Source organism: Ochlerotatus camptorhynchus, unplaced genomic scaffold, assembly GCF_037179485.1.
Source record: "Ochlerotatus camptorhynchus isolate MF236.1 unplaced genomic scaffold, CSIRO-AGI_Acam_v1.1 ptg000353l, whole genome shotgun sequence".
NCBI classification, from domain to species: Eukaryota; Metazoa; Arthropoda; class Insecta; order Diptera; family Culicidae; genus Ochlerotatus; species Ochlerotatus camptorhynchus.
The window spans coordinates 898,637-1,042,815 of record NW_027040841.1 but is presented as its reverse complement, the minus strand read 5'-3'; the positions used below and the strand labels follow the sequence as shown (position 1 = coordinate 1,042,815).

Genomic DNA, 144,179 nt, shown 5'->3' with positions numbered 1-144,179 from the left:
TTGTAAATTATGACAATTTTCTCCTGTGTATGGGATATTCACTAGGAGGCTGAGCAAGTGCTTATTTAAACTGATGTTTTGATTTTTGATTGTATCAAAATTTATATCTACAGTGTTACTCAGGGCCACAAAGTATCTGTACATTTCAATCGAAATAAAAGTTGATTCAGTGCTTATGGCATAAAGTAGAATATTTAGCAAATGATGTTGAAGGTGGCTTTTTCACTAAACATGAATTTAGGCAAGTAGAACAGACTGTACAGTTACGCTTTATTTGGCCTAGAATATGGCATCCAATATGATAGATCATATTCCTTTGTGCGTTTGTCAGGTTATCATCTGAATCATGTTCTGGAGTCAAAGGTACAGTTAGAGTTGAACTTACAGGTCTAACCTTCTTTGGGACATGTTCACATAGCCCAGACACTTGCGATCGTTCATCTTTTTCGTATGCTGACCCACGAATATGTATCACGAACGCCGAAAGAGTTAATGAACGCAAAGCGTCTCGAAACTGTACTGCATTCGGTCGTGGCTGTTTTGCTCTAACCTGTGAAGATAATTATGGTTTATATTTAAATCACAGTGAAAAATCAGATCGTACTTGTGAAAACAAATTTTCTAAGCAGTCCTGGGAAAATCGAGAAGTTGGAAGGATCTGTAAATGAAATAATGTGAAATCGTTTTGATCAGATTGTCCCAAAAACTTGATACCTGGTGAGCTTGAGGATCAGAAAGCAGATATTCTTGCAAACGTAAAACTGCATGTGTAGCCATGATTATAGAAGACTGCCAAGGTTTCCAAGTACCTTTCTCGCCAACTTTCAAGGAGTATGTGCAGCCAACATAACGACGAAGAAACTCGAGGTCGCTATTATATTTTTGTGCGAAGCCCAAATTCAGCTCATCTCCACTGCCGTCACGAGAATTCATAGTGACATACCACTGTGCGAGGTCACGAATAAACCTGGCGGTTCCCAAAAGCTCATTTCTTCCTGTTTCCTGGGCCATAAATTCCAATGAACTTGCAACATCCGTATTCACATATTTCCATGAGTTGATAACCTTCATTTTCTCAACACTAGACACATTCAGCGTAAAATTGACGTCGTCCAATGTCAATCCATGCATGGGTTTCATTTTCTGGGAGTTCTCCCAATTGACGAGCTCGGTTAAATGGTCTATATTTGCAACATTTGCTTCCAGCAAGGGTTTGTTTTCAACGGTTGGGCCAAGAAGAATAACACGATTGTTTATCCAGCCTCGCACTGCCGATTTGTACACGTGTATGTGTACGGGGATTAGGCCGCAGAGGCTCTCTACCCTATTTTGTTGTTGATTTCAAATTCAATTTAAAAAATGTCTCACCTTTGCTTTGCAATATTTTCCAGTTCCGGCGATTGCCACTCTTCATCGTTAACAACTTTATCACTTTCGTCAATTGTTTCACTGATAAATGGACCATCATCATATGTTCGCAGTGTAGGGATTGCATTTTTATCACGATAAGCAACTGAATTCAGATGTTTTACACAATTTTTATCAAAATGAATACTGCACAACCGGTCACTGGGTTTGATTTGAAAATTGAGATCCACCTCACAGAAACTGAGCCACTCTTTTCGTACTGCTGAATCCTTGGGAAACCTGAATAGGCTTCGCTTTTCGTCGTGTCCATCTTTATAATTGCAAAAGTGAGCAAAACACTTCATTCTGAATTTTATTCCACTCCGTAAAAACTCCAGCTATGAACAATGTCAACAAACAAAGTCACGAATCGGCTCTGCACAAAAAGCCGTTTGACACTTCTCTCTACCAACCGACGGTGATGAAACGTTTATTTCAACACTACCAACATGAAGAAAATTTCACTTCGCACCACTCAGGTACATACCTACCTTGATTCCCCCTCGTTCTAACTCACTAGCAAGCTTGGGTGCACTGGTTTTAGGATTTTTCATGATTTCCCTTACAATAAATCGCTCGTCCTTGTCGGTCAACGCCCGAGGACGACCGCTCCGTGGTTTATTTTTGGAAGGTTTTTGCTGTGCAGAAGCGATCAATAATCGATTGAACGGTCGAACGGGGTCTACCTATGAGCCTGGATATCACGTACGCTAACTTGTACTCGTTATGAAGACGCAGAATAAGTCTCCGTTCGCTCTGGGTCGTCTCCTTTCCTTTCCGGCCCATGTTGCTAGCTTTTCTACTACAGTGACTATACCTTCCTCAGATAGCTTTCAAAACAACAATACGCAGTGTCCTGTCATTTAGCACTCTACGCCGAAGTACTACAAAACGCGTTAAAAGAGCTATTGACAGTTTTACATTTCAATGCAACGCATACTCTTAATGTGAACGAATACTTGTTGAGCATGCAAAACAGTAAGAATTATTCAGTAATCGTATTCTTGTCACCAAGAATAGACTTCCTCTATTAATTTTTAATAATTAAGATTTATTGGTTCATTTTCTACTATATGTCAACACTAATGTTTTTCCTTGTCCCCATAACACTGAAAACGAACCCATTTGTAAGAAATATGCAGGCTAGATGAATACTTTTTGCACCCACTGTATAATAATAATAATATAAAAAACATTTTTTTCAACCTCACTCCATATTTTTTGGAATTCGATGATTTATTCACCATCATGTTTGGGAGCGCATATTTCATTAATCTAATGACATAAAATTTCTCAGATTCATCGAGTTGCTTCAATCACGGAACAATTACCACGAACGGCTCTGTAGCAGATGGTTGGGATTTTTATCTTTGTATGTATGCATGCAGCTTCAACCTAACCCACACTGTCCAGATGCTAGAAATCTACTTGCAATTACCTTTACTTGTGGCAATTCAAGCTGAACATTGCATTAGGTCCTAAGTAACATTGATCGATTTTCTTTGTCGACTTTCTCTTTCGTTAATAACTTGAGCATCACATCGTTTCTTGTTGTGTTTGTCGTATTAGATGCTAGATAAAAGCATCATTTATTGTTCTGTGTGCTGAAAATTCCAGGGAATTTCTTAACATGGCCGTGGGGATACAAAGAGAAAAGTCGACGAAGCGAATCTGTCAATTTTACTTAGGACCTAATGTAATGTTCAGCTTGAATTGATGGCAGCAAAATATAGAAGGCGATAACTTCATTGCAGATCTTAATTCAAGCAAGCCTGCAGACTTACGTCGATTCACATTAGAATCGATTCATGTGTGACGACCTTTACCAAATGTAAACACTACAAAAAAACTAACATAATGAAAGATTTGATCAATTATAAAAAAAAATTTTGCATTTGTTGAGAATTGCAACACTACGATCAAGTTTTCTTGATATGCCAGCTGGTCACAAGCACACATTTTCACATTTTTTTTAGGTTATCATTAGCTTTCACACAGGATAAGTATACACACTGAACCAATGCTTTTGTGGCATCAGATATTAATATATGTATTTGTTTACGATATTGATGTACACGTTCATCTGAACGTCGCTCAACAGAACACACACAAACACAATTTCATCACTCAATCACTCATATGTGTTTTTATTAGCATTGGTTGTTTTTTCCAGCGTGAAGTATGTTTTGCGGAATAACCACTGTGTTACCTGCTTTATAACGGATATACTACGTATTATCCAGGAAAGCACGAGCTGGTGTGATTTTACGTTCATTATGCTATAATCCACAATATTCATCACATTATTACACAGAACTGAAGACATCACATTCAGCTAAAACGCAAGAGAAACGACATAAACATGCTGACTAATGTTGGAAAGCATCATGGCCCTCATGTGAGAATGATAAAACAGGTACTCTTACTATCACAAGACTGCAGTGGTATTATGGAACTAATCTGCTTTCAAGAATCCTTGAAGTGACTATTTAATGCAGCAACCCATTTCAGAATGCCTGGTAATTCACAAGGGGCAAGACAGCTCCTAATCATGAGCAATTTCAAAGTTGTTTTTGAAGCACCTCGAGTAACTCACATTGCTAAGAGAGCAAGCTCGATGTCATTTGCTTTCTCACTTTTTGATCACAGCAACATTTGAAGGTGCACCTTCTTGCGAAACCGAAAAGCTACTGTCAAACAAAACAACAATAAAAGCGGAACTCGCAGACATTTAAATCATATCAGTTTAATAACCTTCGTTCGACCCTTACCAACCATGAACGTGAAAGGAACCTGTTGCAACCTTACATTTACGACGGTCGAATGCTTATCTGGTTGATGTGGTAGAAAAACCCAATCTGCCTACCAAATACTCAAAATCGATACTTGTCGAAGCAACTCCGTCCCATCGCTTGAAAAACTGCCGTTGTATGGAACTGCGAACCGAGCTCTGATTACCACGGTGCCGTTCTGCTGACGGGGGACATCCAGCCCTGCTTTTGGTGCTTTTGCTGAGCCTTCCGGATGGTCGTGATTCGCTCCCGTTTTTGCTATACACCACTGAGATTTTTCCGCGGCCGTCGACCGAAGTCTCCAGGAGAAAGCTTGATTTGTGCTTCGTATTCCTGACGGGTTTTCACTTCGGTTTCGTCCGGTAGATCGTTAATGGGTTTGAAGTTCAAACGAGGATCGCACTCACCGGAAACAGCAGCTAATTCATCGTCCTCCTCCTCTTTGGCTTCGGCAGTGGCAGCGGCTGCACTGATGCCCTGGCTGAACATTCCACGGAGTAATGGTTTGTAGCGTTGCCTTCGGAGCTGGAATTGGGTGTTAATCGGTTGTTGCCCCACCAGGGAGATATTTTCTATACCGAAAACTGTGGCGGCGGGTGGCGTTGGAGGGGCCATGGTTGAAATATTACTCACTACTCTATGTTTGCCATGGTGCCAACGGGAATGTTAGTCGAAAGGGGATCGGAGTTAGTTATTACCACATTGGCTGGTGATACCTTTTCCAATAGAAATCGAGGATAATGGGATCGCTGCATTATAGGTGGAATTTCAGATGTTTAGAAGAATATTGGAGAGTTTTTTTGATCGGAGATGATCCTTTCGGAGTGACGACTGGGACTGGTTGTTGAGAAGGAAGAACAACCCTTAATGCTGGTTGGAAGTGTAGGTTGTTATTGGTAGTAAGCAGGCACCAGCACATGTTCTTCCGTAATATTCCAGTTATTCGAAAGGCTCAGAATACACTTGAGATTACTTTATTTACAAACTAAACTGACGTCTAAAATGAGTAAACGGAAGGGGCAGCAAAACTATTGAGGTACATTGAGTTACTCGCGAGTTAATCGCTGCAAAAAAGCAACTCAGAGTAAACCTGTCTCACCCCTTGGTAATTCACGTCCATCCCGATGTCACTTTCACATACAATAAACCCCGCATTTTCAAATGGTTAATGGTACTGCAAAAGCACTTCAAGATTTCGAAAGGTGAAGTTTAGAAATCCTTAACGTATTTAGTAGTACTTGTAATTAGGCACCTATAATTGATTTATAGTCAAATAGATCTCACCAAATTCCACATCAGAAATATCACAGGTTTGTTCATTCGCAGCAATCTTTTCAGCCGAGCATAGCATTTTCAGACACACGCGAAATTATTGTAAAAGTTGCAAGGAGTCCACTAGTTATAAAGTTTTAAGTTTTTCACTCTAATAGCGAATTCGATTATTATTCAGTTCCAACCTAGACCGGTTATCAAAATTGCTTGTTTTCTGACAAACGTTTGCTCGTTTGTTTTTAAAACCCAGCTCAGGCTGAGGTTCGCACTGACAAAAAGTTCGGTTTCGCACTGATAATAAACGAATTCACTATAAGATTGCACTTAACATGCAGTAAAATTCACGAAAAATAAAGCAGCAACAAAATCAATATAGGGGAAAAGTCGGCTTCGGCAATACCTTAACCTATTATCGTCAGGGGGTAAACAACGTTCTTGCGAGCTCAATTTTGGCATGTGGATACATTGTGTTTCAGAGCATCTATTGGCCAAATTTGAGGGCTCTAGCACTTTGTTTACCTCCCTGACGACATTTCCTCTACGTCAATTTCAATGCACGGCCTACTTCGATCTCCTTCGATGGTTCTACTCGTTTTTATGATCCTATAATTATTAGGATTGAAGGATTTAACAAGCTTCAGTAAAAATTTATCAAAAGTATCAAAATCGATTTTGAGAGACGACAGCGTAAATCATTTTGTCAAAATATTGAGGTTAGATTTTGCTCGAGTTGCTCTTTCTGTCCCCTTCTATGTTACTCCCAAGTAACATTGCTAGTTTTATAGTGGTTTTAAAGCATGCTCCAAGTCTAAATCATGGTCTACAGAACCCTAATAAAACCAAGATCGTTACTTGGGCTGTTATCATGAGCTAACAATTGGAGGAAAAACTAATCTTATGGAGAAAAGAACCAAAAGAAGATAAGTCAGCAATGCAGCTTTTAAACTTACTGGGCAAAAAATTCCAATCAGCACTCACAAAATACACACTCTACACGATTCCACAGCCATATTCAAGTAATTGGATTCAAAAATCCATATTGTTCGCTTTTGAACATTATCACAAGTCGAACTATACAATAAGCTCGGCATTTCAGCCGCAAGATCCTGATAGTGAAAATTTATGCAAAATGCCTCACGTGTCACGGCAAGCGAAAAATTCTTCAACCAACTGCTCGAAAGAAAAAAAAATGCAACTCCAACCTGTTCCGCAAGTATGCAATCGAAACCAAACTCTGACACATCATCCTCTCCTCCCCCCGGAAGATACACACCAGGCCAGGCCAGGCCGGGCCAGGCCTCTATCGAACCAAGTTAGTCAGTCATTCAGCGGTGATCGAGCACCGCCGATCGATTCCACCCAGTCATGCTCGATGTCATAATCGCTTTCAACCGATATGTTATTGTTATTCTTTACGCGGATTGATCGCCACCTGGGAAGGGCGCTTCCCCCCAAGTGCACGTGAGGACCGGTTATTCTCAGCCTCTGCAACAGCAACAACGGAACGAGCAACGTGACAACTTTACCGCTGCTTTTTTACCGCATAGTTTCATTGCAGCAACTGATGCTACCCGAGGGTTAATTTATTTGCTACGCCTTGTAGTCATCATGAAAATCAACTCTTGATGAGCATTCCTGTTACTCAATAAGGGATAGCGCAGCGGGCCTCTCCTCGACGGTGATGGCGATTTTATAAGTTTCTAGCTCATTAGTTTCGCTTTCATCGAAAGGTCATCAGAGCCGGAGATAAGCTTTTTGAAGTCATTCAGGAAAGCTACTCAATTAAATTGAGAAATTTTTCCATTCAGAAGTTCAGCAGCAATTCAAAGTTTTCCACCAACAACGAGCGGCTTATGATTGCGTGCTTAATATGAGATTGCCTTCATAATGAGGACCTAGTTGGGAAACCCTTATTGTACAATCAAACTAATCGGACCTACGAGTCTGGTGGCATGCGAAGCTTTTGAATCCCAATAACGCTCAAGTTCATGACCGGTCTCCGATGAATATTCATTCCCGATTTAGAATAACGACACGTGCAATGTACTTCTTTACATCGCAAACCTTAGTTTTAGAATTTACAAATGCCGCAATCCTGCGAAATCGGTACGTTGCGGGCCACGTGCACTTCACGCGACGGTGGGGCAAGCAGTTCCGCAACCAGAACCTTAAGCCTTTGTTGCTTCGTGTTAATCGACTGCACAAAATATGCTCGTTTGCTCGATGTGCGCCCCACAACTGATATGCTTCACTTGGTTCAAGTATTTAACACTCTTTAAGACACTTCAAGTACTGCGGCTTAACAAACTTGTGGCCACACGCACACACACACCGGCTCAAGATTGTAGCATTGCACCGATCGATCAATCGGATTCATGAAACAAAAGTTGGAAATGTTTAGATTTTCAATGCCAACGCGATCGTTGCGTAATCGCTTTTCCAGCAACTGTTGGTGGATGTGTGTAGGTCAGTGGCTCAATCGGTTTGGTAAAATGGTCCATTATTGCCATTACCATAGCACCTCATGAAGTGTGTTTGTCTGGCAGCTCGACTGCTTCAATCGCACACATGAATGGTAACCGACCGACAGTGATCGTTTGAGCCATTGCATTATTGGTCGTTCGGGAATCCGCGACTCATAATCGAATTATTGCAATTATTGGTAATTACATAGCACGGTTGTCTCGTGAGGAAGGTTAAATTTTACATTCCAAATGAACTCAGCTGACAGGGGCCCGATCTGTAGAGTTTCTCCAAAAATTACCTTCGCTCAGCATTACTCAATGAAGGATTTTCCGTGTCTGACGAAGAAGGTTGGAAATTTTCCGCCACAATACAATTTCCGCATGTAGGTAGCTAGCACACAAAAGGATTGTTTTGTATGGATTGATGAAACTCTCACGATTCAAATTCCGCCATAGGAAATACAATCACACACAAACAGAAGTTTAGCAACACGGAGGGTTTCCCCAGAATACACATGACGACATGAGAAAACGTGATTAATCAAATGGGGGATGCGAAATGTGTGTGCATACATATATGTATGAATGCATGTATGTTAATAATTGACGCAGTGCCGGTCAGCAACCAGTCAGTCAGCGGACGATGCATCATAGGAAAATTGATTAATGAACGAAAAAAAAAACAAACGCCTTATTGAATGAGTGTGTTGTTTGGTAATTTAAATTGGACCAATCAATGCGAGGAACGATGGACAATGACGGTTCGGATTGGTTCATTTTTTTAAAAAAAGGAATGACTGAACAGAAGTTGATTGTTTCATTATTGATCACGAGGATCAGATTTCCCGAGTGACTGCTGAATAGCTGGTGTAGGTGCTTTTTCATCTTCTTGGCAATGATATTAAGTGGTGCCGTAATCACAATGACCATTTGCATTTGCCTGTAATCATCCGGATCTTGAAGTTTGTCCATAATCAAATTTAAACCCTCTAATGCCCGAATATTGGATTTGATTGAAACTGTAGAAAATATTCAGCTCTAGATCAATTTAACGATAAATTTCCCGGGTTTCCACTAAGCTTGGCCTGTTAAAACTTCAATTCCAATTTTGGCCCAATAGTTTAGTTAGCGATGGACTTTTTTTTAATGTTAGTGTATTTAATTCAATTTGCCAAAAATTACAGATCATATAATTTAAAAATAATATTTTGCAATGACAATGTAACTCATTTATCTCAAACAAAAGGTAATATTTAAAGTGTTAATATTTCAAAAATGTTGTTGAAAATTAACAAATATAATTTTATACGCAGAAGTAGACACTGGGTGGAATTTGGTGCTTGTACGGTATCGGTATAGCTCCAACTTTAACTTTTCATCCCGTCCCTGTTTGGATGATCTGCGATATATTTGCTTAGGGTCGTGTTGATTAAATCTGATGTCGACATCAAAGCAGCCGGATATTGATGATCAGGATTTAATCCGAGGATAATACCGGTTGGAGCTTACCACCACTTGTGTCAGTTCGAGATACGCCCGTTCGTGATTCAAATTTACGGGTAGTGCCCTAAGCCAGCCAACCAATTTGCATTAATTTATTTTGTTCATCGCAAGTTTTCGAAACGAATCGCACTTCGGGGTGATCAAATGCATTGTTGCATATTATTTCGATGAGTAACAGTCGGTTAAACATTTTCCACCAAGCTCTTGAATAGCTGCGATTCATCATCAGATCGGAAAAAAAAACTTTTCCTTAACATTGAATTTCGTTATTTTTCCAAATAACAATACATTGAATTGAACAATTAAAAGCATAGAACTTACGTATTTAAAGCACTATGCCAAAATATAAACCATAATAATGTATTAAACTTTAAGTTTCAAATATTCATCTAGCCTACACTGCTACACTGTTAGGTATCGGTTGTGAAATCTAATCTGGTGTTAATTCGTTTCGGTGGTGAATAAATGAACAGTTATAGCGACGCAAAATTTGCCTTACATAGATTACTGTGTGTCGTACACGTCTCTTATTGACCTTTCTGACGTTTATAACACGCACCCTTGCGTAATCCCATTTTGAAGAGCGAAGTTTATCATCCTCACTTTCACTCTTGCCAAAAATTTCGGACCATCAATACTCGCACATATCGAATGAACAATACGGATATATCAATTTTTTCATCTGAAAATCTTATTATATGGTAGAATACTTTCTGGATGAAACAATATGACTGACACAATCGCACTTTAACTTTCTCTGCAATCTGTTGATAACAAATCCATGCTCCATATCCATATATTTTTGTACCAACTTAATACATATATTCATCCCCACACACATATTCGTGAACTCAATAGCATTAAATTGCGCACAATGCATGCAATTCTAGGCGTAACAGCTTTTGTAAACAATGACTTCTCTCGAGGATTTCTCGAAAATCATGGGTCTTCCTGGCAAATCGACATCACCATCGAGTAGGGGAAGTTGGTTTGTGTAGGCGTGTCTTGAATTCCTATAAATCATTGAGAGAAGGCATTGTTTACAAAGGCTGTTACGCCCTAATTCCAACTCTATCTAGAATTTTAGTTCACCGAGAAATGCCTTCAAACATTCGCTGCACTGTTGTTGTTTGAGACGTTGAAAACAGAATGTTCAAACATCATGTACAAACATTGGACGCGTCCACATGTGTGATACATGTGTGAACGCAAGGGTAAAAAGTTTATGTGTATGTGCAAACATGAAAGGCAACAACACAGTGAAAACCCGTTCATCTTGAACACAACGTTGTATGTTCAATACCGAAAACTGCTTGGACATAGAACATATTTCAAAATCATGATCCAAGACTTATTTTAACCCTCAACTGCTCTTTTGGCGGGGTGAATATAAATCAAAGCCAAAAAAAAGTCGAATTGTTTAACAAGTTTTGCGCCAATAGTTTGAAGCACATATGTATTTACCATTAACATGAACATTTTGAATGAATTGGTTACAAAATCATTCTGGAAAGCTATGTGGAGAAATTATGATCTCTGATATTAAGTAAAACAAATTATTGTATTGAAAAAATGCTCTTAACTTTGAAATTAGAGTTCCATCATAATGGCTGAATAAATTGTTTTGAAATTTAGGTCAGCATTTCTTCGTGAATTCTAGTTTCAGCTGGCCAATTTGGTTGAATTCATGCGAAATCTATAAATCAACTCCGTCCACGACACGCCGGAGTGGGGAACAACGAATGAGAATCTTAAGTTGCCGTTGGTAGTACTACTCGACGAATTCTACATCAATCCACAACCAACAATGGATGTTCCGGATGATCAGCCACCTGAAGGTCAATCGAATAGGCATCCAGGACAACGATCATCCATACCAGGATCGAGTCAAGAGTCAACTCTTCGAGCAGCGCCAGGAGTTCGAATTTCTGTGGCAATCACTTCTTCAGGACAAGCGGTTCGTTTCCCTGCAAGGTTTGAGCACTACGTTATGTCCTAAAGAGGGAGATGTTATAACACCACCTAAATTGGTGCTAAGCGTAGCGGGAGTATGTATCGCAGCCACACTCCGGTGGGCTGTCACTGTACAACGGAAATACGAAAACATTCATCACGTTTTTCAGACGTAGAGGATAAAAGTGATATTTTGATAAAAACGCAATAAATATTATTTCAACATACATACATACATTTATTTGTACAACATCACATTTAAGATAAGACACAATCAATAGTACGCCACAATACTCGGTTTGCGGCTGCCGCTCTCCATCCTCGGTAATTGAGAGATCGACAGTTCCACGTGCCGAGTTTCCAATCGCAAGTCCTATTTCGTCGCGGGGTAGTTGCCGTTGGTCTCGGTTCGTATTCCTCTGTTGCAGATTTTCCGTTGCAATGCTTTTTTTACGGCTGGCTCGCAGGGCCTGACACCAACCCCCTAACCTAACAAGAAATATGTTCAGCATTATTGTTCTTAAAATTAATTCCTAAATTTTTTGTATTGTAATTCGTTCTATGTGACCCATCTTTTTGTTGAGAAGTGGATGTTAATCATTTTCAATTTAATTTGCATTTCAAATGAAAATGCATATGTGTTCTAAAAGAATTTTTCAGGAAAGCTAGGCCATTTTTAAATCTTAGAAACTCATAATGTAAGGGTATTTTATTATGTTCACTAAATACTCAAAATTTATATTACCAAGAAAATAAATAACTGAAGATAAAACATTGTTTTTTTTTTTTCAAAGTGTGCAAACGATACTCCCTTTTCTCAGTCGGTTAAAGCTGCTACGGAGAAAATGCATGCTGGAGGTGGCTCAGTTGGATTCCCGGTCGATCTATTAATTTTTCGGGTTGAAAATGTCTCGTCTTTCTTGGCCATAGGATGGTACAGGCATAGAAAGCTATTAAGAAAGCTAGTGCTTAAAAGAACAAAAATCTAAAATGCTATAAGCTTGAAATGCCATGTAGAAGTGATACAAATGGTATTTTTAAGAAATGAAAAAGTTGTTTATTTGTCCCGGATTAGTATTTGAAGACGCGGTTTTCTTTTGAGAAATCGCGGATTTCACATATGGAATTTTGAAAATCTTGTAACAGCCCTGAAAAACCCGTATTTAATGCGACAGTAAATAAAATCTCTGTGAATTCGTTTATTTTCAAACTTCTGGCACATTACAAATTGCTAAGGTCCTAAGCCGGGACAAATTAAAAAAAAAATATTTATTGGAAATTTTTGTGTAATTACTTTTTGAAATTTGCATTAAATCAGAGTAATATCCAAGCTCCTCCCCAGATCCTATCCTTCGACAATGTACCTCTCTAACCTCGGCCCAACTCCTACTAGACATAGAATTAAGTGAATTTTGTTACAAGCAAAGAACAATGAACTATCGACTCCGTAAAGCTAACGCGATTGAGCCTTCCAAATAAACGAACTAGTAAAAACAAATCGAATTAGAATTATTATCATTTTTTTTTTCTTTCGAAATATTACCAGTTAATTCAATATTTTGCAGTTCTCTATTTCTAAACCTGCCCACGTGAAATGTTGCTTTGACAAATAAATATCACATGGAAAAACATAATACATTAGTAGATCTTTTTGTTAATAATACCCAGCATTTCCGTTAAAATAGAAATATTTAAAAATCTGTAGAAAATTAAGAATCATTCATTTAAACAATGATTTTTTAATTTGTGCAACATTCCTGTACAATTACAGCTGAATAATTTTTTTGTTGTTTATGAATTTATTTGATAAAGGCTCAAACGAATTAACTTTACAGAGCCGAGGATTCTTGGTCACTATACAATACATCTTAAAACTAAAGTCAAAAGGTACAACACAATAAACACTTTATCTACCGCTATCCAAAAAGCCTCCTTTATAAGAACTGGAGCCGATTTCAATGGTTTCATTGTATGGCAGTTACGCCAACGGGAGTCAGAGCGCTTCAATTGCAGCAATGGACGCAAAACGTGGTCAGCACTCACACACTCATCACGAAACGGTTGCTTTCCAAAGTTGACGACGCATCGAGCAAAAGAACTGCTGATGAAGAACAATGAGCAGGACCACACAATGGTTGCTGCCGAGAAAACAGACGATCGCGTGGCACACATCGAGAGTGGCCTGCTTTTGTCGACAGCCGAGTGTATGTAGTTTTCTAAATAATTTTGTTTGGTCTAGAATCTAGAATTAAAAGATATATCCTCACATCAATGGTTTTGTTTGTGTTTGCTAATAGTTTAAAGTATATGTCATTATATTTGTTGAACAAATGTTAAACTTTAACATTTAATAGCATTGATTAAACAACAATATTATTCAGCTATCGAAGTATTTCGTAAAATAACAAATAAATACCAAACTAACAAAACGTGATCTTTCAGTTTTAGACAATAACACCAAAAAGAGTTACAGGATTTGTATTAGAAGACCTTTTAAATTACAAATTATGCTATTCTGGTATAAAAAAAAAACATTGCCCAAGCAGGGGAAAAAAACATATGAATACCAAATTCAGGTATGATAACAGCATAACTGGCAACCTGAATGTGGTATTGATGAGCCTGACATAAGAGGTAAAATATTAAAAATAATACCTAAAGTACGTTCTACGCATAACGATTTGTTTTTAAATTTAGTTATTTTAATAATTGATAATCAACGCATTAATTATGCCAGCATATCATAATTTTTTTTTTATTTAAAAGGTCTTCTAATACCAATCCAATAACTCTTTGGCGATATTGACTAAAACTGAAAGATCACCACAGCCGCAGTCAGTTTATGAGCAAAAAGAGGGACGCACATTTTTGCCTGTGGACTTGGAGACATACTTCAAGTCCCCGCATACATCGTACGGGTTAGGCAAAAATGTGCGTCTATCTTCAAAAACTGTCGCATTAATGGCCCTTCGCTCATTTTCAACTTCTATTCAATTTTCACACTGCCGTACTCTAACGGAACTATCCACCTACCCTCTTCTAAAGATCATTCTCTAGCTAATAAATCATCACACTAAAGCTTCATGTTAGCATTTCCAACCAACTCTGAAAATCGTTAACTTCGCGTATGAAGTAACATAAAAAACACTTTGAATGAAAGATCACGTTTTGATACTCGAGCAAGAGAAAATAACTAATAAATAAATACCTTATTCTGACCTGATATCAAAATTTGGTGTTTATCAGCATTACATAAGAGGTAAAATACCAAAAAATAATACCAAAAAAATTGCATGCATAATACTTTGTAATTGGCAAAAATTGATCTAAAGATATCAAAAGAACAGCTGTGTGGTCTTGTCTTGTTAATTTGAACAAATTTCAACCTGTGACTCTTCGAAAACATCACCAATTATTGTGATTTTTTGGGACAAAGTGTGGATCTAACAGACCGGCCAAACTAGCAACTGTTGAATAAAGTATCTCTTAAGTGAGCTTGATTTTGGCTGAATAAGCTACAATCCTACTTCCTATGTTTGGTGGGAAAGTCGAAATTTTTCCAACCCGAAAAATTCCCATACCAAACCGGGCATAATGTACGAAACGGGTAATATCACTAAGTGTTGACTGCATATAAGCAAACATTGAGCTAAACTGTCTGATTTATGTACCTGTTAACGTAAAATGGTGGGGCAGATGTGGCTTTGCTAGACTTTGTTCTTAGATAAATGCCAATAAACCTGACCTGACAAACACTAGAACTGTATACAATATGCCGCTTCAATTGACTTATAACCCTCCGGACGGTTCATCTCGGTCTCAGGGCCCTTCGTATCCAGACACTTACCTTGCAAAGTTACGATCAATACAGCCGAACGATCAAACGTGACTGGCATTATTACCATACTTCTTTAATCTATTATCGTCCTGTGTGCGGTCGCTGGAAGAATGCTACATGTGAACCACCCGACGATGATTAACATTTCATCTCGAGTCAAGTTATTTACAATTCTGTCAAGGGCTCTCACGCGACATTAGGTATCGTTGGTCGGAGCTAGAACCACCAAGCATTACTCAGCTCGGTAGCAGAGATGACAGCTGTTTTCACTCTCTTTTAATTTCGAGTACTGCTACCTGTTTTGCGAATTGCATAATCATCATCATCAATCCACTCCAGTCAGTCAGCGGTGAGATTACTATATACGAATCATGTGTCTTACTGAGTTGGCGCAAAATGAAAATGTGAAGAAATAGAAACGTAAGTCAAAATAGAAACATCACGATATGGGCACGAGACTCGTTTGTGGAGTTTAGCGTCGGTAAAGCACTCTTCCTGCACTATACCTACTGTTAGATAATTGCTCGGGTAAAGTTCGGCTGTGCAGTCACATGAAGTGAAGTGAAAATGCACAACTTTGTCATGACATTTCAACGAGACAATTCTTCGAATCGACTACTCGGTCCATAATTATGAACAGAGATCCTAGTTGTTGTCAGCATCTACAGCACCCAATTAACATCCTCGTTTTGCGGTCATAATTAACAGTGAGAAATTTGCGAATCGTTAAAATTCCCACACGTGTCGGACATCGCAAAAGAATATCTCCCGCACTCGCACAGAGAAAACTATTTAAACGAAGGTCATCACAGCCTTAACCGTACATGGGCCGTTCTGAGGGCGTAAATCACCAAGTATCGTTCGACACTGGAAGAAATCAACTTGAACTTGTCTCCCATCGCCACCACCTCTGCGTCATCGATCGGTCTAAAAAGTCACTTTTCCGATCGGTTCAGGTCAGGTCTCAGTGCGCGTCGCAATTAGGTCAGATCTTGAGCTATGGCCGTAAATCAATACCCAGCTGCTGCTGCTGCTGCTGAAGAAACGCATATGCCAATTTTCGTATTAAGCAGAGGTCAGAAGACAACTTTTGCTACTACGGCCCCACCGCCCCAAGGAAGACAGCAATAAAGGAAGAAATCAACTACAACTGCAACCGCAAAAAGAAGCAACAAAACATTTCCTCTGCTTGGTAGGTACTCAAGGCGAATTTCTTCTTGACAAGCTCTCGCGGAGTTGCAATAAAACGATGATTAACTCAACTACGCATGCCATGAAACATTTTGCCCGCCACAAATCTTACTCCTTCCCTCGTTGCCGCAGTGCTCAGTAGGCTATTTTTGCGAGTTGAGCAAAGGTGGCGATGCGTCGAGAGGAACTGACTGACTCGAAAAAAAAAATGTACACCTACCCCGAACCCAAACCCCCTCCCACCCAATGGCGATGGATGGTGGTGGTGGTGGTCTTCCTTACTCACCACAATCAAAAGATCTGTCTTCTGGAGGTTGCTTTTCTTCGTCGTAGCATCTTTCGCGTGTGGAGCAGATTTTATTGTTTTTGACTCGCACACCGGTGAATTATCGTTCGCTATCTTCTAGTCAAGACCACGGCCGATGGCGCCACTGTTTGCTGTTTTGAAGTTCGGAGTAATGAGGAACTTAATTGGAAAAAAAATCAAATCGCAATATTGTACCATCCCCAAAAAATACATCCAAAACAAGCCATGCACTGCAATCGATCGTTTGTTTTCAAAATTTAAGTGGAAATCTGATAACTGCATATTTACATACCTATGTTTCTTGCAACGAAGCTTTACCTCCAAGAAGTGTGGAGTTCACCCGGCGGACGCTTTGTTCCATCTCTTCGCATATTATTGTAAATAGGGGGCCATAACAATAAATTATGATAATACGTCTTTCTCTCTGTCTTTTCCTTCACGCTTCCCATGCCGTGTCTCGTTTCTTCACGCTGTGAATGAAACTTCACCCAGTGAGCAAGTTTTATGAATCAGATCTTGTTATTACCCCCCCGTTTGCCACACACTCTCTTTCTCCTCCGACCACACCGGTTTTGGATCTTCCATGATCAGGTCAGTAGATCCCTCGTGAGGTTTGATGCTGAAGAAGAAAGATTGCGAAATCGAAAGTGGGTATTGCGTTGTGTGATAACACGTGGATGTGGCTCATTCACGGGATGTGCATCTGAAGCTCTCGACGTAAATCATCTAGTACATAATCGAAACACGATTCAGCAACAATGTCTGCTGCATTCGGTGGGAAGTTTCCGAGTTCCTCCGGAATATGAGTCGACAGCACTACCGGCCTAGTGTAAGTCGATCTTGTCTTGCAGCGAGTAACTGGCGGATGTTGACGAGTGTGTTGGATCCCCAATACACTGCATTTGTGATTTCCGTCATGCTATACGGCTGTCGGAGAAAAGTAAATTTGAACTGTCATGATCATGACCGCACCCGCCAAGCTCGGAGTAGGCCTATTAGCGTAATATGTGCGATCATCGTCTATTTTGAAATTACGTGCAACACTGTACTGTTTTTCTTCCATTCACGTGACAGGTGGCATGATCAAAACATATGTGCTGTTCGTTACCAGCAAATTTTGAATTTTTGCAAATATATTTTAAATCGAAGATTTATTTAAACAAACGCTAAGCTGTGAAATCTAATCGTACGTCGTCAATTGCAAAGCAACTGTTATCGCAAATAAAAGATAAATGCAGTTTCATAGTCCTAGCGTGAAACTAGAAATCACAGTATCTTCTATAAGAGTCGATAATAGTTGGAACTCTAGAGCTATGAGTTCAAAAAATTCCACTCTCATGCAAATATAACGATTGCGGTATTACGATAAATTGGCATGCAAAACGGATGGGTTTGAGGAAAGTGATTGCTGATTACAATCTCTAGTAGCATTGCAAGCTTTATCAAGGGTTTAAGGCATTCTTCAAGTCCAAAATTGCTACTTGGGATGATTTGTCATTCGATAATTGAAGCTACCGACATCAATCGAATGTAAACGGTTCTCGTCAAACATGTCCAGCCACCGAAGATCTGTTTCTTTTTGTTTAGTTTATACGTAGTAGTTGGAACATTCGCCTGCCCTGAACTATGTGATATTTGATAAGTCCCATCAACATGTCTTGTATCCTGTAAGATTCTGGAACAAGTTTGTTAGCTTAAAAATAGCTCAAAACAAAATTATTACAGTACCTTATTGTACCAAAATAAACAAGGGGGTTCCCATTTTTTTCGTTTACTAAATAAAATCAGGATGCATGGCATTGCTGAGTCCCACTGTTTCAATTCAGAGCAGAACGCTTATAATAAATACCTCAGACCTTCCAGATTGTTTGGATCACGGTTTCTCCAACAACACAAAAGTTACGCCTTATTCTGACAAATAGGTAACTGTTAACAGATTGATTCCAGCAACAATTTTTAAACAAGGTATAATTTTGGCGAGGCATTCATTTCGTGCATTGATTTAGGTTCATTTTTCATCAACAGAATTCTTTAAAATTGTGCATAAAACTTCTGTAGGTTTTTAATTAGCTACAACTTATGTCAATAACTGAAATATGTATCTCATATGCATTATGAACCAGAGTAAACAGAACGCACCATTGTTTTTTTTTCAGTGAATGTAAATTATATTCACTGACAAATAATAACAAGGTTGTCCACTCTAGTTCGTCATGCATAATATATTTTATTCCTCAATTTGTTTTCCATCGATCTTGTTTTCCATACTGAGTACCAATGTTACTGACGCCAGAGAGGCAGCTCCCACACACCTGGACCCTACCGATCGAACCATTCGCTCATGGACCGGGGACTTACTTCCCTTGATCAGAGATTTTATGCCTCACAAAATCCCGGTGGCGCTGATTGGACACCCAGGCCTTTTGGGGTGAGAGGCAATCACGGTTACCACTACACCACCGGTGCCACTGTGCATAACAAATACAGATTTGAATTATTCACAACAGTTGTAGCTAATATGAAAACCTGCAAAAGCTTCATACATTATTTAACGGAATTCTGTTGATGAAAAAAGTCAGTGGCAAATGAATGTAAATGAATGCACGAAATGAATTTAAATCATTTTCCATGCCTGGGGCGGGGGGAAGAGACGAAAACAATATAAACAACTCAATTAACCCATAAAGTGCCAGGACAAGATTTTTTCAAAATGCTCGTTCTCAGCAATGTAACAACCGATTTTCATAAACTTGGACTTTTATTGAAGGAGACTAGTAGATCTAACTTTTGAAGTAGGTAACGCCCTGCTAGATCCCTCCCCGCTTTTGAGTAATGCAAGTAAGTATGTCTCTGTTTTTTTCGTTTTTTTTTTTTCTAAACGTATGATTAAATGCTTTTTGTTGTCTAGCGAATTGGTTATTTGGTGTATTGAGTAGTATCAGATAGATGATCTATGGAAAGTAGAAATAATGTCTGGCCACGTTATTATCGATTCCGGGATTAATGGAACCCGGATCTATAAAACATAGTAGTGTTTCTGGAAATCGTATCATGCAACATGTAAAAGCATGTCAAATAGAAGCATGATATTTAGCAATACCAGTGCCGGCCGGGTCCGAATGCAGGGCAAATAGGGAATGAAAATGAATGTGTTGACATGATACTCGCTGTGACGGAAACCGAGAAGTCCTCTGCGCTTCCACGAGAAATCATTGGGATGTTGGATGTGGGGAAAGGTTTGCAACATCAAATGATAGATCCCTCGAAAAGAACTAAACTTATCTCTGTTTGCTTCTTCCGTCATGTTACATGGAGGATCATTTCAAATCCCCATTCTCCAGGCTTTATACGATCCTCATTGGTTGCACATTTCGGGAAACTTGCAAAACTTGTTGCTTGTATTTTGTTGTCACGCTCCCTTCTGCCACCTGCTCCTGTCGGTTTGTATACTTCTGTCCTGATAATCTTGTCTTGCATTCCGAATTTCTTCTACTGGATTAACGAACTGGACGCCTCAACACAGTCGAAACATGATTGTAGTGACTAAGACAACTGTTGGAAACAGAATGAATATTTATTTATTCCAATGATGACTAGATCCTATACTATAATCAAAGATCCTACATCTCTCCCTTCTTTTATACTTTAAAAAAGTCAATTAATTAATCATCATAATTTAACTAATTTAAGTTATAATCATTCAAGTACAAAGGCATTTTCTTCATTCGCTTCGGCCGTGGTCCAGGTTGAATTTCGGTCTTGTTCTCTGGTACTACTGGATTGGGTATTGAATCGGATGTTGGACTATCAGCAGCATTCAAGTCGAAATCAGGTGCAATAGAAAGTTCATCATTTGTCGATACAGGATTCTTACTTCTAATACGTTTCGCGTGGTTAACATGTCGGTTTGATATGGCTCCATTGATAAGATTTTCCACGATCAGCCGTGTTCCTTCTCGACGAACTACAACGTGTGGATCCAGGTGGAAGGTGCACGATAGTTTATGTTTCTACACGAAGTTCTTCACCACAACATGATCTCCGACATCAATGTTGGAAGGTTTAGCTTTCCTCTTTGCATTAGTATATTTCCTACCTTTCTCCTTTGAATTTTCGTCATTTTTCCTTGCTTGATCAACATCAATTTCGCGGTTTATGTTATCTCTAATATTCCAACCAAACATTAGTTCCGCAGGGGATAAATTTGTTATATAATGAGGAGTTGCTCGATATGCATGTAAGAAATCATGCAGGTCTGTCTCCCATTTTCTACCCATAGATGCACTTATCTTTAGAGTTTTCAATAGTGTTCGGTTTTGTCTTGTTTTATGTTTATATTGTTGGTTTTGCAGAAAGATAGAAAATCTCCCGAAGAAAATGGTTGGCCGTTGTCACATATTATTTCGTCAGGATATCCAAATCGAGCAAACATGTCTCTTAACTTTTTGATCGTTATCGGCTACTTCAACAAATCGGGAATAATAATCTGTAGCTAACAGCAAATGAACCCCTGCTGTAATTTCCGTAAAATCTATCGCGATTTTCTCCCAAGGCCTATTGGGCATGTCCGATCTCATGATAGGGTGAGTGTCCGGCTCTGATACCAGAATACAGCCATGACAGTTTTTAACGAATTTTTCAACCATATCATCCATTCTAGACCACCATACTTTCAGACGAAGTCAACGTTTCATGGAAGATATTACTAAATGTGGCTCGTGAGCTAATTCTAGAATACGGTTTTGTAGGCACCGAGGAATCACAATCCGCTGATCTTTATATACCAAAACTCCATCACTTGAAAGATGGTTGGCCAAGTTTTTGTACCTCATCAGAGTTTTGCACCAACGTCTTGAATGGTATGGTAGCAATTTAATCAGTTCTCGAAGCTCTGTATCTTCATTGGTTGCAGCAGTAATTTCATCAATTGATATGGCTACAGGGCAGGTGTCAATCGCAACCATTCTTATTATCCTTTCGCATTCTTCATCAAAACTTGAACTGAAATCTTGGCTTGACTGGCATAACCTTGAGAGTGGATCAGCAATATTGTTTTTTCCCGGACGGTACATAATTTTGAATTCTTAGGACATCAACCGCAATTTCCAGCGTTCAATGCGTGGTGATGGTTTCACTCGATCTCCAAATATAACCACTAACGGTTTATGGTCGGTGATCAGGAAGAAGAATTTACCGTATAAATAGTAGTAAAACTTTTCACAGGCCCACACTAACGCTAAGGCTTAACGAGAGTGTCTTTGTCGTTGTGTCGAGTTAACGAGAGTGTCTTTGAAGCATAGCAAATTATACGATATTGTCCGTTTTTATTTCTTTGAACAAGGACTGCTCCGAGGCCAACAGGACTTCCATCAGCAATCACGAAGGTATCTTCATTCACATCGTAGTATCCTAAAGTTTCCTTCTTTAGCAAAATACTTCTAATTTTTTCAAACGCTTGTTGGTGGTTTGTGTCCCAGCTAAACTTTGTCCCCTTTCTTGTCAATAAATTCAATGGATAGGTTATAGTTGCCATGTCTGGGATATAACGGTGAACGAAATTAACCAGACCTAGAAAACTCCTCACTTCTTCCGTAGATTTGGGTGGATTTAACTTTTTAATAGCGTCCAATTTTTCTTCATCGACAGATATCCCTTGTCTCGAAATGTGGTAACCGAGAAAATCGGTCTCCCTTACAGCTTCTTCCACTTTGGTAGTATTGGTCAAAATATTGTGTTTCCGCAGACGTTCTCGTACTAAACTGGTTCTAAGTGCAAGTTCATTTTCATCTTTGGCTGGGATGAGTATATCATCGATGAAAATGATCAGCCATGGAAAAGCGGCGAAAATCATTTCCATGACCTTTTGAAATAATTCAGGGGCAGACGATAATCCGAACATTAATCGTTTGTAACGCATCAGCCCAACTGGACTAATAAATGTAGTAATGTTGCGACATTCTTCCTTCAACACAACTTGGTGAAATGCTTGCTTGATATTGAGCTTGGTTTATATTTTACTCCCCCCAACTTTTTTCATCATTTGCTCCAAAGTTGGGAGCGGATGAACTTCTCGAACGACGGCTTTATTTGCTTCACGCAGATCGATAACAATCCTCACTTCGTTGGTACTTTTGCTTTTCACTAACATAGGGGATACCCACTCGGACGCTTCAGTAACGCGTTCGATAATATCTTGTTTTTCTAACTCTTTTAATTTCATCAGTGTGAGTTCTTCTAGAGGAAATGGAATGCGTCGTAGACTTTGTCGAACTGGTGGAATGCTTTTATCGATTTTAATATTGGCTTCTATTCCTATACATTAACCAGCATTAACGATTAGAAATTTATTAAATTACATCTATTATTTTACATATTAATCAATCACTTCTTACCGGTGATGCAAGGGAAAGGATCAGATTCAACTACGTTCAGAAACTTGATGACACCCAACTTGATAGCAGTGTTTCCAGAAAGTAACGAACATTTCCCGCCTTGGATGACGTACAACGTTGTTTCTACGCTTCTTCCTTCAAAGGCTACGTCCGTATTTACCTCGCCGAGAACCTTCAACGGAGTTTTGGATCCATAGGCATTGAATACCTTGCTACTTCCTTTCTTGATACTGTATGCCTCGAATCCAGTAGACTTCAACATCTTCCAGTCATTTTCACTGAGAATATCTTCATCAGCACCTGTATCGATAATCATCCTCAGTGAAACTCCACCCACTGCTGCTGATACGAACCGCTTTCATGATCCAAGGTGAAATAAGTCGAACAATTCGCTCTCCTCTCTCTGACTGGTATCATCTCCACTAACTTCTCGAACAACCCTCTTCTTCTGAGTACGATTTTCCTGACGATCATATTTTGGGAACTTCTTACCTCTCGAACAACACCGAGCAAAATGTCCGATCTTGTTGCAAATCTTTCATTTCCGAGACAATGCTGGGCAGATGGAATCATTCGAGTTGTGCCGTCCATCACACCGGAAACATCTGTTTGCGTGCTTCGTTTTGGTTTTATCCCAGGTTTTATCTACACGGTGATCCTTTACATCTGGAGCTGCACCTGATTGCACCGTGTTGACAATGTTCTTTTCATTGATTCCACTTTCCCAGACATTCAGTTGGAGCTGAACAGATTCATGAGCTCGACTCATTGCCAAAACCTCTTCCAGTGTATGATCTTTTTCCAGGCATTTCCGTTTCAGTTTTTCATCCTTGGTGGTTGATACGATCTGATCGACGATCATACTGTCCGTTTGGTCCTCGAATGAACAGTTTGTTGCTTGTTTCTTCAGACGGATTGCAAACCTATCTAGCTTTTCGTTTGCTTCAGGTGCCATTTGTCGGAATTTTTGTCTTTCATAGGTCTTCGACACACGTGGAATGAAATACTCATCAAGTAGTTGGAGAGCAGCTCGGTAGCGATTGTCCAACGGATGTGAATCGTCAACATTTATCTTGGACACAACCCTCCGTACATCTGACCCACCGAAGAGCATAAGCGTTTTGAATTTTTCATCATGATCAACTACATTTGTCCACTCAAGATAGGCCTCGAAGTGCTCTCGCCACTTTTCCCACCGTACAGCTGCGGGTCCTTCGTCGTTTTCAATGAACGGTGGAACGATTTGATTAACCTGTAAATCACAGTAGCCAGACAAATGATAAATTTGACAGAAACAATTTTCATGTATGAAGTCACAATTCTTTTTTTTTTTTTAGATCAACCCATTTATCGGGCCTCTACTTTTACGTACTCCATCCTACGACTCATAAATTAACGATATATCTTGTGAGATCCATCCCGATTTCTCCAGGTGGCCATCCCGATAATGTCGGGTCTCAATTCGGATTCTTCTGAACCTTGTGAGATTCATCCCGATTTCTGCGGGTCTCTCGTGATTCATTGAGGGCCATCCGGAATCTGCATCGGGCCTCAATACAGAATCTTGCAATGCTCATCCCGGACACTTCGGGTCTTGCTTATTAAATTGAGGGCCATCCCGAGACTAACGGGCCTCAGTTCAGATTACTTTGAATCCTGTAAGATTCATCCTGGTTTCACCGGTCTCAAAAAATATAGTTGAGGGGCATCCCGCCTGTTTTGGGCCTCAAATATTGTAAAATTTATGATGGTAGGTTCCGTATACTCCAAAATTTCCTCGAGAAAATTGCTTCAATCAGATTTCTTTTTATACTTTATTTTATACGTACCATGGAGAACGCCATTATTTTGATAATAATCCGTAAAAACTCCGCTCGGTTCCAAACTTTTCCGCTGCAAAAATTGCTAGATTTTCTTAAACAGTTTTTTCTCCTGTCGTCGCCAAAATGTAGTGACTAAGACAACTGTTAGACTGGCTGGTTTTGAGCCAAACGAACTGTCAAAGCCAGAGCCAATTGAGCAGCGCCTATTTTGATTGCAATGACCATAGATTGCTAAAACAGTTTGTTTTGAATCCGATCCTATCATATCCTAAACCTTCTCTAGTTAATATACGTTTACGTACATAAAAGTGTTAAAATCAATAATCATAAAAAATTCTGGTTCAATATTTTTAATTGTTTTATAAAAAAAAAACTTCTGGAAAAAAATTAATTACTTAATATTAATATATTTTTATAATTATTATTTATAAAAAGATATTTCTTTTGAGATGCTTTTAAAAGCTTAAGCAAATTATGTTAATATTAAAAATCATGGACACTTAAATATGTACAACAATTTTTGCGCAATATTTTTGATATGTTTTCCCAGAAAATGATTAAAATGGTCTCATATATTTTTCAGAGCAGATATTCCATTAAAAAAAACGCAATAACAAAGATTTAAAATATTTTACCAAAAATTGTTGATGTACAATTTTTGGAAATTTTTAATGTCCAAAGATTGCAATATTTCAAAACATTGCATTTTTCATAAGCGTTTTTGTTTAATCAAAAATCAAAATTGTTTAACAATACAATTTTTTTATAGATAAATTTTTAACACTTGTTGGATTTCTTTTCTCAAAATTAGAACGAATTTTAGAATTATTTTTATAACACATTTATGGGAATTTTAATTAAATTCGATCAAGTTTTTCAAGTTAAATATGATTTTTATACAAAAAAATCGCGTTTTTCTAAGTTTATAAGATATTAGGGTGACCAAACCATGACCCTTCCCTCTCGCCATAAAATCATTTGTTTTCTTTGCAATTATGAGGCTTTCTGCAAAATAAGAGCCAAATCGGTCAACATTTACACATTTCAAGCTAATTTTTTCGAGTTAAAGTTTAAAATGTTAAAAAAATACAATTTTAAAACTTTGGTCGCTATGTGGAGTTGCAAACGTCCCAAACATCACCAAGCTCTGCCACCATGTCTCCTAATAGGAAATTGTATGCTCAACAACTTTGTACGAAGCCGGAAGACGATCCGAGTTGATCCTGAAAAGTTATTAGCATTGTCTTGAAACAATGAAACTGACTAATTAAAAAAAATAAAACTATAAAGCAAGTATCAAAATAAACACCAGTCAGATAACGCTTTAATAAAATACAAATAACTTTTCAGGATCAACTCGGATCGTCTATTGGTCTTCGACAAAAATGTTAAGCGTTCTGCTGAATGTGGGCGTCTTAGTGGAATACCTGTATAAAGAGAGAGAGACAACCCAAGTTGCAAGTTTTAAAGCATTCTACAAGTCCAAATCATGCTCTACAGAACCCTCATAATTTCCAGTAATTTCCATTTAATTCCATAACCTTATTTGCTTATCCTTGACAGATACGTGTATTTCGTCTACAATGTGCAGACTTCTTCTTGGAGCCTCTCTTAGCTCAGTCGGTAAAGGCGCAGCTACAAAGCAAGACCATACTGGAGGCGGCTGGGTTCAATTCCCGGTCCGGTCTAGGAATTTTTCAGGTTGGAAAATTTCTCGACTTCCCTGGGCATAGAAGTATGATTGGACTTGCCACACAATTATACCAATGCAAAAATGGTACAGGCATCTCAATTAATAAGCTCTCAATTAATAACTGTGGAAGTGCATCTAGTAGAACACTAAGTTGAGAGCACGCAATAAGCTAATATGCGATATGCAATAAGCTTGAAAGGCGAATAAGAAGAAGAAGAAGAAGTGCAGACTTCTTCAGTGTATTGTACTAATACTCGAATAATAGTTCAAGACACTGAAGAAATCTGCACATTGTAGATGAAATACGCGTATCTGTCAAGGATAAGTAAATAAGGTAGGGGAATTAATTTTTTTTTTTTAATTATGGTTTTTCGGTTTGGTGACGTTTGGGATGTTTGCAACGCCACCCAGTGACAAAACTTTGAAAATTGTGCTTCTTTATACATTTTAAACTTCAACTAGGAAAACATTGCTTCAAATATACCTATGCTGACCGATTTTAATCAAATTTCGAACAAAGCTTCAGGATTGCATACATTATAAGTGGTATAATGGCGAAGGTGAAGGATTGGTTTTTTAACAATAACTTTAAATTTTGGGAGTGTTCAAACAATTGCAAGTGTGATTTCATGGTGTAATTTACTAGACAAACAACCTACTATTCATCACTTGAAAAGTTTTTTTTTTGTAACACTGTGTGATTGATGAACAAAGCGTCATTCTGCTTAAATTGATCAATTTTACATTCCCTTTGGAATATTCGCAAAATGTCCACATTGAATGGAGTGACCAAATAGTCAGTAGACCACGAGATTAGCTTCCATTTAGTATTTCCTACCCGGGTAATCCTGAGAAGATTTACTAAAAGTAACGCTTCCCGATTTCCGGGGATTTGATTCGGTTTCCCGGGAAACAGCTATTTTTTCACAAAAATAAGCATAAGGCCATTTTTTTTATGTTTAGGCTTTTTACGCATTTAAAGCGAGTGTATGTTGTGTGGCAAAGACAATAATTCTCTTTGGCCCGAAAAGTCATGAAAATTCCAAACTCGATAGAATTTCTCGAACGAGTGATATTAGGAGTGGGAGAATATAGGAAGAGGAAACTGATTAAAGTTGGAAGGAACTTTCACGGGAAGTTGAAACAAACAAACAGGATAAGCCAAAAAATAATCGATGAAAATTTTTAAATGAAGACAGAAGTTAATTCTAACAGAAAGAAAATAACTCTTTTGGAGCAATTCAAACGAAATATTCGGGAAAAGTTTAAAGAATCTTTCAAAGAAAATCTGGAAGAACTTCCGAAAACAACCAGCCAGACTCAGTCCCAGAAGAAGTTGTAAAGAAGAAAAAGGAAAGAGACGTCCGAGTTGACTACACCTTCCCAGGAAGTCAAAAGAAGAACCTCGGAAGAAACTTTTAGTATAAGTTGGAATAAACCTTTGAGCAAGTCGGGACAAACTTTCAGAAAAAGTCGAATTCCTAAAAAAAATTCCAGTGGAAGGTTAAAAAGGTTCCTGGGGAAGCCGGAAGCTGCAAGAAAGCTCCCGCCTGAGATAGTCTGAATTAAAGTTCCTTAGAAATTCGGAAGAATCTTCCTGCGTAAGCCGGAAAGGTTTTGATGCTTTTAAAAAAAAACTTCTAGGAGAAGCCAGATGAATCTTCCGGAAGGATATAAAAAAACAAACACTGTCTGGCGATACCTGAAAGAGTCTGGGAAATTCTGAAGGAAGCTTCAGGCAACAATCAGAAAAAAAATGTTGATAGTAAATTCGGAGGGAAGTTAAGTGACTACCCAAAGAAAACAGAAGGATTTTTCGGTTATAACAAAAAAACAATCGAGAAGACGATAAATATTTCCCTGGGAAACTAGAAAGGAATTATGGGAGAAAAAAAAAACTTCCGAGTGGAAATAACAGAAAGTTAAAAAAGCATTCTGATTTGAAAAGAGTTAGAAAAGCATTCAGCTATCTAATCATAGAATAAAGAAGAATTTTTCAATTCCCAGGAATTCCCGAGAAAAGTGATAAGCTTTTCCAGAGCCCCAAAAAAGACCAGGGAGTGGAAATCTTGAGAAAATATCCAAGTCGACGATGTTCTTTATTAAACAATGGTTTAAAACGTCAATTTATCGAAACTGACAGCTCACCCACACAAACTAACACCACTATCAACTAGGAGAAAATGGAATCTTAGTGGTGGAGGTATAAAATAATAATAATACATCTTTTAAATAACACTGACTCCCATATTTCTTCCATTTGGATATTCAATCCGTTGGGAAACCAATGTTCGAAACATTCTTTAAGTTCATTACGCTCATTCAAGGCAACGAAAACCGAAAAGCTTTGAATACCGTAAATGAAGTAACCATACGCACAGACAAGTACACTCAAGCTGTTATGCTGTATCACTGAAACATTAACATTTTGACTGTACAACTACCTTATGGATTAACCAAGGTCCATCGTGACCCCTAGCGGTACTCGAGCATGCCCATTTCGTTGCACGATCAAATAAGTGTCGACAACATAAAAACGGAGCCGTGACAAATCTTCAGACTCTACATTTAATCTTCTGGGCTCTATTTGGCAATCCCACAAAAGCAGAACAACAAATGCAAACATCAAGTAACATCAGCTCTCCAAACGCCATCAGTCACCAGACGCAGGGACCGTTTTTTGTTTGCCGTTACCTCTCCTTGACACTTCTCAGATTTGCAGTTCACGATGTTTTCGGAGCCGTTAAACGTTATGCATCGCAAAAACTTTGCACTGCATAATGACCAAAACAATACGCCTGCTTTAATTGCACTGAGAATGTTCACCGAAAGCCCCCGAACAAGCCAACCGTGTAAACACTGCTTTACTGAACAGCAGTAAGTTAAGCTTTCTTCCTATATAAATTGGGCTCCTCTTGATTCAAGATGAAAACCTGCTCCAATAAATCAAAACAATAAACATTGACAGAAAACCGATTTGTAAACAGGTGATATAAAGCTCTGAACTCGCTAATTTTCCGGTCGCTTGATCCGTCGACAGCGAATCACATGCCAAAGCGAAGCAAGACAATCGAATTCACCACCAAATGAACTCTCCGGTGAGCACACAGCAGCAGTAGGCCAGACAGGCAGCTACTGACGTTTTCCCCCGAGTGATAAAGCAGGCGCTGACTGAGTGACTTGCGATCCGAAACGATTAAACAGCACGGGTTTGGCCGTAGTCGGAGCGCCACCATGCGACAAAAACACAACGACCAATTTAACGCACCGCTACTTGAGCGCGTGCGGTCGCTTGCTACTGCCTACCTCTCTAAGCTCAGTCTTTTCGAGGGGCTGGTGGCTGTTGCTCTTGTTTGTTAATTTTATGGCTTTGTTGAAAAATTTTCAGAGGTGCTTTTGGGCTATAGCCAGTGACGGAGGCTTGGACCGGACGAGGATTGAGATGATAATCGATTTTATGGGCCCATTAGATTTGGCTGATTTGGTTTTACTTGCTTGTTCGGTTCGCAAATGTGGTGTTAATTTGACTGCAGAATTGATTATTTTTATAGGCGATTTTGCTATTAAATTATGCACACACTTAGTTTTTTTCTACCGAGCTCGGCTGTGCAAATCTCGGCAAAAAAAATTTCACTGGCATCTCAGCAAAAGTGACATTTGATTGCTGAGTCTCGGATAATGCTTAGCTGAATCTCAGCAAACAAATGAAATGTTTGCTGAGATCTCAGTAAACCTTTTTTTTGCCGAGATTTGCACAGACGAGCTCGGTAGAAAAAACTAAGTGTGCAGCGAATCTTCGATACGATGGTTTCTGTGTTAATAAGTTCAAATACAGTCAAATGAACCCGTTAAACTCCTTGTGGAATCAAAATACGTTATTTTCCGAGCCTCTAAGTACGTTTCCATGGCACTTTATTTGGAATTCCCCATTTGCTTCTCAATTCGAAGCTTACTATGACGGTTCTTACTTAAATTATTCATCGGAATTGCGTTCCAATCGTACACAAATTTGATCCACCATCTGTGGTGTACTTGATTCATGATCTCAAGATACGTCAATCAAACGTTGGTTTTTAAGTTTTTTTTATGTTGTTGGTACTTTTCGCATCTGGGTTCACCGCACAAGAATATCTATAATTAAGCACTGCAACCCAGGGTTGTACTTCTGGTTAGTAAAGTTAACTGCTTGTGATTGCAAATTCTAGGTCTGTGATTTTGTATCATGTTTCAAGTTGCCAGTTATCGGTGATGAGGTATTAGGCCGAATGTCACTAGGACGAATGTCATTAGGCCAAACGGGATTAGATTAGGCCGAATTTCATCAGACCTCGTAAATTCGTAGCACATCCTACTGTAATAACAGCTTCAAGCATCGAATGGATTCTGTATGATAAAACCTTAGTCTTATTCAGTAAAATTATATGTATGCATGCCAATTTATCGGCAAAAACCAACTAGCATTTGCCAGTAACCTGTGTGGTCTGAAGCCGGCGTTCACGTTTAAAACATGGTTCCAGAAAATTATTCGCTGAATTTGATCACCACCAGCTCATAAGGGTATGACTGAGCTGTTTGCTGGCTTATAAATATAAATAAATTTAGAATATGGTTAGGTATGGAAAATGATCGTTAGCCTATTCATCAACCGATTGATGCTTTGCATGCATCGATTGATACAAGACCATCTCTGATGTGAACAAGAAACCCGATTCGAAAGTTTCTTCCCCGATCCTTTCCTCCAACATAAATGTATCTCGAATGAAATCTCGGTTCTCCTAATTAAAAAAAATTGTTGGATAAGTCATATAAGTCAATTTTTGTATTGACAGGATTAAATGTATGGTTAATAATAATCTAATCTAGTCTAATCTAATCTAATCTAATCTAATCTAATCTAATCTAATCTAATCCAATCTAATACTAACACAGCCAATTTTTGAAAGCTTCCTGGAAAATGAATGTCTGTTTGATAGACGTTTCACATCGAACATGCGTCACATATACCAAACGGCCAGGCCTACTGTGCAACATTTAAGGGACAAGATGATTGAAAAATCGTCGGACCTGATTAAGTTCCGTTTTTGTTATTTATATGATTGGTTGGTCGTTGGAAGCATCTAAACTAGAAAGGTTAAGTGACGCTTCATTTTCCTCTGGAGGTTTGGAGCACTAACTATTGTCCTAGCCTTTTATGACTTATGGTTATAGCGCCATTACTAACTTTCTGTAAAAGTCGGAGGGAAAGGATAGGAAAAGGAGAAGGACAAAGGGAAAAGGATTATATGTACTTTTTGAAAATAATCGATATTTCTGATTTGAATTATGCAATATAAAAATTCATAAAGGAGGTGGTCACTACCCGAGTCTTGTCACTATTAACAAGGCATGAAAAGTAACAAAGGCTAAAATGTGTTTCTTTGATTACTGAAAAATCCTGTCCCCCTAGTTTGAAGTTGTCATGACAAGGGCTCGATGGTAGATCATATACTAGTAACGCACCTCAAAAAAGGTGATGTAACAATAAGGATATCAAGTATAATCGTGTTACTAATTGTATAGCTTAGACCAAAATTCGCATTGTTTGAACTTATAACAATCTACTCCCGCAGCAAACCATTAAGAAACTGTAAAAACATTTTCAAACACTTTCATACTAACTGAGTGCACGAGCACGACAACCCTGGTGAACAATTAAAGAATTATTATTTCGCTCAACCCGTTTCTGTGCCGATTCAAGTCCTTGATCTCTCTGCTCCCGGAACGAACAACAAGAATTACGTTTGTACTTATACCAAATCCGATCCAACGCTCATTATTTTAAAGAAACATGAAAAATTGATTTTATTAACCAACAGAGCAATGACTCCGCCGGGGTAAACCACGAATCCCCCACTGTTTCATTCTCAATCAACTACAAAACAGTTTTTTGTTTGTTTTGGGTTCTTTCATACTTCTTGGTGGCCGGTGTGGCGGTTTCGGTGCAGAACAAATCAAAACAAACAACAACAAAACCACAAAGTAAGCATCAACGCCGGGTGTCAAAGATCACACACATCTTGTCTTCATTCCTGTTGTATTGCCAAGTGATGTGCTTATGATCCACCTGGTGGTAGCAGCATTAGACGACTACGACGACGACGACGGCGACTCTATGGGCACTATAAATAACAATTACGCAAACGTTGCTACTGACCATAAATGCCATCGAGTACCAACCACTTCAAGTTTTAGGAAGGGGCACTCTATTTACCGACAATTTGGATCATTGCAGCTGCGCCTCCAGAGGGAAAAGGCACATACCTATCTCTGTAAAGGACCTTCAAATCTATTAAAGCTAAGCTCTCGCTGTACACCAGTTGGAACACGGTGGCCGACGAGAGATCGATTAGAATCATAAGCTCACAGAAGCAGGTACGATACCTGCATTGCTCTCATTGACAACGATGGAGACGACGACTACAACGTCTATTTACTGAGTAAAAATAAAAATTTCGCAATCCCAGAGAGAAGGTCGTGATCAGGGAAAAATATTGTAGTTGTTTGAGTCACTATTGCGATCCGTGCATGGGAAAAGCCGTAACGGAGGGAGCGTGGGGCGGCTGAGGAAGGAGGTGTGTTTAATGCATAATAAATTCTGTACTGGTGGTGAGGTTCAAACAGTTTGATGACAGTCGCGTACATGCTACCTGTTTTGCTCTCGTGCTCAATACCATACCGTGACGGCTTAGACTTAGCAATATGGTAGATATTTAGAAGTATGGAGCGAAAGTCTGCCGTTTTGCAAATTGCATTGGTCCGCTGAACTACTTATTGCAGTCGGTACGTACCAACCTACTTGCATCGGAGTTTGAAACGGGTTTCCAAGTCAGTGGGCGCAGATGTCGTCATGGGGCGTTTGTGTCATGGTTCGTTGATCGGGGGTGGGAAATGCAAGGATTACTTCGATGGCTTGTTTTTATTATGACAGATTGATTGATTGAGATAATTATTCCTTTGGTTGGTTTATGCCAAACGATTTATAAAAAAAAAAGTTGAAATTGACAAAACTGTAGAAAATGATGAACATTGAATATATATAGGAAAATACATTGGTATACATGCACAACTTTTAAAATAAATGGTCACTCAATACATGCGAGACAACATAGCACAAGCTGCAACCTGAAAGAACGGTAAACGTATCATATTAAGTAACTGTTGCAGGAATTTACCTTAAGAAACTGTTTGCAGTAACTCGTCCTTTTTATGGCGGAAATGTATCAAATGTGTTATGTGTTATTGTTAAGTCAGTTTCATGTTAATTGCAAGCATACTACTACATTCTACAATCAGGCTCGGACAGTGTTTACTCGGCTGTCGACAAAAGCAGGCCACTCTCGATGTGTGCCACGCGATCGTCTGTTTTCTCGGCACCAACCATTGTGTGGTCCTTCTCATTGTTCTTCATCAGCAGTTCTTTCGGTCGATGCGTCGTCGACTTTGGAAAGCAACCGTTTAGTGATGAGTGTGTGAGTACTGACCACGTTTTGCGTCCATTGCTGCAATGAAAGCACTCTGACCCCCGTTGGCGTAACTGCCATACAATGAAACCACTGGAAGCAGCTCCGGTTCTGATGGAGAAGGCTTTTTGGATAGCGGAAGATAAAGTGTTTATTGTGTTGTACCTTTTGACTATAGTTTTAAGATGTATTGTATAGTGACCAAGAATTCTCGGTTCTGTAAAGTTAATTCGTTTGAGCCTTATCAAATGAATTAATAAACAACAATCAGTCTCGGATTGTATGATATAGGATATCATTATTATATCAATTGGCCAGAACCTATTTTGCTAGAAATCCCCAGATTGTATTATTTTCCAGAAATAGTTTTCCCAGAATGGTCAAACGGGTTGTCCTATTACATAAGAAGCAATGACACGAAGCAAACTTAAAACGCGTTTTCCGCGATTTGCTGATTTGGGCTATGGGACGGACTTGCCGTGAGGGGCAGTATACACGTGAGACTAATTGAACGTAGTGAATTTTACGCAATCGACAATGAGGAAATTATCTCCGCTGATGGTTGTTTAATATCGATTATATGCGTTTCTTTGTCAGCAGCTTATAGGCTATCACTAAACCAGTCAACAGGTTTCCATTTATTTATTCTACGACTTTGTATATATTTCGAAGGCTTCTCTGATGCGAAATGTATCACAAAACAGATGTGCAAGAATCTAGAACTATGATTAAAGATCTAGACGATGAAAGATCGCAGGGACCAAAGGGCAATAGGACAAACGGTTTAAGAGACAAAAAGCCGAACCATATTAATAGCCAAGCCAACAATTTTCAAGCAAAAAATAAACTGAAACATATATAGAATAAAGATCTAATCAAAATCGTCATTAAGACTTTAAAAGACTAAACATTATTCCGAGCAAGTCAAAGGATTTAATAATCAACGGCTCTGGCGTAGTTTGGGTTGAATATCCACAAATTTATTAAACATGTTTATGGCAGCTAAAAGAAGTCTAAGGGAGTAACATAAGATCTGCTCTTAATAATATATACGTTCGACAATCTGACGCAAATTTTACTAAAATATTATCTTCTGTCTGTAAGAAACTTCATGGCAAATTATCTGAAAAAACACTTGTCTGGATTTCGAGAAAAAAGAGGGGATCAAGTTCATAGTTCAATGTAACAGCTATACATTAGTAGGAATTATGCTTATTGTAAGACCATTGTTTCAGTCTTCCGTGCTCGAACTTTTCTTCGTACACGGCCCATCATCTTTTGCACGAGCCCTGTTCTTACTTGATTGGCTGCCAAATTCCATTTCCGCTTGAAATCCTTCAGGTCGATTTCAGTTCCATCCTTTTTCTTCAGTATGTGCTTCACAATTGACCAGCATTCTTCAATTGGTCTTAGTTCCGGATTATTGGACAGAATTATCTCCTTGGGAACCACTGTGACGCTATTTTCGCTGTACCACTGTGTTCGGTTGAATTTGAGTAGTGGCAGCTTGCCAAGTCCGGCCAGAATAGGCAATCCACCTCATGCTACTCCAGAAAAGGCAGTAGTCTCTTCCGTAGGCACTTCTTCTGGTAAATTTGCTGGTTCATGGTCCAGAAATGACGAAAGTTTCGCTTTTTAGCGCACAATTGCACAAATGCCAGAAAAGGAACTTTTTAGGGAATTTCGACTTCTTTTTGATTTACATTCTTCCGGTTAACTGAGTTATAAAACTCCTGCCCAGGAATTTGATCGAAAACTGCCAGGAGTGGATAGACCGGGATTTTGGTTTCGAGCGTGCAGGAGCGATTACTTTTTCCAAGGGACGTATCAGCTAACAAAAATAATTTATGTTAATTTTTCTATAAAAGTAATTAAAAATTATTTGAATTGAAAATTTATGTAAAATTATACAAAGCGGTCTACATATGATTGACGAAAATAAAGAAATTAATTAATAATAAATTAATAAATTGAACTATTTGCACAAACGTCAAAATGTATAGGGGTTCTTTTTTGAAGTTTTAGAAGTTACTTCAAACAATTTAAATCATCTTTCTCGATACGTATTATCACTGAACTATGTTTTTGGGTCCTTACAATACAATCCCATGGAACAAAAATACTTTATTTCGGTAATTTTTCTAGTCCATATTGAAACTGGAAAAAGAAATATCCAGAAAATCGAATTGTGCATTCTCTTTACATTTAGTAAGTTTTAATTTATAACACAGTTTTTTTTCTAAGAACCTAATCTTCCATTCTAGCGGCAAGCAAGTTACATTAAATAAAAATATTTTCGATTTGCCTACTCGAGATGGTTTATTTATTTGCCGCCAATCAGTGTAGACCGTTTTACAATTCTTACTAGTGTTTCAAGTAGTTACAATTTTACTCCCAGTGCTTGCATAACATCTATATTTTATTATTGATACCTAGCTAACCTTGCGAAGAAAGTTTTTTAAGCGTCAAAGTCTGATAGTTAATGCTAAAAAAAAATCTATTCCGCAATGGGAGTGGGCTGTGCGTCCGTACGGCCGTGACGTTTGTTTTCTTTGTCACGTTTGAAAATTTGGAAAAATTTAAAATTAATAATTTATGTGAGATAGTTTGTCTCGTAATTCGACCACATTTTCCACGATTCGAAATTCCAGTGATGACCTGTGTTATATTTATACTTGGGTGCTGATCCGGTCAACAACTACCATAGATGGATTTGGATTCGATTTCCCGGTTCTGGGTCGCCACCAAAGCCGAGATTCAAGAAGTTATTTTCACGAGCAGCTCAATTCCTGGCGTAAATGGCAAATCATCAGCAACGGAAGATCTTTCATTCGGAACACCGCAAGTGCACGTACATCGACGGTCTGCAGGACCTACCATATCCCCCAGCTTGTTCCTGGGGCCACTGTCAAGCCAGCAAACCCCCAACGTCCCATCGTTCAGTGCGATCATGTTACCGAGGTAGGACTTTCAAGTGCCAGAGAGAAGCTTACAGCTGACAAACGTCAATTGGAAATTGGGAATTTGGTTAACATTGGAGGCATTTGGTGAGATACTTCCATTACACTGTATTTTATATACCATTCATTACATTGCATATTACTGTTACATTCACTCATAACCTAGCTTGGAGCGTTTGGTACGGTAAGTCCACGCATCCTTCCACCCCTGAAGAAATGCATCGCTGTTTAGAATTACCATGCCAGCACCATATTTGACGCGTTCCTAATGATGACGCACTCGTCTATTTTGACAAGATATTTTTTAAAACCTTGTAACATCATCATCCCTAGAGCATTGAAACTAATATTTGCAGAAGTAACATTTCAAAAATAATTATTTAAAATAGTTGAACATTATGGCGTGCTTCGATTTAGGAACTGCTTCGAATATGGTGCCTCCACGGTTTATTTGAACTCGAATCCTTTCACAGAATCATCTTTGCGGCAAATGCAACGCAGTAGGCCTGGCCGTTTTGATGTTTGTGTCATATCCAGGGGTTGAAACAGTTGACGTTTTTTACTACACTCGCTTCGTTGTCGTGCGCGACAGTCTGTTTGTATTCGAACACTCATGCTCTACCGTCGTCTCTATCACACAACACGAGCGTTAGAATAACATTCGAGCTAAAAGAAAATTATCAAAATAGCTATCATATGACATGTGTGATTTCGTTGTAATTCCTCAATTTGGTGTAAATCAAACCATTTCTGATTAGAAATATTATTACTAGAACATCATAACTTGCTATTTTCAGAATTCACACAAGCACACCATCAGCAGCTCTTATTATCAGAAAAACTAAAATACATACATTCGTGACGGTCTTCGGCGAAAGTGTCGTATGACAGAGCCTGTCATATGACATTTTAGTTTGGTACTGTACTATGATAGCTTGTTTTGCAAATGTCGGAGTAAACAGTAGGCTGTAGAGTTTCGACTTCTTCAAAAGAGTTGTTTATTTTATCAAGATAAACAACTTGGCGCAAGTCGTCAAGTCTTCAAAACGTCATTTCAATGCTTAATGCAATAAAGTTGTAGAAAAAATACATGATCCACTAAAATGATGAAATCTCAAAAACACCAAAATATACCTCTCTCAAATTTTGACATTTTGTTTATCGAGTATTGCTTATTTTTTGCTGAAAATGTTAGGTTGCGATTGTTTGCGCTTTGGAAGATATTAAAGTTCAAAAATTGTTATTTTTCCGATTTTTCAACAATATCTTTAAAATTTGAAGCTTAAAACAGTATGTTTCTTTACAAAAGTTATTTATTTAATGCATTTGCATAAGAGAAAAATATAACATTATATGGTTGTCAGCATTCATTAACTCTAACTTACTTTGCCGAAGACATCAATTCTCCAAAACGTCAGAGAAAGAAGTTAGATTGTGGCGCCATATTTGCGGAATAGTTTTGAACTGTTTTTTTTACTTTTAATCCTTTTTAATTTATTAATTTATTAACAATTTATAAATTTATGCATCTATTATTTATTTATAGATTTATTGTTATTTTTAAATTTATTATTAATTTACTAATAAATTTTAATTTATTGTTTTAATATTGATATTTAATAATATAATATTTTCTACGATAAATTCATTTATTTAGCATTAATTAATTAATTTATTGTTAATTTATTATTTCATAATTTGTTTAATGATTTCTTTTAATATATTTATTTATTGTTAATTTAATAATTTATAATTTTGTTACGATTGTTTCGATAAATTTAATATGTTATTCATATTTTTTATTATCTTATTTATTTATGAATATATTTTTAATACATTTATCCAAAATTTATTAATCTCTTCATAATTTATTAATATATCCTTGATTTATTTAATTATTCATAATTTAGTTATTCTTATATATTCTTCATTATTTAATTTATTATAACTTTATTAATTAATCATTCAATTTTTAATTTATTATATATGTAATAATTAATAAGTGTTTTATTATTTTATTAATTTGTAATAAATTTACAAGTGATTTTTTATTAGTTTATTAAAATTAATTGTTTACACATTATTTTTGTAAACTCCTGATATTTATTTGTATGCAGTTAGGACTGTTTTATGGATAGATGTCAACAGAATTTCGACCATCAAGCGAAATGCTGTTTTTATAATCCCTCTGGAAATAAAGCTAGCTTAATATACCAGATCAAATCACCATACAGTTTTTACCAAACGCTTTTTCATTAATTTATTCCCTCCTTAATACAGTTATAAAAATAAACAAAAAATATTGTTGACCTATTTGCGGAAAAATAGAAGAGGAACAGATAACTGTGCAAATAATTTACAGGGTAAAAAATGTGTAGCTAAGTTTTTCCACCTCACCGGTCGTACCTGTATCATTTATACTTACCCTCATACAAACAGCTTTTGTAAACAATGGCTTCTCTCGATGATTTCTAAAAAGTCAAGGCTCGCCCATACAAATCAACATCATCATCGGAAATGGGAAGACTTCTCCTACACGATAGTTATGTTGGATTGAGTGGGCGTGCCTTGAATTCCTAGAAATCATCAAAAGAAGTCCTTGTTGACAAAAGCTGTTACGCCCTAATTGCAGCTCTATCTAGAATTGTTTGAGATTATATTCTATTGTTGATGTATTCTTTGACAGTCTTAAATTTAATTCGACAGTCTTAAATGCAATAAAATAAGCTGTTTATAAATATTAGACACGTAAACAAAGTAGATTATGCTTATGCGCTTCAAAAATACAGAATGATTGTCGCGAAACATCATGTCAAATGTCTGAAGCTACTTTACGAATCAGTCCTTAGTTAAGAGATACGTTTTGGAGAGAAGAGATTTCCGGAAAGAAAAAAAAACTGGTTAGAATTAGACGGCACATTGTAGTCGAAATGTAGCCCTTCTTTTTTTTTTTGCTCTTCTGAGTATTGCACTAACAACCCAATTCATAACTTTCTCTCTTCATTTAGTATATGTTAAAAGACTGTAGTTCTAAATGTATTCTAGTGTTCTTCTTTCCTGGTGTATCAATGTTTAGTGACTTTCCCACACATAAATTACTAGTCAAACAAATAGCATTGATGGAATACCTGTCATCGCCATGTATGCTGTTTTGGAATATTCAGTTCTTAGCTTAGATGACTAGAACAAAAATGCCTACAATATCAGCTCCCTAAGATTGTTTAATACTAAATTAATCACAACGATTAACAAATTATACAAATGTATATAGAGTAAGTGTACCAGTTATGTCACTACCCATTATTTTTAATTTTCTCCAGTTTTGGCAAGTACCAGTCATGGCCTTTGTGATTTAAATAGCTAAGGCCAAAAACAAGTAAAATTACTGGTACATATGTCATAACTGACTCACTTCTTCTTCTTCTTCACATTTCAAGCTTATTGCATATCGCATATTAGCTTATTGCGTGCTCTCAACTTAGTGTTCTACTAGATTTACTTCCACAGTTATTAATTGAGAGCTTTCGATGCCTGTACCATTTTTGCATTGGTATAATTGTGTGGCAAGTCCAATCATACTTCTATGCCCAGGGAAGTCGAGAAATTTTCCAACCCGAAAAATTCTTAGACCGAACCGGGAATCGAACCCAGCCACCTCCAGCATGGTCTTGCTTTGTAGCTGCGGATAACCGACTGAGCTAAGGGAGGCTCACTTACCCTACCCATAAACAAATCTTCCGCCTAAAATCCACACAACCCTCGACAATGCCAAACCGCATCGTAGCCCATTTGAAGTACACCCGGTTGGTCACTTATGGTGGTCAAATTCACGGTCGGTGAAAGCCTTCAAACAGTCACACTATGTACATTATGGTAGTAGTAGTGCAAAGTCAATGAAAATTTTGGCTCGCAACGGCCAACGATGGATGGATGCTCCAAGGTAGACCACTCGTCATACATCTCGCCTGGTCTGCGCCGCACCATTCCAACTTCCAGTCTCCAATGCCTTCTTTCCGTCCAAGCAATTGAAGCAATTAGGCATTAGTTATGAGCGTCCACACATGATCCATCCATACGAGGAGGTAGGTAGCTGTGCTTGAACCATCACCACAAGTGCACAAACCCTCCAGATTTCCAACGACGAGGCAATGAAACGATGCCGGCATCGACGGAGTGAAAGACAAGACCTCCGGGGACGACCTTCATCATCTTTCCTTCAGCTGGTCGGCCACTCTCGATGCAATAATGGTCCAAAAAGCGCCAACACATTTACCTACCTGTGTTGCACCGATCATGAGTAGTTAAAATCTAATTGCAGGCTACTGGAAGCGAATCACCTTCATCGCATCGCCCATAGACAAAGAGGAAAAATCAATAATTTCATGTGTGAACGATTATCGTTTGATCGTGGTGAAGCATTTGGCTGTTGTTGCTGTTGATGTTGCGTTCGTCGTTCGGTTGAAGAACATTCACATGTACAAGTAGCCGTGGTTCTGTATCCGGGAGACATCTCGTAAGACATGGAAAACAAACAAATTGCCCGCCGATCACAGAGACAATATTTGACAATCTTTTGACGTTTGCACACGCCTCAGCTCAAGGCTATCGAACTACATATCTAACGTCGATGGTCATGTGGCATCGAACTGTTATCGCATAAATAGCCAAAGCATTAAGCACCATCAGGAAGTGGTTGTTTGTTCGGCACATGGATTTTTTTTTTTTCGAAGGAATTAGCATACAAGTTCTGCTAGATGCGAAAATTCTCGTTTCGGCCCATGGGAGCTCAGAATGTACAATACTATTTATGGTTAACCAGTGACCATGCAAAATTTCATTATTTGCTCGCGATGTTAGCAACCTTAAAAATTTATAATCATTCGGATACTTGAAGCACTGTTTATCGATTTTTTTTAAATAAACAACAATCTCCAAAGTTATCCGAAATTTCCGCGACGGGCAATTAACCCCTGCACTGACCCCTGTCTAAAATGCGTTTGGTTCGCTAACTTGCTTGTTCGCCAAAACGCTCCATTATGCACTGCGATCTCGTCTACCACCAACCACGATCGTGCAAATTGAATCATCGAGTGCCCGCTATCTACATAGCGCCGCGTCTAATTCGATTGGACTGACCGCTGACAGTATGAGAATACAATGCTTGCGGTTGGGTGTTTTGAATCGATTTGATTCAATTACCCACCATTCTCGTTTACTTTGAGCTAATATGGGTGCAGGAAGGTATTCACCAAGCAATGTAAACTTTATCATGTGCAGAGCCAGATGACAAATGCATTGAAATGCACAAGTTTTACAGATAAGTGTCCTTTAACTGACACTTCTTTCAGTTAGCGCATTTTTCATTTAAAAGACGTTTCAGTTAAAAGTCTTTCAGTTACAGAACATCTAGTGTATGTGAATAATCGTATGTACAATCCGCTCCAACGGTGATCAATTTTTACAAATCAGCATTCTCTGTGTCATGCATTTTCTCATACTTATAACAAGCACTGTCGTAAATGCTAGGCACTAAAGAAGCTGACTTACAGTTACCACCAGAAAAAGTGCCCACCTACTCCAGTTTATCTTGTTTTTTATACAGAATACTGCAAAATAAGTAAACGATTATCATATTTTTATTTTTATTGCATATGTATGATGGTTTTTATTTATTCACAACATAAAATCAATAATTGTCCAACTAATTCACGTTTTCTTCAAGAATGATCAAACAACAGCAGAAACTATTTGTGTCAAAATAAAGTGCCCACTTTTTTAATATATATGTTGAGTGGTCAGTAATTTATGTATCCTCCCTTGGTCTTCAACGGTTTTTGAAGATGTTTCGGCATACTCTCCACCAGATTTTTGTGGTGTTATTGGTAAAGATCTTCTCAGGCGTTTTCAAGGGCTTGAAAATAGTCATGCTTGTTGCTAACTCCTGTTTTATTAACTCGTGAATCCAAGATAGCCCACAGATTCTCTATTGGGTTCACATCTAGACTCTGTGGGGCTTTTCCATAGGTTTAATACGGCAGGAACGGAAGAATGTCTTCGCGGTATGTTTCAGGTCGTTATCATGCTGGTATACAAATTTGTATTCCAGCCCAGTTTCAACCAACGAAACCTTCAAATTCTCACACAATATGTCAATGCAGGAATCTGCTGTCATAATACCATAAATGTTTACCAAAGCACCTCCACGCCATCACGTTCCCTCCGCCATTTTTAACTGTGCCCTGGATATGCTGATCTTGAAACGCTTCTCCAGTTCTACGCCATACACGAGCTCGTTTTTTGCTGTTGAACAACTTGAATTTGGTCTCATCACTTACCGAGCAAATTTTAGTCGTTTCGCTTTGTTGACTTTGCTAATAAATGGCAACTTCATACAAAACCTGCTCTTCATACCGTGTTTGGCGATCCTTCTGCGTAGAGTACTGTCCAAGATCGGTTGCTGAATCGTTTCAAGTTCCTTGATCTCCCTCGGGAATCTGAATTGCATCTGTTTTACGTTTCCTTCCCCTTCCTGGACGATCAGCTACTGAACCATAGGGTTTGTACTTTGCCCAAAGTTTGGTAACCATACTTTTCACCAATCATACGATGTTATTCACCTTTCTCGAGATCAACAAACACTCGGTAATGTGAAAACAATCGATAACGAGGGTGGTTTGGATGAAAAAGTTGCATAAAAATCGGAAATAAGATGTTTTCAAGTGGGCACTTTATTATGGCATACCAAATTTACACCACTTAACGGTTAAACAAAAATTCTTCAAAAATGTTTATCATTAATTTCAAAAATTCACATGCATCTTTAAAATAAAAATATTATCAAGCTTAGATAAAATATGACTACGATTTAATGAGTTTTTTCAATTATTTCAGGGATGAAAAAGTGCTGATGAGAAAAGTTCAAGAACAACATGTGAAAAGGGCGTACAAACTTTTTGTAAAAAATCCTTCTTCTGCAAATTTATTTGCACCGGATGAGGAAGCTGTGATGTAGTTGGTTTGCATGAACGACCCTTGGCGAGAAAAGGGCCAACAAAGATTTGTTTATATAAAGCTTGTATGCCCTTTTCACATGTGGCTCTTGAGTTGTCACTTTTTTTCTGGCGGTGACTGCACATGACTGAATAGAAACGCGAATTCATTAAAAATAAGAGGCTGTTCATAAACTACGTATACACTTTAGGGGGACGGGCTTGGCAAGTGTCTACGGTCAATACTAATTTCAATTAAAATGCATAGGCGATTGCCTATGCGGGAAGAGGGGGTTCTAAAACCTCTCAAAATTGGTCTACGTAATTTATGAACAGTTATTAAGGGCTACTATTTTGTATATAATTTAATCTAATCGTTAATTTCTCTTTGTTCGTTTCAGGTAAGTTCTTGGTTCTATTAAAGATGCGCATTTCACAGAGGTACCCTTAAACGTAAGGTGAGAAACTTTTTTTCACGATCAATTCGTGTCAAAGTGCCCATTTCCACCATATCGAGAAGAATCATCAGATATATAAAGGATTTCAACATACACGAATCAATCATACGTTTGTTAGATAGTTTAATTTGAAAGCTACAAAACAAAGTCTATAAAACACATAATATGGATATTTATATCCATTCTTCTCAAAAACAGAACATGCACTCTTAACGAATCAATTTACCTTCACCCGTATGGCGAAGTGATTCCAATGACGTTTCAATTAGGTGGAATTGAAACACTTATGACGGATTTGGAATAAAGAAACAGTTTTAGATTTTTTAAATATCTCAACGATTTGTGACTCTACATTAAATCCATCCCAAGGGGTGGTCACTCTACACACTTGTTTTGCGCCAACTCTTTTCTCAGTGTACCTCAGTGTGCCGCAGTTGTACCGGTAGTGTCAAGAAGTCATTGAACTGACTTTTGATTGCTTGTGAATAATGCCTTGTTTGGCAACCCGGTATTTTAACAGCTTTTATTTTTGTTTTGTTTTTCAATGTTTTCAAAAACGACACGGACTCCAGTTGGGAATACACACTGGATGCATCCGTCTCCAAGGATGCCTGCAACGGACGAGCTCCGTTGCTACACGATCCTTCCCTCGATCCTTCCATCTTTGGCGGAAGGCCGACCCCGCACAACGAACGTCAATCATTAGTCAACCAACCCTTCTGGGAGCCGGCGGAGGAAATGGATTTGCACCGAATTTTTCACCGCCCGAGCATCATCCGTCGGAAAACTGGAAACCAACACCGGCCAGAACACACGTCGGACTGATGAAGGACGCACCGCTGACCCGAAACGGACCAGCCAATTTTCCAAGCTGAACTACTTGTCAGAGTCCACCAACCCGTACACCCTGCAGGACAATTCGATCAGCTTCAAGGTCTACAGCGCCTCCAAGAACAATCGCTTCCCAGGCCAGCAAAAACCGCATTCTCCACTTCTTCAATAACCCACCCGTATGCCGTCCGAGGATCTGCTGCTGACTGCATTCACCACCAAGGACTGCCACCCGTCGCAAGTGCGAATGTTCCCGCTGAAATCGGAAGTTCCTCCTCTGGATTGGTCGAGTTCCCGAGCGTAGCCCTGGCGGTGAACGTCATCATGAAGTGCAACCACAGCGCGATGATCACAAATGCACAAAACTCCCGTTCATTATGAAGCTGTGCTTCTCCGCCTCCAAGAAGATGAACGGTGCGTGGAGCAACGAGAACACCGAAAACACGTTAGCTTTGAAAGAGCGGAAGCTTATTTTCTGAGAAAAGAAAGGATTTTTCTTTTTCTGAGTAGTTAATGTTATGATTCGTTATTATAATTTCTTATTGTGTTAGTTGGAAATGCACAAAGGAACGAGAGTAAAAATTTGTTGAATTATTTGAGATTTTGCCAAGACGGTCCTCCAACATAATATGTTGGAAGATGGAATGGTTGATGTAGCAGCCACCACCATGGATGTATTCGAGCACTTCAAATGGTCGGATGGTATAGATTTTGTTTGGTTGTTGACTTTCCGATTAAAACTCAAGCACCGCTTGTCGTGACCGGCCCAAGATTTCCAGCGTCGACCACGGCTACACAAATTAGCGATACAGCTCCCACGGCTGCGGCTGATTCCAATGCTGCTGCTGGTGTTCCTTCTGCTGGTCCGTCTCCTCTAAAATTCGTCAAAAAAAAAAACGAAACAGCTGCATCGCTAGTTCGTGTAGCCATGGCCGGAAACCTCGGTTAGGTCAAGATACCGCTGTCAGCTGTTCTTCGTATGAGAGGAAATGTGAATGCGACTGCCGTCACGGGTGTAACGATTTTAAGAATCCATGGCGAGACTTGGTGGAGATTCACGGTTGTTTTGAAAATAATTTGACTAGGAGTGGCAACGTCAATAACAAATTTTGACGCAGGCGCAGAAAAAGTTCAGTGTTGCCAGTAACTTTGAAGATCATAAAAATTGTAACCATGGGTGCCAAACAACGTCAATGACTGCACCCCGATGTGCGCCAGTTTGATTTTGGCACACTGTGTAGAGTGACCAACCCCTTGATCTATCCATACGTACCGGAAAGGTAAACATATGTAGAAGTCATTTTTTGTAAAAACATTCAATTTTTTGTTCAAACCCCTTCTAAAAAGAGCAATAAACTGCGGATTGCTTCACTTTCTAACCCCTCAATAATTTACTAACACGTACGGGGGGAAGAACTAGCAGCACCTTTCAGGGTGACCAGCGAACCGGGAAACCTGTTAAACCGGGAATTTGATAAGTAACCGTAAAATCCAGGAAAAACCTGGCGAAAATCTATACGCAAAACAAAAACAGTTAATTTATAGGTTGTATTTTCGATGATTTATGGATGAACAAGTTTATTTTGAATATTTTTTTTTTCAACGTAAACATATTATAAAAAGAATTCGGTACGATTTCTGGGTTCTTCAGGTTTCAATTTCATCAACTTATTTGCTACTTCTACAAGTGGCTAAATATTAACCAATTTCAAATCAAAAAAATGAAATTGTTTAAACAAAACTAAGATTGATTTCTGATGATGTTAGTGCCATGTTCGAACTAGGGAGTTGTAACGTATTACCGCATGCGTGATAATGTTTGCACCATTAAACAATGTCAAAATTAAAAAAAATCTCAAAAATTTCGGTTTTCGAGTTTTTTTTATTTATTCTAAGGGGGGATGTTTCTCAGAGTCTTAAACTATGTTAATCATCGATCGAGTTTCCACTTGCTCCACACGCTTCCGGAATGCACGGCAGGTTCTAATAATGTAGTCAATTTCTCTCCAGGTACAGTTCAATGTTTGTCTGAGGCTTGCTGTACTCGGGTGGCATTTAGAACAGGCCTTGGCCTTCATGACGCACCATATTAAGTAATCCAGCGGATTAAGATCGGGGCTGGATGGCGGCCACATATCCTTCGCCCAGAACGGAAGATGTTCCTGCAACCACTTCTGAGCGCGGTTCGAGGTGTGGCACGGAGCCCCATCTTGTTGAAATACGACATTTGGCTTCGGACCGTACTGTTCTTTGCTCCACGGAAGAACATACTTACTTAAAATCCCGATGTAGACCTCTGTGTTGACCTTGTCGCCTTCTGGAATGAACACCAGGTCCATTTTTTTTTTTGCCATCGTAAGCCACCAATCCAAACATCATAACGCTAGCAGGATGCTTGGTCAAATACACGTCCTTGTAATCGTCGGCCACGTCTTTTACCGGAAGAGAACTAATATACCGGTCGGTTCTGGAATTTGATACGGGATCGACGGTAAACATGCTCTCGTCGGTGAACAGAATTACCGGATTTTTTCTTGCATCATTCGACTCGTAGCTCCCGGATGCGATTGGTAATCATGTGAGTTTTTTTCCGTGCCCTCGACTTCGCCCCGCAATCTTCCTTTACGGTCTTCCGTGCCGTAAAGTCACTTTGCCATTTTCCTTATTGAACGCACTGGATTCACCCGAATCTTCTTTTTGATAGCAGAGATAACCCTCGGAACCCGAGCTGACCTCGAAAGACCTGTGGCCACCTTCGCGGATAGTTGTCCTTTCTTTTCTCGGTCTGAAACCCTTTTGATGGTCCACCGGGACACTCCCACGGCGATTGAAATGTCTTTTTGCGACATTTGCGCGTGGGACAAATCACGAATACGCTGCCACTTCGTCATGGTGCAACTGTCAAACTAAGTAAATCATTTTCTTTTATACGCAGCCTACTACGGTATGAGCTATTTTTACGTGCATGCAAAGAAAACCAAGGCATTGAATGGACAGGGGAAACGGGAACCTTATTTGTACGATGGTGCAAACATTATCACGCATACGGTATAAGCTGTTAACCAGATTTAATAACAATTGTGAAACATTGTTCTTGCATCACGCTTTTTACACTTTACAGCCATTCAGATTAAACATCAGTTAATCAATGTTAAACAGTTTTCATATTAAATTTGGAGGTTTATGTTTATCAGTGTTCTGCTCTTCAACATTGCGAAGAGTAACTGTTCTTTTCACATGACTTGTCAAATAGAAAAAGAAATATTGCATATTAAGAATTATCACGGCGTTATCCTTAAACTCACAAAAAATTTCTCTTGAAACTATACTCGGAAGTCTCTGGAAAGCCCTTGAAACTCTCCTAAGTATTTCCCTGGAATCCTTCTTAAAATTCGATTTCAGCTTTTATGGAAGTTTGATTCCTTTGTAATTTTTCTGAAAATTTTCAATGAATTCAAAACTATCATCAGAAATCTCCCGTTATTGTCTGCTGAATTATATTTAAGCTTTCCTCAAGATTATCTTTGAATTTCTCCTCTGTTTTATGAATCATCCTTAGAATACGATTCATTTGATATTTGTTTCGGATTTCAATTGAATTTCTTTTCTGAACTTTCCTCAGCTTAGCTTTGAAATTATCTTCAGGATTCCTTTTTAATTCTGCATATAATTATTTTTAAACTCTCATCTGAATTGTTTTGGAATTCTTATTTAAGTTTTCCTGCACTCCTCACGGTTTAAATTTTCCAAGGAATTCAATTAAAAATTCCCTTCCTCTAAAATAAATCCCTGGAGTTTCTAAGGACTTAATCTCAAAATTGATCCCGCAGAATGTTTCCCTTTTTTAAATATCCTGCTCAGCATTTCATTAATTCCTTTTAAATCCTCCTCTAAAATTCCATGGGTATTCTAGACAGAGTTCTATAAAAAAAAATCTTCAAAGTTTAGAGCTCTGAAAATTTATATCAAGCCCAAAGCCTTGAATTTTGTTCACGGCAACATCTCGACAACATTCTCAGTCCCAGTTAAATATTGCCATTTCTGTTTTTATTTTCTCTAAATCTAAAATCACAAAGACTATCGAAAAAATGTCAAGACTCCAAATATATGCCAAAATATGAAATTTTCTTAAATCTCCAAGAATTTTCTCAGATATCATATGTTTCCAATTTCAAGTATTCTAAAATAATGTTTCAATCCATCAATCATTGTTTACAATTTGGTCTAATGACCAATTCAGTCTGATAGTATTTGGCCTAGTGACCTTAAAAATTGTCTTTATACTTTTTTTTCATTTATTTAACGTTGGCCTCTGTTCCGCAATCTAGAGCCTAGCCTAAGGCTAAAAATCTCTTTGATAGAGCTTTAAAAAAAAACCTGTTCCGCAATCTAGTGCCAATCACCGACGGACATCGATTGCCATCCATAGACCGCAACCAAATGTGCAGGAAAGCAGCTTCCACACCTGCGTAGGATATCGCGCCCATTCACAACACACACATGGGCCGGGACCAACGGATTTACTTCCCTTCCGAAGGAGAAGACGTGACCAGAGATTTTTATGCCTCAGAAAAATCCCACCGACCTCGGCTGGGATTGAACCCAGACCCATTGGGGTGTTGGAGAGCAGTCACGCTTACCACTACACCGCCGGCGCCGGCAAAGGCTTTATACTTTGTAAATTATTTGTTTGAAAACATGAGACCGGCGAATCCAACATATAAAGCAACCAACGATACAGACAAACCGGTTGCTACGACTATCATGACAAACTCGCTCTGTAACATAGCTCGATCCAAGTGGTAGAAGGATAATGATATATTGCTTGCCTGCTTTGTTGCAATATACACGGATGAGAACATAGCTTGATATGAATCGAGAAAAGACATTACAAAAAAATTCCCATTAACAAACGTGTAGGCTTTTTGAGATAATTTCCGTCCTACTAAGCACAACGCGCACTTTACCTCTCTTTTCTGAACGAGTTTTAACTAAAAATGGAATATTTCTGTCAAAGATGGCCTTTAAATTTATTCACCTTTCCATACGTACCGTTAGATTTGATAAAGAGTCACAAATTGTTGAGATATTGTTTAAAATCTAATTCCGTCCAAACGCATTGAAACGCCATTAGATTTTCTTCGTTCTACGGATAAACGTAGAAAAAGGGGATTCGCTAGGAGCGCTTCTTTTGTTTTTAAAAACAATGAGCGTAAATATTCATACAATGCGCTCTAACAGGATTTATGTTGTAGCTAATGAACTAACGCATCGGAACAAACCTATTTTTGATTTGTGCACGGTGAAGTCATTGATATTATTGATCTTTTCTGATCGATAGAACGGAAATGGGCGATAACGACGAAGTAGCGCTCGCTCTACCCTATCATCTTCGACTTTACTTCGTGAAGCAGCTTGCCAACAATTTGCTCGTTTCCTTCTACCGGCCCGAGTAAGTTGTGTCGCACGGGCTGCTTGTCATGAAAACGAAGGAAGAATATTACATCATTATTGCTTTCCACTTCTGACATAGCTATATCATTCGGTTCGTTGATCGCTTGTCATTTTGTCATTTGGAGATATTTTTAATTCCTTGCATGAGACATAAGCAATTGAGACAAATTAAATCCAATATCAGCATTTAAAAAAAAACCGGTCATTGTTGTCCTTCACTTGAAGAAGTATTTTTCATTAAACGAAGTGTCAATGAATCAGCATTATTTAAAAAAGAATACGGTAAAATGTTTCTAATATTGATAAATCAATGGTTTTCTCTGAAATTTACAGTTTACAGCGCATCTATGCATTTTAAGCAACATTTTTAGTAATTTCTGCTGAAAATACACTTCGCACAAGGATTCTAGCATCTGGTTCGGATTTACCCAAATTTAATAATGTACTCGAATGTTCTTTGAAGGGCTGATCAATTTCAACCCATATCGATATTTTCAAATTAGAGATTTCAAAAATGTTTTAAAAATAAACCACACACTCAATATCATAAGTAATCATGCAGAACGATAGAAACCTCATAGCTACTAATGTCCATACCATAAGTTAGTCAATTTCGTATATTGTAGACATTTATTTCTATATTTACATTATTAAGTGATCAATTTGCCCCCGGTACATCGAATATAACATATACTTTGTGATTCTTTTAAACAATCACTTCCCAGCTATGGATCACTTCCAAATAGCTATCACATAAACCTAACTGATTCATAATTATTATTGTGGGATGACTGAACAACGGATAGGTAGAATTGATCAAACAGTTATCGTTAAGATTAATGATTTATTTTGGAATACATCAAATAATCCATTTACAGGATGATTCAGAACAACTGTCATCAATTTCACAAATATGAAATTCGCAATGGGAAGAATGGGTATATGTTCAAGTATTTTTGTGTGCACATATATCAACTTGTATTGAAAGTAAGATTTGAAATTGCATTCATTTGCGATTTCAAGCAGTCACTGGAAAACCGAGCATCTCTTCGAATGAATGATACATTTATTTTTCGCATCATTAGCTTAGACGCGTAGGGGCTCTAAAAGTGCTGGAACTAAAGCGTGCATGGTTTATTTCCGTGACAAAGTATGCTAAGTTGAAGGTTATGTAGTATATCTGGAATATACTGATATCAAAAAATCATGCAAGCGTTCAATCGTTGTGACTATTTTTATTCCGAATCACCCTGTAGTTGAATAAACTTAAGTTTTGCTACTGAAGATTCTTTCACAAGTGATCTCGATTTAAAAAAAAATGATTATTTAGCAACTGCATATTAGAAATCAGGATTTTTTTTATTTATATCGGGAAAACCGGGAAAAAACTCGGACATTTAAAATGAAAGATCACTGCCCATCCTGAATTTTATAGAAGGCAATAATGATGATGCATAAATAATCCCCGATTCAAAAAATCTCTGCTACTTCCAATCAAAAATCGGATCAGAAGACTCTTTATTAAATTCGAAAAATCTAGTATACCTCAATGAATTTGAAAACTTCACCTTATTTGTGATCGGTTGTAACAAAATTCAGCCAAGTTGAATACAATTATACGTAAATATTGCCTTGTAGTAAAAATTATAAAACAAAGGTTATCAAGACCCACATGGACAAGTAGTGCTTCTAAATTAAAAAAAAACCACACAATATATCCAATAATACCTCAAAATTCACCTCTGATATAAATTAACAAAGACATCATATGAATGTATAAGATTAACAGGAGATATCTTCAAGTTCGCTTAAGCAACCAAAAATATACAAACTGGTTTCAAATTTGCATCAACATGCAGCAACACAACCAGCTATGTAAGGGTCGTAAGAGATGCAACTTCATTGATTATTCCGAAGCAAGCGTGACCTTGATCTATCGAACCTGTTCACTACTGGATCACTGCTGACTGAACAGTGACGCAAGGGAAAAATGAATACCACCCTTAGCGTCACACGAGAAATCACTTATGCCACACAACAACATCGCAGCATTCAATCTATGCTGGCATCTCGTGTCGGTCGCGCATAGCTTCATTCGAAGAATCACTCCGTCTCGCGGATCTAAAGTCAAGTGAATCGAATTCCGCGATCGTGTGCGCACGCGATAGTCCTCTAGGCTGTGGCGGCGGCGGTGGTGGCTCGTGTTCCGATGACAATGCAAAGTGGTCCCTAATCGAGTCTAATCCACCCGTTCCGTACCTAAAAGTGAGATATCAAGGATGGTAATTGTTCTTTGTGCCGCCAGCCGCTCTTTGGTAGGCTCTAATGTGTGAATAGTTGATTGAAGGTAGCGATCGCTGCCAGTGCAAATCGATCGATCAAATCGTCAATGCTCGTCGGTTCTACTAGACATGAGTGCCCTACTACAGCTGAGGCCTCCGCAAAAATTGAGCCATTAACAATCTGTGAAGTGTGTGCGGTGCATTTTGCGATGAAAAGGCATGGAAAGGAAATCGTCCGATCGCAGGTGGGAAAACAGAATGAACATTACCGAGCTCGTTACCATCGTTGCTGTTGGTGGCCGGTGGGTTGTTGATGTTGTTTATTAGTTTTGTTGCGCCTAATCTAACACACTGCGCTCAATCAATCGAAGGTAAATTTAATAAATGTAATGTTATTTGCTTGTACGCTCTCGGCGGAAGGAAGTCGGATGTGCCATGAGAATGGATGTCTTGTGATGTACCTACCAGCTGCTTCGAGTCTAGTTCTAGAAAGGCTCCACTGGCTAACAGGGCCATGGTTGATGAAAGACTAAAGGTACGAAATTCCACCGCTGCCACCACCATGCATTACGCTTTCGAATGACGAATCATGCTGAATGAATGTAATGAGCACCTTTTCAAAAGATTTGCCGGCCACGATGCAAAGCCTCCTAATGTGTAATTAAGAGAAGCGATCGGCCTTGCCGGAGAGCGATTGAACTGAATCCTCCTATTTGAAAAGCTTGAAGATGGATATGGAGGAAAGAAGAGACGTTCATAATGGTTGAACTTGACTCTCGGTTCAGAAAAGTGAACGCAACCGGGAATTGATTAAACGATTCCGGACAATGTCAATGTACGATGTAAATTCATGCTCAGTCTATGCGAGGCATAATATTCACCGAATGATCATACAGACACCCCAGTATTATGGGCCAGCTAGTCACTATTATGGGTCAGTCAGCTCTGCGTGTTAATCAAATGGAAGTGGCCCATAATTGTAGGTGTCCCATAATACTGGGGTGACTGTAGTTTCAGTTTAATAAATAAAGTGATCAATTTGCTTCCGTATGGTATTTCGGCCATATGACATAGGCCATGGCTGGTGCATGTCAAAACTTGAGCAAATTTTAAGTAGTGCCAATGCTGGTTCACTTCCTCCATTACAGTATTTAAAACAAATAGAATTATGCTGTGTTAAGACTAGAGAGTTATAGCATGTTACAAAACTATCTTTAAGACACTTTTCTTGTCGATCATTATTGTAACATGTTACAAGTGCACTAGTATAAACAAAACATGAGTTTCCCAGTTATGGCATATGCACTAGACATGGCACAATCCCATATACGCAACCCAACAAACATTGACAGATGCTTAATCGCTCATTCCGGCAAACATATGCTTCTCCAGCTAAAAAATGACTAGCCGCTAATCGAATCGAGGCATGATTATGCTGTGGGATCGAGGAGAATTCCATGATCATTGTCATAGTCAGAAGTTTAACAATTAATTAAATCTAGATATATAACAATAAGATATTCTGTTTTCAATATCTGAGTCTTATAGTGTATATCATACAGTAAGGTGGTTATCCTTGCATTCGAAAACCATTTCATGGTTATCCCTTCTCAGAAGAAGTGTAAATGGTACTTTAAAATAAAAAGTTTTCACAAACTTAGTGCTTCAAACTCAAACTTAAGTGAACAGTGTTTAGCAGTGATATCCTTTTCAGAAGACGAAAAACTAAGGCAAACAAGGCAAGATTGAGATTAACCATGTCATTGTTGAGTTGAGAGAGGGTTATCAAGTGTCAATGATTTCTTCGCTAGGGGATAAGGAGTCTAAAATTTCTAAAATACTGTCTCCGTGTCTGACAAGCAACGTTTTACTTATTTGAAATTCCAAAAATGTATCAGGGAAAAAGTTTCAGGCAATTTAAATGTAATAAGCTGTTATAAACAGAAGCACCTGAAGTAAATTTTAGAAAATTTCTCTAAACTTTGCCTCAGATCCGGTGTCCCTACTTTCAAAAATAAGAAAGTTTGTTCTTGATTATCATAAAATTGAGGACCACCCTTAATTTGAAAACGGCCAAAAGAAGTAACCTTTGAAGCAAACAAAATTGCAAAAATTACAATCATATAAAACTTAAGACAAAAGCTTTAGGACGTATGTCTTGCTAAATTCTCATCCTGGACAATAATAAAGTGGTGCTATCTCTGAAAATCATCTGAAGTCAACTTTTACACAAACTTAATTTTTCTTCAACACCTGAAGTCATTTCAGAAAATTTGTTCTAAATTAGAACGTTTAAAGATAATAAATGTTTCTTTAACAAAGATACTTGAAATTATCTTAGCTACAATTTTGTTAAAGATCGTGTGGCTCTGTTTTCAAAAATATGAAAGTTAATTTTAGAATTACAAATAACCCTAATTTTAGAAAATGCAAAAAAAAGAAACATTTTAAACAAATAACAAATTACCGAAGACACCATTAATGTCTAAAACTTAAGATAAAAACACTATAACTTTTGACTTGTTAAATGCCGATCCTGGGCCAATTTTCGCTATCTCAGATGGAATTTCGCAGCTGAGAAATTCTCACTGAAAGCGGCCACTTTTTGTTCGAGTTTTGTAAAACCATTTCGTTATTTCAAAGCTCTAGTTATGAGCATAGAAACATCGTTCTAAAGTAGGATATCGATAAACCTCTAGGGGACTAGGAACTCCGACAACTTAAGAAAAAGATCATTTTTTGCCATTCTTTAAAAATATTTGCAATAAATCCTAAAGTTTACACACCATTCAAAATATAAATGACAGGACTTTCATTCGGCATATTTAGAATTTTCAGCGGTCTATTTTTTTAAGGTTTTTAACCGTAGAACCGGTCATTCAACCCCCATCACTTAAATGTTTATTGTACAATTCACTGTGATTCCAAATTCAATTCGATTTAAAGTTGATTCAGTAGATTAGTTGTTCTCAAAAATTTCACTAGTTTCTTCTCATTCTCTTCTTCGTTATTCAAGATCATGCCAATCGTTGATGCTAAGCCGCATTCTCTTCGCTGCACTTCGTAAGCTCTAAAGTCCAGCAGTATATGTGGTACACTAAAGGGTTCTCCACATATAACCCAAGAGTTGTTGTCACGATTGAACAGATGTTGATGTGTTAACCTCGTGTGTCCGATGCGCAAACGACTAATGGCTCTTCTTTCAGAAGCAGTGTGTCTGTCTGTCCATTTTACAGTTGTTGCTTTCAAGGTCCTCAAAAATGTTGTACTGCTCCACCACTGATATTCCCATTTTTGTGCAATTTCAAATCTGCAGCTTCGTATAGCGTCCTCGCTAGGGATGCCACAGAGGAAGAATTCATCATCCCCGTCTGCTTTTGCCAGTGCGTCCGCTCTTTCATTTCCGTGTATTCCCACATGGCCGGGAATCCAGCATAGCGCTATCGATTTTCCTTTTGCAGCCTTTTCTATTTCTTGTATCCAAGTATGTCGAGATTGACCCTTTTCTAACGCCCAATCTATCTTTATTCCTGGGTCATCCCATGCTCTTTCGCTGACCCTACACAACGCTGCAATTTGTGGAAAATCCTTTTCGGTAAGATTCTGGTACGCTGTTTTTGTTCTTTCAATAGAGGAAAAACAGCTCGTGGCTTGTGTGTTGGTACATGGAAAGAGAAGATCGCACCTTTCAAGAACCCGGATAGCTTTAGTTACCATATTAACGATTACGGTATGCTCAAAGGGTAGTTGCCCTGCTTCTGCCATGAAGGAGTCCACCGGACTTGAACGGAATACGCCGGATGATCCTCTGATTCCGGAGTTGTAGAGAGGTTTTAACTGCTTCATGTTAACAACACTGCCACTATTCACCATGCTCATCCCGAATAGTAATTTCGGAAGTAATACTGCATTGGTAATCTGCAACATTGTCTTCCGTGTACCACCATTCATTCTATTGCCAACAATTTTTAGAAAATTTAGAACGGTCTGGACGCTACTTCGTACTGTTGCCGAATGCCTTTTAAAAGTGAGTCGTTTATCCACAATAACTCCCAGAATTCTGGTCTACTCCACTTCTGGAACTGTAGTTTGTTTGATCGAAATTGCCGGGACGTACGGGTGTTTTCGCTTCCTGCAGACATGCATGTAGCTAGACTTTTCAGAGGAGATGGTCATTTTAGTCTGATGCGCCCGTGCTCCCAGGATTGTGGCGGCTTCCTGCAATTTTCGACGCACTTCCTTAGGGTCAGAATCTATGGCTAGTAGCAATATATCGTCAGCGTAGACAAATATATAAATTTCCCTAGGGATTCTCTCCAATACCGTCTCCATTAGGACGAGGAATAGCGTGACAGAGAGTATCGAACCTTGTGGGACTCCTGTTTCTTGAGTTCGACAAGTGGAATGCACATTTCCTATCATCACACGGAAGCTCCTTTCTGTTAGGAAGTTTTTTACAAAACGAATAATTCTTCCATATATGCCCCAACTGTTCAGTTTCAAAATGATTTGGATCCTGTCAGCTTTATCATACGCCTTCTGCAAGTCTATCGTTAGCAACTCACAATGTTTTCCTTTCTCAAATGACTGACGAATTGCCCCTTGATGATTCCGGAAATGTTCCTGAGTACCATAGGTCATTGATTGTCTTCAAGACATGTTGTTTTATACGGAATGGTAGATGTCATAGTATTGGATAACTGATGTTATTGGCTCCTACTGATGTATTACCACCTTTGTCTAGAGCCCATAAGAGTTCGTCTACGCTGAAAATGTTGTTGTAGTCTACTACAAAGTCCGTGAGTACAGTACAGTAGGATATCGATAAACCCCTCTTTATCTAGGGACTCCGACAACTTAAGAAAAAGATAATTTTTTGCCATTCTTGAATGATTAAAATTAATATATCTATTCAAATATTTGCAATAAATCCTAAAGTTTACTATCCATTCAAAATATAAATCACAGGACTTTCATTTGGCATATTTAGAATTTTCAGCTTTCTATATTATTATTGTTAATGTTACTTTAATACCGATAATAATAATTAATGGGTCACTCGTGACTAACAATGTGGCGGCCATATTTAATTGAGCTATTAGATTTATTCGAAGAAATTAGTTTTTCATAGCTCATAAGCTTAAAAAAAAATTAAAAACTAAGCTCACCATTTGAATGCTGAAACTTCTTCACATAAGATACATATCAAATTAAAATGAAGCATTTTGTTTCTCGTAGAAATCCTCAGAGGGAGAGATGGGCGGAGAAAACAAAATACAATTTGACAGCATTTATCTTGCAACTCTTGCCAGTAGGTTGAGTTTCACATGACTTTTCTCCCCAATTCGATGTACGTGCAAAATAATAATTGAATGTATCACAATATTTTTCACATACCAATAATTAACCAACATAGTTCAATAAACCAATATTAGAATATTATGTTTGATTCCAAAAACAAGTTGACCGGGAATCGAACCCACCTACCGCCAGCATGGTCTTGCGTTGTAGCTGCACCTTTACTGACTGAGCTAAGGGAGGCTCTCACAGCACAACACAGACAATATTCTGAATTCTAAGTGTCGCGTATGATCTCCTCTTGATTAATTTTATGCTATAGTTGGAGTAAACAACGAAATTACTCCCAAGCTAGCAGGTGCAGGTGCAGACTTAGAAATCTCAGGGATTCGAAATGTTGCAAGGTGATTGAGAAGTTCTTAAGTTAATATGGATGTATTGAATATTTTCAACGTTTGAGTTCCCGAGAGTTCGAAGAATTGTTAGATTCTCAGAAATTCCTGGATCTCATTAAGTTCTATTCCGGGAGTTCCACCGTTTTTTTAAAAGTAAGAGAATTTCTTAGAATTTCCAAATGCACTAAACGATACTGGAATGAATTCATGGACTTCTTAGAGATGCTGGATTCTTAAAAAAATCTCAAAATACGATAATTTATTAGACTTCTAAAAGATGTTCCCACATGTTCCGAAAAGCAAGCGTGGTAAGTAGTGGTAAGCGTGACTGTTTTCTCACACCCCAATGGGTCTGGGTTCAATCCAAGCCAAGGTCAATGGGATTTTTCTGAGGCATAAAAATCTCTGATCACGTCTTCCTTCGGAAGGGAGGTAAAGCCAGGTGTGGAAGCTGCCTTCCTGCACATTCGATTGCCGTCAATGGATAACAATCGATGTCCGTCGGTGATTGACACTAGATTGCGGAATAGAGACCTACGTTAGCACATTCACTAACAGAACCTCTCGGTAGGATAGAGATAGTATGAGACACCTAGAACGTGAGAAGAGCATTTCCGCTCCTTATGAGGTCGTACAATCCGTGTCGCCCTGTTTGGGTAATCCCTCTAGCACCGAAGCGACCGCCCTCGCAATGTACGCCATCGTTCCAAAGCTGCTGCTGGAGGCGCTGTCGTACAAATGCTGGCAAATGTACGCCGCTCCTCCGCAGAGCAACAGTCCGGCGGTGGTCGTTTCCGGGATGTCCTTGTTCTTCGCACAACAAAGCATTGCATCGCCACGGGTTTTCCGTTGATCCTCCAGGAATAGTTGGTTTGCCTTATGAACCAGGTGTTCCACGTAGATTATGTCCCCTAGCAATGCAATGATGCTCAGTTACCAAGGTCAGGTCCATGAAGGCTTCTGACTGACGACTGGTGGACTGAAAAAAACTCGGCCTGCGGGGTAGTGTTGAGGGCGGTTCGGTGTAATCTCCTGTGTGAGACTCTACGACAAAATTCAATCCTCAATGGCCAATCCCTGGCAACGTTCCAGTACCATACAAACCCACATATAGAAATTCCGCGGCACTCTGTTTAGTGCTCCATCCAACAGACGTCGTCTCAACCACTAACCTTGACGATCGTCAATCATTGAACTCTCCGCTTCTTCCGGTTCCTTACCCAGTCCAATCTGACTCTTCTTGCTGACACGACTCGATTTGCAACTCACGATCGAGATATTGCCCCGAGCTACGCTGTTGATTGCGAATTCCTTACCGCTGAGAATGTGATGCAAAAGGTTCTTCATCTCAAACGGAGACAAGTTCAGCAGATGTGCGGAAGCTTGCTCTCCATCGCAGTTCAAGGTACGTGACAGTTCCTTGGCCATAACTTGAGTAATTAGACCGACGCACAGTTGAAGTATCTCGTGGAAAAGCTGGGGCTCCGTTCGGATGAACATGGCCAAATAGACGAGCAATTCCTGAGTCAACATTGCCGAACTCTCGTCGTCTCCATACGCTTCGTGAATCAAGGTGCGAAGTTCCGTTTCCGGCAAAGGTGCAGTGATGGTGTACACGACACTGTTCGGCGGCATTCCGACTGTGACCTGCTTATGTCAGACAAGCAAATCGGTGACGGCCTTGGCCAGATCTTCGACCCTCTTGCCGAGCATTCCGCCCGTGTGACGCACCAGACCCCACATCTTCTGCTGGCAGGCCTTCTCGTACAGTTCCTTCAGCAGTCCGCGAACCGTGACGACACGGCTCTCCTCGCTGTTGAAATCAAGTCCTTGAGTGTCGACCAGATGCTGCAGGATGTCACCTTGTTCCTCAAGGCTCTCCGTCTCACGCAGCATGGCAATCAGCTCTTCGACTTCGGTATTCTCGAAGTTCGTCTCCGCGCAAAAAAAGTCTGAGAAGTGGCTGCACTTGAATCTTGGGAGTAACATTCGTGGCCGAGGTTTGGATGTGCAACTTCTTGGTTTTCGTCCATGGACACTCGCTGCTCGCTAAAGCGGCTTAGCTGATTCGGCGACGCATCTCGCACCGTTCCGGAGTGGTTAGGCTCCAGCCACTGAGGCGTCACCGAATGGGACAAACGGCGCTCGGCTACGTTACCCTCCATACCCCAGGTTTCCGAGTCGACATTGATCGAACGTGTCTTTTTGATGGCACCTGGACTTACGGATAATCAATCTAAAGCTTCACTTCCCGTGCTAGGCAAGAAGAAGCACAGTGCTCCGCTAATAAATAACATAATCGAGTATATCACAACTGGTACAACACAGTTTAGATCTATGAGGTAACCGAAAAGTAAATTTCCTATCAATGCTCCTCCACGTCCAAACGTTAAAGATAAAGCAGCGGCCATAACTCTTAAATTAGTTGGAAATAGATCCACCATAACACAGTACACCGTACTAATCGCCATGGACACATGAAAGTAGTAGATTCTGCTTGGAGTCCATCACAAAATATAATCCCACAGCAACTGCTCCTGCCAGTTGTAAGCTGGATAAAATTACTTTAAAAGAATCCGGCATTCGCACTCGCCCTCGAACAGTAAGTATGTTTCCTGCCCACAACTGTCATAGTTCACGGTGAGGTAGGAACGAACAACACGTTGTCTATCATTGATAAGATCATAGAAAAGTTGATTGTCGTCAGAACTGTTAGCTATTTATCACAGTATAAAATATTATACGAACATCAGTACGGATTTAGAGAAGGATCCAGTACTCTTACAGCAAAATGTGATCTCGTCAAGATATATGATGCATTAGACAATAACCAATTTGCGGGTACGTTGTTTATAGATTTAAAAAAAAGCTTTCGATACCATTGACCACGACTTTCTCGTGGCTAAACTGAAGGTTTACGGAATACGAGGAGCCGTTAAAATGCTATTCAAAAGTTATCTTACCAACAAGAAGCAGTATGTGTCAATCGGTCAATATAAAAACCCATTGCAAACCATCTATACCGAAGTTCCACAAGGTAGCAATTTGGGGCCGGTCTTGTTTCTGCTGTTCATAAACGATTTGTCTAAACTTCGACTTTTCGCTGATGATACGTGTATTTTCTACAAAGGATCGAATTGCGAATCAATTTTACAAAACATCAAACATGATGTGAATTTGCTAATGCAGTACTTCAAGGCTAATGTACTTTCGTTGAAGGAAAAAAACAAGCTCTTTATGCAGAATTTTGAGGAAGATTTCAAGTTTTGTGCCCCTTGTATGCTTGAAAAACATATACTTTTCGCTGATTCATTCGAGACTCCAATACCTAATAGCAAATTGGGGAAGTGCAAGTAAATCTAGTTTACGAGAACTCCAGGTTATTCAAAATCGGTGTGTGAAGATTATACTGCGGAAGCCATTTTTGTATCCAACAAGACTATTGTATAGTGACAGCCGGAGCAGCTCTATTTTACCAGTAAAATCACTGTACGAATTCCAAATCTTGATACAAATGCATAAGATTGCTACAAATCAAACTATACATAACAACTACGCTATAAGGCACACCAGAGCATCGCGTCAGATGGGAAACTTTGCCCTGGTACGTCCACGGACAGAGTTTGGACGTAAGAGAATTACGTACCTAGGTAGCAGTTGTACAATGATTTACCATCAAACCTTGAAAAATCTACATCGAATTGATGTGTTCAAAAAGGATTTGAGAGCACACTTCAAGCGGAAAATCACACAATATATTTTTTGGAAATGTTCCTTTTATTTTTGGCATTTATTTCTGGTCGCAACTGTATGATATGGAGTTGATTCTTCTGTGGAGCAAGATTTAAAGTTTTCATAATCATCGATCGACGACACCCGTTCATAATAACCATCATCAAATCAACATTTTGGCTGAACCCTGGTACTTAGAACCACCAACCATATAAATTAAAGTTTAAACTTAGTATCCACTTGTATGTGTTAGAATAAGTCTATTGTTTGAAAGTAGGCATCCCCTTTAAAGAGCCTTTTCTCACTGGGAGATGTATCATAAGCTAACCGATTAATGAGAACCACAGAGCCTAACCTCATCGGCATACAGAGAGCCCGGGGTAGGTGAAAGTTTCCAGCTTTCTTAGTTGGAAGTTCAACAAATCTATATAAAAAAAATACTCTGCCAGATGGCTACCTGTGGCTATGGCTATGGTTTTCCACTAACTGTTGTTATTTGCCCGTCGGTACCAAATCCTGATCACGGCACCATATGATCGCGCACGGGCGTGATCCCTACGTTGTGTTGATTGTATAATTACGAAGACGGATAGAATTAAAACGCACCGTTTGCTTCGCCGGCATACAAGACACTGTTTTATTGTATTGTATATCATTTTCTAGAATCGTACAGTGGGTAGGGTAATGGCACAAATAATCTACGATGCACAAACAATGTATTATCCATAAAAATATCGCAAAAGATCCATAAAACAATCAGCAATGGACCTTACACTAACGGGGCTGAAAGTAATCCATACAAAATTATTAAACATATAGGGTAGGTGTTCCAGTTATGACCATACTTTTCTATGTGTTCAAATTATGGCCTATTGAATTCCCCTAGGCCATAATTGGGACACACCATAATAGGGACGTCTAGCCATAACTGGTACACCTGCCCTAGGTATGATCCATCGGAACGTTTTTCAATATTCTAAAGGTGCCCCATAGAGCTCTTCAAATTTTCATCGGGCACGCCAATTACCGAGAGTATTGGTATTCCGGGAGCCTATTAAAACTCAAATAGCTCTCGAAACAGCTTGGTATGAGTTTTTGGAGGACTTCCAGGCATCTTCAAACACATCCTAAGCTCCTACAAATCCAAAAACGAATTACCAGAAACGGCCAGTACTTCAGAAAGATCTCTCAAAGTGACAGAAACTTATGTAGCTTCCATAAATTCTCTGTTTTCAGTTGGTAACAACCCTCGCAAAAGACGCAAAGACGGTGTAAGCGACAGCTGTAAGATGAAATGTAAACGCAAATTCCATATGTGTTGTTGTTGTTTATTATGGGCTATAAATGTATGGAGAGGGAACTGCACAGTACAAAGTGTGTGTGAATTTTTTTTTTTTTTGTTAACTTCATGCCAATGTCAAAACATGTAACTTAACAAAGAAAACGTGTAATTTTACATCACTTAACATGGAAGTTTACATGATGCACATGACCATCATATATGTTTACATGACCATCATGTACCATCTTTCATATAAACTTCCATGACAGGCTTGTAAATTTACATGCTGTTGGTATGTACATGCTTCAATGTACATACCAACAGCTGTAAAAATACATTACAATCTAATTACATGCTCCATTTTTATCGTTTGTAACAGATTACGTTGCATGTTATTTTCATTAATTTTTAGTGAATGTCATACTTGTCAAATCCCATAGTGAAAAAAATTGGCTGCCACTCCCGTCGTTAAATGCAATTAGAGCTGGGGGGGACGTGCTGTCAAATCAGCCTACTGATCATCTTGTATGAAACTGGTTCCAAACGTAAACAAACGCTGTAGGTTTCTTATGGCTTGTTTACGTTTGGAACCACATGGATAGAAATCTCCTTATACCTTTTGGCAAATTTCTATTGCTGATTATTCATAAAATGTATAAGTCAACTAATAAGCAGACGCCTTGCAAAAAGTTAATGAAGCTCATGTGTCAAATGAAATGTATAAGCGGTCACACATACCTTTTATGCATTCTTATAGGACCTATGTGGTTTGTCTTATGGAATGTATAAGGCTGATCTTTTGGCAAAAATGTATAAGTGAAACACATGAATAAAATAATTGATTTTCGTTTCGTGCAGTTATGCGAGGTAGGCGACGATTGTTCGTATTTGACAGCCACCTCCCCCCCTTGAATTAGAGCGGCAATAGAAAGAAACACGATAAAATAAAACTCTCCTATGGAATATACATCAAAAGAGAGCTAAAATATTATAGGCAAGACACCTAGTTGATTGATATATTAATGTGAAAAAATTGAACTCTTTTTGTGGAGACCTGAATCCGTAGAATTTTCACACATTCGACCTACGGATACGTGTAGAAATTAATATTCAAATGCTTATTATAAATGGGGGGATCAAATGTCCCCCAATTTTTAAAATTGCGTTTTCTGGCTAATTTTAGGAAACAGTACATTTATGAATGTATGTATCATTTCAGAGGCTCGAGAAAATTAAAAAATCATATGAAAAGTACTCTCTCCTTTAAAACAATGCATGTCATCAAACGGGGACCAAGTTTTTTTCTTTATTAAAGTAATTTTAAGAGGATCAAGTGTGTCCACCTTCCCGTACAGATAACTTACGAATCAATATGGCGAAAGAATGTCATAAGGGGAATAAAAAGTTCCCTTTCCTGTAATATGTTAACAAGTTTAGAAAACTAATGATCGATCAAAATAAGCAAAAATTCTGCAATCTAAGATATACTTCGGATAAACTGATTTTCTATAAGCTACACACCAAAAAATTCTGAATTTTATTGGCGATGTAAACATCCATGCATACAAACGTTCATGCATGTAAACTTCTTTTTCACGTAAACAAGCAGCTTGCAAGAAATGTTGGACAGTTGCATACAATATATGGAATATTGCATGACATGTCTCATAAATTTACACGATCTATAATCTAAACTTGTATGATATATGACGCTCCATTTATGTGCATCATAGTAACGGAAATGTACACTACTTTTTTTAGCTGTGTATATAACATCAAATTTGCTTACAAGCATACTTTTCTATTGCCTAATTGTTAACTTTCTAATTTTATAACTTGCTATTTATCAATGTCACTATTCTTCCACACTAACTGCTGACTTTTATTCACCAATCTTATCTGTCTCATGCTCAACATCAAAAGCCCATAATTTATCGACGAAAATCTTCATCCTCAACCACCGCTCATCAACCGCAAGGCTCGGCACATAGTTGACACCCGTGTGATAAGTACCGCTGCCATAACACGCCCTCTGTCGAACACGCACCGCTATCCACGCTGTATGGCTTAATTCCTTTTTGCTTTCCTTTGCCACAGCATCATCGTCCGGAGGAAAACGAGAAAAAAAGCCGTTCCCCTGTCTTGTCTTGTCTTTTGACTGAGACCGTTGTTCGTCGGCTTGTTGGTCTCGTCGGTCGTTCGGCGACGATGCATATCCCAAGTCAAGATAAATTGACAAAGGTCAGGCCGAGTCAGAAATTGATACGATAAGAGTCGCTCGTCAAAAAAAAACATGCAGCATAGGTACCATATATGTGTGTGTGTGCGTGTGTGTGTGCGAAACGGAACGGAACTGCATCGGCATGGAAAATGGTAGGGGGAGGGGGAGAAGGTTGGTATGAGACCGGTTTTTCTTACATCACTTCGATTGGGCAGCGGTGGCTTGTATATTTAAATAGTCAGCGTGAACTTCAACTCTTTCGCGCTCTCGGCAGGGAATGCGTTAATAACTGTCGGCGAAAATATTTTATTGAAACTTTTGCTGCGCTTGTTGTGGTAGGTCTTCTGACCGGTGGCTTAATGAGTAGGGAGAGTAGGACTCGAAAATTGAACTTGACTCGGGGCTGAAGCGATGGCATGCGACCACTCGGTTGAGCATTCGCACCCCTTTTTGGGAATAATTGGGTTAAGGTGAAAGTTTACTTGTTCTTTTTAATTGTAGATGTAGTTGTGCATATGCAAGGATTAAGCTTCAATTATCGAAAGGGAAAATTCTTGGCATTGAACTTCCAGAGCAAATTGGAGCCGAACATTGTAGGTGATCCAATTCTCGTCTTACAACATTTCGTCGTGTTAACAAACGTTTTCAATTAATACTCGACTCCGCACACGACGTATTTGGAGCACAACCGCTTATTCGTCATATTTCGTAAATGAAAAAAAAGCTAAACAAACATAAAGCTCAGGCACCAGCCAGGCAAGTACCTTCTTCATACCGCTGTGGAAGCATAAATAGTTTCAGCAAATAATAAATACCTTTCTGCACACCCAAGATCGTCATACTTGACTCGGTCTGTGCACAGTCAGACCCAATTGAGGGCTCGTGCGCGTGGCACTTACACACGGGAAAAACAGAAAACCTAATAACGAAATTACGCAACCCCTAAGGTACTGGACTGGGCTCGGTACCTTGGTAAAGCCTACAAATGATCGGACGCGGTTCGACCGTTTTCAAGTATCAAGTTTACACTAATTACACACTCACACAAGCAGCGTCGCTTTTCATTCAGTACCTTCGCCGTCGTCGTCGTCGTCATCGTAGGTCATGTTGTTGGTTGGCATAATTCGATTACCAATCTACACACAACGACCAGTCAGTGTGATGTTTTCGATGAGCTGTTGGTGTGTTTGAATTGGAAATTAACAGCTCGTTCATCAACCGGTACCGGTGGCAATAATCAATGTTTTCAAGGGGACCTTGCCGGCCTGAGCTAGAATGAATCGACGAATTTCCACAACAATTGCAACAAAGAAAACAAGTTCTAAAGTTCTCAGAAAGCACACAGCCACTGCTGTTGGGTTTGTTGTGGGTCAAACATTCCGACTAATGTAATTAAATTTCTTCGGCTGCTGAAACACCTTCGTGGCAGCGTGGCCAACCAAACAACTTCCAGTAAGGAACGATTAAGAATTGCAGCAGCTCAGTAATTCAATCGACCTAATGGTACGCGCGAGGTGTTTGTTCGCTTTTCATTGCCTTCTATATCCACGCTATGCCACGAGGAAGGATTGCAACATCCATCAATGTAAATAGTGCGAGTGCTTAGGCCGCTTACGGTGCGCGCGTCAATGAGGTGGTTTGATGAGGTTTATGAAAATATTGGTGACGGTAAAATCGCGTGATGTCAGCACCCCAAGAAGTATGTGGCACAGTTCTGAGCCACCGAGAGTGGAATCAAGGTGGGATTGTGTACCTCAAATGGAATGGATTGGAAAAACAAACCATTTATAGACGAAGGAATGTCGAGTGCCAGATGGACTCTGAATTGCATGGATTTTTCAGAGAAATGCTAACATGCTTAGATGGAGTTTTTTAAACGTTTACGTTGACCCGGTTGACTAGCATTTGCGGATTTATTGACAAACTGTTGAATTACTTATTTAATAGCTCACTTGCATACCTACCTGCTTACTTAATTGAATAATTATTTATGTATTTACTTAACCAGTTTACTTCTAATAGACATACTTAACTACTGACTTATTTACTTACATATTTACTCACTCATTTACATACATACTTACGAACTCAGTCACTAACTTACTTACTAATTTACTTACTAAAATACTAACTTACTTACTTAAATACTTACTTACTTAGTTATTTATTTATATACTTACTAACTTAAAAACTTACTTACTTGCTTACTTATTTATTTATTTACTTACATACTTATTTACTGACTGACTGACTTACTTACTTACTTACTTACTTACTTACTTACTTACTTACTTACTTACTTACTTACTTACTTACTTACTTACTTACTTACTTACTTACTTACTTGCTTACTTACTTACTTACTTACTTACTTACTTACTTACTTACTTACTTACTTACTTACTTACTTACTTACTTACTTACTTACTTACTTACTTACTTACTTACTTACTTACTTACTTACTTACTTACTTACTTACTTACTTACTTACTTACTTACTTACTTACTTACTTACTTACTTACTTACTTACTTACTTACTTACTTACTTACTTACTTACTTACTTACTTACTTACTTACTTACTTACTTACTTACTTACTTACTTACTTACTTACTTACTTACTTACTTACTTACTTACTTACTTACTTACTTACTTACTTACTTACTTACTTACTTTTTTTAACTTATTATATTTAACTTATTATAAGAAATTACTTACGACGCTTATTGACTTACATACATACATTCTTACATATTACGAAACAGACCGGGCAAAATGATAAGCAGCAATGCCCCTCACGTTGGACTTCATGAATTTCAATTTCGTCTACAGACAAGTCACGGATGAACTTCAATTTATTAAAGTGACTATGATAAAACCCCGTGTCGCGGGTAGATCACCTCTTCATGGTGCGTTACGGTTTCAGATCTACTATCGAACCCTAGTTCTGATTTCTTCAAACTAGGGGAACAGGATTTTTTAGTTATCAAAGCAACACATCTTATTCTTAGGAACAAAACTTAGCAGCCTCTCGAGCCAACGTTAAGTCCTATTGAATCAGTTAATCCATGTTAAAATAGACAGATAAATGCTTTTTCCCCCGATCAAACTTCCAAAACGGTTTCACCATAGGGTGTGAAAACCCGGAGTGTGGCTCAATGGAGCAAAATTTATTAAGTTTGATCGTTGTCGTGACCGGACCGAGGATTCCAGCCTCGGCCACGGCTACATGAATAAATGGTGCAGCACCCACGGCTGCGGCTGTTTCCAATTCTGCTGCTATTGTTGCTGCTGTTCCTTCTGCATGTCTGTCTCCTCCAAAATTCGTTACAAGAATGCCGTCAACGACTTGTTTGTTTTAGTTCATGCCGTCAACGAGCTTAGGAACCTTGCTAACCTATCAAAATTATTCTCGAACCAATGAGCTTCCGTTTACATACGGTCTATCACGCTTCACGCTAACTCGATTCTACTCATTTTTTTTCCATCGGGAGTATAATAACATTAATCCACCAGTTCTAAGATTGGTTAACTGAAAATTTAATTCGACTTGACGTTAGCTTATCATATTAAAATGTAATGAACGATGCTCCAAATAGCAATCCATCTCTGTCGGTGATATTGCTTGATTTTGTCACCAAGGAAAAACCATCGTATGATATAAATAGCAGGGTCATTCTATTAGAATTGGTTCCTTGTAATAACTGTATCAACTGTATCCAAATACTTCATAATTTCTCAATAAAGAAAGAGTAGTACGACATGCACTTAACTAAAGATAAGGAATACACTGCAATAGATAAAATGACTGGTTACGGTGGATATTTTGTCCTGAAAAGAGTGGTTAGTTGTCAATGTTGTTACTAGGGACTAAGTAAACCTCTTTATCCTGTATCCTCAGTTTTGTTTTAGGATCGTTTTTAGATCTCAATTCACTCGGGAAATAAGGCGACGCTATCAACACAGTAAGGTAAAGAAGCCTGGAATTGAACGCACGATCTTCTACACACTTACAAAAACGGTCACCATTAGGCCACCTAGTTTCTTACATCACAGCTAACCACTACACCCAACGATCGTTAAGGGTGATTCAAAATGACATCCGCTCTTGAGCGGGGAAGGCTTCTTGAATGTACGACAATATGTGTAATAGATACCGGAAAATGCGTCACACAAATAGAAGGGGGAGGTGGTAGGCGAATTGAGGTAGTAGAATTAGATGGAAATTCCAAAATTCATTATATTAGACGTTAAAATCTATTTAAATTGGATAACACCCCCAGATGCAGTAAACTAAGATATCGTGCTGTTCGATATAATAGCAGCGGTTGCCAATTATCATACAAAATGGTCGAAATTGACAATTAACATGAAACCTTCGCAACAGAATTATAAATCTGTTCAATTTTGCGATAACAATTTTTAAAGCATTTGCTGGAAAGTCGAAAGCATTTGCTTTTTTTTTTTACCTTGATTTGTTTTCCGTCGATCTTGTTTTCCGTGCTGAGCACCAATGCTACCGACGCCAGGAAGGCAGCTCCCACACCTGGACCCTACCTATCGACCCATCAACTCATGAACCGGGGACCAACGGCTTTACTTCCCTTCCGAAGGAAGGCGTGATCAGAGATGTTATGCCTCAGAAAATCCCGGCGGCACCGACTGGGATTGAACCCAGGCCTGCTGGGGTGAGAGGTAATCACGCTTACGACTACACCACCAGCGCCGTTAAAAGTATTTGCTAGTTGATCGAAATTATAACAGTTTTGATAATGTGAATTTCAGCTCAATTTTAAATATTCAAATTTTACATTTAACTCAATTTCCGACAGGTGCTTCAACAAACTTGATATTTGATAATTACAAAATTGAACTTATTTGCATCAAGCGACCAAAGCTGCAATATGTCATAGTTGAACATTTTGTATTAAAATCGGCATGCGCTTCTATTAACTCGAACAGCACGTCACATTTCACCGAGAATGCTAGTTAGTTCCGAGCAAATTCTATCAATATTAATTTTCCACGTTTAATAAAATACAAAAAAGCATGGGATTTAACCGACGTTCATCTGCAATAAATGATCGTGTTAGAGAAACGGTATAAAACAGGGTAATAATACGGTCTCTGGTTAGTATGCAACAACGGTCTCAAAGTCTCCACATAAACATTTTGTAATTTGAAAAAAATACAAACTCCAAGACTGGGAAATAAAATTTTATACAAAAATTCAGATTAAAGACTAATAAAAAAAATATTTTAAGTTTCTGACTGGCAAACAATCTCAATCATATTTAATAGGATTTAAGATTTTCAAATTTTCAGGAATCTATAACTTAAAAATATGTATGATTCAAAATCCCACAGTTATGGTGACTTCATTAAACTTGAAATCTCAATACCATAGAAAAGTTTAGAAATTATTCTTCCATATTTGAAACATAACCAGAAGTTTTGGGAGTAGAAGCAATTATTAACTGGTATTTTTTACACTACTACTATCTTTGTTTACTTACATGCATTCTAACTTATGTACTGACTTACTTACTTACTTACTTAATTACTGACTGACTGACTGACTGACTGACTGACTGACTGACTGACTGACTGACTGACTGACTGACTGACTGACTGACTGACTGACTGACTGACTGACTGACTGACTGACTGACTGACTGACTGACTGACTGACTGACTGACTGACTGACTGACTGACTGACTGACTGACTGACTGACTGACTGACTGACTTACTTACTTACTTACTTACTTACTTACTTACTTATTACTTACTTACTTACTTACTTACTTACTTACTTACTTACTTACTTACTTACTTACTTACTTACTTACTTACTTACTTACTTACTTACTTACTTACTTACTTACTTATCTATTAAGTTACTTACTGACTTACTTACTTACTTACTTACTTACTTACTTACTTACTTACTTACTTACTTACTTATCTATTAAGTTATTCACTGACTTACTAACTTATACACTTGCATACAGACACAATAATATAACAATTTTTATTCGTCTCCGAAAAAGTTCAGTAAGTTGTAAAATTTCAGGATATGCATCCTAATTCTCAAATGTTGGCTGCTAGTTGATTTATGGTTGATGGGTATATTTTTGGGCTGGATCAGCTGACTCTACATGAAGTTTAAGCAATTCTAGGAAAACGCTTCTTATTTTACTGCCTTTCTTCAAACTGTTATTTCCTGAAGTACAATGAACCAAACCTTGTACAATTGTAATCAAAATATTGATCATTGATAAACTAGAAATTGTTCCCGACAAAAACAAGCTATACAGTGTTCACTCGGCTGTCGACAGAAGCAGACCACTCTCAATGTGTGTCACGCGATCGTCTGTTTACTCGGCAGCAACCATTGTATGGTCCTCCTCATTGTTCTTCATCAGCAGTTCTTTCAGTCGATGCGTCATCGACTTTGGAAAGCAACCGTTTCGTGATGAATGTGTGAGTGCTGACCACGTTTTGCGTCCATTGCTGCAATGGAAGCGCTCTGCCTCCCGTTGGCAATACTGCCATACAATGAAACCACTGGAAGCGGCTCCCGTTCTGGTGGAAGATGCTTTTTGGATAGCGGAAGATAAAGTATGTATTGTGTTGTATCTTTTGACTCAACACAGATAAAAATTCTGAATTTTAATAGTGATTTAAACATTCATTCACGTAAACTTGTATTTCATTTCACGCAATCGAGCAACTTGCTTTTGTATACAATATTTGCTACATTGCATAAAATGTATCAAAACTTTACATGATATATAATGTAAACTTGTATGATATGTGACGCTCCATTTATGTGCATCATACTGAACAGAAATTTACACTACTTTTTTGAACTGTGTAGTTTTCAGATGTTTTGTATAGTGAACAAGAAATCTCGGCTCTTTAAAGTTAATTCTATTGAGCCTTACCAAATTAATTAATGAACTAAAAAGACGAACTATAGCAGTTTGATTTCAATCAACATATAGAGTGAATCTATGGCAAAAGGTCGAAGGACAAAAGGACGAAAGGACGAAAGGATAAAAGGTCCAATGGACAAAAGGTCGAATGAACAAAAGGCCGAATGGACAAAATGTCAAAGTGGACTAAGAGGGATAAAAGGTCACTGGGACAAAAGGTCAAATTGAAATTAGAGGGACAAAATATTGGTAGGAAAATTTTCGGTCAGAGTTTAAAACAACTACTCCCAAAGAACTGCTCTTGATTTAAAGAAGGAATATATTTTAGAGAAAGGCATTTATTTGTCTCTTAAATGGCTGTGACACACACAGTAACTATTCGAGATTTAGCTTCTAGTCGTGAGAAATCGGCGATTGACGTGTTTGTTTATAAATGCAATTACGCCCAAATCTAAAATCACAACGGATTTATACTCTTGATGCGAGGTGATAGTCAAATCAATTTGAAATAAGGATTTATAGAAATGTGAGAGGCAGTTCTGTGCAAACACTAAATGATTTCAAGAACAATGATCATAGAACTGCGGCCAACAGCACATTGAATAAATTCCAGATAATTTCAACGCCAGGTGCAGAACACTTCAAAGGTTGTTAATTCTTGAGTTTCTGATGTATATTATATGCAGGCATGGAAAATCATTTACATTCATTCCGTGAAACCATTTACATTAATTTGCCTCTATCTTTTTTCATCAACAGAATTCCGAAAAACTGTGTATGAAGGTTTTGTAGGTTTTGACATTAGCTACAGCTTTTGTTAACTACTCAAATCTGTATCTCCTATGCATTATGTGCAAGAGTGAACAGAACCCAGCATTGTTTTTCAACCAATGTAGTTTACATTCACTGGAAACCAATAACAAGTGCTGCCCACTCTAGTTCTTCATGCATAAGAGATACAGATTTGAGTTATTCACAGTAGCTTCAAACATTATTTTACGGAATTAAATTGATGATAAAAGTTGGAGGTAAATGAAGGTAAATGACTGCAAGAATCGAATGTGCATGCTTTTCCATGTCATAATGTACATATTATTTTTGATGGGAAATAAAACAATTCTATTGAAAATTATCGCACAATTGAATGGAAATTATTTTTTTGCGATCAACCAAGTTCAGTTATTACCATAATTCGTGATAATTTTCAAAATGAATTTCAGTGTTAATCAAACTAAATTCCTCAAACGTATCTCCAAGAATAAGCCCAAGAAATCTTGTGCAGAAGAATTTCGCCTAAAAAAAAGGATTTGGATATCACTCGTCACTGACAGCAAAAGGCTACGACTTATTCCACGCATTAATTAATTTGCTCCGCTCTTGACAGCACCGACCAGTTGGGGCGACACTTCAACTTTCGCACGCCGGCCACCACACCGTATCGTTATTTCCCATGGGTCATTGCAAGTGTGCTTTACAAACATATCGTTTATTATCCAGTTATGGACATACGGCACATAAGTCGCGACTTTTGCACACCTTCTTCATCTTTGGCATCGCTGCGCATGTTCGCAACCACCGCCTGAAGTCAAGCATATGTGTACGTACACTTTTCACTGGCAGGACAATTCTCCTTTGCACCCATTCCAAGGTCACCTTCCTCCGTCAAGTTTGGTAAGCTATCCGCTGGACCAAGTTTAGTCGATGTTTGTACCGGTTTAGGTGTGCATCCGAACTCTTGAGTTGGGACGTGTGTCGAGAGAAAGATGAAAGATGCTGCGTCCGACTTCAGTAGGTAGTACTAGGTGACGAAAGCGAAGGCGATGATGATTATACAACTCTAACTGATTTCACGCCTATTGTCACGGTCACAGCCTAACCGCATAGCTCAAGTCAACGACATGTGTTTTTGTTGACTCATACCCTTTCGGGGGACATGTTGGCGAATTGTCAATGTCACGATCACGAATTTTATATCATTTCATCTTCTGAACTATAGCGTCTTGTTGAATCAGGAGTAATTTATTCATTTCTGTTTATTTTCAGATTTTTGCCTCGAGGAAAGTCCCTCCCACTACCTGGAGCCAGAAGTAGCCGCATCCAAATCCGGCTCCGGCTTTCAAGGCCGACTACAACGACGACGACGACGACGACCGACCAGACGCTCCACCGGTGAGGCCAACGACATTGGCGCATCAGTCAATAGACAAAGACGACCATCTACGACCACCGACGCTCACAGGACAGCATACCACGGGATGGGATTGCACAAAAACTATTTCAAAGTAGGACAAAATGCCAGTAATCAGCTGTTCGGCCTGCCACCACGTAGCCCAAATGGCCCTACGCCGCTATCGATGCTTATATCGCAGGGAGCGAAGTTCAACAACAGTAAGTACCTTTCCTCTCCAAGAAATACACACAAAAGCTTTTATCGTAATCAGGACGAAAGATAAAAAAAAAGTCAAGGATCGCCACCGCAAAAACAAACCATGCAAAAAATTAACGAACTAATTTTAAAAACCCACACTCTGTCACTCTGAAAATGTCACCTACTCCAATCAGTCCGGTGGAAAAATTCTGCTCCGACGACAACGACGATGACAGACAACCCGTGCGGCCACTTGAGGTGTAAATCATTTTCTGATTTACGACCAACGGCCCAGCCCCTTGCCATCCGACGATCTCCGGAAGAGAGTATACCGTTCAATTTCTTAATCATAGAACAGGACACTCCTCTACTCTCCTAGCATCCCCATGCCGAGCCAACCCAAAGTGGTTTACCACAAAACTACTAGACTACTGCAAGTACTTACTTCACATCCAGTGCTTAGTGCTTATCATGCACAACAGCAGCAGTAGCAGCAGCAGCGGTCCAGTTTGAGGCGTGTGAGAAAAGATGCAGTGCAGCAATGCAGCGATGAGCGGCATTTCTCAAGTGTATGTGTGAGTCTTGTTCTCAAGCGAGTTTACGAGTAGCTTTTATCGTAAATTAATGCTGCTGCTGGTACTGCATCATAGAATTATCGGTGCGTTGTCGGTACCTTCCTATGTAGCTTGATGTGGGATGGAGAAAGAGGAACGGTATTAATTTGCGGTTAAGCCTTTTCTCTGTTTGAGGTGGGAATCATAAAACCAAACAGAGTCCACCGCAAGCTGCCCCGACACGGAGGGGGAGGACACTTTTGATTTATATGGAAATTTTACTGGAGTGATATAAAAACTGTTCGTTAGAGATGGGATTCTATTTTTATTGTTGAGGTTGTAAAACTATGGAATACAAAGCAATGGGACGGTTAAATGTTTAAAGTTAGTCTAATGTTTGGTTATATTCATTCCAAAAGCTAACAAGAGAGATAAGACTTCTCCTAAATCGTTTAGACCAATAAGTTTATCATCCGTAATACTAAAAATCAAGGAAAAACTTACACATCACTACATTAAATTTACATTCTTGAAAAGTATTCCTTTAAGCAATCATCAGTTTGCTTATTTAATCAGGAAAACCAACTGTGTCATCTTTACATACACTTGTTTCAAAAATAGAGAAAACGTTTGAAGCTTTCAACATGCCTCTATGTAGAAGGAGCGTTTTACAATGCATCACACATATATAGTTCCGAAGACATTGTTGAAACGTGGATTTGACGTGGATCGTTAGATGGATTAGTGAAATGCTGTCAAAACGTGAAATTTCGCTCATCTTTATTAGAAAATGCTGTTAAATGATGCCCACAATGCGGTGTTTTATTTCCCCTTATCTGGAGATCAGTAGTAATGATTTACTAACAAAACCAGAATCACAGGGTTTTGAAGTAATTGGATTAGCAGATATCATTGTTATAACTGTCCGGGGAAAAAATGATGATTGTTTATTGTTATTTTATGATGTCATAACAAACAGGTGTAAGTCAGAAGGATTGAGCATAACTCCTCAGAAAACACATATTATTCCATTCACAAGAAGAAAGGAAATTAAACATAATTGGTCTTCACATATAAAGGATATCAATAAAACTTTCATACGTGGTAAAATATCTAGGAGTTACGATCGATCATTAACCCAACTGAAACCAACACTTAAACCAAATCATAGGTAAAGCAACAAATGCACTATAGGGGAAATGGCTCTAATGTTGGCCTATGGATCTAAGATTGGGCCCATCGCTAAAAATCTGTTATTTATCAGTTTTATCTAGATGAACGTGTCATTGGGACGATACTAATGGATATTTTTGGTAACTATTGAAAAATTAATCGATTGCTGAATTTATGTATGGGCCCAAATAAGAGGCATTTAGGCCGACATTACATCCATTTCCCCTAGGTAAGCAAATGAACCTTCGAAAATAAATGTAGACTGAGGCCAGGAATGATTCATTGGATATATACGGCTATAATACGACCCAGAAATAAATATGCCTCATTAGTTTGATGGCCTAAAACATAGGAAAACTGTGCAAATATATAAACTAGAAAAGCTACAACGACTGCATATCAGTCCCATATGGATTTTCACTAATTTTAAGATAATAACGCTATCGACTATCAATTAGCATCTAATTTCATATTACGTGTTAATACTACGGACTTCAATCATGAAAAATATGAAAACAACATCAAGTCAGTTTGTCCCATCAAGCAAAGTAATCGCATATCAGTCCCGTCCTGAAATTAAATCGTCCAGAGACTAAGTTACAGTTCTGCTTTTGGAATCGCCATCTTTTCCGCTGATATAACAAACCATGCAAGCTGCATTGCTGCTGATTTTAACTTGACAAAGTTATTGATTAATTTACTATGACTTTTAAAATATTTACATGGAAATTTCACTGCCATTTTCTCAATGCCTACTTTTTCCATATGGGACTGAGATGGGATTATTGGCAGCCCACTGTACTAGTACCACACCCACGAAAGCTGTAAATGCAATACTAAATCTTCTTCCTGTACATCAGTTCGCACAATTAGATGCTGAAAAGAGTGCACTAAGACGCAAACGAACTAGAAGATTTTACATTTTAAAACAAATGCGACAATTCATTAGATACAGTCAGCTGGATCGAAACAAAGTTCAATTTTAGTCGATTATTTCATGTGGTAGAACCAGACTGCTCTCTCTGGGGTGCAGGCGGACCACAAATCCGCCTAGGATCAGTTGTATTGTTTACTGATGGATTCAAATAAAATGATATAGTGGGAGCTAGTGTGACAGGTCCCGCTGTTAATATTTAAGTTTCTATGGGGATTGCCAACCGTTGTGATGATGATGCATGATAGTGGTTTACCATCCATTGTAGCACGGAAACTAAGTCCGACAGCAGTGGGCTCTCTTCTCTGTTTGTCTTGATCATGCTTAATAACCTCTGATTGTCCTCAACATGTCGCTGTATGAAGGGCCAAAAACGGATTGGGTAGATCGATAGGCAAAGTCGACTATACGCATCTAACTTGATCAGCCAATTGGTCAAAAAGATAAGCCCCCAAACAGGAAGATGCCCCAATAAGTGGGGAGAAGAGCCCGCCCTTTATCCACGAAATGTTATCAACGGGGAGTTGGCATTCCCACTTTTCCCGTCCAAATCGCTTCAATCGGGTGCCCTGTTGGACCGTCCCTTCCCTTTTATTTATGTATTTCAATGTATATACGAGTTGATTGTTATGATTATTGTCAATAATACTTACATTTCGATGAAGATCGTGATACTTATCATCACAGAAACCAATCTTGAATCGTAGACCATGTCGTTCAACAATACACTCGTTCCGAGACGGGGCTCTGTGATAAAGCCATCTTCTTCATCATGTTCGCTCGTCACCCGGAATGCATTCAAATGAAAAAGAGATACAACCAGGATTAGTTTTGCTTTGTTTTTTTTTTTTTTTTTTGTAATAGTCCTTGTTACACATTCTCTGTCCTTTTCTTCCAGTGTTTATAACTTCCTTTTCCTCGATCTTCTTCCTCTGTCGATACACCATCTGAAATTTCGCTATTCTCATTCTTATAAATTTCTTCCACATTCTTTTTTAATTTTTCTTTGTCCTTAGCTAGTTCTTCATATCTATCAAAGTCCTGATTTAATGATTTCCTCCAAGTAAGGCTTGGTCTACCTTCTTTTTTATTGTTGAATTTGAATCTATACGCTAATTGCAGTTAGGGTAGGCCGAATAAGTTATTTTGGACATATCAGAAGAAGAGAGATGAATCTGTCTTCTTCTGATATGTCCAAAATAATTTATTCTGCCTACCCTAACTCGTCTATTTATTGTTTTTCCTGCTAAAATTTTTCTTGCATTAATTTTCATATTACTTGGTTTTTTACAGCTATTAAAAATGTTCCTTAGAATAACTTTTTCGTAGTTGGCTAGTACCACCCTGTTTTTCTTTGTTAATACCGCTACCTTAGTTCCGTATAACGCTGGCGCCAAAACTGTATTATATGTAAGCTTTCCTAATTCCCAGCTCGGATGAAATCTTGTACGAAAATCTACTACTAATCTACTAATCTATAAACATCTATGCCTATTGGTTAAACAAACTTGGTCAGACAAACTCCTAAATACTTAATATATTCACTAGTTTTAAAAGCAGTTTCATTAAGCATTAATTCCTTTGGCTGTACTGCTGTGTCCTTTGGGTATCTAACTAAAATTTGACTTTTCTCCCTATTGATTTTAAGACCTACTTTGTATAGCTCCTCTTGTAGTACTTTAAGAATATTCTCTAACTAATTTATACTGCTTGCTATTATTAATATGTCATCGGCAAATGCTAAAATTATCGGCAGTTTTAAGCAATATACATCTATCAATTCTAATTCAGGAATATATCTTGCCACGTTTTTAAGAACATCTTGTATTAATTAATTGAAAAGTTGAGGTGACAGGGGACATCTTTGTTTAATTCCCTTACCTCTTTTGAACTCTTTAGAAAATTGGTTTTGCCATAAAACTCTAGTGAGTTCATCCTTAACACATAATAACACACTGTCAACTAATCTAGATGGAACATTTAAATTAAGTAAAACTTCTCTTAAACTCTTCACATTTACTGTATCAGGGGATTGCCAACCGTTGTTTATACTAAAATACTACTAGAATGCACTACTGTGTGTTTAGCGAGAAAATATAAGCCTGCAAATATATGTATCTTTTCTGATACCGCAACAGCTTTGAATGGTTTAAAGTCAACTAGATGTACTTCAAAATAAGTATGGAAATCCATTCAGTTACTTCAACAGCTGTCTAAAAACAATACAAAGAATCTCTACTGGGTACCAGGAGACTGTGGGGTAGAAGGTAATAAAAAAGGCTGATGCACTAGCTTCTTAAGCCTGAGCCATTTTGTGAAGTATCTCCAAGCTTAAGGGGGTATTCCCGATCTTTTTTTTCAAAAAATCAAATTTTTTTTTTCACGTTTTTTTGTACTTTAGACTATATACTTTCATCCCCCCAAGCCGTTTTCCGATCATCTAATTCGGTGTCCAGGCATAGCTGACTAATGGTAAGAACCCCCAAATGGTTTTAACTAAAGTCAAAACTTTAAACGCGTTTTTCTCGAAACCACATTTTTTTTATCGGGCGAAGATTTTTCTCAGAAACTATAAGAGATATTGACTTGAATCTTTGCGCATTTTGTTCCTTATTAAATTCTTTGGAGCTTCTCCCACTTTCAGCCAAAAATATTAACATTTAACATTGTTTGAAGCACCTTAAAGCTGCAAAAAAGCGGGCTAAAAATCGCCTGTTTTTTCATATGGCCGCCATTTTGTTAATTTGCAAGATTTTTTGCTGCCAACGGGGGAAGCTCCAGAGAATCTTATGCAGATTATTATTTCATCACGAAATCTGTTTCAGATGAAGCCGTTCCAGAGAAAAGTCTTCGCCCGTCCAGGCGTTTGCGGCGAACAGGGGTCTGTTTGCCGCCATTTTGTGACGTCAATAATGTCTTTTTTATGTCGAAAAAAATTTATTTGTAAACTTTAATGTTCAATAAACAAGAATCCCAAAGAGTTAGGCGCATTACTATTCATTTTCCTTGAAAAAAAATAATTGAAAAACAGGTCGAAAAAAGGCAAAAGATTGGGAATACCCCCTTAATCAAAATGGAATTAACGAAGTGGGAGTAGATGAAGGTCCATTCCAATTGGAATAATGCTATCACAGCCCGGCAATCAAAAAAGTTGATGATGCCAAATGCAGCAAATACACAAAGTCCTTAGTCTATCAAAGAAAGGCCTATGCACATATATACTGCCTATCATCGCATATCAGTCCCATATGGTAAAAGTAGGCATTGAGAACATGGCAGTCAAAGTACAATTACTATGTAAATAAAGGCTGATTAAAAGTAAATTGGTACGCAAGACCTGTAATTCGTGATTCAATAAGTTTAATAAGTCCATTAATGGTTGTTTTACAGTACTTTTATTAAAACTTCAAAGTTACAGCATTAGATGACTACATTTCTCCAGTTTGAACGAAATCTCGAACCTTACTCTCGATGGAGCCCGTCGTCGCCCACCCAGTGGAAACGGACACGGAATTATCGCGTTTCTTCCATTTTGCCCGCATTTGCTGGATGTCCTTGACTGCCCCGCCGCTTCGTCGAAGTCACTGCTTTGAAATTGCCCAGTATTTTTCGATTGGTCGAAATTCCATCTTGTTGGGAGCATACCACTCGAGAACCACCTTGGAGTAGTGGCAACTGGCCAAAACGGGCCAAAAGATGACTTTGCTCCTATGCTTACGGATCAACGGCAATACACGCTTTTTCAGACATTCGTCGAGGATGTGACGAATGGTTCCGTTTTCAGGCCACAACTGCAAATCGCTTGCCAAATCATGGTCTTCTTCGCGAACTTGTCGGCAAACACGAACTTAAATCTTACCCACGTCTTAATATCGAGTTTGACGTATGTTTCGTCATCGATCAAAGCTGTGTTTGTGTTTCGTCAAAACACGGTCACACAAGAGCCTTGCATGCTTCATGTGCCGGTTCGGATGTTTACTGACTTTGTACGACTTGTATCTTTCCCTGGCAATGATGTTCCGCACCGCTTGAAAGTTGGCGTTGTACCTTCTGGCCACATCTCGGATCGAAAGTCCGGGATTGGCTTTAACGCATCTCAACCAACACCTTGCTGCGCAGCTGACGATCCCAGGTTCCGGTTTTTTCGTAGGTCTGCTGATTCCTTTCCACATTCCTTGTAGGTTTTGAGCACTCGTTAAACTGTTGTTTTCGGCATCTTCAGCACTTTAGCCAGCTTGGAATCGGACCACTCCGAATATTTTTTCTTCCTTCGAGTTCTATTTGGAGTTATTTCTGAACGCGATCGACTTCTTTCATCAAACTTGCCCCAGTTGTTCTCTCTTTAGAAGTGTAAACAAACCACTGTTAAAGATTTTCGATTTCCAACACTAGAGACGTGCTAGCGGCGCGCGAGTAGCGTACCAATTTACTTTTAGTCAGCCTTTATTTGATTGATTGATAATTTTTTCAACTTTAAATCAGTTGTAATGAAGGTTGCATGTTTTGTTTATTTGTTTATTTGTATGTTGAAAAATTCAACTGACAATTATTGTCTAAATGAATAAAACTTAAACTAAATAATTACGGTTAACGGTACGGAAAAGGCCAAGTGACCGATGACGAAACATGACAGCTGATACATTGAAGTCGAACATATAAAAGAAGTTGTTGAATTGCCGGAATTGGCTCGTGATGTGTCGTGTTGACGAAGAGGCCTCTCAGGGGCATACATATTTAGCTGAGCCAGCAGTGTTGGACAGTCTATGTCACCCGTAAGCAACTTTCCAGCGAACATAGCTTGAGCGACCGTCCGTCTCACCTCTAATGGTTCGATTCCCAGGAGACGGCAACGCTCCTCGTACGGTGGCGAGTTTGTTGGGTCACGCCAGTTGAGGAAACGAAGAGCATATCTCACAAACTTGCGTTGAACGGATTCAATTCTAGTGATCCAGCTAGTATGGAAAGGGCACCAAAGAACTAAACTTGACTCCAATAACGATCGCACAAGCGAGCAGTAGAGTGACTTGAGGCATAGCGGGTCACAGAACTCGTCGGTAATTTTGAAAATAAAGCCCAATTGTCGATTAGCTCTGGAGATGATGTCATTGTTGTGGATTCTGAAAGTGAGTCTGCAGTCCAAGGTAACGGCGAGATCCTTTATGTACCCTACACGAACAAGACAGCATGCACAGTTGTACACACCAACTGCTCATTTGGTAATAACTTTTCACTCAGGTGTTGAAATTTATTTTTCTTTAAAGTAATTGATAGATTAGGCTCATAGTTTACTATAGATATGCGAAGATTAGGTAAAGCTTAACATTTGAATCAACACTAATCAATTTAACACTTAAATTTTGAGATGTGTAGTGAGCATTTCTCACCTCATTTTTACAACGTAAAAACAAATACAGTTACTACTAGCATTAAAATCTACTTTTTTTTACATATCTATAACAAGCTTACACTCAACAAGGAAGGAAGAATGTAACATGTAACAGGATGAAGGTGAACTACACAGTTCGAAAAAGTAGTGAAAATTTCTGTTCAGTATGATGCACATAAATGGAGCGTCACATATCATATAAGTTTACATTATTTATCATGTAAAGTTCTGAGACATTTCATGCAATGTAGCAAATGGTGTATACAAAATCCCATTGTTGTAAACAACATTTTTTACAAGTTGGTCGGTTGCATGAAATGAAATACAAGTTTACGTGAATGAATGTTAAAATTCAGAATTTTTATCTGTGTATGCTGAAGAAAATTGGTACGGTCATGTAATGAAGAACACAAAGCGGATAGCGGATGGAAGATTAAGGAGAAACAACGTGAATTGTGCATTGAAGTAGAAGAATAAGCAGAAGATGAAGAGAAGATTTTGGATGAAGCGAAGTATCAGATGAAGGTGGAACGAACAACGACGCTGAAGAAGAGGAACAAAACCAAGAAGATAAAGCAAAAAAGCAAAGCATCAGATGATGGCGGAACGGAAAACGAAGCGAAAAAAGAAGAAGAAGATCAGGAAAATAAAGCGGAAAATTTGCTAAATGAAGAAGGCGGCACCGAAGAAAAATTGAAGAAGGCATGAAAACGTAGGAACGGAAAACAAGGCAATGGAAATAAAGAAGGATGAAGAAATGAAGGAAATAAACAGAAGTATGGAGAGAAGAAAGACGAAATAGATCAAAGAGTGAATTTAGAAGAATGTCAAAAAGCAACAAAATATCAGAAGAAGTGAAGAAGATACAAGAAGGCGAAGACGATACAGAGATGATTCTGCAAAGGAGGAGATGAAGCAGACCCGTCAACAAAACTTATGGGCTTCTCCAAAATTTTGAAATCTGCATCATTAGGCCATATTTTCAAGAAGGCTGCAACGTTTAAAACGCCTTTATTCATCCCCGAATTTGCAAAGTGTGTATGTTTAGGCGTACTATTGAAAAGTCCGATGCATGGTCAAGAATAAACAAGTATCAAAATGTGTGATCGGTCTCCGAGTCTTCTAGTTAATACTATCCAGCAAGAAATTTCCCACCCTTTTTAGGTGAGTGTGTCGAAAGTCTTCAATTAAACTGTCACTAACCGCCATACGCGATCACCCGCCAGTTATATCTCTAACCCTGGCTGGCACTTGCAACATTTACCAATCAGCTGATCACGAACCAACTTGCTCGAGACTCCATAAAGGCGAACAAACCGCTTCTCGCTTCGTCATCCATATGCTATACCACCCTCTGCACTGCAATGCACTGCACTTGCACTGCGGTGGCTCCACCGAGCATGCGTTTATGCAAATTTGATCTTTCTCAATTGCAATAAAAAAAAGGAGCCGTTGCCGAGATCGAGAAAGTCAATGATCGATTTTCCCCTCACTGCTGTTAGTGCATTGTAGCTCTCTGTGCGCGGTCATTCTGCTGAGAAACATGAAGCGTAAAGTCTGTCCCCATTACCTATAGGAGGTGTGTGTAGGTACCCTTTCGTCTTCTCGATGCACCAGCATCAGTCTGAGATGCCAGTCGACTGACTGCGGCGGGGCCGGCTATTATATAATAGTGCATATAAATATCGAAAAGACTAATATCGAATTCATGGGGTGGAATGTGCCCCCGGAGGCAGGAGAGTCTAGTCTGCCAGTCGTCAGTCGGTCAACGTGCAATCCCATGAATGAAGAAGCGCTCGAACCGCTCCTGGACCGGCTGAATGATGAAGGGAGAACGAAAAGTCAGCAAGGGTCGTTGAGCATTTATGGACATAAGCTATTACAATGCAATATAGCAACGATTGCAAATTATACATTTCTTGTTTTGTTGCTTGCGGGGGGTTATTAAACGGCCAATTTGAGAAATGGCGATGATTGTTTCTGAGCAATGGGTTGCATTGTTCGTACAAACTGGTTTCGAATGATGTATGCATAGAGTCTAGCAATTGGGGGGAGAAATATTTAATCGCCCAATGGTGTTGAGATACAATCTACAAGTACTAATCTAATTTCCAGCGGCTGACTTCGTGGTCTTCAAACGGCGTTAAAGTTCGCAAATTTTGCACACTTGGAAAACCCCATTAATAATCAACGAAACATGTCCGTATCAGCGACCAACTCGGCAATTAAACTATGCCATCAAGCAAGAAAAGGAGTCTTTTGACAATGGGCAATTAACACATAAGAAAATTTCAAGTTTTGCATGTGTGCCTAGTTTCCCATATGATTCTGTGTCAAGCAAGCGTGATCGACCGACCATCCATCAAGATCAACGGAGTGATGTGTCTCCATGGACGACTGTTGTGACAACTGGTTGTCTGATGCTGTTTGCGATCCCTTGCTGACCTATTCCGAATCGTCCTATTCAATTTCACGCATGCGTGACAAATTCAGCGGCAGCGAATGAAAAAAAAAAAAGCCTTTTTTGTGATGGACTTGGAGTTGAAGCCATTTTACCACCACGGTAATTAACTCAAACGGGAAAATTTAATACTTCGTGTTAGTGTAGAACTGAGACAAAAAAAAACGTATATTTTGTTGTTTTCAGACCGTTGTGTTTAATACTTCGTGTTAGTGTAGAACTGAGACAAAAAAAAACGTATATTTTGTTGTTTTCAGACCGTTGTGCACCGATTCAGATTTAAGTTGTAGCCAGGTTGTATGTGATTGTGAGGTTGTGTGGAAATACAAAATAACCATCCTGTACAGATGTTTGCAGGAACTTCTTGTTTCTTGACGCACATCTTATTCGAGAACATACAGGGGAGGCGAACCAGACCAGTAATGGGAAATAGAGTTAATATAAGGCATATAGGCACCATCGCGTACATGGGATAGTGCCATTACCGGTGCACTTGCCATAGCTGGTACACCTACTCTACAGGTGCTCTTAATATTACAAGTCATTCTAAGATTACAAGGTTATTCGTAGAATTTTTTCACACATTCGGATCCTCATCAACAGCATCTTCTTATGGGCTTTAATCTTATTATTGCAAAAGAGGTTCACTGCCACCGCGAGAGAAAAACACCAACATCGCGTGGTTCCTTCATTACCGACAAAACAACAACGGAAAGTTTACTTCTTCTTTGCCCTTGTTTTGCGATTTAGAATAATTCGTAACAGATCTATTACGTTCATTACTCCTCTCCAGTGATGCCAGTGCTTCAGAAATTTACGCAAATATACGGAATTGTACGGCTTTCTTTATTCAGAAAAATACGGAGTTGAAAATATCATTGGACCATCTTGAGGCATGAATCGATCTTAGTGAATCGATTTTTTTTTTAATAATCGATTCACCGATTTAATCAATCATTTTGAAACGAATAGAGACGTGGGGCTTTCTCGTGTGAAAGACAGAAGTGGAAGAGGATGTGAAAGTCAAGCCAAAACGGCTCATGCGATACTTAGTTTTAAAGACACACTATTACAAAAATGATGATGTAGGGGAAATGGTTCCAATGTTGGCCTATGGATCTAAGATTGGGCCCATCGCTAGAAATCTGCTATTTATCAATTTTATCTTGATGAACGCGTCATTGGGACGGTACTAATTGATATTTTTGTCGCTATTGAAAATTTAGTCGATTGCTGAATTTATGTATGGGCCCAAATTAGAGGCATTTAGGCCGACATTACATCCATTTCCCCTACTAAACAAAATTTCATGCAATTTGACGGTTCCGGGTCATTTGACCGAATACCGTTTGGCTGAATTCAATTTGTCCGAATGGGTCATTTAGCCGAATGCCATTTGACCGAATGTCGAACAACAAAACTCCAAAGAACTGCTTATGTTAAAAAAAGGTGGCTAAAAATACTAATTACATAACTAATAGCTCATCTTTATTATAATAATGATTCAACGACAGTATAAAATTTCAGTTTTATACAATATACAATTTAACCAACAATATCAAATTTAAATGTAAGAAAACCAGGATTGTGGAAGGTAAAAAAAAAGTCCACAGGGCTGCCATTTAGGTTCAAGTAGTGTTCAAAAATTGGAAATCTCTTTTCAAGTATTCGGCCAAACGAAATTGGGTCAAACGACCCATTCGGCCAAACGACCCATTCTGCCAAACGACCCATTCAGCCAAACGGCATTCGGCCAAATGACCGGACACCAATTTAACAGACATCAAAACGTCATTACCATTTTCACCCGCTCGCCATCTGTGAGCCAATCGTCAATTTGATTCTTCAATACGAGAGCCGCACGGTTATAGAACTTTTTGATGTTTAATCGGAGCGCACTACTGCACCCTAGAGGTAAGAAAGCTTTTGATTTTTGAGTAAATCAAAATTTCAATATGAAGATCTTGATTGCTGATACATCAAAACCCAGAATACACAATGAAAGTCACTCAAAAGGAAAAAAAACTGGCAATGCTTTTTGTTTGGCTACCGAGGATGTTCAATACTTCATCCATTAGTTCCAAAGTATATCGGCGGTAGAAGAAGTTAATACCAGACACTAAAGCTTAATAAGAAATTTATCTATTTTATGGAATTGTCATCCAGTTCAGGACTTTAATCTTATAAATCTTACTTGTTTTAATTTTAATATTTTTATTAAAATAAAGGCATTAGTAAATTGGTTTGTGCGGTTAATTTATTACATAAAAAATTTACTAGGTACTAATAGAACGTCTTGTAAATTGTGAATACACAAATTAAGCGTGAAACTCTTTCCATTTTTTTTAATTTGGTGAACCCATGTGATTCATTCCATCATCCCAATGCCCAAATTTGATCGAACCGGATTTTCCGGTAGGAAAACAATACTAACATGTAAGTCGAGTCGATCTTTACTTCTAGTCACTGGTCTATTTTGGTATCACATAATTAATACCAAATTAGACTAGTATCCACAATGATCGCCACGACTCGGCTTATATAATAGGACCGATAATTGAAATTTTCCGTTAAGATTAGAAAATTTGCTTCACCTCATTAATTTGATTTGGAATATCGTATCATCTACAATCACTAATTACACAGCGGAAGATTATAACGATTTGATGTTACAATGTGTAGGGTAGAGAACTGCTGATACTGAACTGAAGTGAAAAAAAAATCCACTCGAAAAATAGAGGCAAAAGGCGGGTTGTGCTTAGTAGGTCCAAAATAAGATCTATGCTCTACTGCATATCGTGTAGGTATTAAGACACGGTTCACCCAATCAATAATTTTATTTTCAGAACGGCATGGACGGAGAAAAATGGGTTTGTGCAGCTAGTTTTTGCCTTTATAAAACGTCAGCTTTTAAGCGCGGCCTACTGCGATCCAAGCTAGCTTTGTTTGTAGATTGATATCAAAATGGTGGCAGTTTCCTTCACAAATCGCTATTAATCATAAATTGAACTGATTACTTGGCGCTTTCCACGATTACAATTTGTGAATTAAGAAAAATGCGGTGTCTTTTCGTTTTTGACAACATGCAATTTCTTCCTTTTTTGCTTATTATTATATGTATCTAACGATTTATTCAATTTTAGAGTGCACTGAACCACTCTTCATGTGATATTTCATTAAAACATGTCCAGACAGCACTACCCAACTAACAATTTTGGCTGCGGACTAGCTTATACAGACAACGATTTCCTTATGCAGCTGATTTATGCCTGTATAGGCTGGTCTTAAGCTAGAATTGTTTGTTGCGTAGTACATAGCTAAGGATAGTAATAGCTGATGAGGTCGTGTTGACAAACCCATGTAGACACTGTATCTGTATTTTGATTTAGAAAATTACTGAAAAATCAGGGAGTATCAGGGTATTTGGTTTTCTTTATTGAGTCGACACCCTAAAATAGTGCAAAAATAACACTAAGAAAAATGCAGAACGTCAAAATATAAAGGAATTAATTTTTGAACCGAAAAACTCATCGGTGAATTTTGCGTTGCTCAATTTCGTAATGCACAACTCATAGGCGCAGAATCTTACGCAAGAGATTTGAATTTTTGAGTTTTTCCAAGGTCTTTCAAGCTTACTTTTAGAGTTCTGCCTAATTCTTGAAATATTAAAAACTGGTGTGTCAAAAATTTGCGTTGGAGCTTTACTTTAAGCCCTTTGTTCTTAGCTGTTCTGTAGCTAAAATTTTCCGTTGTATAGTAATAAAATTTATAATTTGTATAGGAATCAAGAACCCGATAATTTATCGCTGACAGATCACAGCTTGTTGCTACTTTCCACTATTTTTTTTAAAGATGCTGGTGATTATTTTTAGACTATCAAGATCAACTTTGAGTAATATTGAGTAACTATATTATACTCGGTGCAAATATATTTATCCTGAGCACAGCTGGCTGCCCCTAGACTGCACCATTTTAATCGAATAAGCGCGGGTTAGAGGGAAACAGATTAGTGGGAAAACAAACCGTCCGTTCATCCATGTGTGCTAGATAGCGAAAGACAATTACTTGTCGAAAAGGTATATAATCGTCTCTGGAGCCCTAAAGTTTCTCTTTCTTGTTCTTGCCTACTGAACTGTCACACTGCTTGTTTGCAAAACCCATGTTCAAGGCAAGTGATGTGCAAAGGTGAAGACAAAAGAAAATCAATTTTAAATTGCAAATGCAAATGCACTAACTTTTTTTTTTTTTTTTTGATCGAAACTTAAATCGAATGAAAAGGTAATCGATCTTTTGTGTTTCGCTCTTTGCTAGTTGAACATCAATTAGCATGTGTTTTTATCATAACTTTTCATGCATTCCTAAGATTTGCTCTAGACATAACGGGTGCTCAATAAAAAATGAGAATGATTTCAGTGCCGTCCAGCGCTCTTGTGAGAGCATCGCGACTAAGTTGCGTCGTACGGCTGACCAGGGCCCCTTCTCCAATATTCATTGTCGTTTTTTGGAAGAATAAACATTATGTTTTTAATAAAAAATACTGAATTCGTTGAAAAAAAATTTTTTTACTAGCTATGTGACAAAAAATTCTCATTTTTTATTGAACACCCGTTATTATTCCTGTTTGAGTTTTGACTTTACAACGGACTCTATTCTTGAACTAAAAATTAATTTATCAATTTTTTTTTTATTAAAAACGGCACCAATTCGATCTGTTTAGTTGTATTGACTGAACGCAAAGTTCTCTAGACATTCATTTGATGCACTTGGAGATGAAGTTTCGGAAAATTACAGAAGACTTCAAAGGAAAATCCAAGATATCGAGGCCCCGATGAACGTCTGTACTTGGATCCGAGTCTGGTCTTGAGCATACTGAGCAATGTTCCGGGGTCTTTAATGCTAGATCTTCAACATTCCTGAGATATGGACGAATGAATTTCAGTAATTTTAGAAACAAAGAGTTGTTCTGAAGTCTTACTTTCGACAAATGTTGGTTCTATAAAATTTCCAGAAGCTCTCAAACATGGTTCGTTTCTATATGTTGCTGTTTGAGTACTCTCGATTGTTTATAAGTTTCTGAGTTGCAGAGAAAGTAGAGAGGAAATCGGGAGCAGCTTTAACACACCGGCGACTTTTGAATATTATGAGACGTACAGACGGAGAAAATTGCACTCATTGTGTGGCTGCTGTAGAGACCATTGAACACAAATTCTTTGCTTGCCCTAGAGTACATGGTGCATTTGAATTACTTCTGCAAAAACTGATGGCGTTAACTGGCAGACAGCGATCCTTCAAGTGCGAATAACTTCTATGACCTTCATTAGAAAGGATATCTGTGAATACGAGAACAGCAATTCTGAAGATCTTATTTATATACATCACCTTCATTGAAAAATGTAATGATAGGATAGATGTAGATATAGATGCATTGAATTTCAATTTTGAAGCCGGAGTTTAATTTATTATAAAAATAATTTTAACCAAACAAAAATCGACAAATAAACGTACTTTTAACAATAAAAAAATGAACTTCGAATGAGAAAAAAATATTCAAGTGACAGAACTTCTAATGTCTTGAGATCTTTGAAGGTAGCGCCATAACCGTATCGGAAAGATTCACAGAACATTGGACTAAATCGGATCACCTCCTCTTGCTCTAGCACTCCTGAGCGAATAAACTCACGAGCTAAATTGCAAAAAATCTCACGCATGAGGTTCTCCTGGATTTTCATGAAAACCGGTAAATGTCAATCGATAGCATCTCCATCAATGAATCTTTAGTTTTCCAACAAATACAGTGTGTCGACTACCTGGAAAACCTGAAGAATCTGGGATTATAATGGAATTCATTTTAGGACCTGGAAAATCAGGGAATCTCAGGGGATTTCATCCAAATTCAGGGAATTATTTCTTAATCACAGAAGTATGACTAACTACTAGTTTCAAACAATTTAATTACTCAATTTAGATGGAGGATGATTGTTCATTTAAAATTTTAAATGCTTGATGATTTTTGCAAGTTGAACAAGAATTACTCAAATAAAAGGGCATTTTGTTAGTTGTTCAAAATGTATCCTCCAAATGGGTGTGAGCGTCTCATAATAGATGCTAAACCTTATTGTGTAGACCCTTTGGGCGCATTGGAGTGCTTTTGAGAATGGTAAAGAGTTAAGAGAAGAAGTTTTTTTTTCTGAATATATCTACTTCTTGTTCCTTACTGTGTTCTTAACAGCCTGATTAGCTTAGAGAATAAAGGAATGTGGTCTTTCTTGAGTGGATTTTATCGAATAATGATTCAAAGAAACGTAGACAAGCATTGCCTCAAAACCATAGAGTGGCTTTATTGAGTGTTTTTATTGTAAATCTGGTTAACTCGGAAAATTAACATTTCATTGAAGTTTTAGTATTGCAATTGCGATGAAATTAACTTACAGAATTTTGGAGGTAACAGCGCTGTTTTTACAATTCACCATCATAAGAATCTGGCTGCGAATTAGCGTTTGGTTAAGCGTATTATCTGGAATTATTTTCTTCTGGAGCAGGGTCTCAAATTGTGCACAAGGGATTAAAGACAAGTGTTTAATATGTAAGGTGTAGGAAACAGTCCGAAAAGAACTTCTTAGCATATTTCACGAAGTTCAACAAGGGACAAGTCATTGGTGAATAATTTAAACACTGCTTCTAAGGGTGAGCAAGCCTTGTTTGTAGATTGTGTGTGTGTGTTCCTCTAACCCCCACTGGCCGGCAGTGTTATTATGGAAGAACTCTCTCTACAAAATCGCATTTATGGTCATTGTAGACTGGTCTCACTTTGTTAATTAATACTTCCTTCGATGAACACAATTTTTCTTGCATTGCCATGGTCATCTGGGAGGAGGCTTGCGTCTAGTGCTTTCCATAGGAAACTTTCGCGGCCACCACCTACCATCCGTCCAGTCCTCGGTGTATCCAGCGAGGCATCTTTCATATTTCTCGCAATCTCCGACACCGGCGAGAGACCAGTAGCCGAGCACTTTTGCAAGCGGAAAACTTGCTGATTCACCGCAACGTAGGCCACCGAACCACTACCAAAACACGTGACAGGCACGTTATCAGCCCGTTCCCGGGTTAATTCCCCAACCGGACCGAGTTCAAACTCCCACGGCGACGAATATTTCAATAGAACAAAACTACACACCGAAAGTGTGGCATCCGAGCTCGGAGAACCGGGCTCCCGGTAGGCAATGAAAACCGACACCGAACAATGGAACTGAAGCTGCGTCTTAGATTTTGGAGGTTAGATTCAAGGTCAACCGAGTCACCCAAGGCAAACACAGGCAAAACACGATATATTACTAATTGATAAGTTTTTGAACACTTGAAACTATATATCATCACACAAATTAACAAATTTAAAGCAAACAATGTTTAATTCGCTGACGAAAAACCCGCAGAAAAATAAAAACACGTCAGCTTTCAAACGCAGCCTACTGCGATCCAAGCTAGCTTTGTTTGTAGATTGATATCAAAATGGTGGCAGTTTCCTTCACAAATCGCTATTAATCATAAATTGAACTGATTATCTGGCGCTTTCCACGATTACAATTTGTGAATTAAGAAAAATGCGGTGTCTTTTCGTTTTTGGCAACACGCGATTTCTTTCTTTTTTGCTTTGTATAAAATGTATCTAACGATTTATTCAATTTTAGATTGCACTGAACCACTCTTCATGGGTTAGAGGTTCATGTGATATTTCATTAAAACATGTCCAGAAAGCACTACCCAACTAACAATTTTGGCTGCGGACTAGCTTATACAGACAACGATTTCCTTATGCAGCTGATTTGTGCCTGCATAGGCTGGTCTTAAGCTAGAATTGTTTGTTGGGTAGTACATAGCTAAGGAAAGTAATAGCTGATGAGGTCGTGTTGACAAACCCATGTAAACACTGTATCTGTAATTTCATTTTTTGAAAAATCAGGGAGTATCAGGGTATTTGATTTTCTTCATTGAGTCGACACCCGAAAAACTCATCGGTGATTTTTGCGTTGCTGAATTCCGTAATGCACAACTCATAGGCGAAGAATCTTACGCAAGAGATACGTATTCAGTCAAAAGTGATCTGTATATATTCTAGTAGCGCTTAACGTTAACATAATTCAAGGTCTTTCAAGCATACTTTTATAGCTCTGGCTAATTCTTGAAATATTGAAAACTGGTGTGTCAAAAAATTGCGTTGGAACTTTACTTTAAGCCCTTTGTTCTTATCCTATAGGATACCCGATTGATTCATCTGGGTCTTATCCAGACGATTGGGCTTGCTGAAGAAGTTCACTTCAGAGAGAGAGAGCATTTCACGAGGTTCTTCCAGGGATTTCTTAATAGTGCTCCGAATAGCCCATTACATTGCTATAAATTTGGTCTCGCGGTCTTCTGAATTTCTATCTGCCTTGTCTTTGGCCTAGTCCTACCAATGTAATACTGTATTAATATTGCGTATGATTTCTATGTTTTAATGGTTTTCAATTATATGTTTTTCAAGCGATGATTGACCACGAGCTATAAATTTTTGGATTTGATGATTATTACACATCAGTCAAATTAAATTGAAAAACTATTCCAAATAGTTTTCTCAATGAACATTTCAGATCATTTAGTGGTAAAACTATTGCTTTTTTCATTGTTACTTTTGATTTAGGGTAGGTGTTCCAGTAATAGTGGTGAACCTATAGTTACGGTATGGGGGTTGTGCCGGAATAATGAGGGACAACCAGATAAGGTTATTTTCCATCGGTAACTCTCCTAAAATAATGCAGATTTGCATTTTTCAAACTTCAAATTAACCCAAAAATGGCGGAAAACAATTGATTTGCCTTAAGATTTTATAAAGTTGCTGTAGTGTTCCTATAACCCATAAGAAACCAATACGTTCCACTATTATAGAAACCAAAGTTAGCAACAACCACTACTACTGGAACAGTGTTCCTATTAATGGAGGACAAGTTTTCGAAAAACGTATACAATTTAATTACGATGTAATATTTGTCTAGTAAAATAGGGATTGAAAGCTATAATTTTACGCATAAAAATTGAATGTACATCGTTTATGTATTTTTTAATAAATACATTTGCTTAGTTTCTCCACTACGGGCTCACCCACCCTATCTAAAGTAACTTTTCAATTTAATTTTTTTGTATTGTTACTCTGGAAAATCAAACATTGCTACTTTTCAAATATTTATGTAACTTCAATTATTTCATTGCTCCTCAGTAAGCAGGAATTTTGCCTTCTTTAAGAGACCGATTTTTAGACTGCCTTCGGAAAAAGCTTGTGTCCGGCAAATTAGTGGGTCTTTGCCTATTTTCATTTTTTTTTTTTTTTTGTAAATTATAGTCCCTTTCAGTGATGCAAACTATCATGACACTCACTCGACACTTCTCAGCGCATCAACCGACTATCGCTGACAGAACGTCTTGTCACGGAGTGAGAGGTAGCGCCATGGCAAACAACAATCACCAGTAATGGTCACTGCTCACAGGCAAAACATAAAGCTGGGTTTAGACAGGACAAGTCAAATGATCAAGTCAGTTGAATTCAACTGACTTGAACGCGAATTGAACGTGTAAACCACATGCCATTCAACTGACTTGAATTGAAAAATGTTGAACCAGGCTCAACTTTTCAAGCCACTTGAATTCAACTGAGTTGATCATTTGACTTGCCTAGTCTAAACCCAGCTTAACACTCGCTGCTGATGATGAAAAGCACAACGAAAATAGTGAAGACTTCTGCAGTACGATGATGATAAAATGCGAAACGGCAGAAGAAAATGAAAACAATGCCTACGCATTCAAAGCTCGTCTCGGCACGCGCAACTGTGTGAGTTACAAACAAAGCAGCTTCAGTTGTTGGCCTCACTCACCAACACACTCACATAAGCAAGCAACGCAGCAACTGTTTCAAAACGAGCACAGATGAGTGTCGTGATTGTTGGGAATGACCAGATCGGTAAAGCTGGGTTTAGACAAGGCCTGTCAATTGATCAAGTCAGCTGAATTCAAGTGACTTGAACGCGAATTGAACGTGTAAACCATGCCATTCAACTGACTGGATCAACTCACTGAGTTGATCATTTCACTTCCCTAGTCTAAACCCAGCATAATGGATCACCACCGAAGACGACATTCACCAGTTGCTTTTTACTTCTTTCGTCAACTTGATGGATGGTCATGGAGAGTGCTTCGACAAGCACATTGATATGAATACACCAAGCGTTACTACCATCAGCTGTTTGACGATCGTGATTGTGATAGGTCGCAACTCTGGTCACTTTAACATTAGGAAATCCGTGACTTGTCTTGGGATGAGATTATAGCTCGTGACCTTGAGGAGACCACTTGCCAGACTCGTGTTCTATTTTCGGTTTTGTTGGTGTATTAAATGAGTATTCCACCAAACTTTATCAAGTATTAGTAACTTTAAATTACATGAAAATAATGAATCCTAGGATTTTTTATTTGATTGCAAGGATTTCCCGAAAATTGAGTCTCAATACAGCAGTTCCATGCCAAACAGCAAAAAATTGAATTTTAGGCTTCAGCTTCTCCGATTTGCATGAAACTGCAGCATTATATTTTTTTTCATCGTTCTTGGAGTCAGCTCCCACACCTGGGCCCATCAACTCATGAACTGGGCAACAACGGCTTTACTTCCCTTCCGAAGGCATGATGAGAGATTTTATGCCTCAGAGAATCATTCACAGTTTTGCAAACATTCGGCTATTTTTCCTTTTTTTTTATGGCCTGTTCCACATGTTTCAAAAATTGTAGTAGCATATAGAGCAGCTCCAGGCCAAAATGCGAAAAAATAAATAAATTATAAATTTTACCTCTCAGAATTCCATCAAACTTTGTTTCCTACAACTTGGTCTCAGGCGTCATTTCAATCATATTAGCCTATTTTGGAAAACTAGGCGTGAGTCAAAATGGTGGAATTCTAGCAAAAACTTGGTTCATCGTCCCTATTGAACAATTATGTGAATTTTATGGGAGTCGTAGAAGAAATCATAAAATCGATTCGTCAGTTGACATGGAACTGCTCAATACGAGAAACTAGGGGCCACAAGTCGAAACTTTAGTATTCATACAAGCGTTCATACGAAAATCGCTTCGTTTCAACTACTACGCCACATCGAGAAAACATTATTAAAAAAAAATATCCACGCGGCGGTTGAAAAATAGAGGCTCATTTAGCCAATCGTGTTCACTACTCTCAAATCCATCATAAAATTGTCTACTATTAGTTAGAATAAAGGTTGTATATATTTTAGATCAAAGTTCAGTTCATGTATGTTTAAATCGCAGAGTGATAATCTCTTTTTGGAGCAAAAGTTCGCGGAATTCGAAAAAAAAAATCGAATTCCGCGAACTTTTGCTCTAAAAAGAAATTTTCACTCTCCGATTTAAACATACATGAACTGAACTTTGATCTAAAATATATACAACCTTTATTCTTCATACAAATCGTTAAGCTTTGTAGACTAATAACCACTTTATAGTTGAAAAATGTAAGCGACATGATTCTTTCCCGGATCCTTTGATTTTGAATTCTATGAATTTTCAAAACCCGGCAAACAGAAACCTCTTTCGTGCCCTAACTCTACCACGTCAAACGCTGAACGGGCCATGAGGTGCCTAGGGATGTGTTCGACCAGTGTCTACACACTTAATTTAGTTTGCCGAAACTCGCCAATTTTTGCCGATATTTACACAGCCGAGCCTCGGAAATCATTTATTTCCATGAAATCTCAACAAAAGTGACGTTTGGTTGCCGAGTCTTGGAAAATGTTTCACTGAATATCAGCAATCGAATGCAACTTAATGCATTTCAGTAAAATGTGTTGCCGAGCAAAACTATTTCCAAGATAGGGAAATCAAAATTGAGTGTGTAGACATATCCTGAATGTACGTCTGACACATCACACCACAGACAATTCTCGAAAACATTGCCAATTGAGTTCGGTGTAATTGCCTCACTGTAATGGACTGGAATTTTGAAAGTATAGAAGAAGCATCTCTGCATTTTTACCCTTCTTACAGAGAATTGAAAAATCGACTTTTTTGCTAAGAGCTCACTAAAACTTATTACAGAGCTGCTCGGTGGAGCCAATATTAAGCTGGGTTTAGACAGGGCAAGTCAATTGATCAAGTCAGTTGAATTCAACTGACTTGAACGCAAATTGAACGTGTAAACCATGCCATTCAACTGACTTGATCAACTCACTTGAATTGAAAAAAGTTGTATCAGGCTCAACTTTTCAAGCCAATTGAATTCAACTAAGTTGATCAATTGACTTGCCCTGTCCAAACCCAGCTTTAGTGTGATTTAGTAAACAAAACTAAGGGTGCACAATTCCGATTCTCGAATAGCTTCTACCCATTAATGATGATTGGAAATTCACACAAATTCCAGAGTTCCACCAAGAGAGATTTCATGATTCCGATCCTTATAAATCTTTGAGTAATTTTGAATAATTAATAATTGCTTGAGTAACCCCACAGTAGGCTGACTTCTTCTAATCTACGGAATTGACCTCAAAGAAACCTGGCATCACTGGTGCTCTCGCGTAGGTCACAGCTCCGATGAATCAGCTGTTTTTGGTCAAAACAAAAACTCAATCAAAAACACCCCCTGCTAATGGATCGCGAATTAGATCGTAATTCAGATTCACACCCATGCGCTCCATCCAGCAGGTGGCCAGCATCGAATAATTGGTGGCGAAAACCCACCTCGATTTCGAACCCTCACCAGCCCAGCAGCCAATTTGAGGAACACTCTCGCACAACACTCGATGCTTCGACTTTGTTTTCATTCAATATAATTGCCACATTGTCAGTACTGATCATTTTCATATTCCACGGTTGTATAGTTCAATTATAAACCTTCTGATCGATGAGAAGATGAGAAACGAAACACAGCGACGAGGAGCGCGTAATAAATTTATCGATTGATTTAATTGCTCTGTTGTCTATGACCGTTCGATGGCACTGAGGAATAGTAGATTCTCAATCCTGTTAATAGGTGTCATTTTACATTTTCCATTACATACACGTGTTGATGTACGTGTTCGTTGGTTTATTGACTAACCGGATAATTGGAACTATTCATTAGAATAGTCCCGGACACGCGAAGCTTGTCGCTTGCAAAATGTAGGCTATTATTCAAACGGTTCGCTCATTTCGACGGCTGTAAATGAGTTAATTGACATTAAGTGACGATACAATCTTTCGAAGTAACGGTCGCGAACTGAATTTCCTAAATAACTTCATTAGAAGATCACTTGTTCTCAAAAGATGATACATTGGAAACGCTTGAATGTGCTTATTTTCTGAAAGGGTCCTATTTCCAGTTGTCGATCAAGTGATCAACTTCTAACGGGACCAGTGCAAATACGTACAATCTTTAATTTAATCTGTGCACTTCTGACTGTATGCATCAATATTGTAGATCCACCACTCAGTTGGCGGTAGAAAGTGAATGAAGTTAATCGATTTTTGATCGACAACCGAATAGGACCTATTCAAAAAGGACTCCAGAAAACAGGCTAACATTATTCGACAAAACGCTAAACACAGCCTATTGCTTCAATTACCATCAAAGCAAAGTGCCTAATCGTTAACCACATACCATTTATTGCCCACAATCGTCGAAATTCGAAATGGACAGCCGTACGACGCACACCATATAGCACTCACTACTGCTACAGGCAAGCAAACAGGCAGTACTGCTAAACATACCCTTCCACTCGTTGATGGCCTTAAGGTGCTGCCGCTAATTAGGTTGCCTCAGGTTGCATAAAAAGAATAAAAAGAAAAAAACTGAAATCTCCTCCTCCTTTCCTCGGTTCTACCATCATGGGAAGGTTTATTACATTTGGGTGGAAAAACGAGGTTAGACACTTCTAGCGGCGAGAAGGTGACGAAAGTTCCACCAACCAAGTAGGCAAGGCAACCACCATCAAAGCAAGCCTGCAATCACCATGTGTTGTTGGTAAACCTTCCTAGTATGAAGGTACCGTAAAACGGGGTAGGTTAGGTTAACTTTTTTTTTATAAGGGAGGCTTTCAGCCAGGGGCTGGTTCAGCTCCGATAAGGCGGAGTAGCTTTGATAGTTATTATTAAGTATATTCTAAATATTTTTTACAATAAATCAGGTTTTTCTATTTTTTTTTTCTTCAACCAAGTACTGAGGATCTTTGAGTATATTCGTTAGTTAGGGGAATTTACGTTTTCTCGGCAACCTAAGCAGCGACCTTCTTTCTATAGCCTTTTTCTCTAAGGAACGCACACATATGCAGTATTGGTTTGTTTACAATCTTTTGCTGCCAGCTGCTCTAACAAGTTCAGTCGAAAGAATTGTCAAAAACTGTTTTGAAACGCTTTTACAAAGCTCCAATCTTCTCTAGTGAGAGCGAGTATTGTCGGCAACCAGTTTTTCTTCGGCAACCGTTCCATTTGAACTGCATGTAAATCTGCTATTCTATTATCGGCAACTCGAAATCAGCTACAATTGGTAGTGCGTGTGTTGCATTTCAAGAAAACGTTGCTAGATTGCTTTTTCTCAGTGGTAAAAATATAGTCAAATTGAAGCTGAAAGCATAAAGAATCGTTTGCATGCATTCAGCGAAGTGTTTTCGTAAGAAAATCCAGTGAAAATAGTGTTTCAATTTGTGTTGCCGAAAATAGTCTGTCATGCCGAAGCCGTCATTTCCCCTATATGTTTAATGGGAATTATTGCATACGCACTTTTTTTTGTCTTATGACCCAAACATCAGTTTTTTATTTTATTTTGGGTTACTTTGATAATACTCGATGAATGAAGAAAAACATGGGTGAATCTCCAACAATTAAATAAATATCAAACTTTGAATGAGTACATCATTAGGAACATAATAATCAATAAGAAGACAACTTTGAATTTGTGATGACTATATCTGAAATACATTTAATAAGTGATTGTTTCAGTGCTTTTTCATTCAAGCGAAACCCAAGAAAACTTTTTTTTTCAGATATTAGTAAAATATGTAAAACAAACTATATAAAATTATATACGATACCCTAAGCTACAAAATGGAACCAATGTTTCCAATTTGAAAATAGTGCAGTGAGTAAATTGAATCATTATATTCTACTATCAAAGATACCTCGTTTAACGGTACTCCTAGCTGCATACCTAGCAGGAGACCACAAGATTAGAAAATCTTTCACTGAAACATGTTTGTCAAGAAAGCTCCTTAGTGTGGGTAGGTTGGCTAAGGTGGGTAATACGCCCCACTTCCAACAGCGTTTGTTTATGTGTTTTTATAAACTTATTCAAAGGTTGTTCACCCAGTATTACTAGATGAACTGCTGAGCTATCATTTGGAAAACTGTTCATACCAATTGTTCTTTGAAGAGTACGAGAAAAAGGCCGTTGATGATATTACCCGAGGTGCGTATTACACCCAGTTCCCCCACGACACACTGCGACTTGAGTTGTGGTAGGTCAGCCCTGGCCACACCAATTAGAGCCTTCTGAGTCTGACTGACTGACTGGTTTAGCATGCTTTCATTATGCAACCGATCTTAAGACCACGGAGGAGAGGACCGTAAGAAGCTGAAACGCTACACCATTGACGACTACGACTATGACGACTTGATGCTACCAACAACAAAAACAACAACAACAGCAACCAAAGAATGTGACAGTGCAAAAGATTAATTCAAATCAATTACCCGCCCGGTGTGTGTAATATGATAGGCTTTTTCATCGCTTCGAATAATAAAAATAGGGTCTTTGTTTCTAATCTTGGCCTACGAATCTAAAAATTGAGCCCATTGGTAAAAATCTCCGTTTCTTAAATGTTTCATTGAACAATGATGCATCAACTTGGACAATACAAATGGCAATTATTGATAACTAATGAACCGTTCATCAAAAAAAGCCTTATTTCGGAATTTATGCTTGGGTATTTAGGCCGACATAAGGGACATCAACCCTAGGTGTCCACAGATGGTACCATCCCAAAGACGAAGCAGTACCCGTCGTTCATGGGTATCCATTACCGCCGACGCAGACACGACAAGAAGAAGGTGGCACCTAGCAAGAAGATCTTGGCTGTAAAGAAAAACCACTTTTACTCCTTAGGTGTCTCATATCTCACGAAGTTGTCGGTGCGGCCACTGTAAAGAAGGCAATCGCCATTCATGGTTTTGTTTTTTTGGTCCCAGTAATGAGATGGCGATATCCAGTTTTTTGTTGTTTGCATGGTTGAGAAGGTGGATTAGAGTGAAAACACAGAAGCCTTGTTTATCGACAAATCAGTCGAAAACAAACAAGCACTTTTTCCTGTAAAACAGTAAGCGGTGAGCGGTCCGACTTTCAATATAGTACCGTTGTACTCCTTTATTACAGTACCGCAAACGACGTACTAGATTATTGGAGTTCAACGGTACTAAAATCATGTCTGTCGATGGTATTACTAAGAGTTGTAGTTTGGAGCAACGGGCAAAACAACTTAAATATATTTGCAAACGTTATCAAATGTTTCAAAAGATCATTGAAAATATTGAAGTATAGAATATAGAGCTTTTTGTGCTGAACAATGTTTGTTCTATGAATATATTTTCTGTTAAAAATGAAAATACTGTGGGGAACGACTTTAGCCCCCCTAATCCTATTCCAAGCACCGGGTTTTTCTAAAGAAAATTATTCAGAAATCTATCTCAAAGGTTGCTATATGATGTGAAGCAAAAAATGAGCGCTGTAAGTTATTATTTGCTCCATGCTTGGAATGGAGTTCTGCACCCTATCAACAAATATCTTAATATATGCAGCCAAGAGTCTTGTTCCCAGGTTCGGAATGCACGTGATACTGGCATTTTAATTAATTGCAAAGCATTTTATAATGAATATATTCTTACTATTGTTTCATTCCAGATCGCATAGCAGTAATTATATTCGGGATAGCAACCCTCATAGCTGGTGTGATATTATCTTCGGTTCCTTGGCTAAATATTTTTATTATGAAGGTAAGTTAATATCTACTTTATTTTTAAAAGACTGAGGTTTGAATACGGCAGCCTATTAAACATCCATTATAAAAGGATAAAACAAATAATTGTTGCAATAGGAAATCACTTTTTAGCCGCTTTAACTAATAAAAAGAGCAACAAACAAATTGTGGTAGCTTAGCGTTTTAGACTTTGCTCATAGTACAGTGGGGCGAGGGTGGACATAATATAAAAAAACACACACACATTTTTGTCGAATACAGCAATATGGTATCTCGTAAAGATCACTCGATATTGCTGATTTTCTCTATAAAATACGCCCTTTTCAAATTTTAATTGCTCAGCATGGGGCAAATCCACACAAATTTCTAAGCAAAGATTTCAAAGGGCACAACTTGAAGTATATAGGGTGTCCCAGAATGTTGAGCTGTTCAGTCCGTATTTTCGCTCGAGATCTCGTTTCTATTTTGTTTCATTTTGTGTTGTCGCGTTGCACCGTGGAAGTGTCGCCACCTTCTCGCGCTCTGGCAAGTTTACTTGAACTTGCAAAAACGAAACAAATGGTGCGTAAACGTGCCAATGAGACAGCAGCGGGCCCTTCAAAGAAGATGCTAATCAAGCCCAGCGCGTCGCAGGATGACGCCGGTAAACGGGTACTGCAAGCCAACCAGTATGCAGTACTCCCGGAAGAAAATAGCGATGGTGACGCCGTTCCCATTGCAAGAAAAGAGCGGATTCCCCCGCTTTTCACGCCGGTGAAGGATGTTGCCAAGCTAGGTGCCGAACTGGCAAAACACAAGCTGCTGCCTCGCTTCAAGCTTTGCAGCATCGGTACCAAAATCATGTGCTCCAGCCTGGAGGAGTACAAACAAATAAGATGTTTCCTGAAGGACAACAACGTGGACTTCTTGACGCATGATCTGCCATGGAGCAAGCCACTGAAGGTGGTTTTGCGTGGATTACCGTTGGTCGAGGCGGTTGCGGTGAAATCCGAGCTGGAGCGGCTGAGGCCGTGTTCCAGATGAACCGGCGTTCCAACAACAATACCAGCTTCCGTGACCAGTTGTTCCTGGTGCACTTCACGAAGCGATCCACCAGTCTTGCGGCTCTGAGATCGAAAATCCGGGACCTGTTTCAGGCAAGGTTGCAAAGACTCATTTCAGCTAAAATAATGTTCTTCAGAATAATAAAACCAAAAGATGGTATGATGGCATGTTTTACTTGTAACTTACAAGAAGAGGTTACAAAGTATGCGTTGGAAACATAAAACCTGTAAATTTTGCTTTCTATGAGTCACAATCAGCGATTTGCTGATCGCTGAGTGAGTGAGTGAGTGAGTGAGTGAGTTTGTGAAAAATCGCTGATTGTGACTCTCATGAAGTGAAATAAACAGGTTTAATATGTCAAACACATTCTTTGCAACCTCTTCTTGTATCCTACCAATTCAAAATAATTATTTCATAATTTAGAAAAACATTGTTTTAGCTGAAATGAGTCTTTGCAACCTTGGTTTCAGGTCATCATCAGTTGGGAGCATTCCAAACCCCAACATCGTGATGTTACGCAGTGTATGAACTGCCTCTCCTATGGCCATGCCACCAAAAACTGCCATATGAAGACAAACTGCGGCAAGTGTGCTGGAACTCACTCAACTGCGTCCTGTGAGCAAGTCGATAAAATCGAGCCAACGTATGTCACCTGCGGTGGAAACCACCAAACCTCCAATCGCGGATGTCCCAAGCGACTGGAGTTCATTAATATCCGTCGGAAGGCTACAATTAACAACCAGCTCGGTCGCCTCCGTAATCATCGTTCACCTCCTGTACTCACGGAAGTCCAGTACCCAGCCCTCCAGCCCCGTCGACATGTTCCGAACCTAGTCCCACTTCCGCTCAACAACCAACAAGCCAATCCTGCGAGTATCCAAATGGTACCCAACAGTCGGAAAGTTCACCATCGTCTCGCTGCTGCTGCGGCCCAGCCAATTCCAGGTTTATCCACCGCCCCTGGTTTATCATACGCTGGTGCTATCTCAGGTGAACCTGTCGACGATTCTCCGTTCACCTCGGAGGAACTTGTGACGCTCGTGGCCGAGGTCATCATCATCATGCGCACATGCAAGACTCGATCTGAACAACTACACGCTGCCCTGTCCCTTGTCACTAAGTATGGACCGTGAAGCCATTAAGATCGTAAATTGGAATGCTTGCTCTTCGTCTTTCTTCCCGAATTTCGGCTCGTAAGGCTTGACCGCACCAGCTCCGGGGGAGGGGGAGTGACCATCACTGCGAGACGGAACATCAGCTACCGGCTACTACCAAGCTTCCAGCTGAAAATTATTGAAGCCATCGGAGTGGAGGTGAGCAAATCGCTTGGTCCAATCACCATTATCGCGGTCTACTGCCCCAAGCAAACCAACATTAGGGACGGTTTGGCCGCAGACCTCCGAAGAGACACCATCAAACTAACACGACGGCGGCATAATTTCGTCATCGCTGGCGACTTGAACGCCAAGCATCAAGCCTGAGGCAATAGTCGGCGAAACCAGAACGGCACAATCTTATACAACGATCTGCTGGAGGCCCACTACAACATCCTGTGTCCGGACACTCCCACCCGGTTGAGTCGATCTGGAGCTCATGCTACCATCGACATCTTCATCAGCAACATATTGGCGATAACATCTCTCAACCTATCGCCTATCAGGAACTGAGCTCGGACCACTATCTGGTGGTGGCTGAAGTAGGTTCCTCGGCCAATAGGTTTCAAGTTTCCCGGCGAAATGATGCTCCCAGCACCGCCCGTCATCCAATCGGACAGCATACCGAAGTTTTCCAACTTTCTCCGAAATCTTTCCAAACTTCCACTTGTCAGCAGACAAGAAATCTCGAACACGCACACGATCACCACATCTTCGCCGCCGGGTAAAGCAGGTGCATAAGAACGCCTATCAATGGTTGTTGGGTTCTGCCCTGACCGGCGATTTGCGACCTCTGTGCACCTGAACTCCGATTCTTACCTCCACGCGGTGCCCGGTGTGGTTGCTGGCGGTGATATTTGCCGTCAGTAATGCGAACAAGAACGGAGGATCATCGTTGTCACCAAAGCACTACTGTCAATACATCGGTAGTGCCCGTGATGACGATGACAGAGCAAAAAGGTTAAATCCAACTTTAAGTAGCCTGTGTTTATCGCTACCTGGTTACGACTTGGCCGTCCTGAATGAACTATCTCCACCTCCTCAAGGTGGTTTGTTTAAAAGGACGTTAATAAATGGAAGCACATCTTCGCACTAACGACTTCGTTCTTCGGTAGCATTAAGTCAATTCTTGTTGATTGTCCTGTCGTAGGATGTATCATCTTCTGGTATACCAATATTATTATTGCAGAGTTCCACATTCAGCTGCGTCTTCGTGCAGTTTAGCGACTTCAGTTTCTGCTTCATTGTTTGCACATAGCGCTCAGCTTGCCCATTTGTTGCAGGGTGATAGGGCGCTCCCATCTTGTGAACTGTACCGTTCATCAGTAGGAACTGCTGAAATTGCTCGGATGTAAACTGAACACCGTGATCGCTCACAAGCACCGACGGTATTTCAAAAGTACTGGAAACATCCAGATTGTGCTATCGGTAGTGATGGAGCTACATACTCAAACCTCCGGCCATTTGGTATAGGCATCGACCAGAATGAAAATGTATGTGTCCATTAATGGTCCCGCGAAGTCCACATGAACTCTTTGGAACGGTGCAGTAGGGGTTTCCCAGCGGTGTAATGACATCTTCGCCGGCACGGGTCTCACCGACTGGCATTCGACACAGCTTGCGATCATCTCCTCAATAGCACTGTCCATTCCGATCCACCAGCAATATCCTCTCGCTAATGACTTGGTCCGCGTTGTTCCAAAGTGCGTAGAATGCAGCTCCTCGAGAACTTGCTTCCGTAGAGAATGTGGCACATACACCCGTATACCACGCAGCAGACAGTCTTTTTTTAGAGTGAAGTCGCTCTGGTCAATTCCAAATCGATCCTTTCGATCCTTCGACCAGTACACCGTATTTGACTCCTTGAATTAAATTCCTTACGGTTGAATCTTCAGCAGTTGCTTGAACCAATTCAGGAACAGTAAGTGGAAGTGTTTCGATTTGGTACATTTCTACTAAGTCCGACTCTTTGATCACGTTATCTGCGTCAGCTAATTTCAGTGGAATCCGAGACAAAGCATCTGTATTGGCATGGTTCGCCGACCTTCATAATCAAATGACTGCAGCTAGGTTGCATAGTGCTTGATCCTAAGGGCGGATATAATAGGCAATCATTTGTGCTCCCCGAATATTTTGATTACTGCTTGATTGTCTGTAACCAAAGCGAATCTGCGACCGTACAGAAATTGGAAACATTTCTTGAAGCCAAAAATTATCGCGTACGCCTCTTTGTCCACGTTTAGGTATGCTGGTTGGGTTCGATTCAGCGTTTGGGATGCAAACTGATTCGGACGCTCCGAACCAACTGGGTAGATGTGGCTAAGTACGGCTCCAACTCCGTATGGCGATGCATCGGTAGCCAACAGCAGGGGCAACTCGGAAGAACAATGTACGAGGCAGGTTTCCGCTTGCATTTGTTCCTTCACAGCGTGACAAGACTACTCACATTTCTTACTCCATACGAACGGCACAACGTTTTTTAGAAGGTTGTTCAGGGGATAGAGCACAGTACTCAGGTTCCGGAAAAATCTACCATAGTAATTGATAAGACCAACAAATGAACGTACCTCGTCCTTGTTTTCCGGTCTCCCCATCTCCTGGATTTCCTCTACTTTTTTCTGGATCTTGTAGATGCCCTTACAATCGATCAGATACCCGCAGTACTCTACCACGTCCGTAAAAAAATCGCATTTGTCACGGTTGACTTGAATGTTATTTTCATCCAGACGGCGCAATACTTCCTTCAATCGACGCAAATGAGTCTCGTCATTATGTCCAGTGATCTTGATGTATGTATGTATGTATGTATATACACGGCGAATGAGAACGATTCAAATTTGAGATTAGTTCACTCATAATCGCCAAAAGTGCAGGAACCAGCTGGCTGGCATGCCGCCATGTTATTGAAACCAACATCTGAAACGTCACAATTCCAGTGTGAACTGCAAAAATGGCGTGACTGAATTGTCTTATTTTTATCAAATGAAATTATTTTCCCTTTTATGCCATAGAAATGGTTGACTTCGTGGAAGAAAATCAGAAAATAATATTTTATGAGTCCTACGTTTATTTTTCACAAAATGTAAGCAAAAATATTAAGAATATCCATAATATCAGTCACGCCTTTTTTGAAATTCTGGCTTGAATCTTCTATTTGTTTACAAATTATGAGCTGTCAGTGGGGCCCGCAATTCGCGGGTCCGCAGCGATGTTAACTCTTTTCAAGGCAAGGCAAACAAGATAGGGATGCCAGCTAGCTGGCAGGAACTCAGCGATGAGTAAAATTTGTCTCATGGTTTCCTGTGGAAAACCTAAAAAATCTGCCGGAAAATGAGGAAATTGACGAAAATTTTATTCAGTCTCGGAGTAGTACCAATAGACTGAGTGAATCCAATCTTTACTTTTCTCAAATTCGGGAATTTTTCCCTGGAAAATCCTGGAAAAACCTGGGAAAACATGAGGCAAATTAACTCATCGCTGAGTTCCTGCACTTTTGGCGATTATGAGTGAACTAAACTCAAATTTGAGTCGTTCTCATTCGCCGTGTACAATCCAACTTCCACTGTGCGGCAGTGTTTTTATGGAAGAAAAATGTTTGCAATATAATCTATTATTATCTTATACTGATCCCATTGCAATCAATTTTAGCCCGGAAGTTGAAAGGTGATAGCTCTGTTGAGATTCAGTAACCCATTTCAGAATGCCTGGTCACTCACGTCCATTCCGAGGTTACTTTCACTTACAACAAGCCCCGCATACACGTAGTACCGATATAAAATATATATTGGTACTGCGTGTACTCTTCCATCATTCCATCATCAAAGCAATTCCTGCTTTGTAGTTGCCACGTATTTAGTAGGATGCATGTCATATTCTTATATCTAGTTGTAATCAGTTAGATCGCGCCGCTTATGTATTGTGTCCTTGCTGCTGAATTTTTGTCATCTCGATTCTCGTTGAGGCCTGTGGAATAATAGGCATCTGTAGTGGAATACTCTTCTCTCTCTTTCTCTATCACTTTTCGATGTTTTTCGTATGTCTTCTTGGCTCGGAAGTATCCTAGTTTAATCGGGGGACAGAACGCCAACACCAAAAACGAAAACTTTTCTTTCGGAAGCGGAGACGTAGCACCGAACACGCGAAAAGAAAAACCGACCAAATCACAAACCAGCAAGCGCTACTCTACAGCAACAATTCTATTTGTACCAAGTTCTAATTCGGGAGTTTTCACAATAATGTTCAGAATCTTTTATGTTATTCATTTATTTTTGCATTGGTACCTACCAGCCAAAAAAGGACGCGGAAAACACAAAATTTGTGACAGCGAATTTAAAACCAACCGTTCTCGGGCAGAGCCTACTGCGCACTTTTTTATGTCCAGTGATCTTGATGTCATCCAAAAAATACACTGACACCCTCGATTCCTAGCAGCGATGCCTCCATTTGTCGTTGCCAGATGGCAACGGTAAAAATCGTCATATCCGCGTCGTCAATACTTCGGCCATCACTAACGGTGTAGTAATGATCACCAGGAAGAGTATTGTAATCAAATTTAACGTATGATTCATCGTCCATAATCACGTACATCGATTTTCCGCACAGCAATTGGTCGTATAACTTCCGAGCCCTCGGTTCTGCTTCTTAAACGTCTTTAGACCCATTCTTGCCTTGGCCCGCTGGATGTTACTCTTCGAGGATCCCACTTTTTTAGCCACGTCTCGAACCGAAGCACTTTTCTTGCGAGTGAAAGCTTGCACGATTTTCCGGTCCAGATTTCGGTCAACAGTGTTCGGTTTACGTCCACATTTTTGTTTGTCCTGGAAAGTTGCTTCTTCACCATACTTCCGAATCGCGTTTCGAACGGCTCCGATGCTTAAGGCCGGCGCACAATGGATAAGTTTTCGGGTTTTTTGACAGTTAGCCCATGCATTATCTGTCAAAAAACGCCAGCCTTTAACCTTCCAATTTCGCTAATTGACTTAGAAAAAAATGTTAAGGATAAGGTCTGGAACGCGCAAAAATTGGTCAATTCAAATTGGTGTATTTCTGTTAAAAATGCATTAAAAAAAACCTGAAATGCTGCATTCGGAAGTTGAGTGGATATACAATGGTTGCTATGATGAGTTTTCACCGTTTGCTCTCCAGTTTTCAAAATGACGTCCAAGCAAGAGGAGCAGCGTTGCTTGCTCGCGCAGCAAGATAATCCGGCTTTTCACACGCCAAGTTGGCAACATTGCTGGATATGGCCAAAACGACCGTGACAAACGTTTTAAAAGTTTCGTCCGTCAGCGGTGGCAATCGTAATCCGGACGTGGCAGTGACGACGAAGAAGGTGGTGGTGAAATATAAGCGGAATCCTAACCTCTTCATCCGGGACGTCGCTGGAAAGCTCAATGTCTCCCATACTACTGTGCAGCGGGCCAAGTGACTCCCCCCCCCCCCCCCCCAAGTGTCCAAAAATGTGTAACAAACCCTTTTGTTACGCCCGCTCAGCCCACAAGTGACTCTAACCACACTCTGGGTCGGCTTCTTTTTGCGAGATTAGAGGAAAAACCGCAAGACAATTAATTTGCTTACTGACGGCGATTTATTTAATTTTTGCCCTAAAGCTGGGTTTAGACAGGGCAAGTCAATTGATCAACTCAGTTGAATTCAATTGGCTTGAAGAGTTGAGTCTGGTTCAACTTTTTTCGATTCAAGTGTGTTGATCAAGTCAGTTGAATGGCATGGTTTACACGTTCAATTCGCGTTCAAGTCAGTTGAATTCAACTGACTTGATCAATTGACTTGCCCTACCTAAACCCAGCTTAACGGTCCCTAACAGCCCTATCTCTTCCTATCAATAAATACTCACAGTTTCACCACACACAAGTGTCAGTGTCGGGCCCGTCGATGGACGTTAGCTGGCTGGTTAAGTCACGGCTGGCACGAGGACTCCGTGCCTGGTTGGGTGCTACGGACTTTGTCTCCTTCCTTGTCGTTCACGCCAATCGTGCCGAATGCCCCGATTGCGCCGTTCACGTCGATTCCGCGGATCTGGCTTCTCCGAATCTGGTGGGATGGTAGCGCCAATCATGCCGATTGCCCCGATTGTACCGTGTACGTCGAACACGCTTATTGTGGAGATTGCACTCGTCTGGTTCCCCGGGACGTAGATGGTTCCAAGCCGACACGTGTTACGACGGGACTACCCTCAGTGGAGCGTTGATTCGCAGACTTATTGTTTGGCTTCGTCCACTTGATGACGGTGTCGCTTACCGTTTTATTCCAGTATCGCAGTCGATCGTGGTTCACAGAACTTTTCCACCACTTAACTTGGTTTTGGTTTTCTTCGAGAGCTAAGGTCTGGATGCTTTTCTGGTGCTCAAGCAAGTGACCGAGCCAATATATTTGCAATCCTCATGAACGGGCGAATAGGCCTTTTTCTGTGGTTGTTGTAGGTAGCATCCACCCATCAGGCAGTACTGCTACCAAAAATACCAGCGTTTATGGGTGTATTGTGGGTGTGTCGTGTTGTTGAGGCTGCGTACAAAACCTTCACAGTGTGTTGTGTTTTTTTTTTTTAATTTAGTCGTTAGCCGTCGTTTGCCTCCTAGATTAATTTTGCATGATACCTAGTTTAATTTATTTGTTTGCATGAATTTTATTATTTATATAGCTTTTATATTTATTATTTTAGTTTGAATTAAGTCCCTATCTAGCTAGTTAAGGTTTTATTTAACAAATCCCCATTTGTGGTAAGGATACTATGGACTGAGTGAACTAGCGGAGTGACTTGTCACAAATGCCTGGAAAAGCGGCTGCTACCATTTCTAGAGCAACATAATAGACCTGTTTTGTTCTGGCCGGACTTGGCGATCTGCTCCAAAAGACAATCGAGTGGTACGATACGAACAACGTGGGTGTGGTACCCAAAGAACACAACCCTCCCAATAGCCCAGAACTCCGCCCTATCGAACGGTATTGGGCCTTGGTCAAACGGAATCTCAAAAAAAAAAACTAATGGAAACAAAACATGGAAAACGAGCAGCAGTTTAAATCTAACTAGCGTTCGGCGGCGAATAAGTTCGATGAGACCACTGTGCAAAATTTAATGGAAGGGGTTAAGCGGAAGGCACGGCAGTTTGGCAAACCAAAAGACCATTTTTTCCATTGGATATATGAATTGAACTACCAAAAGAAAAATACGAAGATTTTTATGATATGAATTTTGACTGAAAGAAACGATTTTTTATCGACCAATTTTTGCCCGTTACAGTCTTTAGTACACCATTTGTGCACGATCTATTTGCGCTTTTTCGAAGAAATACTTCGCATTGTCACGGAAATGTAAAGAACCGACACTTGCGATACACGAAACTGTTGGTCGAAATGTAAACATTCATAATTCAGGGTGATAATCAGCTGTTTAAACGTCATCTAAAACAAGCAGGGGTGTTCCAAAGTCGTGCTTAGACAATCTGGGACACCCTATATTATACGAAAAAATTAGAGATCTTCTATTTTTAAAACTCAATTTAGTTACTTTGCTCGGGTTTTTACTTTATTGTTTCAATCAAGACCACTTAGTTGTACTTAGAAAAATAAGACATCAACCTAAATGAAATAAAAAACGCTTTTCAGTATACTTGTTTGTAATCATTTTAAAGGTAATTCAGAGAAACATTTTCAAGAGGACAACAATATAAATGGCACCTTAAGAATTCACACCTTGCACTTAAAATGATCATAATTTCCAATAAACCTTCTTCCTCAGGAGCAATAAAATATTTAAAATGAGCAATAGACTAGTGGAAAGCAGCGATTGAAAATTAAAATGTTGCAGGTTTATTGGTAATTTCGCATTAATCTATGGGCGTTTTCCCTTCTTTTAGTGGGCGTTTATTGGGCTGCCATTTAAAAAGTAACTATATCTAGAAAACATAATTGGTAAATTCTCCCGTAACTGACTGAAAATCAGCTTGAATAAACTGCATGTAGCCAATATTTGATCTACTTTCCTTCCTTTTCCAGAATCTAAGACTATGGAACGGCACGATAAGCTTCCACTACTGGCAACGGCCAGGCGTCACTAGGTTAACTAAGGTGTATATTTTTAACGTAACCAATCCGGAGGGCTTCCTCGCCGGTGAAAAGCCAAAACTAGTTGAAGTAGGACCATTCGTTTATAGGTAAGTTCAATTCATATAAATATTCACTTTTGAGTGATGCTGTGAGTTATTTTACCGGAAGGCACAACCTGGGGTTGCAATTTCAATCAATATTTCTCGATCGCTGATTCATAATTGAATCTAAATCTCTAACCGGTCATAGATTGTGAGTGAATACGTGACCACATCTATCCATCACATTAAGATAACATTAAAAACGGGAATTCCCGTTTTCCGAGCAACAATCGTAGCGTGGGACTACGTTTATTATTAGCCCTCTCGAACAATCAAATCCGTAAGATTCCACTACCGCTAGCGAACGAATTAAAGGAAATTTCCTTCCAAACGCAGTAATTATATGCTAATGAAGGCGTGCAGGTTCAGCAGGCAAGCAAACAGTCGGGATTAGTGTCTGACAACAATTACTTTTAAAGGGGGCTTCCTCGTCGTCGCAGTAAAATGTCAGTTTTATAATACACTGTACCCTTACACGTTGTACAGTTAAGGATATTAAAAACAAACATGACCGCAACCATCACCGGTCAATGCCTGCGATCGCCAACTGTCCTTGCTCGTTTGGCATCTGAGTATGATCCGGTGTGTGAGTGAACACGAATAGAGCAATCAAAGTCCATAACCAAGAACGACTCACGAGAGGGAAGGCAATGTCGAAGCTGGCAATGACGCGCCGTCGTTACCAGAGGACCTCAAGGCGAAAAATATCGTTAGGAAAGTGTGCATTGCATACGTAGATGGACGTGGACGGAAAGATGCACAACGATGCATCATCGAACACTGCATATTTGTAATATTATTCACGTACATAAGCCGTTGTCCAACTTGTTTGCTTTGGTGGTCAAAATGATCTACAATCTACATCATTGATTAACGTTAATCTAATATGTTGAATTTTCCGATTGTTGTTTCAGAGAAGATATGGAAAAGGTGAATATCAAGTTCCATGACAACTACACTGTAACATATCAGCACAAGAAAATCTTACAATTTGTTCCTGAGCTAAGCGTAGATAAGAACCAACGAATAACGACACCAAATATCCCACTGCTGGTAAGATGTCCAATGCCCATTCAGTTCAATTTCGACTCAAAACCCACCTACCTCCCCCGCAGACAATCTCCACCCAGAGCAAGCATTTGGGCTACTTCCTGGCAAAGACCATATCGCTGGGCCTGACGGCCACCAAGTACAAGCCGTTCATCTCACTGACTGCCGACGAGCTGGTATTTGGATACGACGACACACTTGTGAGCCTCGCGCATCGATTCTACCCCCGAAATCGACGCCCAATGTCCAAGATGGGCCTCCTGAACGGGGTAAGTGCAACCAGTGCACCGTGCTATACAAAAAAGCCAACATCGCTTCGCCTCGTTCTTTGCTCGCGCCATGTTTCCTTCTTCTACTTCTTTTCCAGGAACAAACGCACACATTCCAGCCATTCCAGGATATGATCCCTCCCGGAGCAACATGGCAGCAACCATCTTCATCTTCAATTCATAGCAATGAACTCAGATATCTCAGTATCGCATCATCCATCCATCGCGACTCAGTGTGGTATCATTTTGTGCTTACGCTTTATAGAAACACCCAGAAAAGAAATGTAGATTATCTCGTAGCTAGAACACACATCTTTCTCCTTTGCCTACCTCCCCGCTTTTTTTTTCTGACAGCTTCTGTGGCCTGCCACCTTACGGTCTCTTGATTGAAGCAAACAATCGAACATAAACAAGCACCCCTTTCGCTGTCTCGGAATAAGTTCCGCATTCGCGCATCTATCCTATCTACTGATCAAGCCTATTACTCATGCCATTTTTACGTCTCGGCAGCATTTCTCATTAATCTGCATTAGCTGATCATACCGTTGTTCTTAGCGGTTGGAAGGGGGGTGTACAGCAAGAACGGCTCGCAGACTCATGTTATTAAAGCCACCCCTCCTCCCGTTCACATGCTCGTGAGCTGTGCTGAGTTGTGGGTGCTATGCACCTCTCAAAAGGGTAGATTGCGCGATGCAGATGATAATTGATCGGAGAGCTGTTGAATTGTTATGCTAAGCTCTATGACAGACGCCGATGGAGCGGAGAGGGTGGTGTAATTGATTTCTGTGCTCACGAACCGGTGTTGATGGTAGTACTCCACGTGAAACGTAAACAATGTAATATTGCGGGTTTACATAATAAACTACCCGATTCATGAAATTACCGCTATTAGGTGTTAATTGAATGGAATGCAAATTCTTTAAAAAAAAAATCAGAACCAAAAAGGCAATGAGACACAGATCAATAACCCAATGTACCACGAAATAACGAAAATGTAACTTTTAATTTACATCGCTGATTTCTCACCAACGATCCCGCAAAGTAAAAACACCATCAGCACCATGAATGTGACTGAAACCCATATAATTTTTCGATGTTTTGCGACTACATAAACTTAAATAAATACGGATAATTTAATGCTAGATTGACAAATATGAGACGGACCGAAAAGGTGTCGATCACATACGTGCTACCAAGGAAAGGAGAGCCCCAATTGGGACCCTACCAGAGCCGGTTTCGATGCATCCAGATGTGGTCAGTGGTGCTAAACATCAAACCTAGGCAAGGTGTAAATGCCCTTCTATGAGAAAAATAATGACGGTCGAAAGGTCAAACGGCACATTTATATGAGAATCTGAATGTGTCCCATCATGCAAAAAATTCTTAATCTTATAGCATAATCATTCAAAAAGTCATTAAAAGTTTGGCGTGGTATGATTTGGTCATATTATTACCCCGATCAATTTACGTTTTCTTCTTTGACATTATTGCGTGCCGACTGCACAGTGGTCCAGGATGGGAATTTAGCAAGAAACAACAAGACTTTCTAGGACTGAGAAGAATTCACTTTATTTGACTCTCTCGTGGTCCCCTGAGTACTTTTACTTAAATTAAATGATCTATATTTCTTGAATTTGTGTGGCTTACATGTATAACTTATCAAGTGACACAGATGCGTCTTTTCAACTTTAGTTCTTTTGAAATTTTAATTATTATTAATTACAGTTCCTAGTCCTATCAGGCCTGTTTAGAGAATAACCACCTTGCTGGGATTGTAAATTTGAAAAAGGAGACTACTTATAACTACTATTTACAACTACAGCTAACCTACAACTACTATATACACCTAATCTACTATATACAAATTGCTTATCAAAGCATGTTCTGATGCATTACATTTTTGCACAAACCTAGTCTTAATGTCAGCAATTTTGAAATGTAATTTAGTAACGTTCGCCTCTAGATGGAGATCGGAAATTTTTGTATCGCAAGGACGATCAAATACCATCCTTAGCACTCTATTCTGAGTGACCTGGATTTTGTTCCTGTGAGTCTGTGCACATGATTCCCACACTGGAGCTGCGTAGAGGATCGCAGGTGCTATGATTTGTTTGCAGACAGCCAATTTGTTCACCCTTGAGAGGGGTGATCTGCGGCAAATCAGCGCATACAGACACCTAACCAAGGCGGAATACTTGACTAAGGTTTTCTCTACATGCGAACGGAATAGGACCTCTTCGTCAAACAACATCCCGAGATAGGTTACTTCAGCGGACCACTCAACCCTTGTGCCATCCATTATTACAGTACAAGAGGGAGCCGGTTTAAGTTTGGGAGATTGCCGATGGAGGAACATTATTGTTTGGATTTTGGAAGCATTGATTTTGATTTTCCACGTGTTGGCATAATCAGCAAAGGCGTCAAGGCATCGTTGAAGCTTGTTTGTTATTTCACGAGGCATCCTTCCCTTGACGGTTATGGCGGTATCATCTGCGAACAGGAAGAACACGCAACCGTTGCCAAAGGGAGGAATTGTATTCGGAAGTGTAGATGCTGTATAGCAAAGGGCCCAACAGACTTCCTTGCGGAACACCCTTTAGGATGGAAAATGTATTTGAATTGCAACCATTCAACGATACCTTGAACGACCATTCCTGAAGGTAGTTTCGGGTGATTTTTACAAGATGTGGTGGAAAGTTGAAGTTACAAAGCTTGTACACAAGTCCGTTGTGCCAGACATTGCTATTTCAACGTCTTACAATGCCATGGCTGTGGGCTTGGATACAGCTTTGTTACTTCGAATGTTATTCATCACCCGAACTAGCTGGTGATTTGTGGAATGCTCCTTCCTAAACCCAAACTGTCAGGTAGGAGAATGTTGTTCTCCTTGACGAACTTAAGCAAACGGTCAAGAATTAGTTTCTCGAACAATTTGTTCAGCGCTGAAAGGAGGCTGATTGGTCTGTAGCTGGAAGGTAGTGATGGATCCTTACCGGGTTTGCGAATTGGTATGATTTTTGCCACCTTCCAGATACTTGGAAAGTAGTGCAGTTCCAAGCATCTGTTGAAGATAGCAGTCAAAAGCGAGTACACTTTCGTGCTCAGCTTCTTCAATACCAAGTTGAATATACATACCATCAAACCCGGGAGCCTTCATGTTCTTGGTGTTTTTCAGCGCTGAGCAAATCTGTTGTACTGTAATCATATCCGCCGGAGGCACGACACAAGCAATAAGCAATAAGCTAATATGCGATATGCAATAAGCTTGAAATGCGAAGAAGAAGAAGAAATGCGATGAAGCGACATGCTTGCCGATCGCATTTGCTTTCTCCTGCGGGGTGATTTTATGCCGATCGTCATCATTTTCGACTCTAAGAGGTGGAACGGGCTTAGGATGAGTCTTCAAGATCTTGGCTACCTTCCAGAATGGTCTGGAGCGGTCGTATAGATTCTGGAAAACGTGCCTGAAACTTTCGTTTCGGAGGGAGACCATTCTGGAAGCAATCTCCTTGTTCAGATCGGCTATTTCACGTTTTTTACACAGATCACCAGTCTTCTGAAACTGGCGTCTACAAACATTTCTTAATCGAATCAATAATTGGGTGTGGGAATCAATGGCAACAAACTTACACCTCACAGGAACTTGACGAACACACGTCTCGTCGGCCCTGGATATGACCTGGTCAAGTGGCGGATTTTCGTCGATGTTCCGGTCAACCACACGTCCAAACTGGACTCAGTTGACGTGGTGGTAGTCTTTTCGTAGGATTGGTGCAGGAGCTATGTTGACGCCAACCTCAGCCACCACCGGTTGGGATCGGAGCTTAAATCGTTGATTGCCACCGGCGTGGATAGCCTGAAGTTTGTTCATGACGGTTGATAGGTCAAACGGCACATTTATATGATAATCTGAATGTGTCCCAGTGAGAAAACTCACTTTATTTGACTTTCTCGTGGTCCCCTGAGTAAAAGTCTCGAACAAATTTATACTCTAACACGTCCTAATTTATTGGTACCGCCCTCTTTATGAATTTTGGTATGTTGTCCCGATATCGGTTATATACTGCCTAACTAAAGTATGTTACGACATTGGCTTACAAGAGTTTTTTTTTGGAAACGATTTCTCGTTGTCTTAACGCTCGTTTGGGTGATTTTTCAAATTGATAACAATCAGGCTAAGGCCTTGTTGTCCTCTGCTGTCCGAAGAAGTCGTCTCCAATCTACTCGATCCATGGCCACACTTCGCCAGCCTCGTAGTCTGCGAAGGGTCCGCAGGTCGCCTTCTACTTGGTCGATCCACCTTGCCCGCTGCGTGCCTCTTCTTCTTGTTCCTGTTGGGTCGCTTTCTAAAACCGTTTTCACTGGGTCGTCGTGCGGCATTCTTACGACGTGCCCAGCCCACCGTAGTCGACAATTTTTTGCAATGTGGACGATGGATGATTCTCCCAGCAGCTGGTGCAATTCGTAGTTCATTCGCCTCCTTCACGTTCCGTCATCCATCTGCACTCCACCGTAGATGGTACGCAACACCTTCCGTTCGAAAACACCAAGGGCGCGTTGGTCCTCCACGAGCATAGTCCAGGTCTCGTGGCCGTAAAGGACCACCGGTCTAATCAGCGTCTTGTAGACAGTCAACTTCGTGCGGCGGCGAATTTTATTCGACCGGAGCGTCCTCCGGAGTCCAAAGTAGGCACGATTCCCTGCCATAATGCGTCTTTGAATTTCTCTCTGGTATCATTTTCGGCGGTCACCAGTGAGCCCAAATACACGAACTCATCGACCACCTCGATTTCGTCACCGTCAATCTGAACTCGGGGTGGGAGGCTAACATTGTCTTCCCTAGAACATCTTCCTTTCAAGTATTTTGTCTTTGATGCGTTGATGGCAAGTCCAATCCGCCTAGCTTCAGCCTTCAGTCTGATGTACATTTCCGCCATAATCTCAAAGTTCCGTGCCATAATGTCAATGTCATCGGCGAAGCCAAGGAGCTGGATGGACTTCCTGAAGATTGTGCCACTCGTGTCTATCCCAGCTCTTCTGATCACACCTTCTAACGCGATGTTGAATAGCAGACACGAAAGTCCATCACCTTGCCGTAACCCCCTTCGAGATTCAAAGGGACTCGAGAGTGTCCCCGATACTCGAACAACGCACATCACTCGATCCATCGTCGCCTTGACCAATCGCGTCAGTTTGTCCGGAAATCCGTACTCGTGCATAATCTGCCATAGCTGATTTCGATCGATTGTGTCGTATGCGGATTGGGTGTTCAATTGTATGTGTATTAAGAAGAGAAGAAGAACGCGATGGAGATCGCTCCTCTTAGAAGTAAAACATATTCATTTAAAGTAAGCAGGATATCACATTGGCGATCCTGCCAGGTATGTAAATCTTGAAGAAGCATGAAATCAAATATGTATTCTCTGGGATTAGTCATGTTTAATTGACTTATAGCTCGTAATGTTCATGAAATAGATCCATCGAATCAAAAAAAACATTGCATGCACTGAGTCTTCTATCTAGGAATAATATCAAAAAAGAGATTATACTGTGTAACAAAGGTTCTATTTACCTGCCCGGTGGATCAATATGGGTTTTTACATTGGCAAGAAGTTTACATGAAAAAGATGGAATTTCACAACACTTTTTTTGTTGTGCTTTGTGTTGCTTTAAAACGGGTACACGACGTTAGGCATACGGTCGTTAGGCATACGGACGTTAGGCATAATGTACGATAGGCATAATGGACGTTAGGCTTAAAGGACGTTAGGCATAATCTTCCCCTATGAATTCCAGAAGGATGATAATGGGGACCGTCTATTGATTGCTGACTTCGGTGACAATAATGAAAGAGCCTTAATTTTTGGAACTCATGAAAACTTGCGACGTCTTGGACAGGCAAAGTATTGGGTTACAGATGGTACGTTTGCCACAGTTTCTTGTTTGCTTGGGCAACTCGTCACTGTTCATGGAAGTATCGCTCCTTCACATCAGCAGACGGTTCCGCTAGCTTTCATTCTGACGACAACAAAAACAGAATCGTTCTATCGATAAGTATGGCAGAAAATCCTGGAAGCAGCAGGTATGTTTTTTTGTTATGTCCATTATGCCTAACGTATTTATGCCTAATAGGGTACACTCCCTTAAAACTGCACCTTTTCCAACTAAGCTAAGGGTGGCACCCTAAATTTTGGTCATATTCCGGAATAATGAAAGACACTATCCATATGTCCATATGTCTGTAAATAAAATTAATATATATTAAGATCGAACAAAATTTTAACCATCAAAATTGCTTTAACTATTTATGTTTGTGTTACTGCTGCTCTCTGCTCGCGACAGTCACGTTGTGTGGGGGTTCACTCAGCATGGAGGAAAGCCGATTTCATGCGCAAAGACTCTTCGATTTGGATGAAACTTTGCACAGGTTTTCGGTATAGTACAAAAATTATGTTTTACGGTGATCATTTGGAGTCAAGCGTAATTTTTCACAAGGGTGTATATCCTTTGGCACACAATTTATTCAATCAATCCTACTTGGACAATCGAGTGTAGAGCAAAACCGTCTAGGAAGAAATGTAAGGCTTTACGAAAAATAGGTGATTAGAAAACAAAAAAGAAAAATCTATCTTTAGCAGACGATTTACTCAACACATTTCGAAACAAATTCTTGTTTGCAATACAAATATCACTTACAAATCTCTATACAGAACAATTATAGCAATTCATACAGAAAGCAACGCATTTAATTAAACCTTATCGGTCGATGTGCTGCTGCTCAGACTTCAATATTTCATCGGCTTCATTTTCCGGTGGTACTCCACAACTTGCAAGAGGTATTCATGTTGTTCGGGATTCTTGGTTACCGAGTTGTTGAGGTCGGAAACAAGCTCTCCAAGAGCCTGAACTCGATGCTGCTCTGACGGGAACTTTATCCTCGCTGAGTTTGCGTCGTTTTCCGGATTTTTCGATCGTTTTTTTTATCATTTAAAGCAGCTAGCATCTTTACTTTTTCGTCTATTTCAACTTTTGAATCGAAAAAAAGCAAGGTCACGATCCATTCCGATAAGTACCATAGACGACTTTTGAAGGCTTTCATGGCAATCAAAACGTAATGTTGGTCGTGAAAGTTGTGGAGATCTGCCTAAAATTCCAGATTCAAAAGGTATATTTCGCAACCCATCCACCTGAGGCTACCTGTCTTGCGGAATCTTAATCCTTTGGGAAGTAATCCACCCAAAAACACTCGAAGGTTTTCCAAGTAGGATAGATTGAATAAGTTGTGTGCAGGCTTCCGGAAATCTCACGCGTACGCAAATGCGACAGCGAGCTGTGAGACGGAGCGTCGCATGACTCTCAAATCCATGGTGTGCTACATTAATTGTACAAAAGAGAGACCAGAACGATGCGCGCGACAAGCTACACGCTCTCAACAAATTCGAGCGTTTCAATTTTGTTTTGTCTCATCGCATTGCTCTCTCAATTCGACGCATGTATTCAATCACATGTGACTGTTTCATTGAAACATCTCAATGCGCTCTCTCAGGGCGCCATCGCCGTGCGCTGTTTCGCATGCCTTGACTCTCGCGGTCCCATCATATGTGATGTTGTCGGGTGACGAGAGAAGGGACTGCAAGGGTTTGTTCACAGAATACTTGTGTGCCCTTTTCACATGTGGCTTTTGAAATGGGGTGAAGTTTTTAGATGGTTCCAGAAATATCTTCTAGTATAGATTCAAGCAGGCTCAACACATGGTTCTAGAGATATACTGGAATCACCGTAAGATCACCACTCATGCTCCTAGGAAGACGCAATTGCTTGTCGAAAGGATGCTAAAGGAAGGTAAAGGAAGACTCCGTGAGCGGTGGATGGCAACGTTACGGTAGTTGGGATACCGTTAGCATCTTAGCACCCCAAATAATACCGGAATATCTCTGGAACTATGTGTCCTTCAACAAGTCTTTATGCGGAAATCTTCTAAAATACATTTTTTGGAAGCCTCTGAAGTTTTCAGCCCATTTGGTGGAAAAATATGGTCGGCGTTAAGTCAGAAAGGACTAAGTAGCAAAATAAAAACAAAAAATGAGTAAATGATATCATAAGATCAAGAATTCCCTCAGCTACAGTTCACTGTTTCAGCTAGCTATTTTTCAAGTTAATCCTTTAATCAACGAAAATTGCCGCTAGAAAAACTTTGTTGGTCATAGCCATCTGATAGCCATTCTCCATGTTCGATAAGAGTGTAGTAGCTAGGTCGCTTTCCATCGTTTTCAAAACAAAACAACACTTTTCCCACATCAAGAACACGAGTTGGTCTTCCAGTTGAGTTTGTTATTTCGATGTCGCATTGAAAAACGCATGAGCTTCGGCTCACGCGACGTCGCATGATACTCGTTCTCATGAAACGCATGCATCCGGAAATGTGCTGTGCTTACAAAACAGTGCGACACACAGACATTATGAGAATGCGAGATGCGACAAAACTGAAGAGAGAGAAACAGAGTGCTACAAATCTCTTGCGCATGAAACTGCTATGACTATGAGACTATTCGTATTGCGTCTCGCATACGGTAGCGCGCGCACTGGAAGCCTGGTTGTGTGCCAATGCAAATATACCCTTGTGAAAAATTATGCTTGTTTCCAAATGACCCCCGTGAAACATAATTGTTGTACTATACCGAAAACCTATGCAAAGTTTCATCCAAATCGAAGATTCTTTGCGCATGATATTGGCTTTCCTCCATGCTGAGTGAACCCCCACACAACGTGACTGTCGCGAGCAGAGAGAAGCAGGCGGCAGCTGATAGTGCTAATAGAAAAAAAAAAAGAATAATGATCAGTTCGTTTGGTTAGCATCATGCAGGGACGTAGTGAGGGGGTGCTTAAAGTGGCCCTCGCCAGGGACACTGAGTTACAGAGGCGCCCAAATCCACGATGAACTTTCAGAAATTTACACTGCTGCACTTGTACTTCTCATAGGTAAAATCTTATCAGAGATTTCGCAGCCAAGTGATTACTTTCTTTGGAACTGTACAAGAGATGTTCAAATATTCAAATAGTTCAACTACGCGTTGGAGTGTTCTTAATTCATATTTGGGAGTAACGTTAAAAGGACATTTCGATACAAGATGGCCGTAAGAACGACAAATAGTTCCAGCTCTAAAAATATATATTTCTTCCTTCTTACCCATTTAACAGATCTGACAACATATAATAGTGCCAAGGTGTACGGGAATCAAGTTTTATTAAAACAAATTGATTTTAAATTTCATTGTCTGCTCGATCTATGGGAGAGAAACCTCAATATAATTAACAAAGTAAACGAATCGTTGCAATCAAGAACCATCACCATGACTTACTTACTTATCAGAGGCTAGCAAACATCTTTGAGGAACAAAAAATGGATGGAGCTGATTTTGCTATCCAGTACGCAAATGAAAAATCCATTGAGCGTCGGCGTAAACAACAACTCAAAGACAACGAAAAATCAAAATGATCGAGCTCCCCATATTTGACATCATTTCACAACAGATGGAACAGCGTAGAGAAGCAATCGTTTATATTTTTTTTTTGACACGATGCACTATGGGCAAAAATGGGTCCAAAATTACCCAAAATTCAATATCTCAACAGCACACTAAATTCCGGCCATGAAAAATAACTTTTCCGAAGGGAAATCGTCCGGGGAATCGATTGCACGTGGTTTCATAGACCGGAGAACCATGTAGGTATGTGTTTTGGACCATTTTACCCTATTTTCCCCTACTTTTTGGAGGAAATGTTTTTTCACAGCTCTATTTTTCGTAAAACATAAGCACTTTATGCATGGTTTTAGAATACTATGTGTTTAAACAACAGTTCATGATATATTAGGGGAATACGGGGTACACTTTATAGGGGAGTAAGGGGTCAAAGAGAAAATACAATCAATGTTTTTTAATACAAAATCCATTTTTTTTTATATCATAATATTTTTTCTGAGAAAAACTTTTAATTAACTTTCATTTGGTATTTTGAGTTCCGTCGTCGGCCAAACAGTTCAAAAGTTATAAATTTTTGAAAAAAATTGAAAAAAAAATTTTTTTTTACCGCCCTAACATATAAATAGTCACCCTAATGACAAAATACAAAATATGGGTCTAATATGTTGCGATAAGGAACAAAACTACCAATTTTTACAAAATTTTGAGAACCACTATATCGTTTTGCTGTATACAGACAAAAAAGTGAAAACTCTTTTAAAACAGATAGCAGTAAATTAAAACTTATTTAACCCCAATTAACCTTAAAATTTCGAAATAAAATCTTATTATTGCAGGCAACCTTTGGGGTCATTCAAACAATCGCATCGTTCAACATTTTTATGAATTAAAATAAATTTAGCGAGGGTCAACTTTTAACCCTTACTCCCCTATAAAGTGTACCCCGTTTTCCCCTAATATCTCATGAACTGTTGTTTAAAGACATAGTATTCTAAAACCATGCATAAAGTGCTTATGTTTTACGAAAAATAGAGCTGTGAATAAACATTTCCTCCAAAAAGTAGGTGAAAATGGGGTAAAATGGTCCAAAACACATACCTACAAGGCTCTCCGTTCTATGAGAACACGTGCAATTGATTCCCCGGACAATTTCCTTTCGGAAAAGTCGTTTTTCATGGCCGGAATTCAGCGTGCTGTTGAGATATTGAATTTTGGGTAATATTGGACCCATTTTTGCCCATAGTGCGATGGGCTGACAGCTAGGCTGACAGCTATTCTCATGCATCAATTGAAGAAGGTCTTGATAGACTTCAGGCTAAAGTATTATACTTATGATATAGTGCAGCATGTATCAGAGATAGAAGTATTTAAAACACAGATGAAAGAGCTGTAACCTGACCTGAGTTCTTTGAATTGGATCCTTGAAAAAGGTCTTGAAAACAGTTATCATAGTATCGAAACGGTTCTTCGATTTTTGTGTTGTTGCTTCCTGTTACAGTGACACGTATGAGCTGCTTCAGCTATTTTAAACTTGTAAAAAATTACTTTCCGGCGTGGCTATTCTTGCAACAAAAAAGGAATCGCTTCAGAACTTGACTTGAATGACATTTTGAATCAGTTTTCTACAGCTAAGGCACGTATGGCAAAATTTTGAATTTATTTCAAGTGATGTAAGGATATTCGACTGGAGTGATGATTGGATAATTTTGTATCGGCTTTTCAGTCTATAAGAAAAAACGCTGATTATAGTTTTATTGCGCCAGCCAGGGATCGAAACCAGGGGTTGGGATCATCATCAGGACTCGATATTAAACAGTTTGTATGGTTTGTGTCATAAGATGTTCTTACTTAGTTCCCCGAATAATACGAATAAGCGTCTCTTTTTTTTTTTTTTGTTTATTAATTTATTTGATAAGGCTCAACCGAATTAACTTTACAGAGCCGAGGATTCTTGGTCACTATACAATACATTTTAAAACTATAGTCAAAAGGTACAACACAATAAACACTTTATCTTCCGCTATCCAAAAAGCTTCTTCCATCAGAACTGGAGCCGCTTCCAGTAGTTTCATTGTATGGCAAATTGTTGTACGCCAACGAGGGTCAGAGCGCGTCCATTGCAGCAATGGACGCAAAACGTGGTCAGCACTCACACACTCATCACGAAACGGTTGCTTTCCAAAGTCGACGACGCATCGACCGAAAGAACTGCTGATGAAGAACAATGAGGAGGACCACACAATGGTTGCTGCCGAGAAAACAGACGATCGCGTAGCACACATCGAGAGTGGCCTGCTTTTGTCGACAGCCGAGTGAACACTGAATAAGCGTCACTTAACTGATAAAACTAATTGTATTGCTGTATGTATTTATTTGACTCAACATATCATAAACTTGTATGTGTAATAATGTAAATTCATTTATGTACCTTTTAAATGTGAAATACAAAAAATGCAAATACTTAAGCCAAAAAATCGTTTTGAAGAGGGGCGTAATTTTCATGGTTTGCCAGGGACGCTGCCAACCTTAACTATGTCTCTGGCATCATGTCACATAGATGGCAATTGAATATCTTTGGAATCGGTCAACTTCTCTCAACATAGCTGAAAACGACGACAACCTTAGCAGATAGACCAACTACCTGCATGAATTTGAATTTTGACATACAACATTGGCCACACATGGACGTGTTCCGGAAACCCCTCAGTAGCAAAAAAAGCTATTCTTTTCGTCGGAATATAAATTAATAGGTGTGGTCATATCGCACCATAGGTGGATGAATTCAGGTTTTTATTCTTTATTGTATATTATATAGTATATCATTCCAGTTTTAATCAAAAGCATTACGCAATAAGAATTATTACACTTTCATCCCGTCAAAAGTGGTCCGTCTTACCCTTGATTTACACTTTTCATTATATTGTATATATTTGAATGTTTCATACATTTTTATATACCTATTATTAACAGTTATATAAGATGTACAGACTAATGAAGGGAAACGATACCAACAAACGTCAGAAAATAGAAAAATCCTGTGATTTATTGCTTTCAAAATTAGATCGTGAAAAGCCGCACTGAACCAGAAGTTTGTTTTGATTTATTGTTTAGTTGTTTTGAAAGTTCGGGAGCTATAAGGTGCTTTAAAATGATAAAAACAAGTTGTTGATCTTTTCTGTATTAAATATTAGCAGGAATTTTGAAGATTTTATAAAAAACTGACTGTGGTCCGTCTTCCCCTACTGGAAGAGTTTTCAAAATAGAAAATAATTCCATGTGATTTAATAGGAGTACTTTCGGTGATTTCTATGGAAATTTCCAAGACAGTTATTATTAGATGACCTATTCCAAGTGACGTAACACGTAGGTTTTTGGTACGTGATTACTCTTTTCGTTTAAAATTTATAATTAAGTTCATAATATGGCAATGCCATGTGCACCAATAGAAAGTTGTCATGATTTACTTTGATTTTCAATCAATAGTGAATATAGTCAATAATAAATGCTACTGTATTTGAAAACTCCAGCGACGAACCAGTCAATGGCTGAAAATCTATTTAAAAAAACTAACCTAACCTTATTTGAAAGCTTATAAAAAATGCTAACCTTTCTTAAATGGACACAATGAATACTAAAAAATTGATCAAAATTGTAGAACATCAGCTAGAACACGGAAGGATTTCAGCTGATTTATACAGTACTGAGGCATGCCCCTTAAAACAAAGGTTCATTAACTTATCTGTTATTAGAAAGTAGTAGAGCTTCTTCTCTCTTCGCATAATAAATGTTCCAGTTCAGAACCTAATGATTGCATCATAAAATTCGAAACAGTATTATGTGCAAATCGACTGATTGCCAGATCGTGACGATCAATATCTGAAGCGAGTTAGTACTTTGCCATACGATGAATTCTGCATCTTCCATATTTACGTAACATTACTTATGCAAGCTGAACAATCTTTCAGAAGTTAACGAACACGCACTGTAGGCACATTTCTACAATTGTATCCATTTCAAATACAATCATTTATCACTAATCTTCCGAATCTAATAACTTCGACACGTTTGCCAGAGATGCAGAGTGAGAGATGTTACGTTGGGCAGGGAACGGGTCAGAGTTTCCCACGTACATTCACACAATTTGTACCAGCTGGTGGAACGTTTTACCGTTAGGAACTAGAATGCTTCCCATCGATCGGTTCAATTCTAGCACTGGATGAGCACCCAATTATGCAGCCAATTAGAACAGTTTATCGCCTTCGAATCAAACGCTCGGCGGAATTAGCGGTGTTCAATATAAGCGACGGAACCACATTAATTGCCTTTATGTAAATACAAAGTAGTGGGAAATCCTACGCTTCTGTCCCTCTCCCTCGCTCAGGTTGTCCTGATAGCCATCTACAGGCTCTGATTTGCCATGCCGCCGCATGATGGTGCATATTCAAAAGCCGCTTTCCTTGATAGATACACATCACATTGGAATATTTATCGACGGCATGCAGTTTCCCCGGTGCTCAACTAAATAGCAATTATTTACTTCAAGGGGGTGCCCGGCTAATGACTGAATTGTCCTTTCCATCGTTTTGCATCGCTTCGAGGCGTGGCTTCGGGTAAAGGCTATTTGTTTAAGTGCTCCGAGATGCAGGAACTCATCATCATCATTTGTTTACAAAGTTCAAGGTCCTGCGCTGATTGTGACCCGCTGCAGGTCGAATCAATTGGACACCCTGAAAGAATCGGCTTCAGTTGTGGCAACTAGTTGATCGAAGAAGAAACATCGAGAAATGGCGAAATTCGTCCAAATATTAATAAGCAATTACCGTCTGTGTTATTGGGTCATTTAAAAGCCGATCCATGCCAAGAGACGCGACGGAGGACGCTTCTGTTGATTAAATTATACCATTTTCACACTAAACAACAACCTGAACTGGATGAGTGGCAGCAGAAACGGGGGCTCCCCGTAGTCTTTAATGTGGGTAATACGATAATAGGCTGCTAATAATAATAGCTTGCAAGTAATCGATTGGCTTTTAACAGGCCGCGGTTGGATGGCGCTGAAAAGTTGTACCTTTTGTCGCGGGTTGGTTCACACAATGAACGGACGGTAGGCTGTTCCGACGTGTGATTAAGACGTCTGGGTCTATTAAGGCGATGGATTTGTTACTGATAGCTCAGTCGATCGAGCTGAGCTGCTTCTGAAATGCGGTGATAGGTACTTTTAACAAGTAGCGAGAGTGGTTGTCGATTACGGTCAATGGATGTTGTTCGGGCCTATATTTTTCCCACCGCACACAAGGTCGAATCGTGACCATATCGAGAAAGACTTTTCCAAGACGGGTAAATGAATGATTGGCGCGTGGGGGAAGAGCTGAGGTAGACGCTGGAATTGCTCAATCATGAAGTATACCCGAGCAAAGCTAGAGGTCAAATTGAAATCAAAATATGCTGTTATGGTGAAACTTATTCTGAATACTGCAGTTAATCTCATTTTTGGTTGACTTAACGGTTAACACAGCAAAAATGAGAGCAAATTTTGTATACTGTTCAATCAAACGGAAAACTAATTTTGCTTTCAATTAAATCAATTTGATTATTGATGTTGCATCCATAATATTTAACTGAATCGTTAGCATTAATGCTTCTCACGCTGATGAAAGACTTGAGTTCAAATCTCGCCCGGACAAGTCACGAATGACCTAAAATGTGTTAAACAAAACAAATTAACAATAATGGCTAGTTCAACGACAGATGAACTTAAATTAAATTTTCAACAAGACGTTGACAGCAGAACTTGAAGTTAAGCTGCTTTCTTTTTAACCCTCCGTTACTCGCGCTGTTGTACTTTGTACAACACACATGAGTTTGCCATTGCCATTTTGTTGCTGAGTTACCAATCGATCTGAAACCAACGAGTATTCCTAAAAAAAACTTGTTTTGATCTAAACAAGCTAAAATTTGATTACAGTAAACACCTAAAAATGTGGATAATAGGGAAAATGTAAATGGAAACCGCGTAAACTGTGACCATACTACGTGGGATTTGACTTAATTGATTACAACATGGAATATATCGAGATCCTGACCTGATAGAAAGTTACTGTCTCCGACAAATTTGTTCAGGAGATCATAGCCTTTTCGCTGTTCTTGTCGAAATTCTTGCATGTGCTATATCTCGAGATCTGACCAGATAGAAAGTTACTGTCTTTCACAAAGTTTTTAAGGAGGTCAAAGCCTATTGCTAAGTGCTCAATAGTTAAGAATTTGCTCACTGCGCAACGCTAGTATTCACGTGAAATTCTTATATAAAATATGTCGAGTTCCCGACCAGATAGAAAGGTACTGCCTTCGGCATAGTTGTTCAGGAGGTCAACGCCTTTTCGCAGGTGGACAGTAGTTCAGAGTTTTCTCACTTCGCGGTGCTACTATACTTGTGAGAATAATGAAATCGCAAAAACTTTCACCATTCAAAAGAAGAGATTTTTCCCGAAATTTTAATCTATTGCTAGGATAAGTTGCCACCACATAAGTTGCACACCACCTTATGTTTGCACACTTCACATTGTTTGCTGTGCAGCATTTATTCAATCATGGTGACATGTTAATCATTGATCAAACAGTGAATGATTGAAAATATTATTTAGAAATTCAGTATTGGAAATACAGCGCTTTAACTTGTTTTAAATATTGTTGACATTTTACATATGATTTCAGGCGATTTCTTAGTTTTTTAGCTAATAATCTTCAGTTGCAAAATTAGCTATTACTAGCTTAAAATCAATTAACTTAAATAATATTTACTTGAACATGTTCAATATACATTTATCCAACGATCTATTACAATACACCGACCAACCATATTATGTTTAAAGTAAAAATGTATATGTTTAATAATTGGATCGTATTTAGACGCTTAGTCCTGGATTATTGTCTATGGAGATAACGCCTAAAGGTATGCAATGGTTCATATAAAATAAGTAAAATAATTGATATCGTGTGTACAGGGTGGAACGAGCAAAAAGTAGTCAACTCAAACATGGTGCATTTCTGTAAAGCGTGTACTGAGGCAAATAGACCTAAGAATTTCATAAGGCTCTACTTATGAACAACATATATCAATTTCATAAGCGTGACTTATGAATGATTTTCGGGTAACATGAGGTAGCTTTTATAGACCATTAACCATTTCATTTTCCCAAGCGTTAAAAGACGAGTGGTCAACACACGGGCCTCCTTACTTCAACGTCCATTTTCCGGTTCCACTCTGCTCCGGTTGAATATTTTTTGTCAACATTGTTTTTCATTAGGCAAATCAATGAAATTCACTCTCATTTCTTATGGCTAAAATTCATTAGTGTTTCTTATGGAATTCTTACGATCTTTTGCCTGCGTGTGCACTGTAAAAACTTAACAATCTTTGATTTTCGAAGGTGTGTGTCTACGAAATTTCTTGCCATTTTTGGTTTTGAAATTTTTTTAATTCATTCAGTTTGAGATGGTCACCGAACAAGAGAACCAGCATATTAAAATTGTGCACGCGTATTCGTTAAATTCAAACCATTCTTTGTGAACGCTGATTTTAAACAACTTCCTTGTTAAGAATTTTACACTGCAACCGGAACAGAGCTATTTCAGGGCAACTTAGCCACAAAAAAATCAGATGAGATTTTCAAGAAAACTATTTTGTTGGGCACTGGTGAGCTGAAGGTAGGGGTACGATCCTTCCTGATTCATCAGGACATGTCCTGATTTGCATGATACTGTAAGCCGTCCTGAATTATTTTTCAAAATTATTAAAATGTTTTGATTTTTTACAATGACAAATATACTAAAAAGCTCAATAAAACGTCATTTTTGAGAATAACGTCGATTTAGTTCATTAGGAGTATTGAGATAACTGCATAGTTATTACAATTTTAAATTTGATCGATTTCAAATGAATCGATCGTGATAAAATCGGTTCTTCACTGTACATGATTATCGATTCGATATCACTTCTTCTTGAATAGGAAACGATACTGAAGGCTGAGAGCATGTGCTTAGATGAAATATCGCTTCGGAATCAGATTGATAGTATTGGGAGATGTAGGATCGATTCCCACCAATAGGCAGTGGATTTTTTTCACAAATGTCGTAAACATTTATTCGTCCATCTAAGCACATGTTTTCAGCCTTCAGTATCACCTTTTGAAAATTATGCCTGAGACCTGCCTTACTGCCTTACTTTTAATTGAAGTATGTTTGCAACGTAATACATTTAGGAGTACCAAAAATAATTTGAAAGACTAGTTGAATTGAGTAATTACATTTAAACAAGCAAAATGAGTTCCATTTAGGTCAAGAAAGAATTAAACTTGCACGACTTTTTGCAAAATTTGTCTGGGAATAAAATTAGGGAGTGGAAAAACTCAAGTTTATATTATTTTTGATGCAGAACTACGTCTGTGATTTCTATAGGGGTGTACACTTTATGAAAACCGAAAATGGAACGTGTAACGAAATTATGAAAGATTTTGAATGTTCATAACTCAGCTGCCCCTGGATCAATTTCAAAAATGTTGTCACCAATCGATCAAAAATAATTCTACGCATCGATAACAATGCTTTATACTGTTGATTTTCAACAAGAAACAATTGAAAAGTGGTAAATGTCAAGCATTGTCCAAAAGCGTCGAAATAACTAACAATTACGTACATGCGTATGCTGCTTCCTCAACACTGTCATCAGAGAGTCGTTAGTAGACGAAACAAGTCGAAGTGGCATTCGCCGCTGATCTTCGGGCGTGTGCGAATAAGAAAGATGCAATTGCGTATCATTGTGCACACTCATTGCCATATTCAGAACCACACGCCCCCAACGACCACACAAAATGTTCTCCAGAGTTGCAAGCTTGTAACCAAACTTGTAAGCTGCTGCAACTTTCACCCCTCTGCTTCTAAGCCCCTTAATTTAGCATCGCACCGCTTTTGGTTCTTGGGTTACACTTGCTGGTTGCAATTCGAAGGACCACCAAAAAACATGAAATTTCACTATTTTCTAGGGATGCCTAAAAATCCAATTATTCGATTAACGATTAATCGTAAAGATTTTTACAGCTATTCGATTAAATATTTATCGACTTTTCAATTATTGGAGCGCGTAACCGACATCCCTTCTTATTTCTACTCGTTTGATTTAGCGCAGTAGAGAAAATAAATAAAAGAACTAATTTATCGGAAGAGGCATAGAGAAGAACCATGACGTGAACAGGATCATAAATTAGCCGAAAAAAGTGTTAATCGTCTTTCTGCTAAACTAAAAAGAGGAGGAGCTTTAGCTGGGTTGACACTGATAATCTGCGGCCTTCCAACATGTCACAGACACCAGTTCAACCCCTGTTAGGATTGGGCGATCTTCAGGGAAAGATCGATCTCGACGGATCGATTATATTTACGGCACTAGAATCGATCCATCGATTAAATCGGTACCAAATAATCGATCATTGCAGGATCGATCTTTTTTGGGGTCTCCCTTAGGTAGCTCAGTCGGTAAAGGCGCAGCTACAAAGCAACCCTAGTAACCAACAACTAAACTCTTCCGGATGGTGCTGGAGTCGCTACTGGAAGACTTCGAGATCAAGACGATCGAACTGTTCAAGGATCTGGTGTGGAAGGCTTTGGTGTTTCATAACAGTTTGATCGAAGTGGGATCGTTCCGGAAGCTGATTGAAGAGATGACCATGAAGGGACTGTTACTGGTCATAATGCCGATTCGGAATGTGATTAGTGAGTTGGTTAGTGGGGAGAGCGAGACCCTGAAGGAGGAAGTGAAGGGAACGTTGAAGACATTGGTAGATCAATTTGGGGTGGGGGAATTCGTGATGGAGCTGAAATCACAGCCGAAGGAGGATAAGTGGAATTGTAAGATGTTGATTGGTCAGTTGTTGGGCTTGAAGGTGAGCTCCTGAAAGTCTACATCCTTGAGTTGGTTGAAGGATAGGTTTAGCTAGGTTACCAGAGTCATGTCTGAGACCCTGGTAGCCTAGCGCTTGAAATAGAACATTTATAGGCTTGGCGGAGAAGAAATCCGGTTGTAGTTTTATCAGTGGTCGTTTACCATGTTTGATTCCGTAACGCTTCACCACTTCGTTGATCAGTCAACCGACATTAACTTCCTTGATTCGTTCTTCATCGTAACTGAAATCGATGAATTTGCCTTCGATGATCACTCGGACCATGTTCAGAGGTAGAATCTTCACCGGTATTTGCTTTCCTACCATCTACATCGTCCCAGCCTTTACAGATGTTCACTGGCCGGCACTTCTTTTCGCGAGAGACATCATACTTCTCTCCATATTAAACCCCACGTCCACCAGGGAAGTCTAATTCCGATTGAAACTCGAATTGGCGACGCATCTTTGACTGAGTCGATGGCTTTCGGGAGAAACTCCTCCCGGAAGCGTTCATGAAAGTCGCCTACTTACTACCGGCACCTGTGGTTCATCCAAGTCCTCATCGTACTCCAATCCAGTAGAAGACATTGTCCTATCGAAAAATGAAAATGCCTCCCCCGGAGAACGTTCTCGCTCGAAGCTTCCGAGAGTCACGACAGTTACGATCTGGGATAGGATTCTACTGCTTGTTGTTTTGTTTCTTCAAAACAAAACATGTGAACTGTCAAATTAACCGGGTTGTCAAACATACCATTATACAATCAAAAAAAATCAGTCTGATACTCTCGGCACTACCGGCACACGTGAGGCACAGTGAGAAAAAAATTGGCGCAATATACGTATGTAGAGTGACCACTCCTTGGCGTGAACACAAATCGATTTTTCGATACACACTGAAAAAAATGACATTCATTTGATTCCTTGAAGATCGCACAGAAAGATCGATTTTCACGATTTTTTAATATAAAAAATCGATCCTAAAAATCGAAAATCGAGATGAAAAAGATCGATTCCTCAAAGAACGGTCCAAGATCACCCAATCCTAACCCCTGTCCAGCAGCAGACGGGCCGAGACTCTAGCGAGTGCCCAATCATTGAACCGAAGACTTTGTCCGGTTCTTTTCAGGGCAATCATAGTCATACTAAAAAAATCCTATTCCTACACAAAACATAAGCTAATGCTGCAGTTAACACGTAGTCCTTCGTCACCATTGCGAACAACCCCATTGAGCTGTCCAGTGTTCGGAAAAACTCAAAAACTCAAATCTCATGCATGAGTTTATGCGCCTATGAGTTTTGCCTTGAAAAATTCAACGTCGCAAAAATCACCTAGGGGAAATGACGGCTTCGGCATGACAGACTATTTTCGGCAACCCAAATTGAATCGCTAATTTCATTGGATTTTCTCACATAAACACTTCCCTGAATGCATTCAAACGATTGTTTAGGTTTTCAGCTTCAATTTGATTATATGTTTACCACTGAGAAAAAGCAATCTATAGCAGAGTTTTCTTGAAATGAAGCACAGCTGTTTAACAGGCAGCTCAAATAGAAAGGTATCCGAATAAAAAGGTGTTGCCCACAATAGTCGTTTGATTTCAAGTTGCCAATGAAAGCACAGCTGTTTAACACGCAGCTCAAATAGAAAGGTTGCCGAATAAAAAGGTGTTGCCCACAATAGTCGCTCTCACTAGAAAAGTTTGGAGCTTTGTAAAATCGTTTCAAAACAGTTTTTGACAATTATTTCGACTGAAATTGTTAGAGAAGCTGACAGCAAAAGATTGTAAACAAACCAATGCTGCATATGTGTGCGTTCCTGAGAGAAAAAGGCTATAGAAAGGTGGTCGCTGCTTAAGCTGCCGAGAATACGTAAATTCCCCTATGAGTTTTCAGGTTCAAAAATTCATTGCTTCATCTTTTGGTGTTATGCATTTTTATTACTATTGTTTGTGCATCAGGGGTTGGAAAACTAACACAACATGCATAAGCATGACATCAATTGACGTTTGAGTGGTTTTTATGAGTTTGAAGCTGGAATGATTTTTCGGCGTTGTGAGTGTGAGTACGTGAATATGCATGATAATCTCAAGCGTGAATTTTGTTTGCGGCATTCGAACGTGAGTTTATTCTCGCAGGGAGGCTCAATGAATGATATTTGAGAATGATTTTCCGAACACTGGACAGTCCCTTGTAGTTTTTACAAAAGCTATCGCTTCTAATGTGCTGATCTTGCTGAAGTGTCCAACTCTCATCAGTTTTTCCTTTGAAACAATCAAAATAATCAATTGCCTCCGCCCTAACATAGATTTAATGTAAAACTTCAATTAATCAAATAGCATTTCTGCGCTTCCACGCACACGAACCATTTGACAACTACCTTACTGTGTCCCTTTCTCAGATAGTTCTTTAGTGTTAACCCACTTTCACTAACGTATTCATTCCATTTCAGCGGGTTTTCAATTTTTCATTTATGTATTATTATTTTTTTCGACTCCCCCACAATTTTTCTGCCATCAAAAATCCATACCATTTCAACCACCACCGTCACTCCCTCGCATCACAAACAACGAAACAATCCCCCCAATCTTTTGTTTTTCTGTTTTCGTTTTTGTCCTCTGTTGTCCCAACGCCCGTTGCCGGAAAACCAGCGAAACGGTACCCTGCCCGAGTATGCCACCATGTACACCGGTCACACGGGGATGGAGAAGTTCGGATACTTTGACAAGCTGAACGGGTTGAATCACCTACCGCACTGGGACCAGGAACCCTGCTCCAGCATCGAGGCCTCGGAGGGTTCGTTTTTTCCACCGCGAGAGGTCACCAACTCGGACGTGGTATACATCTACGATAAGGATCTCTGCCGATCGCTGCCACTGGTCCATCGGCATCCCGTCGAGAAGGATGGTAAGGTTTCATCGGCTTTAATGAAAGGTTGCAAAATTTCCTCTAGAAATCAAATCAATTGGGCTTCAAAAAAACTCTCTTCTCCCTCGGACTAATATTTCAGTTTTTGAATTTTAGGCATCCCAGCAGATCTCTACACACTAGCGGAGGATGCTTACGGACCACCAAATGGAAACAATTCTTGCTACGAGCACACGGACTACAAACCATACAGGGGTCTGCAGAATATCAGCCCGTGCCAATACGGTAAGTCCGAAAGTGTTTTTCGTTTGCTTGCTCTGGCCATAAGAAAAGACCAATTTATTTACTTTCAGGGGCTCCCGTATACATTTCCAATCCACATTTCTACCAATCGGATCCACAACTGCTGAACGCTGTTGAGGGGCTCAAACCACAACGAGAGATTCACGAAACGTTTTTCAAAATTCAGCCTGTAAGTGTGCTGCCCAGATGAGCGGTATTTTATAAGAAGTGATCACACCTTTCTTGCTTATTCTTTTAGAAACTCGGAGTACCACTGGAGGGACAAGTGAGAGTCCAGCTCAATCTACTAGTCGAAGAAGCACCAAATGTGATGGCGACCAAAAATTTCAGAGACTTCGTCTTCCCAATCATGTGGCTGGAGGAGGTTAGTTGGCATCGTTTTCAAAAACCGAATAAAAATTTCAAATTATTCCGTAGGGCGTCAGCGAGCTAACGCCCCCGATCCGGCGGTGGATCTACCTAGCCACGGTATTTGCTCCGATGGCTCTACCGATCGTGTCCTACGGGATGATCCTCACCGGAACCTTTGCGTTGATCTACGTGTTCGTGCGAGCTTACAAGAATTTCGTGTTCACATCCGATCCGACGACAGAATTCCTGGAAATGGGCCGCCGATCACTTCGACGGGGTAGCAGCATGATCATCAACGGCCAGCATCGGATACTGATGCAGCGGGATAGTTACATCCTGCTGAAGGCCAGTGAAGATGCCAATCTCTACCACCACACGGGCAATAGCAATAATCACAACAACAACAATGTCAGTAGTCATCACAATCACAACCTGTTCCATCTTCCCCACCTGCCTCACATCCCCCACCACATCCCCACTCAACCCAAGGACCAAAGTCTGCTGAGCGAGGAGGACTCACCCGCTTAGATTAGATTCATTTCGTCGTCGTACCAAGCCAAGGGACTCGTGTACCTTATTGTCATCACTTAGGGTTTTTTTTTTTCTCTAGCAAATAGGCAACATCATGCTAATCATTTACGGGCGAATTTTTCTCCGTCCACTTAACGATAAATGAACCGGTGATAGAGACTGTGTTTTTACTATATTTTTAATGATTCCATTTGACCCAGAACAAAATCTTATGATCAGACTCAGTCAACTTTCGTTCAACTATCCCAGTTGCTCAATCCAAATGAAGATTGCTCAAATTAACTAGGCGCAATGAATAGCAAATGATGAACTAAAAAAACCAGATTTTAAACTAAGCAGCAAAAAGAAGGACATTTTAAGTTACGTTAAGTCATTTATACATTTCCAGCGATAAGCATTCTTCCCACGTTGTGTACATAAGCCTTAACTGATGCCGTTTCATGTATATGTAGTAAGTTAAAGTAGAAAATAATGAAATTTTATGAAGATTGTTCGAACTGTTTTACTGTAAATACATTTTTTGTACATACATTTTTCAACACAAAAAAGAAGGTTGTGTTTTATTGGTTTGCTTTGAAATATTCCTAAAGAGGTAGATCCCAGCGCATATTGAAATATAAATTTGAATTTGTAGGCATACTGTTTTTAAAAGCGATTGCAAATTCACTTCACTACACGCAAACCAAAAATTTATTACAATGATTACAAAGAACGACGCACACACTTGTCTTGAATCTCTCCAGTAGAAAAAGCATACGAAGTCGAGTATGCGAGAAAATGAGCGCTTCTTGTTTGCTTTTAGGCTATCCATATTCAGAAGCATAGAGAGAGCAGTGGAGAAAGCACAGGTCTGATAATCGCTACGTTCGTGGTTCGAGTCCAGTCGGCAATTGGTTTCCTTTTTTTTCGACATTCCTAATTTCACTCACTAATACACTCTACATTTTTCGGTCTCCAATTTTCTTGCACTGGACCGCAGCTAGGTATATCGCATCCTCGGTTCATGCGGTCTCCACTAACATCCTCTGATGATGAATCCCACATAACTGTAAGCGAATCTTACATCCCCCGGTTGGGTGTACTGTATAGAATTCGATGGACCCTACTCTGATTCAAGCTATTGAAAATTCTAAAACTTTCAGTCAAGGTTGCAAATACTCATTTCAGCTAAAACAATGTTTTTTTTTATTATGAAATAATTAGATGCTATGATCATATTTTGAATAGGTAAGATACAAGAAGAGGTTGCAAAGAATGTGTTTCACATATTAAACCTGTTTATTTCACTTCATGAGAGTCACAATCAGCGATTTTTCACACACTCACTCACTCACTCACTCACTCAGCGATCAGCAAATCGCTGATTGTGACTCATAGAAAGCAAAATTTACAGGTTTTATGTTTCAAACGCATAGGTACTGTGTAACCTCTACTTGTAAGTTACAAGTAAAACATGTCATCATACCATCGTTTGGTTTTATTATTCCGAAAAACATTATTTTAGCAGAAATGAGTATTTGCAACCTTGCTTTCAGTGTAGTATCGAAAAATTACAGTCAGGGATGAGTCAAGTTGCAAGTGGCCTGAAATGCAACCCACGATCATCTGCTCAGTTAGCAAGTCGGAGACGAATCAGCTCTAGGCTGAAAGCAGTGCTGAGTTGCATCACGGTACTGACAGCCTTTAGATTGACAAAAGAGATTTCTACGGTTAACAATCAAAACAACTGAGAACCCTCTCTCCGTAAAACTTCTCACCAGTATGACACAACAACCGTGAGATATCGTTGTTTTGCTTTTCTCACTCATTCGCAATATCACTAACATCTGCCATGTGTTACCATCATATCACCGAGGAAATATAAACAGTCATATAAAGCCTAATTTCGAGCATAAATACGGTTATGACGGTCATTCCCCTTCCAAAATCACGGATGAGGCGATAGCTGTGATGTATCAAGGGAAAAGTCTTATCTTGCGTTATACAATCGTATCATAACCAATAATTATTATTGTAAGAATTCATATCTGCATGAACACGTACTACCTGCAGTCACGAATGCTTATTCATGGATAGAGGTTTTGCAGCTATTCATTTGTTCGGATACCGTGACGCGCTTGAGTTCCAAGAATAAGGATGCTGACCGCATATCGTATCCACATTACTGAAGCCCAAGTATCAAGGGATCCTTAAAAATCAAAACCAATAAAAAAAACCCTTGCTTAAATAGGAATTCCCCTCTAAATATTGGAATTGTGGCTAGCGATCAAAGCAACCATTGGTATCCATCAACAAAGAAAACTTCAAATCGTTACTTTGAAGTCCGTAAGGGAACGCAATGTATTTCAATAAATCTTGGCTAATTTTAATAGCGAATTCGTTTATTATTCAGTTCCAACCTGGATCGGGTATCAATATTGGATCTGCTTGTTTTCGGACAAACGTCAGTTTGATCGTTTGCTTTTAATACCCAGCTCAGGTTGAGGTTTGCACTGACAAAAAGTTTGGTTTCGCACTGATTCGTCGAAGTTCCACCTGTTGGTTCCATGATGGTCCTTGCAATTTTTCGGAGCGATTCAGAAATTTAAGATTCTTCGCTTCACTTTTCACACGAAACTTAATAACGTTGAAAAGATATTTGTTTTGACAGTAAAATTCTCGTGAGCTTGTCAATTGTGAGTTGTGCCAGTTTTTAGATTTATTAAGCATCGTAAACAATGACGCGTACGTAAAAGAGAATTGATATTGCAGATGGATCATAAAAAAGTGAAAGTGGCTTTAATTTGCATGTTAAGAAACTGAATTTTTGAAGATAATTTTATATATTTACTATATATTTTTCGACATTGTAACGTAATAGCACCAAGGGGTAAGTCACTCAGCACATTGTGCCGAAATTAGATTCGGCACAGCTTGGGCACATCCATCGGCATACCTTCGACAAAATTTCGTAGGCATTGGATTGTTGTAAATAAAATGGGTGCACTGCTGGACAACTGTCATTGAAGTTATTCACAACATTACGTGCTGTTTGACTGTAAATTTAGGAACATCCTCCATCCCATCCTCTGAATATACCAGAGGAACTCAGACCAGTAGATCTAAATACGAAATGTAGGTTCTAGAGTGGCAGAGAAAGAGGTAGTCAATCAGACCCCATTAGTACCCTTAATTCAAATAATGCTGCAACTCACACAAAACAAATTACAGAAGTCTATTCATTATTCTCTATAGTCGGTCTCCTACAATCAATTCCCACCGGTTCCAACTCTTTCCGGCCGCTGATAGACCGTTGCTTTTCACGTCACGAAAGGCTAAGCTTCTAGTCTGCCTTTGAGGCCATTATTAAACCCCTCAAACACAGGACTTTTACTATCCTATGACACAAAATACCACTTTCCGCGTCATCCTCAATCCGATTTATTCTTGCGATTTTAAACCAAAACATTCAAGGTGTCAGAAATACCGGGCTGCCGGGACGGGTATTTTACAAAAATCACAGCTTGCTCTATGACCGGCACAATCGACATACCTGCGACACACCTGCGGCACACTTGCGGCATACTGACAAAAAAATGACCCAAGATTGGTGTGTGGAGTGACCTACCCCTTGAATAGCACTCACATATTTATTTGTTACAAGGAAAATGAAAATCCAACGTTTGCTTCAAAATGTTTCGTATGTTCTGAACTCAACAACTCTGGATCAACAATAGAAAAGGGCCCATCAGCATTTGTAAACAAACCGTTCCAAAGCCCATTCCTCACAAATCGAAGGCCACCCACACAAACCAACACCATAATCGTGTAGGTAGAAGTTTCCCCTATCCGATGATGGTGTTGGTTTGCGTGGGTGGCCTTCGAATTGTGAGTAAAGGGCTTTGGAACGGTTTGTTTACAAATGCTGATGGGCCCATTTCTATTGTTGATCCAGAACTTTTAGCAAGAACAGGAAAATGAGGGAACATTATTCTCACTTCCCACTTATAAATGCCCAACAGAGATGATCAGTGAGAGAATGATTTTGCTACTCTCTTCTTGTCATTTAATCTAACTGTCATGGATGGCTTTTATGAAGACGGTCTAGTGAGGTAGAGGTGTTTCCAAGTGATATGCTAGTTGACCGTCATTTCTGAGATGTGACGGTTATGCGAGGATGAGCGTCAAGATACAATAACCGTTATGATAATGCACAGCACTGGCTGAAAGTCTCCTTAATAAAGAAACAACAACAACAACTCAGTAAGCAAAAACGGATACCACGAGGCCACCGATCCCCTTACATCATAACAAACCACGTCGACCGACTATGATCTTGAACCCGAATCAAGCGATTTAATAATTTGATATTTAAGCAACAATTATATTGCTGCAATCGAAAACTTTAATTTGTATCCTAACTGACTACATGTGAGTATGTTACTATTCATAAAAATCAAAACAAATTCATTCCATGACAATCTAAAATAAACACATTTGCAACTAGAATACCAGAAAATATAATTAATTTAAAATGGTAAATTGTAACCTAATCAAGAGTAAATGCTTGATCCACTTACAGAACCAATGAGAGTAAATCAGTAACTCAGTCAAATGCGTCTCACAGTTGCAAAACAATGGGTTACTCAGTGAATGAGTAAAAGTTACCCCACTTGCTAGAATATAAGAAAAATCTACGAAAATGATACTCAGTCTAAGAGAATACTTATAGACTGAGTGAAATATTTCTCAATTTTCCTCATATTCAAGAAGTTTTTCCTGGAAAATCGAAGAAAATTTAACCTATTATGTAGAATCTGGACGCATGCAATCGTGTTTATCTCAGAATTGGTTTGACGTACAAGAATAGCTAATGCATCATTGAAGGGTTTTGAATGAAGTTTTATTAAAAAAAAATAACGAAAACATTATTAAGTACAGTTTCCGTTGAATTGGCCTGCTTTGTACAGCACCATCATCAAATTAGGCGGAATGGCGGTATACCACTCGATGTGTCCTATAAAGAAGCTCGTGCTGACTCCGTGGAAGAAGCTTCAGATGTTTTCGCAAAATTCTTCAAGGATGTTTTTTCGACTACCCCTCCCGCTCATTCTCCGGATGCTCGTCGTGACTGGATGAGCAGCATAGCTCATTACAACTTGCATTTGCCGCAGTTGGATGTATCTGTTGAAGAGGTGATCAAAGTTCTTTCATCTGTAGATCCTTCTAAAGGCCCTAGTCCAGACTGTTTGCCGCCATCGTTCATTATGAAATTTTCCGCATCTCTCGCTTCACCTGTGTCGATTATCTTCAATCGTTCGCTAGCTAGTGGTGTTTTCCCCACAATGTGGAAGGTTGCGTCCATCACACCTATTCACAAAACTGGAAACATCCACAACGTTTTAAAATTATCGCGGAATTTCGATTCTAAGCTGCCTCCCAAAAGCTCTGGAGAAGATCGTATATGAGGTCGTATATCAAGCGGTTAGGCCAATAATTACCGAACATCAGCACGGCTTCGTGAGGAAACGCTCTACAACAACCAACTTAATGGTGTTTGTCAACTTGCTGATCAACTCCATTGAAAAACGACGACAAGTTAATGCGATCTACGTCAGTGTACACTCGGCTGTCGACAAAAGCAGGCCACTCTCGATGTGTGCTACGCGATCGTTTGTTTTCTCGGCATCAACCATTGTGTGGTCCTCCTCATTGTTCTTCATCAGCAGTTCTTTCGGTCGATGCGTCGTCGACTTTGGAAAGCAACCGTTTCGTGATGAGTGTGTGAGTGCTGACCACGTTTTGTGTCCATTGCTGCAATGGACGCGCTCTGACCCTCGTTGGCGTACAACAATTTGCCATACAATGAAACTACTGGAAGCGGCTCCAGTTCTGATGGAGGAGGCTTTTTGGATAGCGGAAGATAAAGTGTTTATTGTGTTGTACCTTTTGACTATAGTTTTAAGATGTATTGTAAAGTGACCAAGAATCCTCGGCTCTGTAAAGTTAATTCGGTTGAGCCTTATCAAATAAATTAATAAAAAAAATAAAAAAAAATAATGCGATCTACGTGGACTTCTGTAAGGCGTTCGATAGGGTTCCACATGTGCTAGCAGTGGACAAAATGAGGTGTATGGGATTACCTAACAGTATTACTTAACTGACCGCTCA

General features: G+C 39.2%; 1 protein-coding gene and 1 pseudogene across 1 annotated transcript; one reads left to right on the top strand and one right to left on the bottom strand.

Moving 5' to 3' along the window:
- The first annotated feature begins 53,102 nt into the window (after window positions 1-53,102).
- On the top strand, window positions 53,103-138,580 carry dsb (debris buster). The gene is made up of 11 exons (XM_065231386.1): window positions 53,103-53,480; window positions 75,024-75,368; window positions 102,811-102,902; window positions 113,098-113,255; window positions 114,164-114,302; window positions 114,365-114,568; window positions 136,628-136,883; window positions 137,001-137,129; window positions 137,198-137,316; window positions 137,386-137,511; window positions 137,565-138,580. The coding sequence occupies exons 1-11, from the start codon at window positions 53,423-53,425 to the stop codon at window positions 138,024-138,026; spliced, it is 2,088 nt and encodes a 695-aa protein (XP_065087458.1). The 5' UTR covers window positions 53,103-53,422; the 3' UTR covers window positions 138,027-138,580.
- Window positions 59,359-67,143, bottom strand: LOC135709176 (probable phosphorylase b kinase regulatory subunit alpha; annotated as a pseudogene).
- Window positions 138,581-144,179: the final 5,599 nt, after the last annotated feature.

Bases quoted from the DNA above. Each gene is read 5' to 3' on its own strand.
- dsb (XM_065231386.1), top strand. From the start codon at position 53,423: ATGTTGTTTATTAGTTTTGTTGCGCCTAATCTAACACACTGCGCTCAA. The intron at 136,884-137,000 runs GTAAGGTTTCAT...TTTGAATTTTAG, and splicing joins GCATCCCGTCGAGAAGGATG to GCATCCCAGCAGATCTCTAC. The intron at 137,130-137,197 runs GTAAGTCCGAAA...ATTTACTTTCAG, and splicing joins TATCAGCCCGTGCCAATACG to GGGCTCCCGTATACATTTCC.